The 144,179-nt window shown below is 35.4% G+C and overlaps 1 long non-coding RNA gene across 4 annotated transcripts; it reads right to left on the minus strand.

Annotated features, from left to right (window-relative positions):
- Window positions 1–74,169: 74,169 nt before the first annotated feature.
- On the minus strand, window positions 74,170–119,166 carry LOC121030814 (uncharacterized). 4 transcript variants are annotated; one of them, XR_005790425.1, is made up of 7 exons: window positions 118,899–119,166; window positions 107,623–107,709; window positions 97,110–97,239; window positions 96,253–96,346; window positions 90,111–90,178; window positions 88,717–88,836; window positions 74,170–74,859 (listed from the first exon to the last, which is right to left on the minus strand). It is a non-coding gene; the product is annotated as an uncharacterized LOC121030814 (long non-coding RNA). The 4 variants fall into 4 exon arrangements; XR_005790426.1 differs by lacking the exon at window positions 97,110–97,239; XR_005790428.1 differs by lacking the exons at window positions 96,253–96,346; window positions 97,110–97,239.
- Between the last annotated feature and the right edge of the window lie 25,013 nt (window positions 119,167–144,179).

The following is a 144,179-nucleotide window of genomic DNA, read 5'->3' on the forward strand; positions in this document are numbered from 1 at the left end:
CAACATTTAGGCTGAAAACCTTTTCTTGGTCTCAAAGTGGAGAGAATGAAGAATGAAGGTTACATCCAAGTCTGCATTCGTTCCATTCCTGAATCTGAGAATGTCTTTATAATTCTGTTGAGAGCAAGCACAAATGGATCTTAAAGGTCTCATACTTTAGCAGTCTGATGTTGACATAAAGGCAGCCAATTCTGATAGTTTTACTGATGGCTCTTGGCCAAGATTCCTACTCAAATTCCCTAGACGTTGTTCTAGACCTGGAGAGTCAATAGCAGACTGGGCAGGGGACTGCGGAATGAGAAGACAGGCAGGAAGCTCTAGGCTTCCGGACCCCAGTTCTGCTGTAGAACCTTGGGAGGGGCCAGCATAAGTCCTTCATAACCGTGTATTATATTATATTTAATTTCCATTAGCATTACTTTCAGTATATATAATGCTATGTGTAAGATTTCATCTATATAGTGTGGGCACATAACTTAATCAAAAGTATATAATTCAGGATTAGATAGTTGACATTTTAAAAACTCTAATATGAATCCATACACCAGCAAGAGTTAACAGAAAGGAACTTAAATAGTTATATTTTAATCTGCCTTCAACAGTTGATTATTTTTCTATAAGAGTTGGTAGGAATCCATTTGGATGGGCTAGCAATAACAGACAGGCAGCTCAGCCCTTGTATGAATAGAAACAATAATCTGGTGGGTGATACCCCAGGCTAGGAATTTTGCTTGGTCTTATGCAAAGCCACATACAGATGATTCTGCCCTGACTCTGATTAGATTAGCAAAATCCTGTCCTGAAAAAATGTTTAATATTCCTCAAAGAACTTTTCCTGCAAGGCACTTACTGGAATGTCTAAACCTCAGAACTCTCTGAGTTTATAGAGCAGATTATGACTGCTTTGTGCTTCTTTGCAAATAAATGTAGGCATGGCAGGATTTGGTCAAAGATCGTTTTCATGATATCTTATCATTTGTAATTTATGAGGCCAGAGCAGAGATATAAATGAAGTTCCACATACCATAAGTTTAAATATTTAAAATTATAAATCAAGTTGACAAATTTTTAAGTAAATTATTTTCTATGCTTCTATCTTGACAATGCTGTAACACTCTTGATTGATACAAGTTAAGAAGAATTTAATAAATTAACTAATTTGCACCTAACAAAGGTCTACTGTTTGAATCCATAATACCAGACTTAATTTAGACATAGGAGAGTTTGTATAAATATTTTGATCTTAACCAAAATCTTACAGAAGGTTTTCAGTAGCCAAGTGTAATATGCTTTTAGAAAATGGGATAGTGTAATGCCCATTATATTTTTAATGAAATTACACACATTTAGATAATTTATTTAGAGACCAAATAGGCAATGTAACTAATAAGTAACAATGAATTTTTTAAAAAAAAATTTTTTTAAATTTTTTTTTTTTTTGTTTTTTTGTTTTTGGGGGACAGAGAGAGACAGAGCATGAACGGGGGAGGGGCAGAGAGAGAGGGAGACACAGAATCGGAAACAGGCTCCAGGCTCTGAGCCATCAGCCCAGAGCCTGACGCGGGGCTCGAACTCACGGACCGCGAGATCGCGACCTGTCTGAAGTCGGACGCTTAACCGACTGCGCCACCCAGGCGCCCCAGTAACAATGAATTTTTAATGTAAATAATTAAATGTACATTTGTAGCTTATATTGTACATAGCACAAGAGCTTGGTTTTTTGTTTTTTTTTTTTACTTAAATTGAAGTTTTCAGGCATTTAAAACATTTTTGTATTGGTGTTTATTTCACAATTGTTCAAATTGGCTAATTTATTTCTTAATTTTGTTTAAAATGTGCTTGGGATAATTTGCAAATTGACACAAAAATTCTTTCTAATATTGTTAAAAAACAAAGTTTCAGTTTTAAATCAAGCATATTGGTTTATTGTTGTCTTTTCTGAAATATTTGTGTTACTTGAATTTATTTCCTGTAATGTAAGCTTTCTTCATTCCAGAAGATAACCATGCAAGTGGCAAATGCAAATGCAAAAAGGTAAAATCTTCAGGAATAAACTTAATAATTACTTTCATTAGCCCCCAACACTCATTCTGAATGTTGAACCTCAAAAACTGCAAAAGAATAAAATGTATATTGCTTTAAGTTACTAAATTTGTTATAGTCACAGTAGGGAATTAATATAAGAATTAAGGAAAAAAGGCTGAATTCTTCTAAAACCTGGACATAAAGGAGGGCTTTTTGGCTATGAATCACATGTTAATGTCTACCCTTGATCCCTGAAAATTTTGAATATGTTACCTCATATGGCAAAAGGGAATTTGCAGATGTGATTAGGGTAAGGACTTTCAAGTAGAAGGATTTTCCTGGATTATTTCGGTAGACTCATTATAATCACATAAATTCTTAAAAACAGAGAACCTTTCCCAATTAGATCAGAAAGAGATATGACAATGAAAGAAGGTATGACAGGAATCATACCTGACATTCTGACTTTTCAGATGGAGGAAGGGACCATTGAAAAGGAATATGAGCAGCCTGTAGAAGCTCGGAATGGAATAGAACCTACAGAAAGTAATGGTGTCTTGTTGACACCTTGATTTTAACCTATGTTCAGCCCCTGACTTACAGGACCATAATATAGTAAATTTGTGTTATGGAAATTTTTTACAATAGCAATAGAAAACATATGCAACTCATAATCCAGATGAAATAAAAGATTGACACATTTGCCTACATAAAGATTTTAAAAAACAAGTTCTCCTCATATAACCACCAAATTCAATAAACATTAAAAATTGGAAGAAAATCTGTTTTGTCTCTTAAAGTCCTCATATGAGTGAAGTCATATGATGAACATAAGGGAAGGAAAACAAAAATAATATAAAAACAGGGAGGGGGACAAAACAGAAGAAGCTCATAAATATGGAGAACAAACTGAGGGCTACGGGAGGGGTTGTGGGAAGGGGGATGGACTAAATGGGTAAGGGGCACTAAGGAATCTACTCCTGAAATCATTTTGCACTATATGCTAACTAATTTGAATTTAAATTTAAAAAAATTAAAAAATAAATTAAAAAATTAAAAAAAATTGGAAGAAAATATTTTAATATAGATCAGACACAAAGGGTCAAGATCCTTTATATGTAAGAATTCTTACAAGCTAAGGAAAACACTACAAAAGCCCAGTTATAAAAGTGGAGAAGAGACATGAACCTAGAAGTGTTATAATAAGACAAAATTCTAGTTATCAAAGTGAGAAAATTCACAAAAAAGATATAATAAAGACCCTTAAACATAATAAGAGAAAGGCAAATTAAAACTACATTGAGAGAAAAGTTTCTGCTTCCAGGAAGTTAGAATAGACATACTTTACCAAATTTGTCTCACTAAGTACAACTAAACACTCTGGATAGTATATATATAACAAACATATAACTCAGAAAGCCTGAAAGAAGAAGGTTGTCCAGACCCAAGGAAGAACACAGTCGTGAATTCTTTTGGTTTTCTTTTTGACTAATGTATCCCAGACTTGGAGCTGAAGAAGCTGGCAAATAGGAAAAACAAATGCACATAGACAAAAAAAAACAAAACAAAACAAAAAAAAAACCCCAACAAAAAAAAAGCCCCAATAAAAACCTGCTCTCTATATCCACAGTACCAGGAAAGGTGTAGCCTGGTGAAATGGCTGCTCTACTCCAAAGAAACATCACAGGAAAACCTGAGGCATGGCTTTTTTAAAAAACAATAAATGTTGAAAGGGGAGCCTAAACTTTCACCCTCACCAGCTGAGCCTAAACCTTCCATCTTCCACCTGATGAAATGAAGCACCCCAACCCCACTGTTGGGATGCTATCAGAGGCCTAGTAGGGAGACAGGATGTCCATCATCACTGGATTTAAAGAGTCCCCAGATCTCACCATGGTGTTGGTGGAAACCAAATAATTTGGGAACCTGGACTTTGACTTTCACCTTGCAGTAATGAGGACCCCCCCCACCCCTCCCCACTAAGGTAATATCAGAAGAAGCCTCGTGGAGAGCCAGGACTTTCACCACTGCCCACTGGTAATGAGGCCACACTCCTCTCTGGTTTCAGAAGAGGCTATATGAAGAGCAATGATGAGGCACCGCTCTGTCTTATAGCCATTGGAATTATCAGTGGAGGCCTTGTTGGGACCTGGAGCCACCACCCTTGCTCAGGAGTAATGAGGAGCATCCAACTCAGATATCAACAGAGATGGAGTGGAGAAGCTGGAGTACTATCTTTTCGTCTGCTAAAACCATGTCAGAGGGAGCTGGCTAGAACAGAAGGTCTAGAGTCTCATAACATAATACCCAAACTTTCCATCATTCAACCAAAACTCACTTGCCATACTAAGAATCAGGAAGATCTTAACCTGAGTAAAAGACAAACTGAGAGATAGAAAATTATCGGACAGACATTCTAAAAAAGCCATCATAAGAATGCTTCAGTGAACAATTATAAACACACTTGAAACAACCAAAAAATAGAAAGTCTCAGCACACTAGCACACAAATACAGCCTTTACAGAACACTCCCTCCAGCAACAGCAGAAAACACATTGTTTTCCAGTGCCACAGAAGATATTCCAAGATAGACCACATCTAAGGCCATAAAATAATCCTTAACAAATTCAAAAGAATTCCTATCACACAAGTTGTTCACCAGCTACAGTGGAATCAAAACAGAAAACAACAATAGATAAATAAGAGGAAAAGATCCCAACACTTGGAAACTGAACAACACACTTCTAAATAATCCTTTTGCTAAAGACAAAATGTAACAACACTGGAAAAAAACAACATACACTGGCTGAATGGAAATGAAAATACCATACGTCAAAATTTGTGAGACATGGCAAAGCACTAACTATACACGTTAGAAAAGAAGAAAAGTCTTAAATGAATAATCTAAATCCCCACCTCAAGAACCCAGAAAATAGCAAAATGAACCCAAATGCAGGCAGAAAGAAGAAAGTGATAAAGATAGAAGGAATATAATAAAAAACATACATGTAAGAAAACAATAAATAAAGCTGACCATATTTGCATATGTCATGATAGTCTAAGTAAAAAATATGAAGGAATGTATAAAAATATATCTACAACTTGTTAAGTTTGCTGTATTCACAAGACACAAGGTAAACATGCAAAACTTAATGGGATTTCTATGTGCTATCAATTGACAAGTGGACATCAAGATTAAAATTCCAATACCATTTGCAATTGCAAAAAAAAAAATGAAATACTGAGGTATACATCTAACAAAACATACGTAGGACATGTGTACTGAAAACTGGAAGTCTCTGATGAAAGAAAACAAAGAAAATCTAAATGAACGGAGAGACATATTTTGTTTATGGATTGGAAGATTCAACATAGTAAGGATATCAATTCTCCCCAAAATGGTAAGTAGGCTTAATTTAAACAAAATTCCAAAAAGAGTTTTTTGTAGATATAGATAAGAGTATTCTAAAATATGTTTGGAAACACAAAGGAATTTGAATTGCTAAAACAACTTTGAGAAGGAAGAATAAAGTAGGGGGGATGCTACTTTTAAGATTTAGAATATAATCTCAGGGCGCCTGGGTGGCTCAGTCGGTTAGGCGTCCGACTTCAGCTCAGGTCATGTTCTCACAGTTCGTGGTTCAAGCCCCCGGATCAGGCTTTGTGCTGACAGCTCAGAACCTGGAGCCTGCTTCTGATTCTGTGTCTCCCTGTCTCTGGCCCTCTCCCGCTCACGCTCTGTCTCACTCTCTCTCTCAAAAATAAACATTTAAAAAAAATTAAAAAAAAAAGATTTAGAATATAGTCTTGACTATAGTTGAAAACCATGTGGTGTTGGCAGAAGGAGAAATCAATGCGATAGAATACAGAGCCAAGAAAGAGACCCACACTAATATGCACATCTGATTTTGGACACACATGAGAAAGCGATTCAATGGAGAAAAGGGCCTTTTCACCAAATGGCACTGGAGAATTTACACATCCATAGGCAAAAATAGAAAAAAGAAAAGAAATTCGATCATTATCTTCTAAGGTCAAAAACTAACACCTTCCATTCTTCATTTCTTCCCTTGCTCCCTCCTTTCCTTCTTTCCTTCCTTGTTTCATTCTTTTCTCCATCCTTTTCTTGCTCCATTCCTTATCCCCTCCCTTTTCTCTTCCCTTCCTCCCATATCCCCTCTCCCTCTTTTTTTTTATTGTTTATTTCTTCTTTCCTCTCTTATTTTCCTGATTACCTGCCAAACTATTTGGAGAAACTTATAAGATTAAATATAATGCAAAATAAGAGTCTTAGGAATAGAAAACCGTACAATTAACTTATATTTTCATTTCTTTAAGTGTTGATACCTACAATAGAATTTAAAAATATCTCAAATTTCTATGTATAAGAAGAAAAGCTATATCAAAGCATATCTTTTTTATTATCAAAAAATTAAAACATATCTTAATGTGTGCAAAGACTTTTCCCCTGAAATTAAGCTTAGCAGAGTATTTTTGCATTAGTTTGGGTTTGAGAAATGTACAATTAAATAGATAGACTATTTATTTTGAAGAATTTTTGGACGGAGCTATTTTCTAGACAATGATGTGCTTTGTCACTAGTATTAATGCCCAACATTTATCATTAGGATATTTTAGAATCATCCCTAGATTCTTCATTTCTTTAGCCTCAACTGTGTGGAATGCACTGTACTGAGAATACAGTCAATAGACTGCAGCTGCCTTGGCAATAACTTTGCAATTCCCAGTTATCAGTGAACTTTCCAAGTATTTTTTATTCACAGTGCTGTGAGAAGCTTATTGAAAATGACCTTCCAAATTCTTCACTTTTAGGGTCCTGCTATAGTCTTACTACTCAAAGGGTGGTCTGAGAACTAGCAGCAACCATCATACAAACTTGATAAAATTGCAGAGTCCCAGGTCCCGACTTAGACTGACTTCTTCACAATCTACATTTTCACAAGATGCCCAGGTGATTCATAGGCGCATTCAGGTTTTTTGCACATGCGTGAGGCTTATTATAATTAGGACCAGACTCACTTGTTACCAGTCTGGTACTAGGAGATTTCTACTCGCCTAGATTATTAGGACAAAACCAAGCATTGTATTATGCAAAACTGTATCCAAGAATAAAGACAAATTTTCCAGTACAGACATCCTATATACCTTCGTAATGAATTAAAAGTTATTTTTGGAGAAAACAGACAACTTGGAATTGTAACTATTGTTATAGTTTAGTTATGCAAATCTACCTGTCAATTTTCTGCAATTTGAATGAAATTAGAGTCCAAGGAAATTATATGAAAAGGCCACATGCTACTCTTTAATTTTTTTTTTTTTTTTTTTTTTGGTAGAGCTATACACTAGGCAAGGAGAGTGTTTTATCACTAACATTGGTGCTGCCATTTATCACTGACATATATTTTAAAGTCTTTCCTGGATCATTCATCCCTTTTGCCTTTACTATGTGGATATGCTTTGAAGTTTGACTTTCTTTGGCCTTATCAGAGAGCAAATTTAGCTTAGCATTCTAATCATTTTAGAGTATAGAATAGTAGACAGGTACTACACTTTTAGTGATGCTGGAGGCAGGCTAAAAATAACATTGCACAATGCTATGAAATCTATGGTCTTATCCAATATCTCTTCTCCAGTTTTTATATGATTCTTACATATAAGAATCATATAAGTACAAGTACAAGTAGAAAGAGGTCCTACTTTTAGATCGTACTTTTAGAGTAACAAGGTCCTACTTTTATTCACAATTATTTGCTGTGTAGTCTCAGAAGGTATCTAACCTCGATTTTGACCATTTATTTACTCATTTGAATAATGAGATAATTATGAACAATAAAATTAATGAATTATTTTATAGAAACCATAAGTATTATATCATGTAAGTATTAGTGCTGCCTTCATTTTAATTGGAAATCCAACATTTTGTGATATATTTTTGCTTTTGTGGGATGGTATGTTAGGTGGAAAGGATTCATGATTATAAAAATCCACTAGTTAATTTAAAAGTCATGTATTGAACGTGTATATATTATATACATACATTATATGTGTTTAATATATATATATTTCCTGATATTCAACCTTAGCATTGCAGTATATGCTGTAAGTTTGCAATTTTGCAGCTGTGTTTATTGAGTTAACTTTGGACTCTCTTGGCAAAAATAAATTGCTTCCAGGAAGTCCGTCAGTAAAGATTTTAAGTTTTAATAAAGCTGTTAGTACTGTTTTTGTTCAAATAGTCCGATTAAGTAATAATGAAAAATTTTTCATTACACCACAGTTTATAAAAAAAAAATAACTGACAAACTTGATAAATGTTACAGTGAAAATAGTTCAATCTGGTGTTTGAACAGCAGTATGTCTTTTGGTTCAAATGGCTGAATTGGACAGACCCAGTAAAGGCTGAAGAGAGTTTCAGAGATCAGGTCTAAGAAACGTTGCCAAGTAAGCTGAAGCAGAGCAGATTGTTAGCATTACCTTGCGGATAGGAGCACACTGTAACTGATATCAATATTCATTTCCTCTTTTCTCTTTACTCATCTCTGACTTTGAAAGATTGCTTTCTGAGACAACATAGCTGGTATAGGCACTAATCATAGAGTCTGAGGATGGAGACAGGAGTTTGGCGCCAAAGGGATGCATGGTACTATATTGGTAATAGACCAGGAGCTGCTAGTCACTGAGAAGGAATGGGAACTCTGGAGTTTTTAGAGCTATCAAAATCTTCATTTCTTCATGGAAAGATAACTATGTGGTCTGTTGATACAGAAGCACTGATACTTAACATCTTTCTGCAAAAGATCCAAAAGTCCATATGGCATCGAGAGGGAGAAGTTGTGGGTTCTTAAGAAGGACCTCTGGATTTGGGCTATCAGCATCTCAGTGATGATCAATATGATCCAAGCGGCAGGGTGTCCTCTTCCCAGGATGTCTTGTGGAATCTTGTGACCAGTGTAGGCCCCATCCTTTTCAAATAGTAGACTGATACTGGATATCTCTACATCATAAGGAGTGGAGGAGTAAACCAAGATGTAATGTGATAAAAAATAAATTAGTGTTCTATGGCAGGAAGAAAATACACTAGATTTTGATACTAGTATATTATGCATAATTATATTACACATTTAAAATAATTTACTATGAAAACAAGAAATATGTATTAGAAGGATTAATTATCTCATCAAAAAATCCAATTTTACATTAATAGCTATCCTCTGCTCTACTCATATGAATAAAGTTCTATTAAAATTATTTGTAAAGGGGCACCTGGGTGACTCAGTTGGTTAAGTGTCTGACTTCGGCTTGGGTCATGATCTCAGGGTTCGTGGGTTCTAGCCCTGCATTGGGCTTCTGTGCTGACAGCTCAGAGCCTGAAGCCTGCTTCACATTCTGTGTGTCCTCCTCTCTCTGCCCCTCCACCCTCTCAAAAAATAAATAAACATTAACATTTTTGTAAATAAAAAATTATTTGTAAAGACTATTACAAATTGAGGCAAATGAAAATAGTTTGAAAATCCATACATACATCAAGAAGCAAGCAACGTGTGCACTGTAATTAAGTTTTGGAAAGAGTGGCTGATAGGAAATTTGAGGAATTTATAATTCTATGAAATTGTTTTTATGCTTTTAAAGTTTATTTATTTACTTTGAGAGAGAGAGAGAGAGAGAGAGACAGAGGGAGCCATGTGGGGGAGGGGCAGACAGAGATGGAGAGAGAAAGAATTCCAAGCAGGCTCCACACTGTCAGTGCAGAGCCCGGTGTGGGGCTCAAACTCACAAACTGTGAGATCATGACCTGAGCTGAAGTTGGATGCTTAACTGACTGAGTCACCCAGGTGCTTCTGTAAGATTGTTTTTAAAATAAGGATTTATAAAAATGCTATCGGTATGTGACTTGTTTAAGCAAAGCAATGGAAAGAATTTGTTGCCAGCAAATTGTTGCCAGCAAATTTATGTGGTAAATAGACTTAACAAACAAATTAGAAAAATAAATTTGTTTGAAGGAGAAATACTGGGGCAGAGAAATAATCCATTTTGCATTAGAAATCCATTTGCAAGAGAAAACTTTCAATGTATAAGAAAACAAAAAAACAACCAAGAATGTTATAAAGTGGCTTTCTGGAAATACATAACAGGAGTAGTCAGTGCATCAACAAATCTGAATTTATCCGGAAATAAACATATTTTAATGGGAAATGATTACCTCAAATTTAGTATAATTAATTATAAAATAAAAATTTAAAATAAACATGTTAGATTAAAATAGGTTTATGTCAGCAGAGAATCACAACGATCATTGTCACCATATTTAAGAGGGTGTTCTGATCAACTATAACAAACAACATTGTAAAATAAGCATAGAATTGACCTTACAGAAGATAATTAGAAAGTATTTAAATAATTAATTAATCAATTTTTGATTAATATTTAATGATTAAATAATTATATAAAATTTAAATGACTCAGTGTTAGCATAGGCACTAAAAACATGTACATAATCTGTGAGACTTAACGTTGTGAGTAATGAATTGAATAAATCCCAGGCTATTAATTTCCCATTTGTTAATTAAGAAGTAAATCTCCTTAAGTAATATCTCTTCTTGTCAGGTACACCAGCAGACATATTGTTTTCTTAGGCAAAGGTTCTAAAAATGACAACTTGTGCACTGAAGTAGCGAAGAAATGAATAAAATAACTCTGTTAGCATCATGAAAACTCAAGCCAGTGAATATTGCTCAATAATAAATACAATTTTTATTATAAGGGTAGTGTGTTTGAACAGAATATGGGCAAGGGGACCTTCTGAAATTTTATGAATGATGAATCAATCTATGAAAGATGTGACATTTTGAAGATGATGCAAAGAGAATATCTGATAATGTGAAGGTGTCCTAAAAGAGTATTGAGTAAACTTGCTTGGTAGAAGTGGTAATAGTTGACATATTTGATTACTAAGAATTAGTGAATAAGGTAAATTGTGAACATCTGAAAACTAGTTGAAGCCATTTCTTATATTGTTCTAAACTACCAAACTAAGTTAAGTTATTCTAGTCTGTACTGGTCAAGTCTTGGACCTCTCAGGTCAAGTGTATCACCTCACATATAAGCCATCTCATCTACCTTCTGATTGCATACCATAATCCATCAGCAATAGTCACAAACAGTCTAATTTTATTTAAACTTTGGTTCACCCTAGTTTGTTTTGCCATTCTTTTCCCTGGAACATTCAATGACTCTCACTCTCTACTAAATTAAGGTCAAATTCCTTAGTCTGATGCTCCCAGTCCTCTACATCTGATTACAAATAACTACTCTGCAGCTTTATCTTCTGTTGCAGTGGAACACAGAAGCTCTATCTGAGTCATCCTAAACTTCTTGTACTTTTCCTAAACATGCATTAGACTTTTCCTCATTTAATGACTATTGCCTGTGTTTGAAACATTTCTCCAAAATCTCTATCTAACAAATGTACTCATTTCAAGGCCCATTTCACATGTCAGTGATTTCTCAAGTAGACATAAATTCAGGTTTTCACCAAAGAGTGTATTTTATATCTGTTGTCATGTGGTAATTGTTAATAAGATCCCTTCAATTCTCAAAAATATTCCATTGATAGTCATGTATTTAATCATCTCAGCAATTTCAGCTACTTCAGTAAAAGATGATCTTCTGAGGCATTAAGCCTTACTAATTATAGGAAGTCAAAAAATGTTTAAATGTGAGTGCAGGAGGAAAGGATAGAAGGCAAGGTATAATGCAGGAAGGAATGACTAACTAATATGAAGGTTAATCTAGGTGGAGAAAGATCATGTTCTGAAATAATTCTGGTATAACAGAAAAGAAAAAAAATAGGTAGGTTAACAAAAAATAATGTATGCCAACATATTTATTACAAGTATTAAAGCTTGTAGTGATGCCATGTTTTCCTGCTCATATGATGTGGTTGTAAATGACTTAAATTAAAAAATACCATTTTTAAAAAATGTGAAACAAATACAAAAAGAAAACTACAGCAGGAATAGACAGTTGAGGGTAATGATTCAGAAGAGAGACTCTGAAGGCAGATGGCCAGAGTTGGAATCTTTCCTCTTCTCCTCATTAGCTGTATCATCTTGACAAGTTTCCTAATCTCTTAATACCTTGTTTTTCCCATTGTTTAAAGGGATTATATATCAATAGCTTGGATATATCTCTCAATCTGAAAATTTCCCTATCTACCCACAGTATATTATTTAAAAATAATTTTAAAATGAATACCGTGTGTGTGTTTCAAATAGTTTAATCTTTTCCAGCTTTGCTATGTGGGTGATCCTGTGCCTAAGCATTTTTTAAGTGTAATATAGTTTGTGAATCTCCTAAGACCTCCTTAGGAGGGGAAGCTATCATATTTAGTACAACACAGTCTTTAGCTTCTGGCTTCCTCATGATGTTAATATTAGATTTTTGGCTCTTTTCCGAATAGAATATGCTGTGCTAGCATTTTCTTATAGAGCCTAAAGAAAATGGGAAAGAACTCTTTGTTTTCCCCTGAAATGACTGAAGAAGCCTCCCTCAACCACTAAAGACATGGAAAAAGGCTAAAAGACAGGAACTGTAGTGTTAGGAGTATTTGCTAAGGTTCCTTTTAAGGCCTGGTAACATCTCCTGTCTTAAATCAATTTAATCTGTTGAAATCCAGGATGCTTGCAGTTCAGATCCTCTAAGATCTAAGCTATAATACTAAGCTATAAAAAGATAGGTGAATGCTCTGGTGGTGTGAGTTTCATGTTGGCATCCTTTGATACACAAGGCATCTCCTCTGGTATATTTTTATTCCTTATTGGCCTTCACAGGAATACTTATCAATTCCCTGGTTACATATTTAGTCTGCATCTCTTTATCCAGACTCTAAAACCTCACTTTCCAGAGACCTCCACTTCCTTCTGCAGGGAAAGGGGAGAGCAGGGGAGATTTTAAGAGTCTTTCTGCACTACTTTTACTGTGAGGAGAGGAGGTTGGTCTGGTCCTTTTATGCCTGGAAATAGTGTGCTGCCATCTCTCTCTATAGCAATCATACTGTGTTGTTGCAGGATATTATTGAATGAGGCTTGACGTCTTCCTACACCTTGTCTGAAAATGATCTACACAGGGCATCTTTCATCTTTGACCTATAAACTTAAGAGGATTCTCTTATTTACTATCTCTTTTCCATGGAATCAGCCCAGGGCAAGGCAATAAAAAGGCAGTAAACTTCCATTTATAGCCAACCCTTATTTTTTTTCCAGCATGTAATCTCCAACATATTTTATTCTTTTGTCCAGTTTAGAGGTTCCTAATCTTCCAAGGACAGTAGATCATTTGGCTACTGCCAAAATCATACATGTAACAAACCAACTATAACTCAGCAGCATACAAGAATGTTGATTTCTTAAATATTTTATTTCGGTAATCTCTACACCCAACATGGGGCTTGAATTTATAATCCTGAGATCAAGAGTCACAAGCTCTATCAACTGAGCCAGCCAGGCACCCCACAATGACATGTTTACATGACTCTGGATTGGTGGAGCCTTAGTCTATCAATGATGAGGTCAGTCAGGCTTGACTCCAAATTGCAGATTGGCTCTACATCTCTTCCACTTTGGACCAGTGGCTACCCAAGGCATGTTCTCATAATAAAAAAAGCAGAAATGAAAGACAAGCAACGCATCCTAAGTCTCTGTTCACATCATGTCAATATAACATCTCATAAGCTAAAGTAAGTCACAGGCCAAGCCCAAATTCCACAGACTGGGAAATACATTCTATCCACCATGAGACCATTGCAAGAAGATGGATGTATACTACTACTACTACTACAGGGAAGTGAAGGGTTAAGACTAATAATTCAAACTACCAAAGACCAGAAAAAATAACACTTCACTCAGCTACCCTAGTTTAATTAAAGTATCATATTGTCTTTCTGTTTGCATTTTTTTTTCCGGTGCAATTGAGACTAAAGTCTAGTCTGAACAGTGAGAAGAGTGATGGAATAAATGAAGATATTTTAGGGATAATGCAATTCAGCAAAACATACAAACATAATTATAGACTTCACCATATATTTGACTATTATTTGACTCCTCTAGAACTCTCTTTTTATTTTTCTCCTCTTGAGTCAGTAATATTTGGAAATGGGTATTATTTAAACTTCTCTCTCTCCCTCCAAAACAAATGGAGGTCCTGATGTTCTAACTCCTGGCCTGAAGACCTAGGAGGAGAGCAAGTTTTAAGATGGAGCTGTGTAAGGCTCAGTCCATGAGAAGAGTCTGGGAAGCAAGCCCAAGGCATTAAGTCCAAGAGACAGATGGAGAACAAGAACTAAATAAGAGATAAAAAACCAATAATGAAATATTGAACCCAAACTATACCCTAGACCAAATGGACCTAACAGACACATATAGAACATCCCATCCAGCAGCGACAGAGTACATATTCTTCTCAAGTACATATGGATTGTTCTCTAGGAAAGATCATATGGCAGGTCACAAAACAAGTCTTAGCAAATTTTAGAAGGTTAAAACCATACCAAGGATCCTTTATGGCCTCAATGGTATGAAACTAGACATGAATAATAGAAAGGGAGTTGGAAAATTCACAAGTGAAATTATTCAGTCCTGAAGGACCAATAGGTCAAAGCTGTTTTGTTTTTTTTTTAAGATAAATGTAATTGACAAATCTTTAGTTAGACTAAGGGAAAAAAAGGGGGGAAGCTCAGATAAATAAAACCAGAAATGGAAGAGTAGACATTATAACTGTTAGCACAGAAGTACAAAGGATTATAAGTGACTACTACGAATAATAAGCCAACAAATTGGATAATCTAAAAGAAATGGATAAATTCCTAGAAACATGCAACCTACCAAGACAGGCTCATGAAGACATAAAAAATCTGAACAGACCAATAACAAGTAAGACATTTAAATCAGTCATCAAAATCTCCTAACAAAGAAAAGCCCAGGACCAGATGGTTTCCCTGGTGAATTCTATTAAACATTGAAGAATTAAGGCCAATTCTTCTCAAACTCTTCAAAAATTTTAAAGAGGAGAGAATAGTCCCAAACTCTTTTTATAAGGCCAGTACTATTCTGATTCTGAAGCCAGATAAGGACTTTGAAGAAAAGGACTTTATAAGAAAAAATATATATATTGGGGTGCCTGGGTGGCTCAGTCAGTTGAGCATCTGACTTCAGCTCAGGGCATGATCTCTCAGTTTGTGAGTTTGAGTCCTGAGTCGGGCTCTGTGCTGATAGCTCAGAGCCTGGAGTCTGCTTCAGACTCTGTGTCTCTGGCTCTCTCTTCCCCTTCCCCACTCATGCTCTGTCTGTCTGTCTCTCAAAAATAAATAAACATTAATATATATATATATATATATATATATAGGCCAAATCCCTAATGAATATAGATGCGAAAATTCTCAACAAAATATTAGCAAATGAATCCAACAGCATATGGTTCAACACATGCAGATCAATAAATGTGATACACCACATTAGTAGAATAAAAAATAAATACCATATGAATGTAGAGAAAAACATTTGATGAAGTATGACATCCTTTCATGATAAAAAATTTCAACTTGTTGGATACAGAAGGAACATACTTCAACATAATAAAGGTCATATATGACAAGCCTGTAATTAACATTATCATCAATGGTGAAAGTTTAAAATTTTTCCTCAAAAATTAGGTATAAGACAGGGATGCCCATTCTCACCACTCCTATTCAACATAGTACTGCAAGTCCTAGCCAGAGCCATTAGGCAAGAAAAAAAAAAATAAAAAACCATCCAAGTTGGAATGGAAGAAATAAAATTGTCTTTGTTTGCAGATGATATTATTTTCTATATTGAAAATCCTAAAGACTCCACCAAAAACCTGTTAGAACTCAGCAACAAAATCAGTAAAGCTGCAGGACACAAAATCAGCATACACAAATTAGTTGTGTTTCTACAAACTAACAACAAAATATCTGAAAAAGGAATAAAGAAAATAATCCCATTCACAATAGCATAAAGAATAAGAAATACTTTGGAATACATCTAAGGAGGTGGAAGATCTATACATAGAAAATGATAAGACTTTGATGAAAGGTATTAAAGATGTCATAACTAGAAAGATATCCTGGGGTAATGGACTAGAAGAGTTAATATGCTAAAAATGTCCATACGACCCAAAGCCATCTATAGATTCAATGGAATCTCTATCATAATTCCATTGATTTTTCACACAAATAGAAAAAAAAAAACAAACCTAACATTTGTATTAAACCACAAGAGACATCAAAAGTCAATGCAATCTTGAGAAAGAAGAACAAAGCTGGAGGAGGCATTGTGCTTCCTGATTTCAAACTATATTACAAAGCAATAGTAGGCAAAACAGTATGGTATTGGCATAAAAACAAACACATAAATCAATAGAAAAATATAGAGAACCCCAAAATAAACCCACACATGTATGGTCAGTTAATTTACGATGAAGGAGCCAAGAATATACAATGGAGAAAGGACAGTCTCTTTAACTGATAGTGTTGGGAAAACTGGAGAGACACATGAAAAGAATGTAACTGGGCCACTATCTCACACCAGCCACAAAAATTAACTCAAAAATGGATTAAAGACTTGAATATAAGACCTGAAATCATAAAATTCCTAAAAGAAAATATAGGCGGCAATCTCCCTGACATATGTCTTGAGGATGATGTTTTGGATTTGACATGCTGAAAGAAGACACACAAATGGCCAACAAGTACGTGAAAATGTGCTCAAAATCACTAACCGGCAGGTAAATGCAAATCAAAACCACAATGAGATATCACCTCACATATGTGAGAATGGTTTTCAACAAAACAAAACAAAGCAAAACAAAAACAAAAGCAAAAACAAAAAAATCCCCAAGAGATAACAAGTGTTTGCGAGGATGTGGAGAAAAGGCAACCTTTGTATATGGCTGGGTGGGAATGTAAGTTAGTACAACCACTATGAAAAACAGTATGTGGTTTCCTCAAGAAGTGAAAAATAGAACCAGCATATACTCTAGCAGTCTGACTTCTAGGTACATATCCTAAGGAAACAAAATCAGAGTCTTGAAGAGGTATCTATACTCCCATGTTCACCACAGCATTATTTACAGTAATTGAAATATGAAAAAACCTGAAAGGTCCATCTATGGATGAATGGATAAAGAAGTGATTCCATTGTATATATGCAATGGAATATTATTTAGCCATGAGAAAGAAGGAAATCCTGTCATTTGCTACTACATAGGTGGAACTTGAGGGCATTATGCTAAGTGAAATAAGGCAGACAGAAAAGGACAAATGCTGTAGGATATCATCTTTATGTGATACCAGCTCTAAAAAAGCTGACCTCTCAGAAACAGATAATAAAATGGCCATTTCCAGGGACTGAGGGGTAGGAGAAGTGGGAAAATGTTGGTCAAAATGTACAAACTTCCAGCTATAAGATAAATAAGGTTTGGGGATCTAATGTGCAGCATGATCATTATAGATAGCAATATTGTATTGTATACTTGAAAGATGTGAAGGGAGTAAGTAGATCTTAAATGTTTTTACCACAAATAAGAAATGGTAAGTGAAATGGTAGAGGTGCTAACTAAAGCTACCGTGGTAATTGTTTCACAGTATATGTGTATTAAATCAACACATTGTATACCTTAGTCTTACACAATATTATATGCCAGTTATATCTCAGTAAGGTGGGAAATAGTAAATAAATAAGACGAAAAAGGCAAATGCTAGGAGAGTTATTCAATGCTACTTTAAATTTGGCTATCATAAATTTATATATATATATATATATATATATATAAATATATATATTTATATATATATAAATTGCCATTTTGAAGAAAAGATAAACAGGGTTATGAATGCATTTGAATGACAAAGCTACTTTGTGTTGAACTAGGAGATGAACTTAGGTCTATGTGATTCTAGTCCTGATGCTTAACTAAGCTACTAAGGATACTGCTACACAGTATCCTCAGATAGTAATCAGTTTTCCCATATGTTGAAGAAAATTGTGCCTTTTTTGTTTTTTTTTATAACTGACTGGACTCATTTTGTGGCTTTGATAAGACTAATTTGTTTTATTGTCAGGAACAAATAACGATTGAATAGTTTCATGCCAGACTTAAATGCATATTGATCTTAGAAAATAGTTTATTTGGAGCACATGGGTGGCTCAGTCAGTTAAGCATCTGACTTCAGCTCAGGTCATGATCTCACCGTTCATGGGTTTGAGCCCCGCGTCGGGCTCTCTGCTGACATCTGGGAGCCTAGAGCCTCTCTCTCTGCCCCTCCCCTGCTCATGTTCTGTCTCTCTCTCTCTCTCTCAAAGATAAAATAAAATAACATTAAAAAATTTAAAAACCTGCATTAGTTATTTGATGTGAATGGGGAATAAATTATCAATATGAAATTTAACTGTTTACCAAACTAAGTGGATAGATGCTTGTTTTTCAAACTTGGACAGTTATCTATATTGAACTATAGATACATGCTTTCTTTCTCAATTAAGGCATTTCTGTCTTATACACTTGTGACTTGCCAAACTTTTCCAAATATTTCAATAGAAATTTAACATTCCCAAAACAAATTTAATTTGTGTGAACAAATATGATGTGTTTTAATCAGACTGACTTTATTCTAAACAGATTTTCTTCTAAAAGTATGAGTGAGGGCCTAAAACTTGAATAATTAAGGAGTCAAAGCTGAAAAGATTTCAGACTCAATAAAAGTTTTTAAAAAGTTCAATAGGTAAGTGAAAATAATACAGAGTAGGTAAATATACATATAGGCTCCAGACTCCAAGCTGTCAGCACAGAGCCCCTTGCGGGGCTTCAACTCATGAACTCTGAGATCCTGACCTGAGCCGAAGTCAGACACTCACCGGACTGAGCCACCCAGGTGCCCCACAAATACATATTTTTGAATATTATAGATTTTTTTAATACCTGGTAAAACATAATTATACCACTTCATAAGATTTCTGTGTACATACTTGAAGATCATGGATTCTGCGAGAAAACAGCTATCAACTTTGTTTTATTAAGGAGAATGACTCCAGAAAAATTCAACTTTTCTTTATGCTTAGAGAATAAGGAGAGATAGAGTCACTTGATCTAAAGTATTTTTCTTTTTCTTTATGCAATTTAGTTTTGTTGTGCTTTATTCATTCAGGAGTTTTCTTCCAAAGTTGTTTATAGATTTTTGTTTATCATTTTACAGATTGCTTAAAATGAGTGCACACAGAATGTTCCCAGTTTTAAGTAATGGAAATGGGCTTTGTTTAGTCAGCTAAGTCTGAGTTTATGCTAAGAATACAAGGGGGGGCGAAGGAGAGCAGGAAACAATTTCCCAATCACTAATATAGATAAACTTTTTGACCAAGAATAAAAGAGAAAACACAAATTATCTAATAAGATATGAAAGAGAAGATACCCTTATTGGTCCCACAGACATTGAAAAGGATAATGATACTACCAACAACTCTATGTACATAAATTTGATAGCTTAGAAGAAATATACCAAGTCTTTGAAGACACAAACCGTTAGATGATCTGAACAATCATGTTTTTAATAAACTGAATTTCTACTAAGAAAACCTTCCAAAAGAAAGAAAACTTTAGGCCCAGGTGGTTTCATGGACTAATTCTAACCAAGACTTAAGGAGAAATAGTACTGATTCTACACAATCTATCCCAGAAAATGGAGGAGGATAGACTACTTCCCAAACATTTTAGGGAGCTTGCAATACCCTGAAACCAAAATCAAACAGAAAAGAAAACAATAGACAAATACTTCTTAAGAGGAGTTTTAAATTTTTTGTCTTTTTTTCCCCTCAAAGTGAGAATAAAGTTAAAAAGAAAAAAACATGTAAGTCCAAAAACGATAGTCCAAATGTTTATATTTTCTCTAAATGTAAATATCTTTACATATATTTTGTTTAAACAAAAGACAGCAATTAATAATCTAAAACACGAAATTATCAAGAGCTTTTAGGAGGCGATTTTTCATTTTGCTTATTTTTCCACGTGACACTAGAGTTTCCCACTCGCAGAGTACTAACCAATTAAAGCTGGAGACATTACTATAAGAGATTAGCTTTGACATTGTGATCCCAAATATTAACTCCTGTGTTTAAATCCTCAAAAAGTTTTCATCCTTGAATGGAATGCAAATTATGGGGATAAGATTAGAAAGCAGAGATCAGTTCCTAGCTGGATGAGGAAGGTGATATTAGCATGGCAGAGAATAGGAAATCCTGGTATCCTAGGTCCGTGTGCACTTCACTACAGTGTCCACTGCTCAGATTGTCCCATAGGATACACCCAGTGTTTCTGAAGTAGATGACTGAGTTAAAAGGAGTTTCGATCCACGTGAAAGTCTAACCCTGTCCCATTGTTCCCATATCGATATCACCACACCCTTGGGCTGCATCTTCAGGAGACTCTTCTTGAATTTGTCAAATTTCTTCAGATAGTGTTTCCCATTCTGTGTCCCCATCTCCCCACGCCCCCTGTACCCAAATATCAGTCTATTGTGGCAAACTGGAACTTAACATTTTCTTAAATGTAAAAAATGGTAGTATGCCATGTATAAACTCTAAAAGTGCAGAGCTATTCTTGTGATTACATTTTACTAGATATATGCATGCTGAAGATAGTACAAGGTCTGCTCTTTGAAGAATTCAAACACATGCATATTTTAAATAGCAAAACTGTTTACATTCCAGAATCCTTGTGCTTCTTTTCCTGAAACCCCTTGCTTGGTGTTACAAGTGTTTTAATGTTCCCAGGAAAAGGAACCTTCATTTAAAGTTGGCATAGATTCTTTGCTATTGTTTCCAAACCAGATTCTGGGTTTATTTCCAGAACTTAGACACTAGGTGACAGCACAATATTTAACTAAAACATGGAAGAACTTTGACGTATAAATAAAATTTGCTGTACAGCTCTCAGAACCAATACTTAGAATATATCCAAAGGAAAAGAAAACATAAACTCCAAAGGCCATCCACACCTCCATGTCCACAGCAGCATTATTTACAACAGTTAAGACAGGGAGACAACCTAAGTGTTCACTGATGGATGAATGGATAAAGAAGATGTGGTTTATATACACAATGGAATATCATTCAGTTGTAAAAAATGAGAAATTCCTGCCATTTCTGACAACATGGATGGACCTTGCGAGTATTTCCTTGAGTAAAAGAAGTCAGATAGTGAAAGACAATTGCTGTGTTATGTCTCTTATATGTGTAATCTAAAGCAAGCAAGCAAGCAAGCAAACAAACAAAATACCCAAAACAAAGTCATAGAAAAGTAGATAAGATTTTTAGTTACCAGAGGTGAGGGGTAGGGAAGGGGAAATTGGAGGAAGGTGGTCAAAAGGCACACACCTCCAGTTATATGATAAATAAGTACTGGGGATAGTAATCATTTCACAATAGATGTAAATCAAACCTTTATGCTGAGTACCTGAGACTCAAACAGTGATGTATGTGTAATTATATCTCAATAAAACTGGAAGAAGTAAAATAAAACCGCAATGATCTCAATATGACAACTCCCCAAAATGTGTGAGATGAATCTCAATTTCCAAACTTAGATATTAAGTATTTTTTCTTCTTTTCAGCCTGATAATGAAATGGCCAGATATAATTTTTAAAAAGACATTCTTGTCCTTATCTTTTATATTTTGGCAATGAGTTCTAATATTTGGAAAATTTAATGAAGAGTTTGCATTATTTTCCTGAGAGATGTAAAATTTATCTTGCTTAAGTGGGTATGCACGTACTCTTTTACCTATCGGAGAAAAGGGCCAACACAAATACGTTAGTGCATATAATTGGATTATAAACAGTCGGGTTCTGTCTACCTTGAAAAAGAGAAATTAAAGAGTTGGTACACCTTCCTTCTTTAACTAGATAGCTTAAACTGCACATCCTGACATCAGTAGGTCCTAAGGAGCTTATCTTGAAAGGTCTGTATTGATGCATGTGGAGAGTCTCTTGGTCTTTACTGTCAGTGTATTTCCTGTCCATGGAATCTTTTTAGTAAACGAAGTCTGTGGAATGAACAGCTGTACTGATAGTTTTAACAGTTGCAGAAAGAAGATACCTTCTATAATGCAAGGTCAAATTTTGCTCTGCCTGATAAATGAGGAAACAAGCATCAAATCGCCTTTTGAGAAATTTTTTATTTGACAACACATCTGGAGCCCATAAAGATAATTTTGCATTTATACCCTGGGAAAAAGATACCATTAAACGATGCTCTGAAATCTAGCCATTCAACATGAGATACTTATAATCACTCTCCTTTCTAGACTTTTTGTTTGTTTGCTTGATTACCACATGTGGAATTATAGGAAACCTAATAGAAACAAATTTTGACTTGTCCTCGATTTTATAAATAAATATTTCAAAAAAGAACATGAAAAAGGATAAAGGGATTAGTAATACAGTCCACAAAAGATAAGCAATTCAGAGTAAATAGCAAATGACAAATGAGACTTGTTAAAATGGAAAAAACAAAAATCGGAGTGCATAAAAATGATAATAGATACCAATATAGGTTGTTGATATCGCACAGATTAAAATATACTTTGAATATATAATATACTTATGTGTATATTTTGATGCTTATTGAGTTTTACTTTATGGAAAAATACAGCTGAGAGACGAGATGCCCCTTTGCCATCTATCAACTTATCAATGACCTAGTGTGAGGCAAAAACGTCAGGTATCTTTTTTGTCCCCCAGAGTTAGTGACAGTATTTACATTAAGTCACTTTCAAAATAAAGGATAATAAAAAACCTAAACTCTTTGGGACACGAGGATCTCAAGAAGACACACTAGAGATTTCACAATGTATTATAGAAAAATATTTAACAAGTTGCGCTGCTGTTTAGTTGTTACCGTCAGGAGCTTACAGGAGGAAGGAGTCTGAGAAACTCATTACACATATGTTCACATATGTTCACCTTCAATCAACGCTTCCTGCGCATTCCTCATTTTACGCCTATAGAATGTATGGTGGTCATTTTACTTTTGTTGTTTTTTTTTTTTTTTTCCAAAATGCACAGAGCTTGAACATTTCTTTTTATGATTTCAGTATTTAATTAGGTGTTGACTTGAGATGTGTGCATGTCTAGAGCACAGTAACTAAACGCAGCTGCTTCTTTGGGAACTATGACATATTCTTGTTGTTAGTCGCCAAGGGGAGTGTCTGCAAAATAACTGGGTGGCTTCAGGGAGCAAACGTAGAAGTCAGAGCCTTTCTTCTGAAGACAGAATAAAGAAATGTCCAAATTCTTGGTCAGGTTTCACTCTTCTCTGAGCCAATTTGCCACATCACAGGTCCCCGCTTCACAGAATGGAAGATTATGATAAAGGAAATCGTGTCTCTTAGAAGTGGAATGAGTCTCCATATTTTCCCATATTGTTTATACAAGTTGGTAACACTGAAACACTTTCAAGTACAGTACAAACTACAAAGAATCAAGATATTCTTTCGCTGCAACTTATTATTACTGGAATGGAGTCTGTCCTTGGTTTTGTAGTGTCTTTGGAGAAGTGTTATGCTAAATGAAAGGATTTTCCAAGTAACCAAAATGTACTCTTTCAAGCACAAAAGCTTTTCATCACTTTTAAATATCTTGGATCCTGGAAATCTTTCTAAAGTCATTGTTCCTTGTTGTATAAAACAGCCAACACAAAAGATAATAGAGTAGGTTTTTTCAAATTGTGTTTTCAACCATACTTAACAATACTGTAATAATAATTAAAAGCGATCACTGAATGAGGACTTTTTTGTGCCAGGGGTTCTGCTAAGCCCTTTACATGCATTACATCTCTTAAATCGTAGACTATGTCTAAAGGGTGCAGGAGATCCCGCGTAAGGTTATATTATCAGAAGAGGACCCAGATGTGAATCCGGGACAGCTTGGGTGTGCCTATCCCAAGGCCTGCGTTGCTGACTGCTAAAGATTAATGGCTTTTTTTTTTTTTTTCCTGGTGTAGTTTTTCTTTCTCACTTTTCCCTGACATTGCCTCTCACTTACCAGGTCTGCAGCTCTGTCATCCTCTCATTCCTGCAGTTGTGTGCCCCTAATCTGCAGAGAAGACAAACACCCTGAAGAGTTATTATGGGTATCATCTGAGTCTGAAATTTATTAATGATTTTTAGGTGGCTAGTCCTTGTCAGAACTTTGTCATTACATACTGTCTTCATTTGCCTTTTTTAATGTTTGTTTCACAAGACTGTTCAAAAGCCTAAAACTGAATAAGTTAAATATTATCATATTGGAGATATTTCTTCATTTCTAAGTTACACAACAGAGTAATTTTACGAGAAAGTTTTCTTTCTCTTTCACGAAAATCGGAATTCAACAATGCATGACGTTTTTTCATCATATATATTCCATTTCTGTTATGAGCTTGCTGTTGAGTAAAAAAAGAAAGACATACCTCTGCTCTCATGGATCTTACTGGCTAGTCGGAAGAAAGACAAGAATGATGCTGCACTTACTTCCAGACCAGGAGCTCTAGTTAATCTGAGCAATTATTGTCACGCTTGCCTCACAGATGAGCGGTGGATGCATTTCTCCCTTGCCAGTAATTGCATTTGGTAGTAGACTTCTCCACTTCTGCTTCCTTTCTTGTTTCCTGACTGACTTTTTTGCCTGCCTTTCTTCCTTCATCTTTTGCTTTTTCTGGAATGAAAGATTAAAATGTACATGCAAGAAACTGGTAACGACATCATCATCATGATACTAGTAAACATGGCTACTGTTTATTAAGCTCTCGGTTTATTCCAGGCACTGTGGTAAGCATTTTATATATTTTTTCTTATTTCATTCTCACAACTCTACAAGGTTTCCACTGCTATTATTGGTACCATTTTACTATGAGGAGGCCAACACCGAAAAATATTAGGTAAACCACCCAAGGTTTGCCAGCTAGTAAAGAACAGCCATCACTTAGTTCAATCTACATCTTTCAGATGCCAACATATTGCTCTTAAGGTATATTTTCTTTGCTTGGTAACTCTTACGGTACTTAAAACCAATTTCTTTATGTTTGTCTTTGTGTTATTATTTAGTAACAGATTTTTGTAACAAATATTTAATATATAATTGCATTTCTACATATTTATTACAATTCATAGACTCTAAGACTACATTGATTGCACTATGCAACATCATTTTAGGTAACAGAAAGAAAAAAAAAAGCTACCAGGTAAATAATGACCCATCATTGATATAAGACACATCCTAATGTATTAGGATGGGATAGGGGACACTTGGGTAAACATAGGGGACACTTGGGTGGCTCAGTCAGCTCAGCAACTGACTTAGGCTGAGATCATGATCTCACTCTTTGTGAGTTCAAGCCCTGAATCCAGCTCTCTGTGGCCAGTGAAGAGCCTGCTTCAAATCCTTTGCCGGCCCCCCTATCTCTGCCCCTCTCCCACTTGCACTCTCTCTCTCTCTCTCAAAAATAAACAGAAACATTAAAGAATAAAATAAAAATTAAATATAAACATAGGCATCTTAGAATTCATGAAAAATAAATGAATATGTAAAAACAAAGAGGACACTGTTGTGCACAATCAACAGTTTACAGGTGAAGGGGGAAGGCAGGATTAGCTGGAACCGCTAAAGAGGTGATTTCAAAAACAAAAAACATCTTTAACTCAAATTTGTTTAACTAAAACAGTAAAGAAAATTCCAATACATATTGCAAGTTTGAGATAATTTATTCACAACTAGTAAATTACACATAGCAAAAATAAATAAACTTGCTGGTGTTCTTTTCTAGCAAGTGGTTAGTAAACCTTCTGGAAAATGACCTTGACTCTGTTGCAAGCCTGCTTTTAGACTTTGTTGAGTTGATTTATTCCAGGTTTGCCCTTACCTGTCCTGTTGGGCATAGCCGTAACTTCTAGGGCATGGTTTTGAGAGTAAGGACGTGTCTTTTTTCCCTCAATTGAATGCCGAGAGTCTTTATCTAAGTCTCTTCGTTCTGGCCATGTCCGATTTCCAAGGTCTTCACTGCATCATGCAACCTCTGAAATTTCCGTTCAGTTCTCTGTTTCCCAGTAGCTATTCCAGGATGGTCTTCCAGAGTTGCACCCATGATTGATTTTGCAGCTCAGGAGTTAGTCAAACACCAGAAGGGAATTTTTATGCAAATTTTATGGTTCCTTCTCTGTGCATCCCTCCTCTCTGCTGCTACCCCTAAATCCCAGCTGTGCTGGTAGCCTCAAGTATTTTTCTCAGTTTACTCCTCCTGGTAAGGGCTATCCTTCACTTGTGCTCCCTTTCTTTGGCCTATGGTTTAGAAAACTACCGCAAGGATATTGCATACAGGTATACAGGATGAGATTGGCATGAGATTTAATAATTTTGGCTGTTTATTACAGAAAATTTAACAGACTGGATTGGTCTATTATAAGCCTAGCCCGTTTTGTCTATGATAAACTGAAGTAAGACATGTGGGTACAGGGAGCTGGGTGGCTCAATTGGTTAAGCATCTGACTTCGGCTCAGGTCATGATCTCACCATTTGTGAGTTCAAGCCCCACGTCAGGCCCTGTGCTGACAACTCAGAGCCTGGAGCCTGCTTCGGATTCTGTGTCACCCTCTCTCTCAGCCCTTACCCTGCTCACACTCTGTCTCTCTCTCTCTCTCTCTCTCAAAAATAAATAAATATTTTTTAAAAAAGACGTGGGTATTAACATTTTTTAAAATACAAAGAAGCGGGAAAGGATATAAAATTGAAATGCTTGAATTCATGAATACTTCATCGGTTCTTAGGCTGAGAATATCTTCCTGAATATTTTTTCACGATGTTTGACACACAGTCAGTTAAAGTGATTTGATTCCAGTCTGTTTCTTTCTAGTATGCACCTGTGACTAATGGTCTGCGCTCTAGTCTTGGTTTGGAGAATTAAACCTTAAAGTGTTTGACACCTGAAGTGTTTGGAGGATTTGAAAAAATATTAGAATGACACAGATGCTATGCACTACTCCATATGCAGAATAACTTAGGAAATAATGTTAACCTAGTACATCCGATGACGTCTGTTAATAGTACTCTTTTTTATTTTTTTTAAATTAATTAATTAATTTATTTTTGAGAGACAGAGAGAGACTGAGCACAAGTAGGGGAGGGGCAGAGAGAGAAGGAGACACAGAATCCGAAGCAGGCTCCAGGCTTTGAGCTGTCAGCACAGAGCCCGATGCGGGGCTTGAACTCACAGACTGTGAGATCGTGACCTGAGCCAAAGTTGGAGGCTCAACCGACTGAGCCACCCGGGCGCCCCCGTTAATAGTACTCTGAATGAATACAAACAAAAGTGCTAGTTGATGTTTACAATTTATTTTCTATATTTATGTAGTTTGCATGGCAGAGATAAGTTTGCCCTTAGCATTTTAACATCATTGGAAACATGGTTATAGTTATAACTTACTATAAGTTGATAAGTTATAATTTATAAGTTGATTTTTAGTCTCAAAAAACTCTTAAGCTTTTATTTTGCTAAAGATAGATGCCATGAGATAGTAAGCATTAAAAGTACTCAAGAATATTTGTTTCTTTAGGTTTAGTATTAAATTTAACAGTTTTCATGGAAACAATTATAGTCACTTTGAACAAACTCTTATGATCATGGACAAGGCACTTTGTCTTTCTCTTCCTTATTTTCTTCATTTCAGAAACAGCATGGATTTTAATTTTTTTAATTTTTTAAGTTTATTTATTTATTTAGAGAGAGTGAGAGTGTGTAAGCAGGGGAGGGGCAGAGAGAGAGGGGGAGAGAGAATCCCAAGCGTGCTCTGTGCTGTCGGTATAAAGCCCGATGCAGGGCTCAAACCCAGTATTCCTGACATCATGATCTGAGCCTAAACTGAGAGTCAGATGCTTAACTGACTGAGACACCCAGGAACCCCCAGAAACAGCACAAATTTTAAAGTTTAGGAAATGTGTTGCAAATTTCAGTTCTGGTTACAAATGTAGTAGAGAATCTGTATAATTGGGAAATGAGAAACAGAGATCATTTTCAACATATTTTATCACATACATTTTAATAAAATAGTTATTAATTATTAGGTAGTTGACAAAAATGGAGACATTTGGTTCTCTCCATTTTTAATTTAAGAGTATATAGGTAAAATGCATTTGGGGCCTTTATTATGCACACATCTGTGTTATTATTTACAAGGTAATGAAATTTTAAGTAGGTTTAAGTAACCCAAAAGCAAATAGTTGTAAGATGCAAAACGTTGAAGCTAAGACTCAAAATGGAAACTATTAGAGCATAGTGAGCAGAACTAAGTTTCAAAGTTCTGGAGGTCTGCCAAGTTTCTTTTGAAAATGCTCAAGTCCCACATACCTCCAGCTCCCACTTGCAACAGACTCACAGGAAAAAAAGAAAAAGAGGCTCAGTGAGCACCTGGAGAAATGAGCTGTCTCACAAAGAACAAAACTGAAGAAAAGAGTGGGTCACAGCATTATTCTTCATTTTGGACGCAAGCAGTAAAGAGAAGACCAATGGTTTCTATTTTCTAAAAAAAAATCTAAAATGTCATGAGCATTCTAGTTCATCTTGGTTAGAGCCACATTAAGTAAACCTTTTGAAGTTTATATAGATTATTGTTGATTTTTGTCACTGGAGAAAGTTAATCTTTGACTATACTCTGGCCTATTCCAATATTCTGTTATTTGGACATAACAAATGTAAACCTTTGAGGGCAGGAGGCATGATTCTCTTGATAACTAGCGCAACTCAGAATTCAAGCTTGGTCTCTATGTATAGTGGGGGAGTCAGTAAATATTGTAAATATCTTTCCATCATGTAAGAATGATAAGTCATCTGTTTAATGCAGTGAGAATTAGCACACAGTATATTCTTTCAATTAATTTGTGCTGTGTGGAAAACTATCTCACAACATAGTGACTTAAAACAACATTTATTTAGCTCAGATTCTGTAGGTCACCAATTATAGTGGGGCTGACCATTTGTGTTGACTTGGGCCAGCCCTGCTGATCTTAGCTAAGATTTCTCGTATGTCTATAGTGAGTTGCCAGGTTAGCTAGTGGCTGGCTGGTCAAAAATGATTAGATACTACAAAGGATGGCTTGGAAGAACAATGATTCATGTTTTTCCTTGCTACCAACCAAAATATATTTTTGAAATTCATAAATCTAACTAATGATTTCCAATATTTTTTCACCAGACCTCCCTTCTAATACCAAGTTGATTGACATCTACAGCACACAGGTCAAATCTAACCCATCACCTGCTTTTATGAATAACGTTTTATTGAAACATAAACTTTATTGAAAGCATTACTTTCATGCTATAATAGCAGAGTTGGTTAAGTGTGATAGAAAACAAGTTTTACAAAACTTAAACATTTACTATCTGGTTCCTATTCTATCTGAGTTCTCTCCCGAATAATGATAAATGCTGGCTCATATTTTTAGGGCTTTCAATATTTTATTATTTTAAATAATAATAGCAATAAAAAAGATAATTGTTTTTTTAACAATATCATTCATTTTATTTTTTTTCAATATATGAAATTTATTGAAAAATTGGTTTCCATACAACACCCAGTGCTCATCCCAAAAGGTGCCCTCCTCAATACCCATCACCCACCCTCCCCTCCCTCCCAACCCCCATCAACCCTCAGTTTGTTCTCAGTTTTTAACAGTCTCTTATGCTTTGGCTCTCTCCCACTCTAACCTTTTTTTTTTCCTTCCCTTCCCCCATGGGTTTCTGTTAAGTTTCTCAAGATCCACATAAGAGTGAAAGCATATGGTATCTGTCTTTCTCTGTATGGCTTATTTCACTTAGCATCACACTCTCCAGTTCCATCCACGTTGCTACAAAAGGCCATATTTCATTCTTTCTCATTGCCACGTAGTATTCCATTGTGTATATAAACCACAATTTCTTTATCCATTCATCAGTTGATGGACATTTAGGCTCTTTCCACAATTTGGCTTTTGTTGAGAGTGCTGCTATGAACATTGGGGTACAAGTGCCCCTATGCAGCAGTACTCCTGTATCCCTTGGGTAAATTCCTAGCTGTGCTAATGCTGGGTCATAGGGTAGGTCTATTTTTAATTTTCTGAGGAACCTCCACACTGCTTTCCAGAACGGCTGCACCAATTTGCATTCCCACCAACAGTGCAAGAGGGTTCCCGTTTCTCCACATCCTTTCCAGGCAACCAACGGAATGGGAAAAGATATTTGCAAATGACATATCAGACAAAGTTCTAGTATCCAAAATCTATAAAGAGCTCACCAAACTCCACACCCGAAAAACAAATAACCCAGTGAAGAAATGGGCAGAAAACATGAATAGACACTTCTCTAAAGAAGACATCCAGATGGCCAACAGGCACATGAAAAGATGTTCAGCGTCGCTTCTTATCAGGGAAATACAAATCAAAACCACACTCAGATATCACCTCACGCCAGTCAAAAAAGATAATTGTTAATAATTTTAGAGCAATTCCTTTGCGTGCTATTTTAAGTTTACATATTCTAACTAATTTAACCCTTATGAAAACTTTATGACACTTTACAAATAAATAAACTGAGGTGCAGAAAAGTTATATTCACTCACTGAATTTAGAATGTAATTAAATCTAGTTTCCATGGCCTAGAAAGCATATGTTTTCCATATTATTGTTTCTACTCCATGTAATGCCAGTAATTTTTCTCAACAGTCTTAGCTATACTAAATTTCTTTGAATTCATAAAATATGCTGCACTTATAACTTCTTTATGATCTTTACGTATGGAATTTGCTCTATTTCAAATATTCTTCATGTTGTTATATCTGGTCTCTCATTATCTACCAAAGCTCAAACATTAATTTTCCAAAGTAGTCTTCCCTAATAACTCATGTAAAGAAAAAGTTTTCACTCATCTTGTTATTCATATTATATTCAATAATATTCAAACATTATATTGCATCATAGCACTTATCAAAACTTGGAGTTTTACCTTATTTATTTGTATACCTCCTTATTATCTGTATTTTCAGTATAATCCCATAAGGGCAAAAACATGTCTACTTTATTCACCACTTCTAGCAAAGCCTGGCACATAGTAGGTGTTCAATTAATGTTCACTTAATAATGAAGAAATAAATTGCAACATGGGATTTCAAAAACTATTGCTTACGTATTAATAAATTATGGGATTTTCTACTATTTAGGCATCTCACATTTACCAAGAGCTACCTTTAAGCACGTGTGTATATGTATAACACATAATATACATGAGGGGCGCCTGGGTGGCTCAGTCAGTTAAGCGTCCGACCTTGGCTCAGGTCATGTTATCACGGTCCATGAGTTCGAGCCCCGCGTCGAGCTCTGTGCTGACAGCTCAGAGCCTGGAGCCTGCTTCAGATTCTGTGTCTCCCTCTCTCTCTGACCCTTCCCCATTCATGCTCTGTCTCTCTCTGTCTCAAAAATAAATAAACATTAAAAAAATTAATATATGTGAAATATTTATTTATTATATATATAGTATTTTATTGCTCCTTAAATATTCTTTTTTTTTAATGTTTATTTTTGAAAGAGAGAGACAGAGCATAAGTGGAAGAGGAACAGAGAGAGGGAGACACAGAATCCAAAGCAGGCTCCAGGCTCTAAGCTGTCAGCACAGAGCCCCACGTGGGGCTTGAACTCACAAGCTGTGAGATCATGACCTGAGCCGAAGTCAGAGGCTTAACTGACTGAGCCACCCAGGCACCCCTTCTCTTTTTCTTTCTGAGCATGAAATTACCTTTCTGAACATCAACCGTCTATCTATCCATCCAAGCTCATCTATTAGTCCTTTCACTATTGTAATTATCAAACCAACTATTTTCTAATTGAAAATCCAACCACTACAGGAAAATCTCCCAAATCTCTGATAATTTTAAAAGCTAGAATGGTTTCCCTGCATTCAAAATTAAGTCCAATATCTTTTAGCATGTCAGTTTAGTTGAACCTAACTTCAGGCTCCATTGGATACCAAATTCTGTATGCATCTTGTTTCTAACCACATTATATTCATAAAACTTCTCAGCATGATTCCCACCATTAAATTAATATAATTTTACTATTAATAGTAATGCAATTAATATATCTTGTCACAAATGTCCATTGTAAACAATTCTACCCATATGTGTCCTAATGGGAATTATTTGTTAATTAATAGCATTTGCTGCCAAACCTATGTTAAGAAGTCATTTATATGTATAATTAGTTAAGAAAAGGTACATTTCCTTAATATATCATAAAAATGACTTTTTTATTATGCATGACACATCTTATTACAGAACAGACTTGCCAGTCTTAAGTAGTTCTATGTGTTTTAATTTCTAATGTCAGTTTAGAAATAAATTGAAAACGTGCATAGATGTGTTTTTAGAAAAAAAAATGTCTTCAGAGTATTTCAAGTATTTGATTTGTTTAGTGTCTCAATGCTAGTAATGCCCTTTTTGGAATAAGTGGGTGAAAATCTTGGAGAAGTTTCAATGGGTACCACACCATTCGTTCACATTCTTTTCATGTCATAAATCCAAGGGATTAACTTGATCCCTTGTGACTATTTTTAAACCTGTACATTTATGGTTAAAATTCTTGAAGTGTATGAATTAAAATCTCATAGTAATAGCAAAAATTCCTGAAATAAAATAACAATCACAATACGGGTAAAATAGAGGCAAATGTTTTAGCATAAAAAAATATGTGAGAAAGTATGTAAGTGATTCATCACTTACATACAACACCCAGTGGTCATCAAAACAAGTGCCCTCCTTAGTACCCATCACCCATCTACCACTCACCTCCTTCCATCACCCTTCAGTTTGTTCTCTATCATTAAGAATCTCTTGTGGTTTGTTTCCTTCTCTTCTCCCCCTCTGCCCCAGTTTCTCATATGTTCATACATTTTGTTTCCTAAATTCTACATTTAAGTCAAATTCTTTGGTATTTGTCTTTCTCTGATTGACTTATTTTGCTTAGCATAATACATTCTAGCTCCAACCACATTGTTGCAAATGGCAAGATTTCATTCTTTTTGATGGGTGAGTAATATTCCCTTGCATATACATATACCACATCTCCTTTAGCCATTCATCAGTCAATGGACATTTGGGATGTCTCCATAGTTTGGCTATTGTTGATAATGCTGCTGTAAACATTGCAGTGCATGTAACCCCTTTGAATCTGTATTTTTGGATCCTTTGGGTAAACACCTGGTAGTACAATTGCTGGATCATAGGGTAATTCTGTTTTTAGTCTTTTAAGGAACTGTCATACTGTTCTCCCCAGTGACTGCACCAGTTTGCATTCCCACCAACAGTGTAAAAGGGTTCCCTTTTCTCCGCATCCTTGCCAACATCTGTTGTTTCTTGTGTTGTTAATTTTAGCCATTTGACAGGTGTGAGGTGGTATTTCATGATGATTTTGATTTGTATTTCCCTGATAATCAGTAATGTTGAGCATCTTTTCATGTGTCTGTTAGCCATCTGGGTGTCTTCTTTGGAAAAGTGTCTGTTCATGTCTTCTGCCCATTTCTTAACTGGGTTGTTTGTTTTTTGGGTGTTGAGTTTGCTATGTTCCTTATAGATTTTGGATACTAACCCTTTATCAGATATGTCATTTGCGGTTATCTTCTTCCATTCTGTAGGCTGCCTTTTAGTTTTGTTGATTGTTTCCTTTGAGGTGTAGAAGCTTTTTATCTTGATGAAGTCCCAATAGTTCATCTTCGCTTTTATTTCCCTTGCCTTTGGCAACATGTCAAGTAAGAGGTTGCTCCGGGTGAGGTCAAAATGGTTGCTGCCTATGTTCTCCTCTAGGATTTTGATGGTTTTCTGTCTTATATTTAGGTCTTTCATCCATTTTGAATTTATTTTTTGCGTATGGTGTAAGAAAGTGGTCCAGGTTCATTTCTCTGAATGTCACTGTCTAATTTTCCAAACACTATTTGTTGAAACAACTGTATTTTCAAAGTAATATAGTAATCTTGGGAATTCATGCCATTGAGCAACTAAAAACTTAATTGGAGGAGGAATGCAAAGGAAAGCACTGTTATCAATTGTTGATAATATTAAAAATATTTTTAATTACCTATGTTTATGTGTAGTTTATGAGTACCAATAAGGGTAAATTGAATAAAAATAATTTATAGCAAAATAATGTAATAATCAAGATTCCATGTACATAATGCCCTGGAAAGCATAGAGAGTATAAAGAACTTCTTAGAAAAACAATATTATTTATTAAAATATTTTTGGCATCAAACCAATAGTGGAGTCTTTGGATATTGCTGCCAAATTTTTTAACACAAAAAATACTAGGAAAAAGAAAGAAAACTAACTTCTACTATGGATCTCAACATCAGCCCATCCATGATCTTGGTCTTAGAAAGCCATATAATGGCCACTTCAGTATTCTGGATAGTATAGAAATGAACTATGGCAACTGCTTAAAATTTTGCAACTGAAGTTGATTATGAGCAGAAAAAGAAAAATTATTATGTTATTTTTTACAGTCTACGTTGAGTCATGGGACATTGTTATAAGACATATATAGTAGTAATTGACATCATACATTTGCATGCACTTTTGTGGTTCTTTAACTTTTGTGGTATATTTAACTTTGCTATCACCAAAAGTAGAATTTACTAAAAGCTATATAAATTCTAAAATATCACAGAAAAAAGTCTCAAATTGAGTGAAATAAAGCCCTGAAACAATCCTAAAGAATTGTATTTTCATTAAAGAAAAACATTTAACTCTTTTATAACAGATATTTCATTCTAGAGATTTTGAGTTGCAAAGTGTTATGATTAAATACTATAATTTTCTATCGTTTTTATATTTTGATTTGTGTTATTTGTATAGATATACGCCAGGATTGTTATTATGAGAATTAACTAATATGTATCCTTAGGTAACCCTGCTGAGTAATGCCATTTTTTAAAAACTGCTTCATTGTGTCATTCGATAAAAATATATTGTAATTTATGTAACAATTCCATTCTGATTGTCACCATCTTTTCTTGTTATAAATATTAGTGCCCTTAATTTTCATATCATGTATTTACACTTAAAAAATTTCTGAAGAATATATATTGAGAAATAACATCACAGTATACACAATTTAAAATGATAGAAATTGCCAAAGTATTCTTTTAAAGGGTGCAAATTTTTACTCCCCTCAAAACTGAATGTGAAAATGCCTTTTCCTACAGTTCAAGAAAAACTAGGTGTTATAAAATTATTTTTTATGGGATTTCAACATATTTATCTTGCTACTAAATGCTTGTGTTGCATACCTTTTAATACATTTTTTGACAAGTGATCATTTTTTCTTTTGTGAATTGCCTGCTCTTTACCGAGCCTCCTTTTCTATTTAATTATTTTTTGGGGGGTATCAATTTGTAGCAGCAATTTATATAAAAATAAACGTTAATTTTTTGTCTTTTTTTACATGGTGAAAATGTTTCTCTCAGTCTGTCTTAGAGTTTTTAACTTAGTTTATAAACTTAATTACCAAAAGGAAATATACCTGTGGTAAAAGATGGCACTCATTTCTTTTATGACTTCTGCTAAGAAGGAGCTTACATATATGAATTGTGAGTATCCATATATAGATAGACACACATGTACATTAATATATGTGTGTGTATGTATATACATATACACACAAATATATGATATTCTTCTCTTACATTTTAGAGTTATTTACTTATTAACATCTCAACTAAACAAGACCCCAAAGATTTTTTACTTTCTGTCCCCCCCTTAAATTTTACTTGCCATGAAGTCAATTCACTTCTGAGTTGTCTCTGTCTTGTAGAAGCTTGTTATATGCAGCCAGCGGCATCACAGCAGGCGACCAATACTGTTTCCCTGTGGGCTAGAAGCACAAGCTCAGGTCAGTATATGATCGTCTTTAAAAATGTATTACCACCATTATCAAACATCACAGTTCCTCTAATCTCAATATTTTTCTGTCTATTGACTCCTCATGAGGCCTGTGACATACATTTAAGGTTTTCTGCTCTGGTAATAATTCCTGTATCAATCAGGAAACACACAGTTATGCCTGCAGCAATAAAAGCCCACCAAATCCCTCACAACACAGTGCTGTGAAAATATTTATTTTCTCACATTGCATATGGCAGAAATGATGAGAAATCTGATGCTGGATTCTGGAATATCAGTCAGTGGTACAATATTTTGTGAAGTAGTAAGTCCCTCTGGTTTTCATACCAAGACCTAGGCTAAGAAACAGCCCTTGTCTCCCTTATCTAGACCATTGCAGGTCTCATGCCAGATGTATGATAATACTAATACTAATACTAATACTAATAATAATAAAATAATTTAAAGCTTCTGTTCAAGTGGTATTCATTACTTCTACAAGCAGATAATTTTGTGTGTGTGTGTGTGTGTGTGTGTGTGTGTGTGTTTTATTTATTTATTTTTCAAGATATGAAATTTATTGTCAGATTGGTTTCCATACAACACCCAGTCCTCATCCCAAAAGGTGCCCTCCTCAATACCCATCACCCACCCTCCTACAAGCAGATAATTCACTATAGTAAGTCACCTGCAAATCCTGTGTTTAAAAAGGCGTAAATGTAGAGCGCTATGACAGGCAGAGAAGAAATACTCATGACATTATACAAGTGATCCTCTATAATTTCCTTAAAATTCACCCTTCTCCATTCTTTGTAGTGTCTCTCTGGAATTCTTCATTGGTCTTAAGTGATTTTGTCATATGCTCTAGGATATTTCTTTGAATTTATCTTTCATATGACTCATTTAGTCTGCAACAGTGTTTATTCTTCTATTCTTCTATCTAGTTTTAAGCAATGTAATTAATTTCAGAGTACAGTGCTCACTTTTGTAATTCTTCATTGTTCCAGTGTACAGCCGTCAAGTCTTATTTTATCGATGTTACAGTCCTTTGATTCTATGATGGATATGGATTTATATTAAAATTTTTAAAAACTTCTTAAATTATCTTTATTTTTTAATCAACTTCTTTTTCTTGCTTGATCTTGTCCTAAATATTTGGTGATATTTAAGTATTCACTTACATTTATCGATTAAGGACTATGTTGACCATATAGGTAAGCGGCATAGGCTTTCTCTGCGGTCTGTCTCTTGATAAGACCTCTAACCAGAATTTGAGAAATCTGTGCCAATGTGGGAGGCATACTGATGGACAAGATCCATCAGTATGGATCTTTAAGTACAAAAAGAAGCATACAGGTTACTCTTTCTCAATTGTTACAATAAGGACACATTTATTCAGGAGAGGGAACATTCTCATGTTTGTTTGCTTGTTTTTATATTCATGGCATCTTCAGATAAGACATTTTCCAAAATGTTGTGGATTCCCCAATCTCTAATTAACAAAGGAATAGAAAAATTAAAACTTTTAAGGAATAAATAAGTCTAGATATGAATGAAGGTCCTGTATTTTAGCTTGGAAAGGTCAACCCAACAGTATTTGGATGATAATATTAAAACTCCCTGGCTCCTTCACTTATACTATACAATTAAATGGCTAGCAAAGATTGTTAGTCATTCTCCCAGAAAAACATGCTAATTTATGGGGCTACATGAAAAATCTGAGTCACTCTGTCATTGTTGGGGTAGATAATTCTACCAGGGCCTGAGCCTAGTAATTTAGATGTAGAGTGGTAAATAAATGATGGCTTCTTAACTCTTGTTGACCAAGAATCATTTATGTATTTATCTCTATCTTTATGTTTGGTATTTAAATATCAAATTCCTGTACTTACATCAATGGCCTTGCTGGTAAACAGTTATCAGTGAAGGGTTGTTTGAAAGGGTAGAAAGGAGAAGTAAGATTGCAATTTCTTACAGCATTTGGGATAGTGAAAAACTAATGTTCAGACATATAAATATATCTTTTGATGTGTGGCTATGGTTTTGTCTTAGATGGATTATTTCTGTAGCTCTGACTCAGACTCATGTGCTTCTCAAAATCCCTTTCAAAGGAAATTATTCCAGCCAGATTACTTTTTCTACCAATGGTTTGTTTCTGCAGTCACTGGCTCCATTCCACAGCTGGATTATGTTTCAATGTTTCTTCAAAACATTCTACTCTTCCATGATGTTATGACAGTGTTCTGTTTTCTTCAGTGCTGCATATTCCTATGCCTGGAACACAGTAAGCATTTAATACATTTTACTGAATGAATAAAAAGTGCACAAATCAGGCAGCTGGTTGCATATCTGGTGATAAGTATTTTCCTAAATGTGCATTGTGCAGAAGAGTTGAATCATAATTAATACCACCTCAGGATCAGTGGCCAAACTCTTTGATGATGAAGCCATTCTGTCATGCCATTAATTATAATTATTCTGATCAAACTGTCCTAGAAATATGATGCCAAGATTTTGATAGATTCACATCTTGCTGAGAATTTGGGCGTTGGATTTCATCTTTCTGGTTTTTTTTTACATCAAATTTGTTATCTTTTATTATCATATTTTTATATTTGAGGTGTTTGCATCCAATGTTTGTACCTATCAAGTAAGCAGGTCTTAATTGGCATTGTGATTTTAAGATGGTTAGTGCCTTGAATGTTCATTAAAATGAACATTTTTGTGTCTGTGAAAATTGTCATTTATAAGGCATTTGACAGTTCAAATTAATCCTAGGCCCTTACTTTCTATCTAACTTGCAAGGATATTATTTGCTAAATCAATAATAAAATTAAAGCAGCTAAGATAAAGGCATAAATTAATTCTCATGTACTTTTCCAATTTCTGTTTAAATGACCCATGGCTTTCTTGGTTATGAAAAACATAAAAATTGAAAATTCCCTTGGTTATTTGCTTTATTAGACCACCAATAGAGAAAAATATGCAACCAGGGGTGTATTGCTGCAGCTCATAATATGCCATAATTTCCCAATAGAAAACCATATTTTGCCTGAATCATGATCCAGTGTGATTCAAACTCAAGACTCTGTTAAAGTCATAAGTCAAGATATAATCAAATATTTCTTTTATTTACCTTCTTCCTCTGTTCAAATGCCCCGTGTGTGCAGTACATGTATTCAGGAATGTATCGGATCACAGTTAAAAACTCTGATGGGCAGAACCCAGGGAAAGAAGGGGAAAAGATGATCAAATTGAATTTTAAGGGCTAGGGATACAAAGTTGCATAATACACAATGGCAAAGATCATTGCTTCCTGAAGCCAGACCACCTGGATTTAAATCCTGACTCAATTACTCCTAAGTATGAAATTGGGCGAGCCACTTAACTTCTCTATGCCCTATTTAACTCATCTGTGTTGGAGACGATAATAACACCTAAGTAATAGGTGATTGTGGAGATTAAATGGGTTAATATGTGTTGCCCAGAAGAGTGATTAGCATAGGAAGCAGTGTTAGAAATTACTTGCATTACTACTGTCTGAGTGAATGTATTACGGGATTTATGAAGATACAGTGATAGGCAGCGTTCTGTTTAATGTCTCAGAAGTTGAATAGTAGGAATTACCTACTCCTTTCCATGACAAGAGGACTGTCTTCATTGGTTAGACTCCATGAGATGTCTAATTCAAAATTCTTTGAAATTTTAGGGAAAATCATAGATAAAAGAATAATAGACACACTGTAGTCAGCTCTGTTGATTACCTATTTATTTGCCCTTTCTAATGAAGACATGACTTCCTTTCAGGTAATGAACCCTCAACTAGGTGGGCATCCATTGTGCTTGGAAGGAATCTGGCCTCAGTTTCTTAATTGGTTGGTTGGGTTTGGACAAAAGATGATTCCAATCTCCATCCTTATGTGCAAGCATTTGGCCACTGAGGTTTAAGTTAATCACCATGTGGCACTTCCCTTAATTTTTCCTTTGGGCCTATGAAAACACCTAAGGAAGTTAAAATTGGCTTCTTTGAGGGATATTTGCTTGGTATTAAGACAGAGTCAATGAAAGATTAGTCATGTTCTTCCATTCATTATTGTGTGTGAATAAGACGTCTGAAATTTCCACACCCCCCTAGTTGCTATAAGTGACAATGAAGGTGACACATGGAGGAGGAAAAAGCCAAGAGAACAGAGCACTTACAGAGTGACAACAGATTACTGACTTAGCTGTAGACTTGTTCAGTTATGTAAGTTAACACATTAAAAAAAATTAATATTCATTATTTATTTTGAGAGGAGAGAGACACAGAGAGAGAGAGAGAGAGGAGGAGGCAGAGAGAGAAGGAAACACAGAATCCAAAGTAGCTCTAGGCTCTGAGCTGTCAGCACAGAGCCTGACAGGGGGCTCAAACTCACCAACTGTGAGATCATGACCTGAGCTGAAGTCGGACGCTTAACTGACTTAGCCACCCAGGTGCCCTGATAACACCTTTTTTTTTGTTGTTCAAAACTGTTTTCTATTTTCTGTTTGTTGCCAATACAAGCATCATAACAAGTATACACACACACTCACACATTCTGTACATTTATATTTCAGGAGAAAATCTTCAGTAGTTTTCTTGCGTTGGCAAATAATAGAGAACTGATGCTAAAAGAAGCTGATTATAATACAAAAATCAACCCGATCCTATATTTGGAAGGTGAGAGGTATGGTGTGCTTGGGGGCTGGCTTAATTCAATGGACTCAATTTCTCTCTGATTCTCTGGGGTCTGCTTCTTGGTGTGTGTTGTTCTTATCTTCAGGCTGGTAGTAACACGGCTGGCAGACTTCCACAGCTTACATTCATTTACCATGATATCCAGGGTAGTAATAATACCTTTCTTTCAAATGAAGGAAAGCTTTTTTACTTAATGGAACTTAGTGAATTTCCATTTGTGTTTTATTAGTCTGAATGGGATCATAGTTTCACCTCTTAGAGGATGGTAATTGACTTAAGCTCTCACCAGTTTTTGACAAGGAGAATGGATGGCCATGATTGGCTTACATTATAAACCAAAGTAAAACCCCAAGGCAAATACTAAAACAGTCACAGGATTTTCTTAACTACTTTCAATTTAAAAGTTAATAATAGCTAATATTTGTTGAGTATGTTGCATTTTCAGACAGCATTGTAAGGATTTTACATTTATGATGTAATTTATTCCTCACAGCAAAGCTACAATGTAAGTGCGTGTATGTCTCCATTTTACAAAAGAGAAAAACAAGTCCAAGTAGGGTCAAATAATTTGACCAGGTTACCCAGTTTGCAAGTGTCATGACACATATCCACATTCCTATCCAACTTCAAAGATCGTGCTTTTAATTACTGTATTTTTTTCTATTTCTCATAATAGAAGGAAGATACGATGCAGAACATAATGAATGAGAGTTAATACTTGGATCTTATCACTTACTGTGAATCCATTTGTTTGAAGTCAGCAAATGTTAGCACAGTACAAGCACAACTTGAAGAATTCACGGAAAGCAGAGGATATATGTGTTGTTTGTAGAATAGAGCTGTGAGGACCCGACTGTTGCCTATGGTGGAAACTATTCACTACAGAGAACACTCCAGAGCTTCTCTTTGATGGAGTTGTCTTCATTTAGAGAATTTTGCTTCCACTTTTATGAAGTATTAAGAGGATGGCTTATTTTTCTTTAAGTTTATTTATTTATTTTTTGAGCGGGGGGGAGGGGAAGGCAGAGGAGAGAGAGAATCCCAAACAGGCTCAGCACTGTCAGCACGGAACCCGACACGGAGCTCGATTTCACAAACTGTGAGATCATGACCTCAGCCAAAAATCAAATGTCTGCTGTTTGACTGAGTCACCCCGGCACCCGAGGATAGTTTATTTTTTAAAATAAATATGAAATGAATATTAGAGATCTTCATAGTATATAAAAATACAGAATAGCCATGTAGTGATATTGACAAAATATGTGAGAAAGCTTTTGTTTGATCAACAACTCATTTAATTATTATGTAATGATAAAAAACATGTAAAATAATCATTTTGAGAAGGAAATAGAATACTAAAAGATAAAATTATTTCTTTGACTACTAATAGTGCAATCCATCCATACATCAAAATTTGGGTGAAATCTCACTTTCTCCAAATAAACATACAAAAACACACAGTCGAAGCTGTGCTCTCTTTTCTATAGATATTGTGTGTGTGCCTGCATGTGTGGACGTGTCTCTGTCTATTATTAACTAGGATATAGGGTGTCCCTTTTAAGAATACTGTATTGGCCCTAAACATAATTTTATCTATTCATTTCCCATGTTTTTATTTTAAACCACTATTACTTTATTTAAAAAAAAATTAAGTTTATTTATTTTGAGAGAGAGAGAGAGAGTAAAGGAAGGGCAGAGAGAGTGGGAGAGAGAGAATCCCAAGCAGGCTCTGCACTGTTGGCGCGGAGCCTGATGCAGGGCTTGAACTCACAAATTGTGAGATCATGACCTGAGCTGAAAGGAAGAGTCTAGTGTTTAACCAAATGAGTCACTCAGCCGCTGCATAAACCACTATTACTTTATTTTTTTAAAAAAATTTTAATGATTTTTATTTATTTTTTGAGAGAGAGAATAAGCTGGGAAGGGTCAGAGAGAGGGGGGGACAGAGGTTCCGAAGTGGGCTCTGCACTGACAGGCTAAAAATGAGCCCAATGTGGGACTCGAACTCACGAATCAGAGATCATGACCTGAGCTGAAGTTGGACGCTTAACCTTAGCCACCCAGGTGCCCCAGACCACTATTACTTTAAATAAAAAATTGGCTGACATGCACTCTATAAAACTGCAGCTTTCTCAGTTCTAAGGCTATTTGTTGGTTTCATGTATGGAAACTAAAGCTATGTAAACTGGGGTATAAACTTAAATAAGGTGAGTTGATATTTTAATGTAATAACAGGATTTCCTGTATATCAACATGGTCTCTAGTGTTAATGATTACTGAGCCCCTTTATTTCATAATTTTTCTTTAAAAAAAATGTTTATTTATTTATTTTTGAGAGAGAGCGCAAGCAGGGGAGGTGCAGAGAGAAAGAGGGAGACACAGAATCTGGAGCAGGCTCCAGGCTCTGAGCTGTCATTGCAGAGCCTGATGCGCGACTCGAATTCATGAACTGTGAGGTCCCAACTGAGCCACCCAGGCACCGTTATTTCACTGTTGTTCTATCTATTGCCAGAGAAAGGATGATTACTTGTATAGGGTCTCTTTGCCTTTCATTTTCTCTTGACTTTTCAATGGTGTCTGTGGTAGATATTCACAAATATGTATCACCCAGATCTCCCTTCCAGATAGAAATTGTCATGAGGAGTAGAGTTAGTTCAGGGTCTCCAGCTGTGAAGTCAATACTCTCATGATCTTGAGATTTCAAGCTCAAGTCATGTTTTTCCCAGAAAGTGCACAGACAATGCAAGTCAGAGTATGGTGGGAGTACTGGGGTCTGGCCATTTCTGCACAGTCTTTGCCCTGGAGTTCCCCATTTGGATGGATGCTCTCACAGAGCTTCCCTGAAGTCTGAGCCTCTTCCTCCCCAATCTTCCTTCCTTACTCCTCTCCTTTCACAGGTTTTAGACCCATATAATGGCCTGAAGGTCCTCCCACCTGCTCCTGATCCTTTCCCAAGCATGGCCCCTAATAAAGCTCTTGCACTTTTGCACCTGTCTCGGCATCAGCTTCCTAAAGAATCCAACCGACATGTAGCAGATGTGAGATTCTTACCTTACTTTCTAGCCTCTTTTTGCAAGTGTTCTCACAAAAAAACCAGGCAAATCCATAACAGTGAGTAGATTCACTACCAAACCAAAGTTATTTTTTGAGAGAAGATATTATTAATTAATTCACATATTTTTGAGATCTTACTATGCTCCACACTGTTCTATGCACTTGGACTATATCAGTGAACATAAGTGATGTGATTAATCATAAATTAATAGAGAAAAGGTATATTGTTCAGGTAAATTTTGGCTACATAACAAAAAATGTACTTTTAGATTATCAGCTTGCATTATATTCCAAAATAAGTACTAAATTTCTTAACCAATAATGTAAAATAAGAATAAAAATAACCCAGAAAACATAAAACTGAAAATATAAAAGGGCTAGAAGAAAATAGGTGCAAATATGAATCTGTTCTCTATCTGGGAAAGGTCTTTTCTAAACCTAAAAACAATTCATCACAAAAATATACCATCATTAAGCTATAAAAATTTCTCTACTTTGGAAACATGACCATGATTTCTAACTCAAACGGTATCATGTTAACATCTTTAGATATGGAACCACCATTTTCTTCCCAATTGCATTAGTGACATGGGGAAGACTGGAATCCACAAGAACAAAGGGGTTTTACAGAAAAATTAATAACTGAATCTATAGGAATTAAGAAAAACCATAGTCTACCCAATTTTATATTTTGCGCAGATAGGAAGTTATAAAAAGTACTAAGCTGAGATGAATCTCAGCCTCCCTGGATACTCAGTTCATAACCATTGCTCTCTGCTACTTGGATCTCTATTTACCTTCTCTTTCTCTGTCAGGAAATCTTTACCTAACTTACCTTAGATTACCAAGGGACCTTCTAAGGAAGACAATAGACGATGTCTCAGAATAATGGATTTTAAATTCATAGAATAATATATAATATAAAATTTTTAGTAGAAAGTTTATTGCCTACTATAGTTTCTAAATAGTGTTCAGAATACATTTTATTTTGAAATATGTTCAACTGAAATATCATAAGAATATATCTCTAATTTCTATTGGTGGTAAGGTCATAGTTACACTATTACTGCTCTGTGTCTAAAGCCATGTTTATAACCAACGCAAGTGCCACATTTTAGTTGGAGGCTAGTGGAAATAAATATGTAGTTTATTTGCATAGAAACCATAGGTCTTGAGAATTCTTTCTGGAAATAGAGCCCCAACCTCAAAAATGATCTGAAAAGAAGTAGGATTGCTCTGGCAACAGTGCGATGTTTTTGGGGATGCATAGTTTGCATGAAGAAAGCACTATGGACAAGATGGAATCAAGGCAAAATCTGATGGCAAACTGTGCTCGTAAATTACATATTTCCTGTACTCTCACAGCCTTAGTATCAGAAGTATCAGAAAACTGAGCAATGGGAGTAGTGGGAAAATGCCACTATAATATAAGAGAAATCACCTCAGCAAAAAATATGATGGCAAAGGAAACTAGTTTAGGAATAACACATATCAATATTTTTGAAATGCAAGGGCAAAAAGAATGTTCTTTCATTATCAAAACAAAACAATACACACACACACACACACACACACACACACCACACAGCTGGCTGATTACTTGCAGAGACTAGGTAGACTTAGACTGTGTCACACAAATTAGGAAAACAGAATAGAGTACCATTTAACGGTGTGTAGGCAAAGTTGTCACTGAAGGCATGAATATCTTGACAGAGTTTCTCTCATAAGTGAAAGCAACAGAAAGACAAAAAATCATTTGAATATATAATTAAAAAAATAAGAATAATGATAAAATTAATAAATAGTACAACAAAGGGAAAATATTAAAATTAAAAATTGAAGGATCGGGGCGCCTGGGTGGCGCAGTCGGTTAAGCGTCCGACTTCAGCCAGGTCACGATCTCGCGGTCCGTGAGTTTGAGCCCCGCGTCAGGCTCTGGGCTGATGGCTCAGAGCCTGGAGCCTGTTTCCGATTCTGTGTCTCCCTCTCTCTCTGCCCCTCCCCCGTTCATGCTCTGTCTCTCTCTGTCCCGAAAATAAATAAACGTTGAAAAAAAAATTAAAAAAAAAAAATTGAAGGATAGCACTAAATTGAGTTAAACAAGAGAAAAAATTATTTATAATCACTATAATTTATATTTATATAATTATTAATAACATTATAATAATTATAGATATTTTAAATATGAACACATTAAAAAACTTTAATACTTAAATATTATTTTTTAAAATACCAATGTTAATCTAGGGTTGCCTGGGTGGCTTAGTCAGTTAAGCATCAGACTTTGGCTCAGATCATGATCCCAGGGTTGGAACCCCCTGTTGAGCTTGGTGCTGACAGCTGAGAGCCTGGAGCCTGCTTGGAATTCTGTGTCTCCCTCTCTCTCTGCCCCTCCCCCACTCTCGTTCTTTCTCTCAAAAAGTGAATAAATGTTAAAAAAATTTTTTTTAATAAATAAGTAAAATACCAATGATAATCTAGATCCAAAATGCCTAATTAAATTAACTAAACTAATATAACTTAAAGTATTTATACTGAGAATTGGGAAGGGAAAGAAGAGAGAAAGTAAGCATCTGCTCTACTCTCAATATTAAAGAGGAGGTATCTAAAATGCCGCTTGACAGAAATCTGTAATTGATAAAATCAGAAACAAAGTAGAACAAAAAAGCGTTAAGAAAGACATGAGTGACTTGTAAAAATAGGAGATTCAATAATAAAATGTCAGTAGATAAGCCAGTCAGAGAAAGACAAATCACATGTAATGTCACTTATATGTGGAACTTAAGAACCAAAACAGATGAACATAGCAGAAGGGGAAAAAAAAAGAGAGGGAAGCAAACCATAAGAGACTCAACTTTAGAGAACAAACTGAGAGTTGATGGAGGGGAGGTGGATGGGGGACGGGCTAATTGGGTGATGGGTATTAAGGAGGGCATTTGTGAGGAGCACTGGGGGTTGTATGCAAGTGATGAATCACTAAATTCTACTTCTAAAACAAATATTACCTTATTTGTTAACTAACTAGAATTTAAATACAGCCGTGAAATAATAAAAAAAAAAGTAGAGAAATCAAAGCAAACCTCATTCAATAGGACACCACTAACACAATATTGATTAAAGGTCTGAGCATGATGAAAAAAAAAATTGCTTAAATGTAGGTTACAATAGAACAAAGCATGTTAAAACTGAGAGGAAAAAGAAAACCTTACTTGCTTCTCCTACTTTAAAGCTCATCGAAAACAACAAAACGTAATAATAAAAGAAAAGAGTGGGGGAATACCTCATTAGTGATCTAAACAGACGGCCATAACCTCAAACCACAAAACACGGGGCATATTTGCCAAAGCTGTAAATCCTGGACTAAGACAAGGAACATGCTGCGAGTTGACATTCGTTGTCTTTAGACTTTAGCAAAGTGCATACTCTCCAAAAGTATCGCCTTCGTGAAAGGCATAAACCACCAGAGTTTAGATCCAGTTCAGTGTTGATCACAGGTTTTATGTGAAATGTCCAGAAAGAAGCCCAGTTCAAATGACTAGGCAGGGAGGCTAAGAATAATCAAGCTGATAAGTAATTTATTTTATTTAGGATTTGGTTTCCTAGCTCAAGAAAACCATAAGGAGTGAAATAGAGTAAAAGAAGGTGAAGAGCCAGACCACAAGACCCAGGACCTGAGCCTGAATAGCAATTGCTGTGAGGCCCATGAGTCTCTTGGACAAAACTTGAGGGTAGTTATGCCTCTAGAATAAAGAATGTGGTCAGATACAAAGAAAATAGAAGAGTGTGTGTGTTCCAGGAAATAAGTGCTCTCTGTTCCATATCCAACTGCATCTCTTTCTACTGTAGTTTGCTGAAAGCCAATGCCCAACCAAAGGTGAGTTTTAATTGAAAATAAACCAATAAAGTTCCTATACATAAAAATTATCAATACAAAGGAATAGGCACATAATAAAAAGATAAATATTGTGCTCTTCAAAAATAATCTTTCCATCAAAATATAGAAAGGTATTATAAATTTCTTTTAAATTCTCAAAATAATGAAAGATAATATTATCTTTCTAAAGAAGCAAAGGAATGAGAGATAGAAGTTTTAAGACCTCAGAAGAAGACTATAGATCAGTACAAATGAACATTTTGAGAAAAGACCATGGGGAAGAAGTGGAAGGAAATTAAAAATACTAAAGGTAATATCGAAGAAAAAAGAGTGAATAAAAATGACTGAAAAGAATCTCAGAAATGTGTGGATAAATTTGAGCCAAAGCTCATAACAAAAGAAAAATGGCAGCTAATTAAAAAAGTTTATAAAAAATTAAAAGTATGGTAACAAAGGACATCTGGGCCACACATGACTAGTGGTTTTCAGAAGAGAATGTATCAAACACAAAATCTATTTGAATATATAGGAGGAGAGCATTTTGAATTAAAAAAGACTGGAATCTGTAGGCTTATAAAGCATACTATTTAGCAGGGAAGATTTACAGAGAACAATAAACATTAGACATTATCTTGAGGGTTTAATGTCACTAATAATTGGCATCAGACAGAAAAGGAACAGCTTCGTATACCAGAAGCAGTGCATTCCAACCATTATATAATGTCCAAAAATTTTGAGAGAAAAATAATATAACCCTAGATTTTTTCTTAAATTTCATTAAGTATAAGAGCAACAGATAGATGACTACAAGAGTCAAAGAACTTCAGCAAATTTGATGCCAGACAAACAAAATTATTCCATGACAACCAATATCAAGATGTGAAGACTATAGAAAGACTATAGAAGACTATAGAAAGTCCACTTCCACTTTGAAGGAGTGGAAAGAGGAGTTGTAGGGATTATTAATTCTAATAATCTATGTGAAGGGCATAGGGGGTCTTCATTTTACTGTTCCTGGATCCTATATGTGAGTTTCACATTTTTCAAAAGAACAAGTTGTAAAAAAGCATGAAAAATCATTTGTTGTTTAAATAAAACTCCAGGGATGCCTGGGTGGCTCCGTTGGTTAACTGTCCAACTCTTGATCTTAGCTCACGTCTTGAACTCAGGGGCATGAGTTCAAGCCCTGCATTGGGCTTCCTACTGGGTGTGAAGCCTACTTAAAAAAATAAACAAATAAAAATGAAAGAAAGAAAGAAAGAAAGAAAGAAAGAAAGAAAGAAAGAAAGAAAGGAAGAAATCTCCAATAACTTCATGTTTTCATTATCTTTTTTAATCTTCAAAGGGATATAATAAGAAATAATATCACTTTTTGTAAAGAAACTATTGCCTGAATTTTAGACATTCTACCAGTTTTATGGCAATTTTGTGCTTATATTCAAAAAGCAAAATTATTAACACTTGAATTTTATTAACCCTAGAGCACATCTCTCTCTAAACTAAATCTATTTTTCTTGCTAGAGAGTTATCTGAATAACGTTGATCAAACATGAATGTTTCTAATCATTAGAATTTAGGTGATTAAAAAAAACCTTACCCTTCTCACATTCTTGGAAATCAAGACTTTTTAAAATTAAATAATTAGCAAGTAAAAGACTATATATAAATATTTTTCAGAAACATGCTAGTAGTGAGAGGATACATCTTTTAGACTTTGAAAAGTATACATATGATTCGGAAAGTAGCTTTATGGGCACATCTTCAAACACTATAGAATATGCCTTATTTTCAATTAGCCGAAAAGTTACTTGCAAAAATATCTTTTGCCAAAAAGTAAAACTGAAATTATAAACATCAGATTTAATGTGACCAAAAAAATTCAGGAAAAATTATCACAAACATGACAAGAAATGGGCTTTCTTAGCATATCATAAAGAAAGTATATATTTGCTAATTAAGAACCTAGGACATGAATAGAAAGTGTTTGAATAATAAGTGAATAATCATTAAATAAGAGAATAATCTTTAAACATTTTATAAACTTTATAGAACCTGGAAATTGAAGATAAAAATAATGACGCAACACCTTCGACTTTCAAGCTTGGGCTATTTTAAAGTGAGAATTCTTGTTTTAAGAGTGGGGTTAGAAAAACAATCCTTATTGCTTTCTTATAAGTTGGAACACTGGAACTATGTTATGGAAAAAATTTTTCCAGTATAATCAATTCTTTTAAAAAATGATCTTTCTTAAAATGTGTTCCAAAAATTTGACTTCTAAGAATTTATCCTCAGGAAAAAGATATTCTGGCAATAATACCAAAACTGTAGGCAGCATGCACGGTATGACACAGTGGTGAAGAGACAGACTCCAGAGAAAGACTGCCTGAGTGCGAATCTTATTACTGCCACTTACTGGGTATATGACCTTAACCTCTCTGTGCTCCAGTTGCTCATCTGCAAACTAAGGATAATTATAGCCACAGGGTTGTTACAAGGATTAAATGAGCCCATATAAAAATGTGACCAGGGGACACCTGGGTGGCTCAGTTGGTTAAGTACCCAATGACTTTGACTCAGGTCATGATCTCACGGTTTATGAATTTGAGCCCCCATCAGGTTCCCTGCTGTCAGCACAGAGCCCGCTTATGATCCTCTGTCTCCCTCTCTCTTTCTGTCCCTCCCTTGCTCACGCTCTCAAAAAGAAATAGACATTTAAAAAAGTATGATGTAAAGTATTTTAAAAAGCATAAATACATTTAAAACATAAAACATTTAAAACATAAAAACACTTAACACATAAAAACATTTTAAAAAGTATGACTGTAAACTGTTACATGCAAATATCCCGTAATAGTGGTATTCATAACAGCAAACACTATGGCAATACAACCCCAAATGTCTAAAAATAATAGAATGATGAAATAAACCATAATCTACACATAGAATTATGAAACCACTCTAAGATTTTTCTTGACATGAGTAAATGTCCATCTATAGATACTACTAAGGGATTAAGGCAGATTATAAAAGTTACCAAAAGCAAGGCTTCAATTAGTCCTCAGATTAGGTAAATATTACAAAATGTTTATAGGAATCTAATGGATTATGCCTAATTTGTTCTCCATGTTAATTGCATTTTGGGAATTTACACCTGTACCAAATTTTTATGTTGAGAATACATTGATTTAATAATTGAAAATTAACAATGTAAAAACCAAATCACTCTTGAAATACACAGTAGCTGCTTCCTAATCTAAAATGTATTTTTCTGGAATTTAATGACTCATGAGTAATTAATTCTTGGCTACATTTTAATTTTAGAACTTAATCAGATAACAAATACCTTTTGGAATATTTATGCTAATGGATTTATTTTTCTTTTCGGTGTTGTGCAAATTTATTAGCAGAATGAATCTGGAAGGTTGATAGGATTATCAGGCAAAACTCTCTCTGGTTTCTTACAGGGTTGCTACCTTCTTTACCACATGCTCTGAATATACTTATAAACATCAAAAATAAAAACTCTACTGAAAGAGACTTTCTAATTCTATACCTGAGAAGAAAGAATCAGCATGAGAGGGGATAGAAACAATATGCAATCTGTGGCTGGAACACAAAAGTTAAGGCGAAATTTCAACTATTTCCCGTCTGTTTGTTATCTCAGGTGCAAAACAACAGGAGCCATCAATTTTAATTGAGAAATGAAAACTACTTACTTTCATGTTGAGAACATATCTAATATAATACATCAAAACAACATTAAGAGAGGGAAAAAGGAAAAAAGAGAAATAGGGAATATTTTCCTTCATGTACGATAATATAAATCTTAGATGAGAAAAATGTTAGCTAAATCAATATCAGAAAGTGCTATCTCTTTTTATTTTAAAATTTGTATTATATCTGTAAAAACCTAGCTAGAAGGATACTCCAGCTTGCTTTGAACAGACTTAGGGTAAAGAGTCTACATTTCTTTCTACTCACAGTCTAGGCCATAAACTTTACTTATAACGATTTCTTATTGTTTTAGAACTCTGATAAGCTGTTACAAATACAAATCTATCCACGTATTGTGATAGAAGTCATAGAGCAATACTTCTCTTTCAAATGGCATCTAGTGACCACCCCCTGAAAAAGCTGCACTTGAACTTTGCACTGAAGTATCATAACGAGGTCACGTCTTCAAACTAATGACTTCCAGGCAAGCTAATTGCAGATTATGAGAGGAGATACCATTTAAAATATAAGGGGAGTTGTTTGGAATGGTTTTTAATGTCTGACTGGGCTTTACTTCATGGCAAATTAAAACCTTAAAAAGACATAAAAGGAGAGACAAAACATAGGTACAATTTTCTCCTCATTGACTTGAAACAAAGCTTTGTGGCCGTGAAAAAACTTGGTTGCTACTTCTCTACCATAAGTGAATTCCTCCTATGTATGGTGACAGTTCATAATCTCTCTTCACCTGAAGCAGTAAATAGGCAGAATGGTGATAGTACTATCTAATAAACATTTGGTAGTCTATGGAAAGAGAAGATAATTTTCTATAAATAATCTTCTTATCTTTTAGATAAAAGTCTGTAAAATATAAATGTTATCTTTGTACTTTTGTTTATTTACTTAAGTTTATTTATTTATTTTGAGAGAGAGAGAGAGAGTGCGAGAGAATGAGCAGGATGAGTGGGGGAGGGGCAGAGATAGTGGAAGAGAGAGAATCCCAAGCAGGCTTCAGTATGGAGCCTGATGTGGGGCTCGATCTCATGACCATGAGTTCACGACCTGTGCTGAAATCAAGAATCATAGTTTCACTGACTGAACTATCCAAGTACCCCTTATCTTTGTATTTTTAGATAAAAGTGATACATCTATAAAACAAGAACAAAATGCTCTCCAGCATTGTAATATGAAGAACAAAAAAGAAGTTCATGGATGTTACTAATAGAAAAATAACTCTGTAAGAAGGTTAGAAGATTAAACTGAGAACATCTCCTAGAAAGTAGAGGAAAATTATAAAATGATAAAAAATAAGAGGAAAAAACTAAGAACATGTTCACAGGTACAGGTTCACAGGTACCACATCTGAAAAACAGGAGTTTAGGTAAAAGAGAACAGAAGGAAGAACACCATTAACACATTCAACACCTCCATTCCTAGAGACATAAATTTGAAGAGGCCAGCATCATTCCATACACAATGAATGAAGAATAACCACAAAGCTACATTATTGTACAACTTCAGGAGACCAATGAAAAAGAGAAGATCTTGCAAAGTTGCTGCTCTGATCTGAATGTTTGTGTCCTTCCAAAATCCATATGCTGAAAACCTAATGCCCTATGGTATTAGAAGCGGGGGGGGGGGGTGGCTTTGGGAGGCAATTAGGTCATGAGGGTGGAACTCTCATGACTGGGATCCATGCCATATGAAAAAGGTCCCATCATGCTCCCTCATGCCTTCTGCATGTGAGGATACAACACAGAAGTTTGCAACCCAGAAGAGGGTCTTCATTTGACCCTGCTATCACACTGATAGCAGACAGTCAGCCTCCAGAACTGTAAGAACTAAATTTCTGTTGTTTATAAGTTACCCAGTCTTGGTATTTTGTTATCGAAGCCCAAAGAGAACGGAGATACTTCTGGAAGGAGAGAAAGTTTTTATGGTAATAGAAGGTTTTTGTCATCTAAATCTTGGGGAACAGAAAGTTTTTCAACCTAGAACCTAAAATTAGGTGACTGACCAGTCATGTTAGAAAGTAAAGTATACATAACTGCTGACATAAGGTAGTCTAAACATTACAGACTTGAATAAGCAGAACAAGAAAGAGGCTGACGTAAGATATAGGGTTGAGACACCCCCCCCAACAGATGTGATAACATTGCTAATCTTATTTCACTCTAGCAAAATATTCATAATCGTTTCTATAATATACTCAGGGTGGAAATTGAGAAACAGCTGAAAATGGGTCTAGTTCTTTAGCAACGATTTTCAAACATAATTTCTTCTAATCACAAGCCTACTGTTTGATTTACCCAATACTTGATTATATGACTCCACATAGAAATCTTTGGAACAGTATGCAGCATTTTTACATTTTAAGTTCTCTTGATGTTCAAATTAGATTTGCTTTTCAGGAGTCTGGCCCCGTTTGAAAAAAAAATTTTCTAAGCCATCTTGCACATTCTATAAACTGCTAAATTACTCACGAAAATTCTCATTTATAAAGTTTTGAGTCCAGCTGTTTTCCATTGTCATGTTTCATGTACAAACTTGCTTACAAGGCACTAAAATAGAACGATGTGACTCATAAGGAAATGGTTGGGTTTTTTGTTTGTTTGTTTTGTTTTGTTTTCTTTGTTTTGTATTCTGAAGATTGTTCGAACATAATCATTGAACAGTACCACCCTATTTTCTTAGAGAAGGAAGACAAATTTATAAAGTTACACAGTTTGTGTGAATTTCTGATTGGGCACAGTTTTACTGACAAGACTCTAAAACATGTAAAACTTCCATACCCTTCAGCATCAACTTCTTTCCTGCAATCTACAATAGCAAATGTTTCTTGAGACGATCTGTGTTAACCTGAATATTGATTGCTTGTCTGTTGCTCCATCGTTTCCAAGAACTGTTGAACTGTTACATAGCTCCATCCTTTACTTGTGAATAGAAGTTATTGTCACAGCACCCTCAAGAAAGACCTTGCCATCCAGTTGCAAGGAGGGCAGTTAGCTGACATTTGTACAGCTGTTAGCATCTTGAGGATTTGTCTCAACTTTTGAGCCAAAGCCAAGAGCGGCCCCAGCCAATGTCCAAGCACAATGAAGCTAGCAGGGCCTGGCAATTTCTGCAGTGAGATTTATCTGACACGCAATTTTTGCTCCAGAGCTCCCCCTTTGGGTTGGCTAAGTATTTGTCATAAATGCATGATGGTCTGAAACTCCCTGCCTAATCCTTCTCCCTCTGATCTCAGATGTTACCTTTCAAGAAATCTGTTATACTTCTCACTCCATTTCAGCATCTGACCAGAGATTATTATAGACTCCATATATCCAATACCAAAAATGTACTTCTGAAACTTATTTGCACAGTTGATGATGTGAGAAGAAAGAACTCTGGACTTGGAGCCAGAGGATATGGGTTTAAGTCTTGTTTTCTACGTTTTCCAAGTGTGTAACTAGTGAAATTACTTAACGTCTCTAATGATTAGCATCTTCATCAGTAAAACAAGCATCTCGATCCCTTCAATGTCAGATGATTGCTTGAGCCTAAAATGAAAACATGCCTGTGATGGGGTGTGAGAAATTCTGTAATTCAGGGACTTACTAAATTAAGTAAATGATCATCAAGCTATAACTTTGTGTTTAAAAATCTCACTATCATCCCATCCTCTGTCAATATTACTGTCCTTAAGGTGTCAGAGAAATGGTCAAATTCACATGAATGTACCTGAAAGAAACTCTGGTCTTTCAAAACATAATGGATATATTCTCATATCACCATTTGTGCAAAACTGTTTAAGCAGAGTAGGTAAGTGCTGAGAAATCATATATGAATAACAAACGACTTCTGCCCTCACATTTTTCAAAGTCTAGTGAAGAAGTCTGCAATGTAAACAAATAGTCACAGCAAAAATGCAAGAAGTAAATATATATAAGCTACCATGATAGCACAGGGAAGGGTTGCTAATTAACTGTCTTTCAGGTTTCAGGGGTGATTATTTAGTGGAGGTGATAGTTAATCTTAATGTGAAAGCTAAATAGACATTCACCAGCCCAATATAACTGGAGGAAAACTGGAAAGCGCATTCCAGGTAGATGAACTGGCATTTGTGAGGCCTGGGGGTACAAAAGAGCAAAGTTCTTTTAGTAATGCAATTGGTTATATTTGTGATGTTGATATATATATGCTGTTTGTGTAGGACAGAGGAACAGGAGAACCTGGGAGAGATGGGAGTGAAACAAAGCAGTGAGGTCATGAGGGGTCTTGTATTTGACACTTAGAGCTTTGACTTTAGTGAAGTGGGAAGTAGAGAGCAGTATTTTTAGAAGTAAGAGATAAAATCAGCTTCTTTATACTGAAGAAATTTCATTCTGACAGTAGTCTATAGATTGGGTATAAGTGGAGGATAAAGAGGGGTCGAGATTATAATAGTGGTTTAGGTGTAAAATTAAATACTGGCAGTGGTGATTGCTCCATGCACAAAAGATAAATGTCGGCGACAGCAATGGCATGTATTGGTTACTAATTGGATGTAGGGTAGAGAGTGGTATACTGCAGAAAAGGATCCTGATTTCCAGCTTAGGGGAGTAGGTTGTGAAAATGCAGAACAGAGGAGATAGCTTTTACTTTTATTTTTAGAAGTATGGTTTAGAGTTCAGTTCTGGATATAATGAGTCTGAGTTGTCCCTAAGATATTCTGAGTTGTGCAGTGAGATTAATTTCTTTTTTTTTTAAGTTTATTTATTTATTTTGAGAGAAAGAGAGAGAGAGGGTGGGATGGGCAGAGAGAGAGGGAGAGAGAGAATCCCAAGCAGGCTCTGCACTCTTAGTGAGGGGCTCAGATTCATGGTCTGAAAGATCACGACCCAGTGGAAACCAAGAGTCAGAAGCTTAACTGACTGAGCCACCCAGGTGCCCCAGTAAGATTTCTTTCTACAGTTCAGGAGGTTTTCTGGGCACCAGCCTAGGTGGGAGCCTGGGAAAGATGCAGGAGGCAACAGTATGTACGGAAGAGCTAGTTAAAACCATAGGAGCTAGCGGTTTGTCTGGGGGAGGGGGAGGCAGATTGGGGGATAAACAGGAATTTGGATGTCTCCATGAAAGGAGAATTAAAAGAAAAAGACCCATTTGTAACACAAATTGAAAGAAGTTCCATTTTTTTCCACATAGCAAAACTAATTTGAGAGTTTATTTCTGCCCTTTTACTCAATGTGAAAATTCAATTATATGAGTAGGAAAAAAATCCTCGTATTTAATGATACATTTCATTGAGCTCACTGTTTTCTTCCACCATAAATTTTGACATAAAAAGAAATGTAAGTAATCTTATGTTCCCCAGTTTAAGGTTTAAAGGTAAACTTCTGGCGAGGATAGATAGCCTCTAGCTAAGCCCTAGAGCAAACTCCTAACAGATGATTGGCAGTGGCCTTCAGAATTCACTTCCAGCTTTGTCACTAACACTTGCTCCAGAGGAGCCATTCTCGAACCCAATGGAAGCAGAAGTGCTTTTGTCACCATGCTTTCCTCTTTGTTTTGCAATGAAAACAAAAAGAGAAAATACAGTATTACTCTTCTCTATTGAGAATAAGTGTCTATCTGGGAGAAAGTAAATCCACTTTGAAATAAAACAATTAAGACATAATTATCTATACCTATATGACTTCCTTTGGGTCTGTCAGGTTCATACCACATGAGCACATGGTAGCTTAACTGCCTTTACTTTGAACTTTGCTATGGTGAACATCAGACACTTAACCGTATTATGCCTTAAAACTCATTGAGTACATCACTAACGTACTCTCTTAATTTTTAGTTACTAGCATTTATAGTTACTTTGCATTTAAAGTCATCATTTAAATTGATTCAAAGTGAAGGTGTTATTACAATAATCTCTTTCAATATATGCTAGATGTCCATCTCCACTTAACTAATAGTAGGAAGCACTGAGTTACTCTGAACACAATCTATTTACTAGGTGCTTCTAAAACATAAAACTATACATTTTATATCTTTTGTTTCTGCCAAATTGCCAGCATTATTTTAAAATCTATTTGCTGTGTTATCTACTCTTTTTTGTGCTTAATTTATGGACAAATTCAGTAATGTTCTGGGCCAATGGCAAGGTCTTTTGTCCCCAGTCTTGAGGTGTTCCACTGCTGGAGAGAAATTAAGATGAAATAAGATAAAAGTATTCTACTCAGATACAGAGAAATGTAATTTGTATTTAATTATCTTTTGCATTGACTTCTCAGGAACAGTGAAAGATGAGCAGGCCTTAACATACCAGTCTAAAAAGATGCTGATTTAAAATGAAGTATCCTATTAGTGTTGATATGTGACATTTCTGCCAATGTTTCTATGTGTTTTGAAGTTCTTTTTTAATAAACATTCTGGAATAATGGGAAGAAAAATAAAGATACTTTGGGGAGTGGGAGGGATGCTTTGAACATCATCCCATCCCATATTCTTAATATCTCTTCAAGTATGACCTACATCATTTATGAATGAGATAATATAAAGAAGAAAAAAATCTCTTTGATCATTTAAGTCTGTCTTTCAAGTATCTGTAGGAAGCATGGTGGCCTTGCCCTACACATCTTATTCACAGTGAATAAACAAACAGGGACGCATACCAGATAGTTTATCTTTTACAATTTCTTTCTTAGTTTCAACCTAATCAAAACACACAGCACCATAAAAATGTCACAATAACCGTTTAGAAAGTTTGATTAATTTATTTTTCAGCAAGATTCCCAGATGTATGACTCATGAGGAAAAAAAACCTATTGCATGAGAACATTCAGGGAGTAGACATAATTGCTAGAGTTTTGTTTAAGTATCAAGTTGGTTGTAAAACACTTTGTAATCTAAAGGTCAGGTATTTAGGGTAAGTTTATCAGGTGAAATATTAGTTTTAAGGGGACTTTGATGTAAATGTCCTGTAAGTATACATTTTTTAAAAGACCATCTGAACATTTAGTAGCCTGTTAATTATCAAGATATACTTTAAACTATACTTTAAAAGTCAGATCATGTTTGGTCACTGAAAAATGACTTACAATATAAATACATGTAAAAATAAAGCAAAATAACTAAAGCACTTAAATTATCCTTTTTTAAATGTAATTTTTATGTTTCTGAACATTTAGGTAAACCAAACTCTTTACCTCCCCCCTCCTTCAAAGAGTTGATGTCATATTAACTGGTGAGAAGAACTAAAACATCAAATATCAATGCAAGAGTATATATTTCTGTGCTAGAAGAAACAGAATCAACAAGAATGATGGCCAGACTGTATGGAATCAATTATACCTGGCAATAAAACTAAAAGGAGAGTGTTTCTTTTGTGAAATATTTTCCACATTGGTTCCAGCCATTTCTGCATCATTAGTAACATCTGTGACAAAAAAAAAATTGGTTAAAGCAAGGAAGGAGAGAAAAAGGAGAGAGAGAGAGAGAGAGAAGCTGTGACTAATACATTTTCTGACTTCATCTCCACTTTGCCCTGTGGTATTTTCCAGTAACATAAAATCATAAAGGAAGCTGGGGGAGTCTACATATATATAATTTTTTCTGCAGTATATATTCAATTTATCTGCAATAAATTATGCAATGAATCTACTAAATACAATTACATTTTCACTCGCTTTACAGGGTGGGGAGGGTTAACAGTCCTTTGGGTGATTTGTTTCCTTACAGGAGGCTAAGTGGACATGACCACTTAACTCCTCACTCCTGTTTGGTGCACTTTGTGTAGCAACTACTCCTGCTGAGAACCTGCATCATGGTCAGCAGATATAAATTATATTTTACCGAAACATTTCTATCAAGATAATATTTTCAATGCTCATCTTACTTACATAGGCAATTAGTTCTTCATGGGAGTAAACGTTATGACTTGTCCTGCAAGTAAAAGATATTTTCTTTTCTTTTGAGGCAAGGTGAATCTTAGTTGGTCGTCCACCCCGTGAGCCTGGATTTTGGTGTAGTCATGTGGACAGAGAATTCCAGTGAGAGTCCCATCTGACTGACAAAGAGTATTTTGGCCCATGCTAAATGGCTGGATGTTTTCTTTAAAAACATTATTTCAACTGTAACCTTTCAAGGTACCTGCACTAATGCTTCAAGAAAGTGTGGCTTTCTCCAAGGATTTCACAAAAGAGCAGCACAAAGCATGTTCACATTTATGTATCATGATTTTAGTTCCTACTATGTGCCAGGTAGACAGTTTAATGCAGAGGTTAAAAAAATAAAGAAACCATAAAATGTTAACGAAGAACTCAAAATACAAAATAAGCTTCCATCTGGAACAAAATAAGAAATACCTGTGGGGTGCCTGGGGTCTGTTAAACATGTGACTCTTGATTTCAGCTCCAGTCATGATCTCACGGTTTTGTGAGTTCAAGCCCCACATAGGGTTCTGTGCTGGCAGCAAGGAGCCTGCTTGGAATCCTCTGTCTCCCTCTCTCTCTCTCTGCCCCTCTGACACTTGCACTGCCTCTGTCTCTCTCAAAATAAATAAACTTTAAAAAATTGTTTTAAAAAGAGAAATACCTGAGAGTGTGCTTGGCTTTATATTTAGCGGCCTATACAATGTCATGTAAAACCTATTGCTAAAATTAATACCTTAATTTTGAGGTGAACAGTTCTTTGTTCTGGAACATTTCAAGCATTCAGAGTGAGCTAAGTGTTTTTTTTTTAATTTCTTAAATTTTATTTATTTATTTTGAGAAAGAGAGAGAGAGAGAGAGGCAGAGAGAAAGGGAGAGAGAATATCAAGCAGGCTCCATGCTGTCATCAAGGGGCCCGATGCTGAGCTCCACCTCACTAAACATGAGATCATGACCTTCACCAATATCAAGAGTCTGAGTTTAACCAACTGAGCCACCCAGGCACCCCTAAAGTGGTTTATTAGATTAAAGATTTCATATCTCAAGCAGTCAATCTTTTCAAAGATTAACTTGGATTCTACATCATGTATCTGGGCTCCTTCCAGGCAATGGAAACTAGAAAGACTCTTCTTATTTGAAGACTTATTAATATGGGGGAGCAACTGTGGCAAAGAGATGGAACTGACAAATTAGGGCTGGTGCTGCACTGGCCCCCAGCACATCGTGAGAAGATCCTCATCCTGTGTTCTCATGGGGGAAACATGGCAGTATTCATGAGAAACACATGTATAGACATAATATTTACTCAGTGACTTATCCTCATGGACTCTCAGGCTATATGTAGGGTATCTGACAAATTGTAGGAAAGTTACATTAAAAAAACTTTTACTTGTTGTGAGATGTAAATCTGTACTATTTAACAAATTCTGTCATTTACCTCTAAGTAAGAATGATTGTAGATGGGTATGAGGCTAAGATGAAAAAGCAGTCATTTAAGAATTCCATTTTTGCAGGAATTCCTTGCTAACCACCTACTAGAACCTTCTTGAATTATTCGATAAAAACTGAAAACCTAATAAATATCTTAATTTCTTAAATGTCAGACTATGAATGTTAACAGAATGTGCAGGTAATAAGTCTAAAGGACTTATTGATCAGGACTGCTATGGCTGAACTTGAATAATTTGGAATAAAGCATGTATGTACTGGCCTGAAGCATTACAATTTAAGAAATCTGCTAACATTGGGTTAGTTGAAAGATATCTTGAGGCTTTCCACTTATAGAAGTAATCTCATATCCCACTATGTAAACAATATTTTTCTTTGATCTGCACTCTGTAGTTAAATGCATTCCTCTGGTATTTCAAATATGCAAGCATGTTAATCTGCTGAATAGTATTAAAAAACCACAGATAAATTAATCTGTTCTAACCAATACACATTACAATTCATTCTCATTTTCTAACGCATAGGACACTGACTGTTTGTCTCTTCTGTTAAAATTAAACATTTTAAAACATTGACTATTTTTCTCTTCTATTAAATTCAAGGAACAGTTTCTCCATCTCCCTCCTTTTAACAGGCTAATAATGGTTGATCCATTCTTAAGAAATGAAAAGGAAATCCTAACTTCTCAGAGCCTAACCTCTGCAGTAAACATTATAATAAATCTTCTTTATTCATTAGAATTTTTTCATTTTTTAATATCTATGTATTGGTATTTAAAAAAAAATATCCCTCTGTTTTACCCAATCACAGTGATGCTTTGAAATATAGATATTGGGGCACCCGGGTGGCACAGTCAGTTAAGCATCTGACTCTTGATCTCAGCTCAGGTCATGATCTCTTGGCTTGTGAGTTCAAGCCCTGCATCAGGCTGTGCGCTGATGGCATGGACCCTGCTTAGATTCTGTCTCTCCTTCTCTCTGCTCCTCCTGCACTTGTGCTCACTCTCTCTCAAAATAAATAAATAAACTTAAAAATTTTAAAAACCCCAGAAATATAGATATTGAATATATATATATTTTTAATATCCTAGGGTGATTTTAGAGTAAAAATTTCCAAGGCTTACTATACTTAAAACTTGAACTTGACTTTTAAAATCTTACTATAATATGTAACTTTTATCCTGAGTTTTTAATGGCAAAACACCAAAAACCTTCTGCATGTTAGTTCTAGATTTTGGAATACTGATACAACAGATCATAACACAATCATAACACACACAAAAGGCAGACTTTCTATTTTTTTGTCCTAGGAATATGAGCTTTTCCTATGCACAGGCATGATAGGAATTTATGCCCTTCATTTTCCTAAAGAAATATGTCAGGGGACAGATAATAGAGGGAAAATGCCCGGGTCTTTCTTTCTTCTTTCTTTCTTTTTCCTTCTTTCCTTCCTTCTTTCTTTTACTAAGCAAAAGAAATGAAGACTTAGTTGCTAGAGGCTATTTCTTGGTCCTGGTATTTCGTTGTCCTGGGACAACAGGACAGATACACTAGAGTCATCACTGGCTTGTCTAATGGCTGCATTAGTACCAGAACTCAGCCTAACTCACTCAATCTCTCATTCTGTGCCTTTTTATCCGTCCAACCACTATTTATTGCACAAATAGTATGTATACCATGTTGCTGGAAATATCAAGATGAAAAAGCACATGTGCTTAATTTAATTGGCTTACATTCAGGGGGATAGTTTACAAACAAACCAGTACAGTTGTAATGCCCACATGGGAAGCTGGTATTTTACCCACCACTACTTAGAGGCTGGGCTCAATACATTATCATGTGTCAACCTTTTCATCATCATCACCAAAGCAATTGCAACTTTGGAAGTACTTTGGTAGGTAATACATTTTCTTTTTCTATATCTGGAATCATTTCTTTAAAATCTGAGGGTTCTTTTTTATTTTCTGGGCTCATTATCTCTCTATTTTTGTCTACTCACTCCATTCTCTATCTTCCTCCTCTCTAATATCTTTTATGGCCTCAGGCAATTTTGTATTAGACCTCCACCTGCATACTCCACTCAGTGAAAGTTAAAAAGTAGCTTGATAAGTTCTTTATAGATTTTGGATACTAACTCCTTATCTGATATCAAACTCAACACCCCAAAAAAACCAATAATCCAGTGAAGAATTGGGCAGAGGACATGAGTAGATACACTCCTCCAAAGAAGACATCCAGATGGCTAAGAGACACATTAAAGATGCTCAACACCACTCATTATCAGAGAAAAACAAATCAAACCTACAATGAGATACCACCTCACACCTATCAAAATGGCTAAAATTAACAACTCAGGAAACAGCAGATGTTGGTGAGGATGCAGAGAAAAGGGAACATTTTTGCACTGCTGATGGGAATGCAAACTGGTGCAGCCACTCTGGGAAACAGTATGGAGGTTCCTCAAAAAATTAAAATTAGAACTACCGTACGACCTAGCAATTGCACGATAAGGTATTTATCCAAAGGATACAAAAATGCTGATTTGAAGGGCCACATACACCCTAATGTTTATAGCTGCACTATCAACAATAGCCAAAGTATGGAAAGGGCCCAAACATCCATCAACTGATGAATGGATAAAGAAGCTGTGATGCACAATAGAGTATAAGTGATCAAAAAGAAAGAAATCTTGCCATTTGCAGTGATGTGGATGGAACTGGAGGGTATTATGCTAAGCGAAATAATCAGAGAAAAGACAAATATCACATGATTTCACTCATGTGTGGAATTTAAGAAACAAAACAGATGAACATAGGGGAATGGAAGGAAAAATAAGATAAAAATAGAGAGGGAGGCAAACCATAAGAGACTCTTAAATACAGAAAACAAACAGGGTTACTGGAGGGGAGGTGGGTGGGGAGATGGGTTGAATGGGGGATGGGCATTAAGGATGGCACTTGGGAGGAGTACTGGGTGTTATATGGAAGTGATGAATCACTGGGTTCTATGCCTGAAACCATTGTATGTTAACTAACTTGAATTTAAATAAATAAATTTTTTGGAAAGTAGCCTGACTGCTGTCTTCCTTGAGAAATATTTCCTCAACTTAGGAGCATCCAGGCTAGAGCTCCAGAAGCTTAAAAGAAAGCACTCTCTCTTTTAGGGGCAGGGCTGAATTCTCTTGCTAGGAAAATCATATTGTTAAAAAGAATTTTTTTTTAATGTTTATTTATTTTTGAGAGAGAGAGAGAGTTGGGGTGAGTAGGGGAGGGGCAGAGAGAGAAGGAGACACAGAATCCGAAGCAGGTTCCAGGCTCTGAGCTGTCAGCACAGAGGCCCGATGGGGGGCTCTAACTCACGAACCGAGCTGAAGTCAGATGCTTAACTGACTGAGCCACCCACGAGCCCCCCAAATCATATTTTTTAGTGCTAATAACACAAAACAACAAGATATTAGCTTTTTAGAAATTATTGTAAAATTAAATAGAGTAAATAGTGCTTAGTCACTTCTGAGACAATCGGGAGGACTTTGCAAAGGGTGGAGCAATTGTATTGAGATTTAAAGGACAAGTAAAAGGTTCACTGAGCAGAAAGGCAGAGGGAGCATTCTATAGACAGAGAGCTTCCAGTCCTCCATTTTCCTTCCTCTCATGGATGCCAGAAGACTAGTCCATTGTCCCTGTCCTTTGGTCCTTCTTCTGTGCCACTTTCTTTTTTTTTTTTTTCTCCAACGTTTATTTATTTTTGGGACAGAGAGAGACAGAGCATGAACAGGGGAGGGGCAGAGAGAGAGGGAGACACAGAATCGGAAACAGGCTCCAGGCTCCAAGCCATCAGCCCAGAGCCCGACGCGGGGCTCGAACTCACGGACCGCGAGATCGTGACCTGGCTGAAGTCGGACGCTTAACCGACTGCGCCACCCAGGCGCCCCTGTGCCACTTTCTATCACTATACTGTCATACTTCTGTCATCCCTCAGCTAGGAGATCATGCTGTCCCTTCCCAACCAGGTAACTTGTAGCCCAGACTTTTTTTCAAGGCTCAAAATAGAAAACAGAAAATAAAACTCAATATTTTCTCATGTGAGCATGGTCATACAGTGTCTGTGGCAGGTGTGGAGTGGTGTATATACATTTTGAAGAGCAGCAGGGCAGTAGTTGAAAATGACAAAAAGGAAAGACATTAAGGGACCTGGGACATTTTGAAGGGCCAGAGAGAGGAAAAGGCACAGAACGTGTGCAGTTAAATGAAAACTTTGTTTTTCTTAGGTGTCAGTGACTTATTTATAAAGATTTAGCAGGGATGCCTGGGTGGCTCAGTTGTTTGAGCATCCGACTCTTGGTTTCTACTCAGGTCATGGGTTTTGTGGGTTTGAACCCTCACAGCCCCACTTCACAGCCTGCTTGGGATTCTCTCTCTCCTTCTCTCTTCCCCTTCCCCTCTGTCATGGTCTCTATCTCTCTCAAATAAAAAAATAAAATATAAAACTTAAAATATTAAAAAGTTTTTAAAAAAGGAGATTTAGCAACAAACTAGGGAAAGTTGTCAACAAATCTAAATAACAAAAAAGGCGTGCCTGGGTAGGTTGGTCAGTTAAGCTTCCAACTCTTGATTTCAGCTCAGGTCAGGATCTCCCTTTTCATGAGTTCAAGCCCCGCATCGGGCTTTGTGCTGACAGTGCAGAGCCTGCTTGGGATTCTCTCTCTCTCCCTCCCTCTCTCTTTCTCTCTCCCTCTCTCTCTGTTCCTCCCCACTTGTGCTCTCTCTTTCTCAAAATAAATAAATAAAATTTTAAAAATGCATTTAAATAAATAAATAATGAAAAAGATACATTAAAAATAATAATAATTCATCCTTTATGTAAACTTTTAATTTTTCATAGTTACTATGATGCTGCAATGCATACACAAAGTATGAAATGTCATAATAACTTTTACAAGTTTTCTTTAATTTTCAAAAGTGTGTTTTTAAGTTTCTCATCAAAACCTTCAGTAATACCACTCAATGTCAAATTGATTAATGTATAGGTATGTGTGCCCATCTTAATTTCATTCTCTAGTATTTGGGAATCTGGATTTCTAGAAAACAATATCAGAAAACAATTATTCACCTCATCATGGGATCACGAAAGAATTCCATTCAATCAGAAGCTCCTCTAGGGATTTACAAAAGGATTTACTAGATACTTTTTTTTTTTTAATTTTTTTTCAACGTTTTTATTTATTTTTGGGACAGAGAGAGACAGAGCATGAACGGGGGAGGGGCAGAGAGAGAGGGAGACACAGAATCAGAAACAGGCTCCAGGCTCTGAGCCATCAGCCCAGAGCCTGACGCGGGGCTGGAACTCACGGACCGTGAGATCGTGACCTGGCTGAAGCCGGACGCTTAACCGACTGCGCCACCCAGGCGCCCCACTAGATACTTTTTAAATATCTAGTTACTTGGATCATTTTAAGGGACACATTTGTAAAAAAAAAAAAAAGAAAGAAATCATACGATTTTACAGACAATAAATATTTAAGTATCAGTCTTACATAATGTGCATTAGATGGTGACTCCTTGATGGAATTTTTTCAGTCCACCAGATTTGGCTTTAGGCTTTCTTCTTCCCTCTCTCCACCGGACTTTGCTTTCCCTCTTACAATGTCTACCACTTTTGCCCTCGTAGCCTTGCTGTTGGTCGTATACGTGTCTGCTTCTTCAGCCAGTTGTTTGAGGATAAACCTTGTGATGTTTATTTTTTCTTTCTCCAAAATCTGTAGCAATGTATAAAGCACATACTAAATATATAATAAATAGTTGTTGACACAAACATGGGAGTGATAAAAGTACATATTGGTATTTAGTCATACAAATTGAAGGAGACTAGTTAGGAAAAGAAGAATACATTATAACTGAGACTACTTTAACAGTTATTTCAGGAATGGTTTAAACTAGATCTTTGTCTTTTGGAGTTGATTTCTAAGCCAATCAGCATATATATTTCAAATGTTTCAATTTTGCTTTAGGAAGAAGAAAATCACAAGGATAACTATCAATATGCTATATCATCCAGAACGACATTTTCATTGCCATCTAAATGGAATAAGGAAATATGTTTTTTGAGTAATAATTCAGTCCAGAAGTGTGGGTAAATAATTGAATAAATGAGTTAATAATTCAATACACTCTGTGTGTGTAAAAACAATACTAGCTGCAGATAATGGTCAAGAAATTTAAGAGCTAGACTCTCAAATCAAGCAATTTACATTGTAGGTAATTCATGTTTTCAACATATATTTTTAAAGCATTTTTTTATTTAAAAATATTTTTTAATGCTTATTTATTTTTGAGAGAGATGGAGACAGAGCATGAGCAGGGAAGGAGCAGAGACAGAGAATCCAAACACAGAAAAAGCAGGCTCCAGGCTCCGAGCCGTCAGCACAGAGCCAGACGCGGGCTCAAACTCACGTAGTATGAGATCATGACCTGAGCCTAAGTCGGAGGCTTGACCTACTGTGCCACCCAGGCATCCCTTCAACATGTATTTTTTTAATCAAGTTTTTGTATTAAAAACCAGTCAATTTCTGTTCCTTCTAACGTTATTGGAAAGAAGCCATTTCTTGGACATCTGTACTAACAGTTGACATTATCAGTCTTTTTCTTTAAATTTTGTCAACATGAATGAAAAATTGTAATTTTTTTATTTTTTTATTTTTTATCTTCTAAATTGTTTCAACAAACATTTTCCTGATTATTAGGGAGATGGAGCATCTTCTAAACGATAATGAGTCATACTTTAATCACTACTTTATATTTTGTGATTTGTCTATTCATAATGTGGCTCCATTACATTGAGTTTTTTTTTATCTTTAAAAGTAAAATTTTAGATCTTTGAAAATGCATTCTACATTCTAGCCCTTTATTATATGTATTACAAATATTTACACAGCCTTTTCACTGATCTTTTAAATTGTTTTATAATATATATTTTCATGTATTTTTTAAAATTCAAGCTAATATATCTATTTTTTTCTTTTCTCCTTTTTTTTTTTTTGAGAGAGAGAGAGAGCACAAGTGGGGAGAGAAGCAGACGGGGAGAGAGAGAATCTTAACAGCTTCCAAGCATAGTGTGGAGTACCATGTGTGGCCCAATCCCACGACCCTGTGATCGTGATCTGAGCCAAAATCAAGTACGATGCTCAGTGGACTGAGCTATGCAGGCACCCCACCTTATTTCTTAGAATTTGCATTTTGAATGTTATCTGATATTAATTCCAATCATATATCTCAAAATTATGATTATATCCCTCAGTTCTGCAGTTAATATTTTATGTATATACATATTTGTGTGTGTGTGTATGTGTGTATGTGTGTGTGTGTGTGTGTGTGTATACACGTATATATAGTTTAGATCTTTAATTTTAACTTAATTGCAATTGATTTTTATTTTAGGGTAGGGATTTAACTCTACATTTTTTTAAATGAAAATCAGCCATATATCTCAATACAGTTTAATGACTTCTCCATTTTTTCTTTTAAAAATAATTCCATAACAGTTAAAGAGGACACATGGAACAGACCTACCTGAGAATAGGGAAATAATAATTATTGGATGAAGGAGACAAAACAGAATATTTTGGGGATAAGTGCATAGGAGATTAGGAGACGATGCTGGGTGTAGTCACCGACTGTTAGGTGAGGCTTGATTGGTTCAATAAGAACAACTCCTAAATGAGTCAGGATACTTTAGTCTCACAGTATTCAGGAAAAACCTAAAAGAAAATAATTCCTTTCTTCTTGCTCTCAGGAGTGGGTGCCTGAGATGACGGACAACTCTGATATTGCTTTCACAAGAGAACAAGTCAGAGTATTCTGGATCCTTGCACACAGCCATAGGCATTTGCTGGCAGCATGTAACGGGCCACAAGCCTCTTGCTACCAAGCCCCGTGGTGGAGCGTGATGTTGACAAGCCACATATGGGCCTCAAGCATTTTTTGAGCTGAGTGGCCACGCTGTTTCCCGGCATGAGCCAGAAGGAGGACACTCAGCTGGACGTATTAAACAAGTTTATTCCATAAAATTTACAAGCATATATTTAGCAAAGATCTCTGAAAGGATGATAAGAGTAGATTGGCATCAAGGAGTAAGCAAATAGGGGCGCCTGGGTGGCTCAGTCGGTTAAGTGTCCGACTTCAGCTCAGGTCATGATCTCACGGTCCGTGAGTTTGAGCCCCACGTAGGGCTGTGCTGACAGCTCAGAGCCTGGAGCCTGCTTCAGATTCTGTGTCTCCCTCTCTCTCTGACCCTCCCCCGTTCATGCTCTGTCTCTCTCTGCCTCAAAAATAAATAAACATTAAAAAAAAAATAAAAAAAAAGAGAGTAAGCAAATAAAGTGTATTCCATACCATAATAGCTTCTATTCATCTATGTGAATACTGCTTACACTCCCAACATTTGGAAAGTCTTATTTAGAGAATAAATTGTTTATAAATCAAAATAGAAAATATTTGTTGTTGTTGTTTCCAAATTACAGACCATAAAAAAATCTCTGATTCGTTTATGTAACTTGGTTTTGGTGAATTGCTAAAACTTAGTGTCATATTTTAACTTTCAGTATTGTTTAGTATTATGTGTAAAATATTACCTAGGAAATTTTTAAACTTTATCTACTGCATGATTTTAAAAAACCTATAGTTTAATATATTTAGAAATTTTCATTTCATAAAATTATAGCTCCCAAAAGATTTTTCCTACAAATAGGTCTTTTCACCACCCTGAAGCGTAGCACCTGGGTCGACTCAAATCCAAAATCCCAATTCTAAGTTAATATGTTTATATTTTTGTCTTCTTTGGTACAGTCTTCAATGATCCAGTTGTGTTCATTTCAGGTATCAAGAGTTAGGAGTCCAATTAGTACAATGAGGGATGTTACACTTCATCCTTGTTGATGTAAATATTGCTGTGCCCAGAGAGGAGAGGAGAAACTTGGTGGCAGAGTCAGATACAAGGCAAAACAACCCATAATGCAGTTGGATGTTTGCAAGCATTAAGAGGAAGATGATTTTATGTGCATCTTGTCCAGCCTTCTTGATACACAAAGTGACAAACTGAGGTAGACAAAATTGAAATGAGTTACCTGCAGAACATAGCTGATTTGTTCAGAGCTGAGGCAAGGGTCAGTCCCCTGGATTCCAATACTCCCGGATTCTTTTCGGATATTTACCGAACTGCTTAGAATATATTCTAATCTTTGAATTTAAATAATGTTTTATTAATACTCTTGATTATAGACAATATTTTATATTTTAGGGTTAAGAGTACGATGCTAGAGATGGATAGTATAGGCCAATTCCTAACTATTGTTTCTTAATTGTGTGACTCTGGTGTGTCATTAATGTCTCTAAATTTCTCTTTCGCACACTGGCAAACATGGAGACTGTAATTTACTTATCATAGAATCCCCTGTGGTGCTCAAATAAGGCAGTCTCCAAAGGACATATATTAGTACCCAACATATGTTGATCAGTGAGTAAACATCAGTGATTATTATTGCGCAACACCCTCATGCTCTGCTAGTCAGTATGACTGTTCTTAAGCACTTTTGTTTTTAACTGTATTCAGTTTATTCCATATACTGTTCTGTGATAGATAATCTGACCTATTCCAGAAACTGACATATAGTCTAACTGAGAGTCCACAGGAAGGGTACAGGTATCTCTCTTTGAAAATTACAATTTTACACAGGTTGTTTTATACATATTAAGAACAGATACATCGAACCACTTTAGTCATTCAGTGAATACTTATTAACTTGTCTTTCAGTAGAAGAGGATATCACTTGCATATATTCAGACTTGAAGTAAAATGATGGGCTGTATGTGTGCTGTACCCAGGTTCTGAAGCACGGTATATATATATATATATATATATATAATAAATTGTATTATCTTTGGAATCCCTTGATTTAATGTATACGTGATTTCACATTTTATGTAATGCAGTGAATTTTTCCCAAAGTTTAAAGTTAATTGTGACTTTCTTATGGTGTTAAGCCACTTTTACAACTGTGGAAACATCTAGTATATTTTTAAAATTTATACTCCGATAGTTTGGTTCAGAAAAATGTTTTTCTTTGCCAGGTGCTGTGGTAGATGCGAAGATAAAAGAAAGGGAAAATAGCTTCTCAAAATGCTTATAGGTATGATATTTTGTATATACTGTGTTATCGACAAATGCTTAAAAGTACGCAGCAGGGGTGCCTGGGTGACTGGGTGGGTTAAGTGTTTGACCTCCTCTCAGGTCACGATCTCGTGGTTAATGGATTTGCACTCCACATGTGGCTCTCTGCTGTCAGAGGGAGACTGCTTCAGATCCTCTCTCCCTCTCTGTCTGCCCCTCCCCCTCTCACTCTCTCTGCCTCTCTCAAAAATAAGTAAACATTAAAAAGAAATTTAAGGTACACAACATAAAAACATAAAAAATAAGTACACACCATAGGAAAAGGTGATCAAAACTAATAATGTGCATGATTCTGATTCTGTGTTTCCTAATTGGTAAAGGTGACTTGACTCAGCTCTAAATTCTTATTTTTCAGCATAGGAAACTCAAGAGAGTTAGCAATGACAGGTGACATGATTAACAGTTCGGGTTCCCCAGACAGATCTGGGTGCAGTGAATCCTTATTCACCATTGGGTAAGCTGTGCAAATTACCTAACTTCTTCAATACTCAGTGCCCACAGAGAGTACACCTTGTGTTGCTATGTGGCCTACATTGAAAGTGGTAAGGCATACAGAGGTCTTAGCACAGTATCCGGCACCTGGTAGGCACTCATTAAACATTAATTATAATTTTATGAATATGGAATGTTGACATATATATTTATCATTAATGAAAAATACAGTGTTTATTTTTATATCTTAATTTTTGTCCTTTTCCATACTTCTCTAATTCCTAGTAAATGAAACAGTCTTACAGAAATAAAAAAATCTTTTAAGTAGCTTCACAGAAAACATAATACATTCTTGACACATTCTTTATTTTCATGATTAACATAAATCCATGGAAATTATAAGCAGCTGGATAGCACAGGATTAAAAAAATGGTTACCCTTTTGAACTTAAATTCTTAATATTCTTAATTATAAAATATTCTTTTGTTTCTAAGAATATAATCAATGAAGTTATTGTTTTTTATGTGGTTGTTAATTTTATAACATATTTTCCGAATTCTCTTACAGTAAATAATAAAAAGGCTCTCTGTCTATTTGTGTAAGTTTGAAGTCAGATAGGGCTTCTTGCCAATGAAACAAAATAGAATGTCATTATGTTAACAACATGCAGCCCATTATTCAAAGAAGAATATAAATGGATCTGAAACGTTACTGGATGAAAAATGCTAAATATCATCTTGTATAATAATGATTGTTCAAAATCTTATTTTAAAACTTGTATAATATAAGCTTGACAATGGTGAATTTGCTCAAGAATTAACTAAAAAAGGTGTCATCTGAGGCAAGTGATCTTCTCTCTGTCCAAATCACTTATTTTATAACTTGAGCAGAGCAATATAAACCTGCTGCCATGAGAGAAAAACAATTTTAATTATTATTTTTAAAATATTACTTGCTATTTTGATCTCAGTTGAATTGTCTAAACTGAAAACTCATTTTTTTTTTTTACTCTTGTCCTTTGCAATATTTCAGGACATATGGAAGCTTCTAAACTTCTGAATTACATTATGAGAAAATACTTTCCTTCTTAGCCAACACTATGTTCTTTGATTCAGAAACAGTGGATTCATAGGACTGCTGTAGGTGAAGTGGGTTGAGGCAGGGAAGGAGATGGAATGTAAACATACTGAACAACAAAAGAGGTAACATAACTTTTAAGAATAATTTTAATTCTTGATCTGGATTTATTTTCACTATATTTCAAAGGAATACTTAGCAGTATTATCAGGATATCCAAAGCATTCTTTTATACCAAAGTTAGGACTTTATGATCATATCCTGCAGACCTAGACCTTAGGAATAATTATACATAAAGGTACAAATATTAATTTGGACATGGTTTTTGATTTTTAAAATATAACCCAAATAGGAATAACATTAATTCTATAATTTATTGTGATAGTAATGTTTATTCTACAATGCATCAAGGAAAGTTGAATTATATATTACATAAAATTCTTCAAATTTTAAATTAAAACATACAAGGTATATCTTCAAAAAGATATTTTCCAGTTTATTAGGAAATGCTGTTATAATAGTGAACATATTCAACAATATGAAAATATCAGTGCTAAAATTATGAATAGAGAAAAGACGTCTAATATTAAGTATCAAATTCTTCACATCAAAAAGCTAGAAACAGAACAGAACGTCAAATTTAAAGTACAAGAAAAGAAATTATAAAAAAATAAGAAATGAAATTATAAAGATAAGAAATAGAAAAATAGCAAATAATAAGAAAAAATAATAAAAAAGTTAAATTATTGAAAACTTCAATAAAATTTATAAACTCATACCTAGACTGAAAAGAAAAATGGAAATATTCAATGTAAAAAATGAAAAATTAGAATACTTCCCAATTAGTTTTATGAACCTTATCCTGATGAAAAGCCTTATAAAAATATTATGAAAAAAATGAAATTGCAGAATAATATTTTCCATGAACAAAGATTTTAACTATTTTTATGTATGTACTTTAAAATAAAATTAAATAAGGGCGCCTGGGTGGCGCAGTCAGTTAAGCGTCCGACTTCAGCCAGGTAACGATCTCGCGGTCTGTGAGTTCCAGCCCCGCGTCAGGCTCTGGGCTGATGGCTCAGAGCCTGGAGCCTGTTTCCGATTCTGTGTCTCCCTCTCTCTCTGCCCCTCCCCCGTTCATGCTCTGTCTCTCTCTGTCCCAAAAATAAATAAATGTTGAAAAAAAAATAATAAAAATAAAAAAAATTAAATTAAATAAAATCCCTCCAAATTGTAATCACAGCAATCTTTATCTGTTGTATATATGGAATGCTAAGATTTAATTTTTTTTAAAGTTCTTGCTTTAAAAATATTGGAACTTTGTTGGGATGATTAATCTCTTAAGTATCTCAAAGTCTGCAATTTATGTTGGAGATAGTAATCACTAAGTAGTTATACATGGACCCTCTGGGAAGAAACAAATCTGGCAAGAATATATATGCCAATTTGATCGTGTATTATTTAAAAATATTTAGGGGCGCCTGGGTGGCGCAGTCGGTTAAGCGTCCGACTTCAGCCAGGTCACGATCTCGCGGTCCGTGAGTTCGAGCCCCGCGTCAGGCTCTGGGCTGATAGCTCGGAGCCTGGAGCCTGTTTCCGATTCTGTGTCTCCCTCTCTCTCTGCCCCTCCCCCGTTCATGCTCTGTCTCTCTCTGTCCCAAAAATAAATAAATGTTGAAAAAAAAATTAAAAAAAATAAATAAAATAAAAATATTTAATTATTTTTAACTTGTGTAACACAAAGGAATCTCTCTTATTTCAAAATACAATATTTCTGAAATTTGTGTACATATTACCTGTCTCAAGTGGGATAATTTTTTTGTTTGTCTTTTGTTGTTGTTGTTATTGTTGTTTTACCAAATATAATGATGAATAAAATATGTATTCCCTTGGTAGTCACCACATTTATTTACTTTGATAAACATTCTTCATTTACTCTAGTGGGAGGTACTGTTGTCACATGGCAAAATGTGCTTCTGTATAATTCCACAACAGGGAGCAGTTATGAGCAGAGAACAATAATCCAATCTATCATAAGATCCAGCTCCCAAAATGTACTTTCCTAAATAAAGTAAGGGATGCTACCTAAAAGCAACTTTTTCATATCAATCACTAACATAATAATTTTGACACTTTTTTAAAGTTTGCTTATTTATTTTGAGAGAGCACACAAGCAAGGGAGGGGCAGAGAGAGAGAACTGTTCAGGATCTGCACAGTTGGCACAGAATGCAATGAAGGGCTGGAAGTCACAAACCTCAAGATCATGATCCCAGCTGAAACCAAGAGTCCGACGCTTAACCGACTGAGCCACCCAGGTGCCCCAGTTTTGGCACTTTTTAACATAATGTAACATTTGAACTGCAAATACAAGACCTGGTTCTGATTGGTGAGACCTGGGGATCTGCATGGAAATAACGACAAAGAATGAGTGACATAAACCTTCCTGTTACATATTATTATATGAATCAAAATTCCAAAATATGTGAAGAAAACTAATGCTAAAATGGATAGCAAACGAAATCAACATTTTTAAAAGGTCACTCCAAATCAATTAATAATAAAACAATCTAAAACAGTTTTATAAGAAATATATTTATGATTCTTAAAAAGATGAATAACAGCAATGTACAGAGAATGAAAATTATAAAAATAGGTAGAATTGACACAAGAAGCAATTGGATGCCCTGAAAATGAAATATAGAACCACTGAAAGTCACCACACTACTGAATGACTGCAGAGTAGTCCTGAGGAACTCCCAGGGATGCAGGATTAAGAGATAAAGACGTTAAATATGTGACAACAGTCCAAGAAATGGAGGGTAGGTTTAGATGTGTCAATATAGCTCTGAGAGCAGTTCCAGAGGAAAATAGTAGGGGAAAAGGCAGAAAAGAAACGTTTGAAAAGAAAATGAATGGTTGAGACATTTTTGCAGAGTTGAAGACATGTAACTTCAGGCTGAAAGTGATCACTGAAAGCACAAAGCAACGTATAGATGATAAAGAAATAAATATCAATGGGTAAATTCTTTGTGAAGCAAAACATGGGTGGTAAAGAGAGAAGAAAAACACACAACAAAAAACAATTATCAGCAAAAGAACCATCAACCCGGAATCTGACACTCAATTAACCTATCACCTAAAAAAGTAAGTAAAATGAAGACATTTTCCCCCTTAAGGTTTGCTGTGGAGTTTATCGATCCTCATATATGAGAAACCTATATTAAGCTCTATCCAAATACATAGTTTCACCACTGTACCTTTAAGAGCTTTAAGAGTGTATCAGAACATAAGGTGAAATAGCAAAAAAAAAACTCCTAAAAGACATTTTCAGACACACAAAGATGAGGAGTGCTTTACAATCCACAGCCCGTACTGCAAGGGCTATTGTAGAAACATGCTGTATAACCACAATTTCATATCATTTAAGAACTTACAAGTGACTCAGCATTCGCTATTTTATTCAAATTCTCAACAATCAGAACCAGTATTATTTATGTCATCTTCAGCAAATAATAAAATTTAAGATACAGGAATGAAAACTAACAGGCTCAAATTCATACAATAGTACTAGCACTCTAACACAACATTTGTGAATTCAATTCTCATGTGATTTACAATGTATTTTTTAAAAATGCCCGTCACACAGATGTGACACCCCAGATAAAAGGAAGGATTCTGGAATTGTTATCCATTGCTAAGAACAAGTCCTGCAAATATAAGTTACTGTATATCATCTACTGTCAGAGAGGAATGAGTTGCTAGGATTTTCCTAACCTATTTGTCTAGAGAACCCGAGTAGAAATTTACAATTCCATAAGGACTATTTTCTAAGGATTTCACATGGCCATGTGTGTGTAACTATTTATTGTATTTCCTTATTATTTATTTTGTTGACTTCATTTTGTTCATTATTAATTGGACAACTGCAATGATCTTTGGAGAGTTTTATTTGCCTTGCTGATAGAGTCACCATTCAGCTCACATCTTGTTCTAGGTAACTGATAAAGGATTTACGTATCATTTAAAAAATGTAAAAATAGGGCGCCTGGGTGGCTCAGTTGGTTAAGCATCCGACTCTTGGTTTCACCCCAGGTCATGATCTCATGGTTCATGAGACTGAGCCCCACATCAGGCTCTGCACTGAGAGTGTGGAACCTGCTTGGGATTCTCTGTCTCCCTCTTTCTCTCTGCCCCTCTCCTACATGCTCTCTCTCTTTTTCTCTCTCTCAAAAATACATAAAAAAATATAAAAAAAATAAATATACAAAAATAGGATCCAGAGAATTCTTTATGGAGACCATAAGACTATAGGCTTTTACATGTTTAAAGAAGATAACACAGAGATTAATTTTCACAGTTCTGCATAAACTCACACATTTCTTTTCTAGGTATTTATTTCTGGACAATAGGAAATTTACATAATTGGCTGCATGCTTTAAAATAATCAATTACTCAAAACATAAACATAGAATAAAATAAATTAAAATAATAATTCAGACCTCATGCTATGGATATGGAAAGTGACTAGTTGATGCCCATTATTGTTATTATAAAATATAAATCTATTTCCCCAAAGCACAAGAGAATTTACCACTGGTTGTTTTAGGGTGTGGCATGAACTAGTTAGTAATATTTTTGGCTTTGATACACCTCTGAGAGAAGTGTACTAAAAATTTGAACTGTTCCCATTGGTGGTACGTGTTACTCAGAGTGCATGTAGTAAATGAGGATTGTGTCATCATGGAGAGGAAAACTAATTATTTCCAGTGCCCTCACCCAAATTTAAGTGTGCTAAAATATACCTGCTGGATTTTAATAGGGCTGGTATTTACAAAGCTCTCTGTGGTTATGCGGTCATGTCTATAAAAGAATATAAAATTTATTGAAGTTAGTTAAGTTACTAACCTGCAAAATGAAAGAGAGCCAATGACCTCAACATTGGCAGTTTCCAACTAATGAAAATGGAATATGTGATTTCTAAATGTCAATACACATTTAAGAGGCAGGATAAATATAATTGGTAATAGCCTACAGGTTCCTGCAGGTCAAGACTGTGGAATCAGATATGCCTATAGTTAGGGGACAAAAACCAACAGAATTCAGGAGTGTAGAGAGTTAAGCCAGAGAAGTCTCTAAATTTCTAGCACGAAGCTAAGCAATCAGATAGTCAGAGAGAGACTGACAAGTAAAGAAGACTGAAATGGACTCTGGACAATATTGGGAGAACACAATCTTGATCCTGGCAGAACTCTTATTTGTCCTTCATGGTATGACCCATGGGAAGACCTCAAGATGTAATAATAATCAAAAAAATAAAAGCAATAGTTAACAATTAATGACCTTTAGCAGGTACGAGACACATATATCATGTAATTCTCCTAACGTAATGAATAGGAGGCTATGGTTAAACACTTTTTTATACTTTACTTCACCCTCTTTACTTCACCAGGCATTCACCCTATCTCTGTGTCTGATATCAGATCCTACTATATGTCCGTTCTCCTCTGTTTTTATAAAGATTGACTTTTCTTTTGATTAGTGTCAGCATAGTAAATTTTCCTCCATCCATTTGCTTTTAATCTATATGTGTCTTTACAATTAAAGTGGATTTCTTATAGACCACAGATAGCTGGGTCATGTTTTTTGATCCATTCTGCCAATCTCTGTCTTTTGACTGATGCATTTAGACCATCCATCTTCTAAGTGATTATTGACATGGTTGCAGTAATAGCTACCATATTTGTTACTGTTGTCTATTTGTTACTCTTTCTTCTTGTTTTTGTCTTCCAATCTTTTTCTACCTTTTGTGGTTTTAATTGAGCATTTTATATGATTCTATATTCTCTCCTTTCTTGGCATATTGATTTTATTCCTTTTTTTTTTTTTTTTTTACCTTTTTCCAGTGGTTGCTAGAGTTTGCCATATTCACTTACAGCTGATCCAAGTCCACTTTCAAATGACACTATATCATTTCATGGGTAATATGAATACTTTATAATAGCAAAAATAATCTTAAATCCTCCTTTCCATCACTTGGTTCATTAATTAATTTCATTTATATGTAATTGTATATATGTATATATAAAAGTATATATAGTACTTACATATATAGTATATATAGTATATATATGTGTATATATATATATATACATAAGCATAGCAATCAAATAAATTGTTGGTTATTATTATTTTGAACAAACTGTTATGTGTTAGATGAGAGTAAGAACAATTTTTTAATTTTTCCTTCACTTATTCCTTCTTTGATGCTCTTCATTGGTTTACACAAATCTGAGTTTCTGGTGTATATTTTTGTTTCCTCTAAATAGCTTTTAACATTTTCTAGAAGACATATCTACTGGCAATAAATTCCTCCAATTTTTGTTTGTCTGAGAAATTCTTTATTTCCCTTTCACTTTACAGGATAGTTTTCTAGGTTACAGAATTCTAGGGTGGTGGTTTTTTTTTTCCTCAAAACTTTAATTATTTGACCTCATTCCCATCTTCTTGTATGGTTTCTGAGAAATTGAATGTAATTTTTATCTTTGTTCCTCTATAGGTGTGGTGTTTTTCCTCTGGTTTGTTTCAGGATTTTTTCCTTATCTTTGATTTTCTATAATTTGAAAATAATATGCCTGGGTGTAGGTTTTTTGGGTGGAGGCATTTATTTTGCTTGGTGTCCTCAAAGCTTTCTGTATCAGTAGTTTGGTTTCTGACATTATTTTGGGGAAATTCCCAGTCATTATTTTTTTCAAATATTTCTCTTCTCTCTTTATTCTCCTTTGGTATTCTCATTATGTATATGTTACACCTTTTGCAATTGTCCCACAGTCCTTAGATATTTTGGTTTTCTTTCCCCAGTCTTTGTTCTCTTTGCTTTTTAGTTTTCAGGGTTTCTACTGATATCTTCTCTAGCTTAAAGATTTTTTGTTTCCCTTCTCTTATGTTCATCTGTTTTGTCTCTTAAAGTCCTCATATGAGTGAATTCATGTGATTTTTGTCTTTCTCTGACTAATTTCACTTAGCATAATACCCTCCAGCTCCATACACGTAGTTGCAAATGGCAAGATTTCATTCTTTTTGACTGCCAAGTAATACTCCATTATATATACACACACACACACACACACACACACACACACACACACACCACATTTTCTTTATCCATTCATCCATCAATGGACATTTGGGCTCTTTCCATACTTTGGCTATTGCTGATAGTGCTGCTATAAACATGGGGGTGCATGTGTCCCTTCGAAACATCACACCTGTATCCTGTGGATAAATGCCTAGTAGTGCAATTGCTGGGTCATAGGGTAGTTCTATTTTTAGTTTTTTGAGGAACCTCCATACTGTTGCAGAGTAGCTGCACCAGCTTGCATTCCCACCAACAATGCAAAAGAGATCCTCTTTCTTCACATCCTTGCCAAGATCTGTTGTTGCCTGAGTTGTTATGTTAGCCATTCTGACAGGTGTGAGGTGGTATCTCATTGTGGTTTTGATTTGTATTTCCCTGATGATGAGCATGTTTTCATGTGTCATTTGGCCATCTGGAGGTCTTCTTTGGAGACGTGTCTATTCATGTCTTTTGCCCATTTCTTCACTGGATTATTCGTTTTTTTGGTGTTGAGTTTGATAAGTTCTTTATAGATTTTGGATACTAACCCTTTATCTGATATGTCATTTGCAAATATCTTCTCCCATTCTGTCGCTTGCCTTTTAGTTTTGCTGATTGTTTCCTTCGCTGTGCAGAAGAGTTTATTTTGATGAGGTCCCAGTAGTTCATTTTTGCTTTCGTTTCCCTTGCCTCTGGAGACGTGTTGAGTAAGAAGTTGCTGCAGCTGAGGTCAAAGAGGTTTTTGCCTGCTTTCTCCTCGAGGATTTTGATGGTGTCCTGTCTTACATTTAGGTCTTTCATCCACTTTGAGTTTATTTTTGGGTATGGTGAAAGAAAGTGGTCCAGGTTCATTCTTCTGCATGTCACTGTCCAGTTTTCTCAGCACCACTTGCTGAAGAGACTGTCTTTATTCCATTGGATATTCTTTCCTGCTTTGTCAAAGATTAGTTGCCCCTACGTTTGTGGGTCCATTTCTGGGTTCTCTATTCTGTTCCGTTGATCTGAGTGTCTGTTCTTGTGCCAGTACCATACTGTCTTGATGATTACAGCTTTGTAGTATAGCTTGAAGTCTGGGATTGTGATGCCTCCTGCTTCGGTTTTCTTTTTCAAGATCGCTTTGGCTATTTGGGGTCTTTTCTGGTTCCATACAAATTTTAGGATTATTTGTTCTAGCTCTGTGAGGAATGCTGGTGTTATTTTGATAAGGATTGTATTGAATATGCAGATTGCTTTGGGTGGTATCGACATTTTAACAATATTTGCTCTTCCTATCCAGGAGCATGGAATCTTTTTCCATTTTTTTGTGTCTTCTTCAATTTCTCTCATAAGCTTTCTATAGTTTTCAGTGTATAGATTTTTTACATCTTCGGTTAGATATATTCCTAGGTATTTTATGTTTTTTTGTGCAACTGTAAATGGTATCGGTTCCTTGATTTCTCTGTCGCTTCATTGTTGGTGTATAGGAATGCAACCGATTTCTGTGCATTGATTTTATATCCTGCATCTTTGCTGAATTCATGAATCAATTCTAGCAGTTTTTTGGTGGAATCTTTAGGGTTTTCCATATAGAGTATCATGTCACCTGCAAAGACTGAAAGTTTGACCTCCTCCTGGCCAATTTGGATGCCTTTTATTTCTTTGTGTTGTCTGATTGCAGAGGCTAAGACTTCCAATACTATGTTGAATAACAGTGGTGAGAATGGACATCCCTGTCTTGTTTCTGACCTTAGGGGGGAAAGCTCTCAGTTTTTCCCCATTGAGGATGATATTAGCATTGGGTCATTCGTATATGGGTTATATGATCGCAAGGTATGCTCCTTCTATCCCTACTTTCTTGAGGGTTTTTATCAAGAAAGGCTGCTGTATTTTGTCAAATGCTTTCTCTGCATCTATTGAGAGGATCATATGGTTCTTGTCCTTTCTTTTATTGATGTGATGAATCATGTTAATTGTTTTGTGGATATTGAACCAGCCCTGCATCCCAGGTATAAATCCCGCTTAGTGGTAGTGAATAATTTTTTTTAATGTATTGTTGGATCCGGTTGGCTAATATTTTGTTGACAATTTTTGCATCCATGTTCATCAGGGAAATTGGTCTATAGTTCTCCTTTTTAGTGTGGTCTCTGTCTGGTTTTGGAATCAAGGTAATGCTGGCTTCAAAGAAAGAGTTTGGATGTTTTCCTTCCATTTCTATTTTTTTGGAACAGTTTCAAAAGAATACATGTTAACTCTTCCTTAAATGTTTGGTAGAATTCCCCTGAAAAGCCATCTGGCCCTGGACTCTTGTTTTTTGGGAGATTTTTGATTACTAATTCGATTTCCTTACTGGTTATGGGGTGTTCAAATTTTCTATTTCTTCCTGTTTCAGTTTTGGTAGTGTATATGTTTCTAGGAATTTGTCCATTTCTTCCAGATTACCCATTTTAATGACATATAATTGCTCATAATATTCTCTTAGTATTGTTTTTGTTTCTGTTGTGTTGGTTGTGATCTCTTCTCTTTCATTCTTGATTTTATTTATTTGGGTCCTTTCCTTTTTCTTTTTGATCAAACTTGCTAGTGGTTTGTCAATTTTGTTAATTCTTTCAAAGAACCAGCTTCTGGTTTCCATGATCTGTTTTACTGTTTTTTTGGTTTCGATAGCATTAATTTCTGCTCTAATCTTTATTATTTCCTGTCTTCTGCAGTTTTATTTGCTGTTATTTTTCCAGCTCCTTAAGGCATAAAGTTAGGTTGTGTATCTGAGTCTTTCTTCCTTCTTTAGGAAGGCCTGGATTGCTATATACTTTCCTCTTATGACCGCCTTTGCTATGTCCCAGAGGTTTTGGGTTGTGGTGTTATAATTTTCATTGACTTCCACATACTTTTTAATTTCCTCTTTAACTGCTTGGTTAGCCCATTCATTCTTTAGTAGGATGTTCTTCAGTGTCCAAGTATTTGTAACCTTTCCAAATTTTTTCTTGTGGTTGATTTCAGCGTTGTGGTCTGAAAATATGCACGGTATGATCTCAATCTTTTTGTACTTACTTAGGGCTGATTTGTGTCCCAGTATATGGTCTATACTGGAGAACGTTCCATGTGCACTGGAGAAGAATGTATATTCTGCTTTAGGATGAAATGTTTTGAATATATCTGTTAAGTCCGTCTGGTCCAGTGTGTCATTCAAAGCCATTGTTTCCTTGTTGATTTTTTTGATTAGATGATCTGTCCATTGCTGTGAGTGGGGTGTTGAAGTCTCCTACTATTATGGTATTATTATCGATGAGTTTCTTTATGTTTGTGATTAATTGATTTATGTATTTGGGTGTTTTCACATTTGGTGCATAAATGTTTACAATTGTTAGGTCTTCTTGGTGGATAGACCCCTTGATTATGATATAATGCCCTTCTGCATCTCTTGATACAGTCTTTATTTTAAAGTCTAGATTGTCTGATACAAGTATGGCTACTCTGGCTTTCTTTTGTTGACCATTAGCATGATAGATGGTTCTCTATCCCCTTATTTTCAATCTGAAGGTGTCTTTAGGTCTAAAGTGGGTCTCTTTAAACAGCAAATAGATGCATCTTGTTTTCTTTTCCATTCTCTTACTCTATGTCTTTTGATTGGAGCATTGAGTCCATTGACGTTTAGAGTGAGTACTGAAAGAGATGAATTTATTGTCCTTATGATGCTTGTAGTGTTGGAGTTTCTGGTGGTATTCTCTGGTCCTTTCTAATCTTTGTTGCTTTTTAAAATATATTGAAATATATATATGTATATATATATATATTTTTTTTTCATCTTTTCTCCCCTCAGAGAGTCACCCTTAAAATTTCTTGCAGGGCTGGTTTAGTGGTTACAAACTCCTTTAATTTTTGTTTGTCTGGGAAACTTTTTATCTCTCCTTCTATTTTGAATGACAGACTTGCTGGATGAAGAATTCTTGGCTGCATATTTTTCTGATTCAGCACACTGAAGATATACTGCCACTCCTTTCTGGCCTGTCAAGTTTCTGTGGATAGGTCTGGGGCAAACCTGATCTCTCTTCCTTTGTAGGTTAGGGACTTTTTTCCCCTTGATGCTTTCATGATTCTCTCCTTGCCTGAGTATTTTGTGAATTTGACTATGATATGCCTTGTTGATGGTCGGTTTTTGTAGAATCTAATGGGGGTCCTCTGTGCTTTCTGGATTTTGATATTTGTGTCTTTCCCCAAGGTAGGAAAAGTTTTCTGCTATGATTTTCTCATATAACCTTTCTACGCCTATTTCTCTCTCTTCTTCTTGTGGGACCCCTGTGATTCTGATGTTGTTCCTTTTTAATGAGTCACTGATTTCTCTCATCCTTGAATCGTGCTCTTTTGCCTTAATCTCCCTCTTTTTTTCTGCTTCATTATTCTCTATAAGTTTTTCCTGTATATCGCTGATTCTTTGTTCTGCCTCATCCATCCTTGCCGCCACAGCATACATCCATGATTGCAGCTCAGTCATAGCATTTTTAATTTCATTCTATTTTTTACTTCTTTTATATGTGAAGAAAGGGATTCTAATCTATTTTCGACTCCAGCTAGTATTCTTATTATCGTGATTGTAAATTCTGGTTCAGACATCTTGCTTGTATCTGTGTTGGTTAAATCCTGTGTTGGCTGTCCTTTCTTCATGCTCTTTCTTTTGGGGTGAATTCCTTCATTTTGTCATATTGAAGGGAGAAAAGGAATTAATGAGGTACAAAAATTGAAATAAAAAATTAAATTAAAAAAATGTTAAAATTAAAAATTAAACACACACATACAAATCGAATAAATGATGCTAGATCCTAGGTGTGTTTGGTCTGGGTGTTGAAAGTGGTTTGACAGATTAGAGAAAAAAGGGGGGGAAAGAAAAAAAGGAAATCGTCTGAGAATTTGAAAAAATGAATACACTGAAGTAGACTAAAATGAGATGATGGGGGTAAAAAAGAATTTGAAAAATATACACAAAAGTAAAGAATATAGTAGAAAAATGAAAGAAAAATATTTTTAATAAAAATTAGAAATAAATATGATTTTTTCTTTTTCTGTATTCAAGAAAAAAGAAAAGAAACAAAAAGAGAAAAAAGATAAAAAAGGAAAGAAAAAAAGGAAATCATTTGAAAATTTGAAAAAGTGAATACACTGTACTAGACTAAAATAAAATGAAGTAAAATATAACTTGAAAAAATTTACATAAAAGCAAAAAATATAGTAAAAAAATTAAGTAAAATATTTTTAATAGAAATTGAAAGTAAAAATGAAGTTTTTCTCTTTCTTCATTCAAGAAAAAGAAAAAAAGCAAAAGAAAAAAGAAAAAGAAAGAAAAATAAATAAAAAGGAAATTGTTTGAAAATTTGAAAAGGTGAATACACTGAAGTAGACTAAAATAAAATGATGGAAGTAAAATATATTTTGAAAAAATTTACACAAATTAAAAAATATAGTAATAAAAATTAAAGGAAAATATTTTTAATAAAAATTGAAAATAGGGGCGCCTGGGTGGCGCAGTCGGTTAAGCGTCCGACTTCACCCAGGTCACGATCTCGCGGTCCGTGAGTTCGAGCCCCGCGTCGGGCTCTGGGCTGATGGCTCGGAGCCTGGAGCCTGTTTCCGATTCTGTGTCTCCCTCTCTCTCTGCCCCTCCCCCGTTCATGCTCTGTCTCTCTCTGTCCCAAAAAATAAATAAACGTTGAAAAAAAAATTAAAAAAAAAAATTGAAAATAAAAATGAATTTATTCTCTTTCTGTATTCAAGAAAAAGAAATGTAAAAGAGAAAAAGAAAAAAGAAAGAAAGAAAGAAAAAGAAAATTGAATAGATGAACCTGGTAACAGATTGAAGTAGGACTGAAATTACTTCGTTTTCCGCTAGAAGTCAGTCTATGTAGCACTTTATAGTCCATAAACTAAGCCGGCGGTGAGACTTGTGTTCTTGAAGAGCGAAGTTGGCCCGGTTGGGCGGGGCTCGGTGTAATAGCACTGCTTTCCACTAGATGGCGCTGCTAGCCTCCTGGGGTGGATTGTTGCAGCGCTCGTAGGTGCGCATGCATAAGCGCGGGAGCGGTGAAAAATGGCGCCACCTGGCCACCCAGTCTGTTCTCCCAGATCAGCAATCGCGCACCCTTCCTTTGTCTTAAGCTTTCGTCCATTCCCTGCTTTTTCACTCTCTGTGACCAGGCCCCAGGCAGTACCTCTGTCCCAAGTTTGCCTCAGATGGGACTGTTTTCCCCAGCCCCTTACTTCTGAAGGGCTGCAGCTTTGACCCGTTCCGCCCCTCTGCGGGAGGGTCTCACCTAGCAATGGACGAATGAGCAATGGCCAAATGTCGGCTGCACCCAGGAACGCTTGCTGGACCCTGCTGCTGCCGGTGCCCCGAGACTGCAGCCAGGTGCCAGCCCGCCCCAGAAAAAGTTCGCGAGTTAGTGTAGCAGCAGCGTTTCAGGGATTATGGAAAATCACAACACACATCTGGCACCAGGCTTCACCCTCAACGACCTTGCTCCAGCACCAGCGAATGTGGCCGTTTTCTGCGGTCTGCTGGGACCAGGTGGCTTCAACAGTCTCTACCGAATGTCCTTCCAGCAGTGGAACCGCTTTTTCCCATGCGGCCTGAGAACCTCCCGGACCCCACTCTGTTCCTGGGGATTCGCCCTTCCCACCAGAGGATCGCCAGGTATCAAGCTGCAGAGTTGCAGCCTCTGCGCTCCCCTTGTTTATAGTCTTAATGGAATTTAAACCCTCTCCTTTCTCCTTTCTCCCTTTTTAGTTTAGGCCCTGCGGCTGTTTCCAATTTTCCACCTTCTCTCCAGCTGCTCTTGGGGAGGGGTGCTATGTGTATTCTCCCCCCCCCCCCCAGTCTCCGTCCTCTCTCTGCCTGCAAAAGCGGTTCCCTATCCTCAGCGGCTTCTTGCTCCCCAAATTCACTTCTCCGCACCATGTACCTGCTGAATTCTGTGGTTCAGGTTGTGCTGATTGTTGTGTTAATCCTCCAATCAGTTTTCTAGGTGTGTAGGATGGTTTAGTGTTGGTCTGGCTGTATTTCATGGACGCGAGACGCAAAAAACTGTGCTGTTCTGCCATCTTGGCTCCTCCCCAAACATCTCTTATTAATACAAATTTGTGACATGTTCTGAAAACTGCCTTCCTAACATACACTTCTGCAGGTTTTATTTGATGTGGAAAGGTATCCAGGCAAAGATACCAAATTCCCCACCTCTCTTGCTGCTAAAGATGGCCTTAATTCTTTCCCTAAAGGCAAAACAATGAGAGTTTCTGAGTAAGGTTTTGCTCTCCTGTTACAGGTGCTATATATTATTTGCTTCTTTTTCATACTGGAATGTGGTCATGTGATAGAGGTGAAGGAGTCATATCTAGATCATAGTGATCAAAACCACATGGAAGGGGTGGATGATTAGAAGATTTTGATCCTAATGACAACCTGGAATAGCAAGTGATACCAGTCTTGATGGGCCCAGTGTCAGATTCCTCTTTTCTTTATTTGTTTTTAATTAAAAAAATAGCTTTATTGAGATATAATTTACATGCCATACAATTCACTCATTTACAATATACAATTCAAGAGTTTGTTTTTTTTTTTTAGTATATTCACTGATATGTGTAATCATTACCACCACTATCAGTCAATTTCAGAACATTTTCCTGACTTCAAAAGAAACCTTGTACCCGTTACCTGTTACTCCCTCATCTCCCAGCCCTAGGCAACCAGTATAGATTTCACTATTCTGGACTTTCATATGAATGGAATCCTATGATATTTGGTCTTTTGTGATTGACCTCTTTCAGTTAGCAACATGTGTTCAAGGTTGATCCATGTTTTATCATGTATCACTATTGTGTTCCTTTTTGTGAACAAATACTCCCATTGTACGGATATACTGCATTTTGTTTTTTTCATTTTTAGTTGATAGTGGTTGTGTTGTTTCTACCTTTTAGCTTTTATAAATGATGCTGCTATGAGCACTGGTGAACAGGCTTTTTGTGTGTGTGTGGACATGTGTTTTCATCTTTCTTGGGTATATAACTAGGAGTAGAATTACTGGTCATATCCTATATTTAATGATTAAAGAATTGCCAGATTATGTCCTAAAATTAGCTAAATTCCTAAAAAGAAAGTTTCATAAATTTCAAAAAACATTTGGAAATACTTACTTTATTTTCCCTATGTTTAGGAAATTCTACCAACTCTTCGTTCACTGTAACTTACATAATAAGATGTTGCAGATTTACAACATTAGCCAACATGAAAGAGAGGAATAATTCACATCATGATACTTTGTCATACCCCATTCAGAAAGAATCCATTATGTAACAACTTAAAATTTTAGAAAGAAAAAAAAAAACCCTAGGCATTATAATTTAAAAGATTTACCCCTGGCTTTCCTTAAAGAGCAAACTTTTTTTCAAACTTTAGAAAATAAACTTGAAACCTTGTTATTAAACACTTTTTTTCAGAAAAATGTTAGTTGAATGAGAAAAAGATAGGGATGTGCCCTTTTATTTATATCTTCCTGGTTAGTAAAGCATGATACTGAAAAAGAGGGTGAGAAGAAAATGAAAGCACAGCTTTCTGTGGGTAATCCTTGCTCAGGTGAATCACAGTTGGCTCAGACCCACTGAAGGGACTGTTTTAGAAATGTACTCTGTCTGTAATTTTATGGCTAGTCCTTAAGGTATAGAATATATTCCATATTACTTATTATCATAGTGTGCCAAACTAATGAATTAAAAATAGTTAATGTTGGAACTTAAAAAAAAAAACAAAACATCTTTGCCAAGTGGAAGAAGTGGATTCAGACAGACATGCCCGAGCGGTAAGGAATAGAAACATCTATCACTGGTTCTGTCACTATATTCTGTGCAGGATATATAGCAGATTGGATGTAGGTCATAAGTTATAACAGATGCTAATGTATAAGTTACGTATTCAATATTTATAAAAATTTTACCTATAAAAAATATTTTGCTGATTACAATATGTTAACAATAGGAATATTTTAAAAAGTAATTCATGAACAAAAGAAATTCTAATAGATGTAAATAGATATATGCCCAGGGATCTGCACTGAGGACCCCTGCTCTCATTCACAGCCCAGACTGAGATCCAGTAATGTACCTGAGATCTACCAACTACTAACATACCTGAAGAGGAGTGCCTGGTCCTGCTGTTCCCCTCTGGACCAATGGATAATGCCATTCACTGTCAGATAGGCACACAGACTTCTCATTTATATTTGATCATTGTAAACATGATGCGTTTCTCTAAGTGCAAATAAAGATAAACAAGTAAAGTCATGTATGTCAATGAAACTTTAGAAATGGGTAATGGATAAAAGTAAAATAAATATTTGCAAATGTGACAGAATTTGATAGACTTTGATCACGAGGCCAGACAGATACTAAGCCAAAAACATATAGCATCTTAGATATATTTTTTTCTAACTACTCATATCCAAATGGCACCCATTGGTTTTGTTTCTTAATTGCATCTGAGTTTACTACCAACACTAGGGCACTCCTACCTGTGTTACTGACACATCTTTTGTTATAATTTTATGTATAACATGTATTTGATAAGGGAGACAGATTACATGAGGTAAAATAAAGTTTTTCTCAATATTTCCTCAAATCCCCAGATTCCTTGTGGAGATAACAATTAATTTAGTTTTGTTTTGGATCCTTCAAAAGTGTTTCATGCAAATACAAACATAAGTTATCTTAAACACATAAAAGCACACTGACATATATTTTTATTGTTACAAAGCTTGCAGTATATTCTCTATAATGTTCTACAATTTACATATCCCACTTAACAATATCTTAGAGATAATTCCATGATAGTTCCCATAAAAACAATATTTGCTTTCCTGGCAGCATAGTATTCTCCTATATGAATGTACAATGACATATTTGATACATTAAGCAATGTATTCTTATTTTATTTTGCATATACATAATGCAATGAATGTTCCTTACTAATGGATATTTGATACATTTCCACATATCTTGGTTATTATCAGTAAACATGCTCCAGTATATATTCATATTCATATAACCCTGGACACTTGAAGAGTAAAATGAATTGTTGGAAGTAGTTATATATATTTTATTCTTTGATTGATATTGACAAAATGATATACAAACACTTGTATCAGTTTACTCTCCCAGAAAAAAATATATTGAGGGGCTTGTTTTTTCTTCCTCCTTGTAACAATTTTTTAAAATTTTACCACTGTGACAGGTGAAAAACAACAACTTATAGCTTAATTTTCAATTTCTCTTACTGCAAGTGAGGTTACATATGTTTTTGCAAGTTTAACAAATGATTTTTTTTCCTTTTAGGTATAATATTTTTAGGTATAATATTTATGTCACTTTGCACATTTTTAATTACGTTGTTCAGCTTTTATTGCTGATTTTTAGGGGCTTTTAAATATGAATAAAGTAGACTTTGTTTTCTTTCATATGTGTCTGTTTAGCTTTTGGCTTTGTTTCTGGTGTTTGGCCAACCATCTTTGTTATGAATTCATACTTACACTTCTTGATCTCTTAGGACTGTGTCAGTGTCCTTGACATTTGTCTCTGCCTGTGCCCAGCACGCTGTCTGGACATAGAAGACATATATGAATATCTGTTGAAAAAACTGTCAAAGTGTAAAGATGTTTATACTTCTTAATCCAAAATCTGTTTCTACTCAGTTTCTATCACCTTGTAAACTTTTTAAAGAGAGAATCATTTCTTCCCAGTCTTATTTCCTGTTTTTCCAATATACTTTAGATTGAAATTACAATGAAACTGTGAAACAGTTGTGCAAAGCTTACATGTTTAAATGCTGAAAATCACATTATATTTTAAATAATAATGTCTGGGTGGCTCACCCAGTTGAGTGCCCCACTCTTGATTTCAGCTCAAGTCATGATTCCAGTGTCATGGGATTGAGGTTGGCATTGGGTCCTGCACTGCGTATGGAATCTGCTTAGGATTCTCTCTCTCTCCCTCTGCCCTTCTCTCCAACTCACATGAGGGTGCTCTCTCTAAAATAAAATAAATGAATAATGTCTATATTTTGTAATCACAAGTTATTTGAATCATTTGTGGCTCAGCCAGAAAATAGTTGAAATTACTTTAGTATCTGACTAAAGAACTAACTTGTAATTTATTATAACAACTTATGAATTTAAAACATCCTATGTGATTCAAAATGGATTAAAATTGATTTAAAGCAAGTTTGTTGCTATTGGATAATTATTTCAAATCATTAGCATGCATTAAACACACCACTTTTTATTATAATCTCAAAAAAAAAATAGGACCTTGAAAAGGCATTTATGTGTTTCTTCAACCTCAAATTTTGCCATTAAAAAAAAAATCAAGCAATGATTTCATCATTCATATACTGAGTTAATGAGACAAAAAGTGAATGCCACATGTGAAATGGTCCAATTATTTGCTCAGTAATCCAATATTTTCTGCATCATTAATTTTTCCACTTTTTATTTAGCGACTCTAAGGATGTTCAAGATAAGGAAAATTTATGTTGATTAATAATGCGTCAAAGCAATTTTATAATTTAAGTTTATGGGTTACTATTAATAAATTGTCAGTGTAGCTCATATACTTTATTTAATCCTAGAAGTCATATATTCAAAATCAATCGAGAAGGGCTTTGGTTTTGTATTGGGATGTAGAAAGCTTAAAAGAGCATAGCTCCCATGCCAACAGTGACAAGTTGGATAATTTACCAATTCATAAATTTTCTTGAATCCATCAAAATAGTGACGTACAGGAAAATCAAGAAGTCTCAAGTCTAGGGAAATACAGGTGTCTCCAAAGAGACACAAGATGTAAGTACTGGTTAGAACACTGTTAAATATTTTAACAAACTTGTACATGCTGCTGTTGGATAGTATAACAATAGTATAGAATCCTTGGAGTTATAGACATAAGGGAAGATTGTACTTAATCTCAAACTTTTGTCCACTCCCATCTCTGGCTGCTTGGGAGAAAGACTTGGGTCAGGTGGGAAAATTAGAGATTGCCTCCTGTTTGATCAGGTGTTGGTGAAGAAAGTGGCAACAGTTATGCAAAAGACACAAAGCCCCACTTAGACTTTTATGGCCTTTCTCCACTTGGACAGAAGTCTTATCCCACTGAGGGAGGGGCAGAAAACCCGGTAACTTTCAGGAACATGTGGAAATCTACTGCAGCTTAGAGAAAGAAAGACGGAAAAAAAGGCCTTTGAAACCAAGACAAAGTCAGAATTTTAGAGGTTCTCTGCAACTGGTGGAGTGGTAGGGTCACTAAGAAAACCCCAACATCCCACAGCAGAGTGGTTGCCTAAGACTGACACTAAAGCAGGACAAGAAAGAACCCTTTCACCACCACCAACCCCATCACCAGGTTGTCAAAAGATGTGTGATAGCCAGAATCAGTGTACTGTTGAGTGAAGGGCAAGAACATGGAGAGACCTCTGATGAGTCAATATATAGAAAGTCTAAACCTAAAGGTGGAACAGTGGTGAAATCGTAACAACAAAACCCCAAATCACCTCATCCTTTAACTAAATTAACTCACACTGCCACAGTAAGAACCTAGCATAAAAAGAGACATGTCTATTTTCAGACATCAACAATACGTATCTCATTTTGTACTGTCTTACAAAGGCCAGCATTCAACAAAAATTGCAGAGCAATAAGGAAGAAAAACAATATACTGTTAAGATACACTGGAAGCAACTAATGGACCTATGTTCATATAGGACCCAGATGTTGGAACTATCAAACAGAAAATTTAAATTAACTATGATTAATATACTTAAAAACTCTTGTTAAAAAAGTGGAAAACATGCATGTATTGTATCATAAAGAAAAAAATTATGAGAACAGCTTTTAAATTTTATTAGGATGAACTCTATAAAAAAATCAAAGGGAGATGCTTGATATAAGAAACACAGTAACTGAGATAAGAAAAATGGTTTTGATAGGCTTATTAATAGACTTAAGAGAGCCAAAAACAGAAGAATGAGTAAACATGAAAATAGTTCAATAGAAATTAACCATGCTAAATTATAATGAATTTTAAAAAAGAATAAAAAACCTTGAAAGAACTTGGGACAATATCAGTTTAATATTGCTATAATAGGAATCACAAAACAGAAAAAGCGTGGAAAGGAAGTATTGTAAGTTAACGAGTGAGAATTTTCCAAAAATACTGAAAGACATGAAACCACAGATCAAAAAATTCACAGAACACCAAGTGGAATAAAACAAATAAAACACCTGGACAAACATATTCAAAGTTCTGAAAACCAGGGGCACCTGGGTGGCTCAGTCCATTAAGCATCCAATTGGTGATCTCAGCTCAGGTCTTGATCTCTAGGTTGTGGGTTCAAGCCCTGCATTGGGCTCCATATTGGGTGTGGAGCCTACTTAAAAAAGAAAAGAAAAAAGAAAAGAATAAAAGAAAAGAAAAGAAAAGAACTGAAAACCAAAGATAAAAAGAAAATCTTCAAGAGAGTCAGAAGAAAAGAACATATCATATATATAAATATATGCGTATAAATTACAGCAGACTTTTCAAGAATTTACATCAGGAGTTATTGAAGCCAGAAGATCATCAAGTGATTTCTTTTAAAATGTCTAAAGGGGGAAAAAAACGTCAACCTAGAAATACTCTAGCATAAATAACTTTTTTTTTTTAATTTTTTTTTCAACGTTTATTTATTTTTGGGACAGAGAGAGACAGAGCATGAACGGGCGAGGGGCAGAGAGAGAGGGAGACACAGAATCGGAAACAGGCTCCAGGCTCTGAGCCATCAGCCCAGAGCCCGACGCGGGGCTCGAACTCACGGACTGCAAGATCGTGACCTGGCTGAAGTCGGACGCTTAACCGACTGCGCCACCCAGGCGCCCCAATAACTTTTAAATATAAAAAAGAAATAGATTTTTTCAGGTTAAAAAAAACACAAGAGTTTATAATAAACCTCCACAACAAAAATGTTAAAAGAAGTCCTTCGGGCAAAATGTATATGATAAAAACTTGAACCTACTATACAATGGAATGAGGAACACTGGAAATAGTATAAATAAAAGTAATATAAAATTAATTTTCTTTCATATTTTTAACTGCTTTATTGACTGACTAATCCGCTCATGGTTTAATTATGTCTCAAACCTGAAACCCAGATACTTTGTTTGCTGTGTTGTTATCCAAAGCTACATGCTGAAAATCAAGCATTTATTATTTCACACAAACTAATGTTGGAATGAACTCAGTCGACAAGTGAATTGAATGATAATTCTCATCTCATCATCAGTACTGTTAAAGTCAATTTACAATTATTAAGATAAAGTTATCGCTTTTCTACTGCTTATGAAAAGAATTATAAGGAAAATGGTGGGGGAATGGAGATATAAGAAAATCCCTGTCTCCTTGAAGCATAAATTTTACCCCTCTCCAAACACATAGATTTGCTCATTAAATTTTTTTTTAATTTATTTTGATTATAGTTGACACTGTTACATTAGTTTCAGGTGTACAACACAGTGATTCAACTTCTCTATATGTTATGCTGTTCTCACAAGTGTAGCTACCATCTGCCACTATACAACGCTAATACGGTATCATTGACTATATCCCTTACACTGTGCTTTTTATTCCTGCGGCTTATTTATTCCATAACTGGAAGACTATATGGCCCACACCCCTCTTCACCCATTTTACCCATCTCTCCACCCTCCTCCCCTCTGGCAACCATCAATTTATTCTCTGTATTTATAGGTCTGATTCTGCTTTTATTTACTTTTTTAAAGGCTTATTTATTTTTGAGAGACAGAGAGAGAATGGAAGTAGGGGAGGGGCAGGCGGGACAGAGGATCCAAAGCAGAGTCTGTGCTGACAGCAGAGAGCCGGATGCAAGGATTGAACTTACAAACTGTGAGATCATGATCTGAGCTGAAGTCAAACGCTTAACCAACGGAGCCACCCAGGCACACTAATCTGCTTTTAAACACAGATAGATTTAATTAAATCACAGTGATGATCTCCCCTACCCCACCCCCCCGCCGCCAAAGCCTAATACAAAGTAAGCTATGCTTTTGATAACATAGAAGTTAACATTTAATAGCTAAAATCCTTAATACTCATAGTTCACAATGCAGAAATAAACACTGCTTTCCAATAGTATCTGTCATTAAAATTCAGGTACAGGTTTGTTACTAAAATAAGGTTTCGTAAGCAAGGTGAAACTTCTATTTGGTACTCTCCCTATATTTTTGCTAATAAAGTGCTGGGGGAAAGAGAGTTGAAAGCCAATAAATCTATGTTACCAAAATTTTCATGGAGTTTAATGACAAATATAATTCTGTCCCTTCCAGTTTTACTAAAGAGCTCCACAATTCTGCATCATTTAGAAGTCTGTGAATAATTCTGACATCCAAGTTTATTGTAACCTTCAGAAAGAATTTTCTCAAGTGATAAAAATTTCTAACTTGTCAAACATTTAGTTTTATTTCTCAGGCAAGTTATACTGGCAAGTACATCTATGGGACACAATATTTATCTGTTCTCCTTGATCATGTGGACAGGGAGTTTTCAACTAGGCAACAAAATATAAAACATATCACAAAATAGTATACTTTGCAAAAACATGGAACTTTCAAACATATCCTATCCAAGTACTCATGTTAAATCCTTTAAAAAATAATATCAGTAAAGCATGGAGGAAAATGGAACGTATGCTTCTTTACACACAATAAAGGAAAATAATGAGTCCTTAAGTATCATTAGGATGAGAAGATTCTCAGTCCCAAAGAGAAGCAACAGACGTGTTGGGGGGAGGAATTGGCATAGAATAAAATAGCAAATATCACACTGAGTAGGAAAAAAATTAGCTAATTACATGCTTTCATCTCTGCTTACCAGAGGAGTAAAACCTAATTTTAAAGAAATGGAAAAGCTTAATGAATGCCAAGAGTATTTTTTTTTTTCATGCACTATGGCTCTTTGGCATAGAATCTATATGCATTTATCCAGATGTTATGGGTGGAAATTGTGGGATTTAATGGTAACTGGAAGTGCGTTTGAAGTACAGAACAGTAATAAAATGAGAACGGATGAGTATGCTTGAAAAAAAAATTCTATTTTATTCTTAAAGGAATTTAGGATCATACTGTGTTGTAAGTGCCAAAACATATTGGAGATAAAGACGCAAACACAAAATTGCCTTTTTCTTAAAATTCCACGCTTGAAATAAAGTTGATATAAAGTTACAGTAGAGTGAAATTGCCTAAAAACAGTTTTGATGTGAACTATTTAATGGGTCTCTAAAAGATACATTTTAATAACATATGGAATATAAAGCTCTTTTTTTCTGACTGTGCTCCAGTGAGTATCCCTTCTATGTGACATGAGAGTGAAATGAGTACCACATGGTGGTTAAGAGCATGAACTGTGGAACCTGCAGGCAGGGGATAAAACTCAGTTCTATCACATGTGAACTGTGTCACACTGGACATGTGACTAACCTTTCAGACCTCAGTTTCCTCCTCTGCAAAAGGTAAGAGCACCCCCGTTAAAGAATTGCTGTGAGGATTAAAGTCGATTAATGCAAATGATTGGGATTATTATTACCAACAGGTTCTGTGCAGAGTTTACTGGGTTGAGTATGATTATACTGACCATCCATATGGACCACTTCTGATGCCACGCGGGTATATTCTTCTTGTCTCATGAATGATATAAGCTCAGATGATGCCTCGAGGCTGTGTTAACACTGTTGAGTGACCACGAAGAGATCACTGTGGTTGCTGAGGAATGGAGAGGACACTGCACTAAAATTTATTTACCTTGTGTGGGGCAATAATAATTACCTGTGTATATTTGGATTAAAAACTAAAAGAGGGGCGCCTGGGTGGCGCAGTCGGTTAGGCGTCCGACTTCAGCCAGGTCACGATCTCGCGGTCCGTGAGTTCGAGCCCCGCGTCAGGCTCTGGGCTGATGGCTCAGAGCCTGGAGCCTGTTTCCGATTCTGTGTCTCCCTCTCTCTCTGCCCCTCCCCCGTTCATGCTCTGTCTCTCTCTGTCCCAAAAATAAATAAACGTTAAAAAAAAAAAAATTAAAAAAAAAAAAAAAACTAAAAGAAAAGGGGAAAATTTTGATTCCCTCAAAAATCCCATAGGAATTAAAATTTGAAATATTTTATGAAGAAACTTAAAGTACAAATTACCTAATTCATTTTTTGAGATTTAAACTTTATTCAGAAAATATATCTGAGGAGTTATTCAATTGAATGAACTAATACAAATGTAATGTTATTCAACTAACTTCCAATTAGTTCATGCTTTATAGAACCAAGATTTTATTTGTCACTTATTTTTCTCCTTGTTTTATTCAACAGCTGAATGAGAAAAAAAGTCATTTAAAATTATATGAGGATCACATTAAACCTTGATATTTTTTTAACAGTTATATCATTCTGAAACCTTGTGTTCAGACTAAATGCACCATTTATCAGGGAGTAATAAAAATAAAGTTACCATTTTGATCTCCATAGGAAGCTAAATAATTTATCTAAAGCAAAACTCATGGTATCATGCTCACCATTAACTCATGTAACCATACTTTCAAAGTGATTGACAGTTGGGTTCCAAAACTTCATTATAACTCCTAGAAATAAAGAATGGATGGGGCATTTACAGATGATCTGCTCCTTTCTTCACTGAAGCAGACACAGAAAAGGAAGAGTGGCTCTCAGTTAAATAAAAAGAACCAGATTGAATGCGAAGTGACTTAGCATCTAGGCCCAGTTCTGTCATCATCTAATTTCCAAGAAAGAAGTGTGAAAAAAATTTTGTTGACAAAATTTTAAAAAATAGTAATATGACTAATAACAGGAAAAATAAATGTTTATTCCCTTGACATTATTAAAGAATAAATTTTAAAAGTGGCGGGGCGCCTGGGTGGCGCAGTCGGTTAAGCGTCCGACTTCAGCCAGGTCACGATCTCGCGGTCCGTGAGTTCGAGCCCCGCGTCAGGCTCTGGGCCGATGGCTCAGAGCCTGGAGCCTGTTTCCGATTCTGTGTCTCCTTCTCTCTCTGCCCCTCCCCTGTTCATGCTCTGTCTCTCTCTGTCCCAAAAATAAATAAATAAACGTTGAAAAAAAAATAAAATAAAAGTGGCATATAACTTCTGTTAGAAGGAAGTTCAATGGTACTGTTAACATTTCCAAAGAAACTTATTTTCTAGTTCTCATGAATATCCCCAGTGGGGCCCATCATGGTTTTACTTATTTCACATAATAGGACTCCCAAGTGTAATGGGAGGGAATATGCCAGGAAGAAAGTATCTGGTGGCCAAGGAAGGAGTTCCTTAGTACTCAGCAACAATGAACGAAATGAAGAGGAAATAGAGCGCCTACTCTGCCCAATGCAAAAGATTGAAAGAAAATCTCTATCTATTCGGCTAGTGGTGTTATATGATGGTTACATCATATAACAGTGGGAGAACAGCACAAGCAGAAATGAGAAGGAGAAAGCAGTGGGAAAAATAAAGACTACAAGAGAAAACGTCAGTGCCACCATCCAGCAAAATCAAGTTACTTAGTCCAATGCTCCACACTACACACAACGAAATCTCAAGCTATATGCACATAGCACAGCATAATGATTTAAGAAAATAGTAAAACACAGTATTTATTTGGGGATAGTTCCACTGAGAAAGGTTTAAATAAAAAAATAATATTGACTTGTCTAACATCACTTATTTTTCAGAGTTTCTCTGTAGCTGAGGCTTTAACTTTCCCTTCCAGTGATATAATGTAAATTGTTGCATTTATTATCAATTTTTATTCAATTTTCAATTTTTATTCATTTATGAAAGCTTTGGTTTCTTAGAAACCATTTTTAAAAACTAGATTGTTTCTTTACAGGTATATTATTTATCCTCAAAAAGCAGTATGAAGTAAGTCGTCAATAACAACTTGTTGATTTTATCTTCACTGATTCATGATGATGAAATTATTTACTCCTACTTACTCTAGACCTTTAACTCCTTCCCTCACATTCTAATTTAATTAAGTATTGATTTTTAATGGCAACTAAAAAATACATTATTAAATGTAAAGTTCTTTTGCTAAACTACCATCTATTGAACTGTTAAAAATGATTATATCTGGGGTGCCTGAGTGGCCAGTCGGTTAAGCGTCTGACTTCGGCTCAGGTCATGATCTCGTGGTTTGTGAGTTCGAGCCCTGCATTGGGTTCTGTGCCGACAGCTCAGAGCCTGGAGCCTGCTTCAGATTCTGTGTCTCCCTCTCTCTCTGCCCCTCCCCTGCTCATGCTCTGTCTCTGTCTCAAAAGTAAATAAAACATTAAAAAAAAATTTTTAAAAAGATTACATCTAAGCCATTTGTGTAACATTACGCGTGAATATATTTTACTTCCAAATATTATCACTAAATTAAAGTAGTGAAATTTACTGGTATATCCCCAATTTAAGCAAACTAGTACTAAAACGCATCGCCAGCGTAAAATTTTAGGAATATATTGTAGTACACTCAAAGAGTTCCTTCTTTCCTTCTTTCTTTTCCATTTCTGCTGCCAGTCCCATACTTCAGTTTCTGATTATTTCAAGATTATGCAGTTTAAGATTATGAAGTGACCTTCATGCCTACATTTTTACCCAGTTTAACTGTCCCTGTGTGTTTCTGAGAAATTAATGGTTCTAAAGCATTTACTTCATGTGTCACCCTCCTATTAAGAAACTCCATTGGCTTTCCTACGGAATAAAACCCACACTTCTATGCTCACCGAGTGTCCCACAATCTGACCATGATCTAGCTTTAGCACCGGCTGGGTTGTAGCCATACTGCCCCATGAGCTATTGTGAAACTGCTCATGATCTGTGAATATTTGACCCCATTCTCTCCATCTAGAATGCCTCTCCTTCCATTTGTATTCCCATATGTTTGAAATATTCAGCCTCAGCTATGAGCTAAATACCGTCCCTACTGAGAACTGGTATTTCTGTCACACACACTGCTTTAATCACTTCATCATAGTTTTGTGACTATGTTTTATGACTGCTTTTTGGTAAACTATTTAGCAAGGGCTACTTTGTTTTCTTTACAACCCCCTCTCTGCTCAGCATTGTGCCTTTCTCACAACACATTCATTAAATATTAAACTAAAATCGCTGAACTGATATGTCAGTGTGCCATATTTTCCTCTTTCCTGATTTTCAGGAAAGAATATTCACCTCAGAACTGAATATTCAGTGCTCTGAAATTGAGATGATCTTTAAAATATCTGAATTGTTTTTATTGAGATATAACTGACACATAATATGAATTGCATGTGTGCAACATACATTGCAAAATGGCCACCATAGTAAGTCTAGTGTCCTAGTATCACCATATAAACTTACATGATATGCAGTGCAGTATTGTTGGCTCTATCACCGTGCTGTACTGTTACATCCCTGTGACTTACTTATTTTATGATTGGAAGTTTGTATCTATTGATACCCATATCCCATTTAGCCCACTCCCAATGCCTTTCCTGCTGGCAACCACCAAATCTGTTCTCTGCATCGATGGGATTTTTTTTTTTTGTATGTTTACTGTGTTTTTTTAGATTCAACATACAAGTGAAATTATAAGGTATTTGTCTTTCTCTGTCTGACTTCTTGCACCTAGCATGATACCTTCAGGTTTCATCCATGTTGTCACAGACAGCAAGAGTTCATTATTTTTTCCATCTGGGTAGTGTTCCATTGTGTATATACACACCACATCTTCTTTAGCCATTCATTCATCAGTGGACACTTTGGTTGTTTCTATATTTGGCTATTGTGAATAATGCTGCAATGAACATAGGGACACATACATCTTTTCAAATGAGTGGTTCTGTTTCCTTCAGATAAATACCCAGAGTGGAATTGGTGAATCATACGGCAGCTCTATTTTTAGTTTCATGAGGAAATTCCATACTGTTTTCCATAGCAGGTATACGAGTCTACATTCCCAGCAACAGTGCACAGGGTTTCTCTTTTCTCCACAGCCTTGACAATACTTGTTATTTCCTATCTTTTTGATAATAACCATTGTGACTGGTGTGAGGTGGTATCTCATTGTGGTTCTGATTTGCATCTCCTAATGATTAGTGATGTTGAACATGATCTTTTCCTGTGCCTTTGGCCTCACCATGAGGGCAGGATCCCGGCAACAGGAGAGTGCAAGGGTGGAGCCGGTGGTGCTAAAAAGGTACAGGGAAAGTGCAAAAATATTCCCTGCCAATGCCTTCAGCCCTGGAGAGAATTCCGACAGACCCTTGTCTCCCTGGCAGGTGCTGTAAGTGTAATCAATGAAACTCCTTCACGTATGGTGTAGACGCTTTTCAATCCACTGCTTTTGGGCTGGATCTCAGGGTGAATAACCCTGAACAGTCTAGCCAGAATGAAATATAAAACCAGATATAATGCAATTTTCAGCGTCTTTGCGTCAGAAGTTCATGAGGTGGTGAAAGGTGATGTTTGAAAAAATTATGGTTTGATTTGCATAATTCGTTAAATCTCCATATATGACCTTTTTATATAGCCTATTAGCTGCTCAAACATTTGACATTTCTTATTTGCTAAGTTTAAATAATTCAAGCGATGAATTTTCCATCCAATGACAATTGTTTTTGTCTAACTATCATTTTATTAGAACCAGAATTTACTCTGCTGTTGCTGTTTTACCCAGTGAACATTTGCATAATGCTAAACATTTGTTGTCCATGTCTTTTGTTCACACCCTTCAAATTCTTTTAGCCCTCTTCCCTCTTACTCATCGGTTGGCCTCACTGAAAAGATTTAGTTCTTTTCATCTGTTTGAATAAATCAATACCATATTTTTAACAGAACCTTTCTAATCTTCATGTATTATTCTTTGTATTTCCACCAACTTTTAGAAGACTTTCTGATATAAATGTACCCAGAATAATACTCAGTGTGGTTTTACAAGAGAAATATAGAAACAATAATTATCATAACATTAATTATTCGAGGGCAAAAATTGGCTTCAAACAAGGGTTCCTTTATCAAACCGCATAATTAAGACAAACCTGTTCTCTATTACTTGATAGAGTTTGGCAGAGGAAGACTTTGAACTGTGAACTGAAGAAGAGAAGGGAAAGAATCACGAACAGATAGTTTACAGATGTGCTTCCTAGATTTTTGCTAGTGTATGCTGAAGTCACAAAAATAACTTATAATTGCTTCTTGAATTTCATATGCTCTTTTCTGTCAGCATGCAAAAGTTTCCCTTGACATAATTAATTTAACATTAAATCCTGCCTTCTCCCTCTTGTTTGTGAATGGAACAACCACACATATTGATCAATATGTATCTTTGACCATCTAACATCCTTTTACACAACTGAGAGTAAGCACTAGGTACACAGAATTTCATGGCGGCCTGTAGAACCTATGCATGAGTGGAGACTCAGACTTGGTGTGGTGGTTGCCTCTCAATTTCTCCTCCCAAATAAGTTTTACATGTTTGCAAAAACGAAAACGTCACGTGCCAAGGTTGTGCATGCTCACTAGTGTAAAACTTGTGAAGCTTAAAATATAAGAGAATTTTAGAAAATATTCACCATACATTATGTGAAAAATACCCTCAACATAAGCATATTAAGTCTTGTTTAACAATATTGTAAAATGATTTAAAACAACAAAATATGGATTTTATTATGTATAAAGCCTTTTCTAGGTGAAAAGACCTAATGAGACACAAATAAGCAGCTGACCCTCACTTTATTTATTTTAAAATGTTTATTTATTTTGAGACAGAGAGAGAGAGAGAGAGAGAGAGAGAGAGAGAGAGAGAGAGAGAAAACAAGCAGGGGAAGGGCAGAAACAGAGGGAGAGAATCCCAAGCAGGCATCACGCTGTCAGCATAGAGCCTGACCTGGGGCTCAATCCCATGAACCGTGACTTAAAGACTGAGCTAAAACCAAGAGTTAGACACTTAACCTACTGAGCCTCCCAGGCACCCCAGCGGACCCTCAATTTAAAATGAATCAAAATCCACCCACTTGAGCATCTATGTCTACACAACTCTGCAAGACTGCTGGCTTTGTCTCTTGCTTTTAAGAACATTTTTGCCATTAGAATTAGTTCTCATAATTATACAACAAAGACAGATCTTTTTCTCCAGTGGTATAAATTTTGTAACTATTACTTTGGGGCAGAGGCCAAAGAGAGGCCTATTTTATTCTTTGTTAAACTTCAGCATGCCAGTGAACTAAGAGCTTTCCATCTTCACAGCCCAGAGAACATATTGCTAAAAATGAGACACAACTGCTATAAATTGCTTTACTCAACAATCATTTATTATAAATCTTCTTGGTACTTGGCACTAAATTAAATGCTGAGAACACAGGGGAACATAAACACATAAATACATGCACACATACACCCTCCCCACTCAGTTTCTGTCCTGTGAGACTCTCAGTTTAGTCAGGAATATAGGCGCACAACCATATTATTTCAATACATGCAGAGCCTGGTACACAACAGTAAGATTTTGGACGGTGTTTTTAAGAAATGCAGAGTTACAGAATGATTTTAACTTGGGAAGTTAAATGATCATGTTAAAAGTGGGGAAGATGGCTTGTAACGCTAAAGATGCATTGGAGTAAGAGAGAGAAGAGGCATTACTTTAATCGTACTGTCTTTATTTTTTATCTCAGAAGAGAAAAAAGAAAAGAAAAAGGAATGCAACAGAGAAAAGGGGGTGAAGCATCAAGGAGAGCTTTAAGGGTGGAAAGTAAGGTGGAATAATGTCATAGGAGAAAAAGCAGGAAAGAGGTAACAGGTAAAGGGGGAGGGGGAAGAGATGGGCATCATGTTCTTGCTGCTTTCTATGTGTCCATAGCCAGATTAAGGGCACAGAGAGCAGGGCACTCAGGCCACCCCTCTACTAGGGACTACCAAAACATGACACGAACAGGGCCAAATTGTAGTGGCTGCTAGTTAGCTAAAGTGTTTCCTTATAACTGCTAAAATATACATTGAAATGATATCTCCCAAAGAAGGCAGAATCTTGACAAGAAATTAAAACTAACTAAATAAAACCCTCTTTACATTCATCAATCCTGCATTCATCATTATGTCTTTAATAATAACAGGTTGGTGGGACAAAAAACTATTAGCTTGCTTGCTCTACCAAATGATCAACTTTGCTGGGGATGCTCCATGTCTCTGTCAATCCCTGAATATGCATTTAGATATTTTCTCCTTTCTATAGGAACAAAGAAGGGAAAGCAGAGGCTAAAGAGGAGGAAGCTGTTTGGTGAAAGAGAAACATTGGCTTTAGTCTAACCGCACATTAGTACAAGAGCATCTAATATAATTTTTAAAAAACTGACAATCTTTATATATTTTGGATACTAACCCTCTACCAGATATGTCATTTGCAAATATCTTCTCCCATCCAGTAGGTCGTCTTTTAGTTTTGTTGACTGTTTCCTTTGCTGTGCAGAAGCTTTTTATTTTGATGTAGTCTCAATAGTTTATTTTGCTTTTGTTTCCCTAACCTCAGGATATGTATCTAGAAATATGTTGTTACACTTGATGTCAGAGTAATTCTTGTCATGCTCTCTTCTAGGATTTTTATGGTTTCTGGTCTCACTCTTAGACCCTTAATCCATTTTGAGTTTACTTTTGCATATTATGGAAGAAAGTGGTCCAATTTCATTCTTTTGCATGTACCTGTGCTGTTTTTCCAACATCATTTGTTGAAAAGACTTTTTCCCATTGCATATTCTTACCTCCTTTGGTGAAGATTAATTGGCCATATAATTGTGGGTTCATTTCTAGGCTTTCTATTCTGTTCCATTGACCTATATGAAGCTTCCTCAAAAAATTAAAAATAGGACTATCATATGATCCAGTAATCACACTACTGGGTATTTCCCCAAAGAATATGAGAATGCTAATTTAAAGGATACATGCATCCCTAAGTTTATTGCAGCATTATTTATAATAGCCAAATTATGAAAGCAGCCCAAGTGTCCATCAACAGATGAATAAATAAAGAAGATGTGGTGTATATATACAGTGGAATATTGTTCAGCCACAAAAAGAATAAAATTTTGCCATTTGCAACAACATGGATGAATCTAGAGAGTATAATGCTAAGTGAAATAGGTCAGTCAGAGAAAGACAAATATCATATAATTTTACTCATATGTGGTTTTTAAGAAACAAAACAAACAAATAAAGGGGGGAAAATACACAAACCAAAAACCGGACTCTTAAGTATAGAGAACAAACAGATGGTTACCAGAGGAGAGGTGGGTGTGGGGATGGATGAAATAGGTGAAGGGGATTAAGTGTGCACTTTTCATGATGAGCACTGAGTAATATGTGGAACTGTTGAATCACTGTATTGTACACCTGAAACTAACAACATTGTTTGTTAACTAGAATTAAAATTATAAACTTAATGATAAAAAAAGACAGAAGCAGTGTCATAGCACAACTCCCTGGGATTTTGGAGCAAAACACCGCTTTCTCTTGCAAAGAACTATTTGATTGTTAAAAGTAAAATATGAATTAAGTACAATAAACCTTCCCACTTCTCTTGACTTTTCTAAATTATATTCGACAACAGAAACCAAAATTATAACACTGTCTAATGTGGGTCTAAATGTATGTAGAGGAAATGTTTAAGATAATCATATTATAAACAGAGGTGTGTAAAGTAACATAAGGTTTCTATTCTATTCTATTCTATTCTATTCTATTCTATTCTATTCTTTTTTATTCTAACTGCTAAAATGACAATACCAGTAAACTGTGATTTTATGGATACAAAATGTAATAAAGTAACCACTAAAAAGCTATGTGAAAAGACATGCTAAAAAACAATATGAATCAAAATGGAGTTCTAAATAATTTCAAGTAGAACATAGGAAGGCAGGATAAAGAGAAATAAATATCAGAATATGCAGAAAACTAAAGTAATAGACAAACTCTTAAGTATTGTTATATTAAATATAAAGTGTCTTATTGAACCAATTAAATGACAGAGATTGGCAGGGAAGATCAAAAGGAAATATGATCCAAATATATGTTTCCTACAAGATACTCATTTCAAATAAAACAATAAAGTCAGTTTGAAGAAAAACTCTGGAAAAGGGTCTATCAAGCAAACATAAAAGAAAATAAGAGTGACTATCCTAATAGTACATAAAGTAGAATTTAGAGTAAAGAAAACAGAGATAGAGGGACATTACATAATAAAAGGATCTTTTACACCCAAAAGATGTAATGATCCTATACAATAGAACAGCAAAAGAGTAAAGCAAAAATGAAAGAAGTGAAAGGAGAAATAGACAAACCCATAACTATTAGAGTTGGAGGCTTCAACATCCCTCTCACAATTGATAAAGCAATTAGACAGAGAACCAACAAGGATATAGTTTAGTGCAACATCATTAACAAACAGGCTCTAATCAAAATTTATAGAACAGTTCATTCAACAACAGCAGAATACACATTTTTTCAAGTACTCGTGGAACGTATACCAAGATGAATCATATCCTGGGCTATGAAACAAACCTCAACACATTTTCTAAAAACAAAATTACATGGAGTATCCTCAACCACAATTAATCCAGATAGAATTCATTAATAAAAAGAGAATAGGAAAATCCTAGAACACTTGGAAACTAAGCAATACACCATTGAATAATTCTTAGCTCAAAGAGGAAGTCTCCAGGGAAGTCAGGAAATACATCAAAAAGAATGAAAATGAAAGTATGAGACACCAAAAATTTTGGGACACAGTTAAAGCAGTGCTGAGAGAAAAATTTATAACACTTAAAAGATAGTGGAAAAGAGGTAAAGTCACAATCATCCATGCTCAAGAATCCAGAAAAAGAAGAGCAATATAAGCCCAAAGAAAATAGAAAGAAAGAATTAATAAAAAATAAAAGTAGACATTGTGGCACCTGTCTGGGTCAGTTAGAAAAGTATGCAACTCTAGATCTCAGGGTTGTGGGTTCAAGCCCCACGTGGGCATAGAGATTACTTAAAAAGAAAAAGAGTAGATATCAATGCAATTAAAAAAAAAAAAAAGAAGGAAAAATCAGTGAAATTAAAGGCATATTCTTCAAAAATATTAATAAAATTCAGCAAGGCTGACAAGAAATGAGAAAAGACACAAATTAACCATATCAGGAATGAAACAGGAAATATCACTCAGACCCTGTAGAAATCAATAGGATAATAAGGGCATACTATAAAAATTTTGATTATACCTTGAGTGTATTAATGCCAAAATCCTGATCATGACTTGTACTATAGTTTGGTGTTATTAGTATTGAGGCACTCTATACACAGGATCACTCTGTATTACTTATAACAGCTTGTAAATCTAAAATTGTCTCAATAAAAGAATTCTATTTTCTTTTTTTTTTTTAATTTTTTTCAACATTTTTTTTATTTATTTTTGGGACAGAGAGAGACAGAGCATGAACGGGGGAGGGGCAGAGAGAGAGGGAGACACAGAATCGGAAACAGGCTCCAGGCTCTGAGCCATCAGCCCAGAGCCTGACGCGGGGCTCGAACTCACGGACCGTGAGATCGTGACCTGGCTGAAGTCGGACGCTTAACCGACTGCGCCACCCAGGCGCCCCAAGAATTCTATTTTCAAAAACAAGCAAATACCTGCAATGCCTTTAATAACTATAAGAAAATTAAATGTAAGGATTTAATAAAAATATTAAAAATATGTTTATCTTGTGGCACCTGGGTGCCTCAGTCAGTTAAGCGACCAATTCTTGGTTTCAGCTCAGGTTATGATTTCATGGTTTGTGGGACTGAGCCCCAAGTCAGGCTCTGTGCTGACAGTGCAGAGCCTGCTGGGGATTCTCTCTCCCTCTCTCTCTGCCCCTCCACCACTCTCTCTTCCAAAATAAAGAAGTAACTTAGAAAATGTGATAATCTCAATATAAAGAATAAAAAATAAAAAATAAAAAAATAAAAACATGTACTTACATACTACTGTACCCTCATGGAAACTTTACATCTCTGTGGGTTATCAGGTGACTCTGGTACTGTAATTGCTCTTCATTCCTTTTTAAACTAAGGAAAATAAGATATGTATGTATACTTTTAGATGTAATTTTATTATTTATTTATACACAAATATAATTTTTATTGATATACACAAATAATATACAGTTCATCTATTTAAACTGTACAAATCAGTGGCTTTTATATATTTGTATATTCAGAGTTGTGTAATATCACTACAATCAATTTTAGAGTATTTTCATCACTCCAAAAAGAAATTTCTTACCCATTAGCAGTCACTCTTCCAATATCCCCTACCCCCAGTCCTCTACCTCCCACCCAGCTTAGGCAACTGTCTAAATATACTTTCTGTTTCTATAGAATTTTCTATCCTGGATATTTCATAGAAATGGAAACATACACCATATGATTCTTTGTGATTGGCTTCCTTCAATTATTATGATGTTTTCAAAGTACATTCCTTGGGCGACCATTATTCTGCCTCCAAAGATGTCCACATGCAAACCCTGACACCTGTACATATGTCAGGTAACACAGCAAAGAGGAATTAAAGTTGCGGATGAAATTAAGGTTGCCAATGATCCTTTTAAATGCATTTACTGAGGCTGTTTTATGGCTTATCATATGGTATGTCATGGAAAATGCCCAAGGACACTTGAAAAGAATGTGTATCTTCTGTTCTTGGATGGATGCTGTGCTCTTGAAATTCAGGGAAATATCAGAGTGACCATCATTAGGTGAAGAGATGAAAAGTTATGAGATTTACATAAATATCAGAGGACATTTACTTTTGACTCTACTTTTTAGGAGCAAGGTTACTGAGAGCGTAAGTTGTGGGTAGAGCATGGGGAAATCTTGAACGGGGTAAAGACTATGGAAATATTTTTTCTAAGTTTTAAAAAAGCAGTGGGCCATTTTTAAACTGTAGAACAAATGTTCATTTCCTTACCAAGATGAAAAACACTTGACAGCAATGTGGAAGAACGTAATTCCGAGCTATGGTAAAAAGATTCACAATTGAAGTGTTCCTAAAAGAAAACGTATCCCATATATATGGACGGTAAAATTAAATTTAATTTATCAGTGTTGGAAAAATGTCCACTGCTGATTTCCATCTCTGGCTCCTACCTTTTGGCAGCTCATTCTGTGAGAGAATACATCTCACGGAATACATTTGATTTCTTTCACTCAACCTCCTAGAACTCAGTTTGGTTGAACAGAAATATGGAGCATTTAGTTTGATAAATATGTTATAAATAGTAGCATGTGAAGTCTACATATTTGTTACTAATCTATAATATTGAATATTTTTATATTTCTTCTATAAGCTGAAAGTGTAGTTTTACAGCTAAGTTCTGAGATAACATTGGTATTCCAAAAAGTTAATCTTCTCAAGAATTTTTATTTAGATGCTTTCTCCATATGTTATAATTTCCAAATAAATTTTCTAGCACAATATGATCTTAAAAAAAGCAGAAACATCAAAGTGGAAGAATAATTTAAATGTACATTAACAAAGTTTGGGATTCATTTGAGATTTAGAAGATCTATTTAATGATCTTTTAAAGGTGAAATACTATTTCTGATATTTCTTTTTGGATGTTATAACTCAGTAGCTGGAAGTTGAGGATTGAGTTATTAAAATAGCAGTAGATGCACTGTGTTCCAACTATAGCTGCACTCTGAATGCATATGAACTACAATCTGTGGAACAACTTTGCAACCCTGCCCTTAAATGTTGTTATGACTTGGGTTCTGTTCTTTTCATCTCTCAGATATTGCTTTGAATCCTCAGGAAATCATATTGATCTAGGAACACAATTACATATGTAACCATCATTTTAACATCTATTTATGAATTTTCTAGTCTGACAAGAGCTTTGCCTGTAAGATGCCACTATATGCAAGAAAAATATTTTTTTATACTAAATTCTGATTTTAATTCAATAATCCACACTACTGGAACACAGAACCAAATGCAAGAAGTGGAGGTTTATATGGTGTGTACCTCCATGGGATCAATAATATCAATCTTGAGAATTTGACTTTATTACCACAGAGGTCTGTAGATAGATAGTAAATGCTGCTGTTTCCAAGGAGAAGTTAATCTGCCCATTTTAGTCAATCCACCTACAAAAATGAATAAAGGGCTAAGTCAAAGACAAAAAGCACCTCTATTAAGTCATAATTAGGTCAGTCAGGATTAAACAAAGGAAAAAGACAAGTTTTCTTCATAGGTGGTCATAAAATCACAAAACAGAAAGAATATTTAGTTCAGCTTATCAGCATTATTCTTAACAGATTATGAAAATAATTTTGGAATTACCCCTTTGTAATTTTAAATGGCAATTGAATTTAGTTATTTTTGTAATTTAAATAGTATCACAGGGAAAAGAAAGAGAGCCAAAGTGGGTTTTTTTGTTTTTGTTTTTGTTTTTGTTTTTGTTTTGTTTTGTTTTTTTCAGCTCTAAGCACTGAAAAGATTATGGTTTCCTGCTTTGGTTTAAAATCAAAAAGGAAAACCAGCCTAAATTATAAAGTAATTGTAAATTACAAAATGTTCTGATTTTTGCCCTGAAAGCTACTTCACAATTTTTGAAATATCAAAAATCAAATTATTTCAAAAATATTGCCAATGCCCTACATTGCTGCATGCAGTTGGTCTCCTTGTGGGTAAGACTAATGGTCATGCCAGGAGATGTTTTGCCAATTGGTCTGATGGTCTTTAAAGTCCCAATATAATATTTTTTATTTTGTTGGGAGAATGGGCACATGTGGTTATGAGAGTAGTAAGAATGGGGAGCTAGGAGAAAAATAACAACCTTATAACCCTCCCTTTGTTGCTGCTATTATACTTCTAATGAGAACCATTAGATGCTACTCATCCAGATGAAAACTAGCCACACATCAATTTCATCACCCATTAAGTTGACACGTCTCATTTTATAGCTCTCCACATTGTAAATGCTAGAAATTTGTAAAAGATGTCAATTCTTTTTTTTTTTTTCAGAACTTTTTTTTCAAATATTCTTATAAGCATGGGTAATATAATTTAAAAACCTGTAGTCAGGGGCATCTGGGTGGCTCAGTGGTTTAAGGCTCTGATTCTTGATTTTGGCTCAGGTCATGATCTCACAGTCATGAGATGGAGTTCAGTGTCAGAGCTCTGTGCTCAGCTGGACCCGGCTGGGATTCTCTCCCTCCCTCTCTCTCTTGCCCCTCCCCTGCTCCTTTCTCTCTTTCTCTCAAAATAAGTACATAAACATTTTCAAAAAACCTATGGCCATTGGATATTAAAATTCAAATTCATGTGTTCTCTACATGTTTCAGGTCTAGAACATGTTTTATTATGAATAGATAATGTAGTAAGAGCCCTCTTAGACTGAATTTGGTCAGTATTGCATTTCTAATGCTCTTTCCTTACTAGTTTTTGGTCTTAAATTTCTTCTTTTCTGACAAATTTGACCCTATTCAAATTTACTAATGAACCTAATATTTTCCCATTGAATCAGAAAGATAGGTTCATCGCATTTTACAATTAAAAAAAAACTTCCATGGGAAAATGTGTGAGATTTTAAATCTCCATAGTGTATATTCATGTACTTTCAAACCCCAATTCTTTTTTGGCTTGCAATGTGAAAACTGGCTATTTGTGTTACATAATTTATCTGGGCAGGAATGCACACTGAGTAATAGCTATTATGTAGTTGATGACATCTAGGACCTGGGTCAGAGGATCTGAATTCCAGTCTTTTTCTGCCACATTTAGCTACATTAATTTGCATGATAACAGCCTCTTCACTCAATTTCCTTCTCTGTAAAAGATTAATAAATGCTAAAGTAACAGTAGCATGATAGTGATTTAAAAGGGCATATTACGATGATGTCATTCTGGAAATTTTAAGCGCCCTAAACTCTAGCGGGAATTAAAGAAAAGTAGATCTTTATGGTGGAACAATGGGCTAAAATTAAGAGATAATACTGCTGTATGTTGAACTCCGTTGCTATAGTAGAGAATACTGAGTCTTCAATTAGCTGATTATATGAAAAATACGTGGGGTTTTAGTTGACAACTGCATCCCTATAAGTGAAAAGCGTGATTTCATTGCTTAAAAAATCATGAAAGCTCATGTTGCATTGGAGGTCATATTGAAAACAACAGAAATCATTATCTGAAGAACTGAGGTGTTGCCAGAATCACTGCAGTGAACTTTTAAGTGATTAGATGTTTCCCTGCCTTTAATAGCACCCACTTTCCAATTTCTTTCACACCGGCACAAAAGGATATTTTGAAATTTTAACACAACACTTTCCATCTTAAAATCAGTCTGTGGCTCTCTATTGCTTTAGGCAAAAGTGTACAAATTCATCAGCATGACATACATTCCCCTGGGGTAAGACTGCTGTTAATCTCCTGGCCTCATCTGTGCCCACTCTCTCTGTTCCTCTCACCCTGGAGACACAAACTGAAACAAACTATCTTGTCACACCAGGGTGTCTCAGTTCCTCATGTCCTTACCCACTAGTGGATCCTCTGCCTGGATTTCTCCTCACCCTGTTCCGATCTTCACACTTGACTCAGTATCCTTGGAGTAATCCTTATTATCTTTCAAGATGCAATTTTTAAATTTTTTTTTAACATTTATTTATTTTTGAGGCAGAGAGAGACAGAGCATGAACGGGGGAGGGGCAGAGAGAGAGGGAGACACAGAATCGGAAACAGGCTCCAGGCTCTGAGCCATCAGCCCAGAGCACGACGCGGGGCTCGAACTCACGGACTGCGAGATCGTGACCTGGCTGAAGTCGGACGCTTAACCGACTGAGCCACCCAGGCGCCCCTCAAGATGCAATTTAATCATCAATGTGCTTTAAGAACTACTTTGGGTTAAGTGAGCTCTCTTATGTTTATTTTTTTAAGGGGAAATTTTATTTATTTTTATTTTTCTGTGGTAAGAACACTTATCATGAGATTTACCCTCTTAACAAATTTTACAGTGCACAATACCATATTGTTAAGTATAGGCACTCTATTGTACAGTAGATCTCTGGAACTTATTCATTTAGAATGACTAAAACTTCACACCCACTGAACAGCAACTCCTCACTTCCCACACCCCCCAAAGCCCTGGCAACTACTATTGTATCCTCTACTGTGAGTTTGACTATTTTAGATACCTCCTATATGTGGAATCATACAGTATTTGTCTTTCTGTTATACCCTGTCCTAGTGTTTATAATACTTACAGATGTTTTTCTGACTGCTATTTTGCAAGCTGTCATGTCTATCTCATTTCTTATAACCCTAGAATCCAGCTCATTCCCAAGCACACTCACAGTGCTAAATAAATGTGAATGTGTATGCGTTTTAAGATAAATGATGAATATATATCCGTATATGGATATGGATATACATGAATACATATGGAATGATATGGATATATATGGACAGGTATGAATATCCTTTGAGCAATAGTGGGCAGAATCAAAGAGTGTAAGTTGTATGGATAAATGTACTGTAAATTTTCAAAAATAAAAAATAAAAGGATTGGATAGTCATCTAGAAGTTAAGTTGTAGAGGAGATTGCTTAATTGCATGAAAGATTAGATCGAATAATATCCAAATAATAATTATAATAATGAAATAGCAGCGATAATTTTATTCATATGTTGCCTCCCACAGCAACTGATGAGCCCTCGTTATGTGCCAGACTCTATGCTAAGTGTTTTATATAGCTTTTCTCATTTACCAGCCAAAATATAAAAGGAAGCTCAGACATATGAATTAATTTGCCCTTGTAACATGATTAAATGAGTGAAAAGAAATTCAAACTCAGTTTGATCTGAGTTCTAAGCTTTTGCTTTCCTACCTAGTTTGTTCCACATACTTCTTTGCTTCCTGCATTCCTGCAGCAGCTGAGAGGCCAAAACCTGAGGCCACAGTATATTGCCTAATAACTGTGTAATACAAGAAACATGGGCCAAGACCTAGGCTAGCATCAAGGGAACAGGAAAATTGAAAAGGCACCATGAAAATAAGATAGATTCCTAGAACCCAGAAATCTTGGGGAAGAGGAACAGGAGTTGAGGTTCATCTCCTTTCACCCTCTTTAAAACAACAACAACAATAACAACAAACCCTGGAGCTGTTATCTTTATACATTTCAGCAACAAAAAGCTTTCCTTGGATTCTCTCATCCCTTTGGTACCACCCCCAACTCCACTCATTCTACCTATATTCTCCTGTCTAATTTTTTTTAACTAGCAACAAAGCTTTTCAGTTTACACTAGCACATAAAAGTTGGAGAGTTACACCTTAGTCCCAGAATGACCCTTGAATTTATTAAATTGTTAATATCCAAAATATTTTTCATTTTTTCATTTTTTTGTGGAAAGTAAAATGATGGCTGTACTGCACCTCATCATTTCCTGGATTTGTATATAATATATTTGTTTTCCTATCTCTACCTTTAGCCTGTAGCATAAATACAAGAAATTTGAGTTTGGGGCCAAACTTTGGAAATAGTAAGAAGGGAGTCCATTAAAATCTTTGTTCTTAGGTCAGTAGACATAATGAAAATGAATATTCCAGCTGCTGTTATAGCCACTCTAACAGTGGCAAGGAATAATATGCCTTGTGGATTGCAGATAAAGGCTATATAATTCAGCAACATTCAGTCCTAGATCTGATTATACAACCTTCCTCCAGGAATGCTGTTCTTCCCTTCCCCATCAGGCACTCTTTGCCATTCCTAACTCTCCTTCATTTCTTTAAATGTTTATTTCTTTATTTTGAGAGAGAAAGAAATTGTGTGACCACGGTAGGGGCAGAGAGAGGGAGAAAAAGAATCCCAAGCAGGCTCCATGCTGTCAGCACAGAGCCTGATGCCTGGCTTGATCCCACCAACTGTGAAATCATGACCTGACCTGAAATCAAGAGTCAGACACTTAATGGACTGAGCCACCCAGGCACCACCCCCATCTCTCCTTTAAATTACTCCCCAATGCTTACCTCAATAATCAATTTGCTTTACCAGAGCAAATTTTGTTTTGTTCTGTTCTGTTTTAAAGATTTTATTTTTAAGCAATATTCACACCCAATGCAGAGCTAAACACAACACTTCAGATCAAGAACTGCATGCTCTACTGACTGAGTCTGCCAAGCACCCCTATCCGAGCAAAGTTACGTTATAGTGTGTTCTTATTATACTCCTCAATGTTTAACAACTTTCTTCAGTTTTATACTCCAAATTATATTGACTTCAATTCAAACTAAATTCTGTCTCATTCTGAGATGAATGAAAACAAATACGTTTTCTACTACTCAATAATTTGTAAATCTTATCATGGGTAATATTTCATTTTCTGTCAAAAAACTTTTTCATTAACAAAATGTGACTCAGCAAATATCAAAATGATTTTCTTAAAGCATCTATAGCACATTGCTTATAAGATTCTGTTTAATTTTTCCTTATCATGAGACACTGGTGTCAGAAGCATTATTTAGTTATTTTGGTGGTGTATGTGTTTATAAATATGTATGTTATATAAATACATAATATGTAATTAAATTATAGTTATTTAAATATATAATACTATAATCCAGACCTATTTAAAATATTTTTCTCTATCCATTATACTTCATACTTCTCAAAATGATACTTCCCATCCACAGATCAATCTTCTGGTGAACATCATCTTTCTTATTCACTGACATAATATTTGAAAAAATATATATTTTATATACTATATATAAAATATATAATATATATGGTATGATATATAATATATATGATATGATAGAAAAATTTTAAAATATATATGAATTACAGTTATGTTTTAGCAACTACGGATGAAATGCAACGACTGGTATAAAGAATTCCAATTTGGGGCACCTGGGTGGCTCAGTCGGTTGAGCAGCCGACTTCGGCTCAGGTCATGATCTCGTGGTCCGTGAGTTCGAGCCCCGCGTCAGGCTCTGCACTGACAGCTCGGAGCCTGGGGCCTGCTTCGGATTCTGTGTCTCCCTCTCTCTGACCCTCCCCTGTTCATGCTCTGTCTCTCCCTGTCTCAAAAATAAATAAACGTTAAAAAAAAATTAAAAAAAAAAAAGAATTCCAATTTGATCTTACCACTGTCATTTAAAATTTGTTTTAAATGTTTATTTAGTTTTGAGAGAGAGTGAGAGATAGACAGAGAGCAAGCGGGGGAGGGGCAGAGAGAGAGGGAGACACAGAATCTGAAACAGACTCCAGCACAGAGTCCGACAAGTGGCTCGAACTCATGAGCCGTGAGAGCATGACCTGAGTTGAAGTCAGACGCTTAACCGATTGAGCCACCCAGGCACCCCACTATTACTGTGATCTCTGTGTCACATAGTAATGTTCTGAATTCAGTCCAAAAGTCAGCATCTCACATGATTTTTTTAGTTTTTCTGGCCCACAGTTCTAGCTAAGAACATCCAAAGATCATCTATAGATGCAAATAGAGCTAAATGGGGAAACTGGGTTTTTAGGGAAATCTCTAACTGAAAGCAAAAGGTACTCTTTTTCCTAACAATGTAATACCTGTCTCAGTCAAACTTGCAATCTGACCAAGTAAGTACAATGAAAAGGACTGAGAGCCTCATTTTACCCGTGAAGTATCCTGGTGTACAAAGAGTAGCCTTCAGGCATACACTGTTATGGACAATGAAATATATATTTCTGTGATATGATGTGCTCTCCTTCAGGTTCTGACCAAAAAAGCCAACATGAAAACGGGACCTCGTGAACTCAGGCTCTAATTCTGGAGAGCTTCACTTTTGTTGGGATTAAAATCATCAGAGAATAAAAGTCTGATGTAAAAATATTCTTTGACACCTTAGAATAACCCTAGAGGTTACTAAAGATAGTAATGTTGTGTATACTTCAGAAGACTCATAATTCTGTCCCCCAAAGAATTTGGAACTTTTTTTATATGGTAGATTTTAGTGCAGAATAAAGAAGAGAAAAATCTATTTTCTAATCTTTTAAAGATAGTTCTTAGGTGTATATGTTACTGAAACCTGTTATTTAATACATTAAATGTAAATATATACCTAAGAATTTATACTATTTATACTAATCAAATTACAGTAATCCAAAGATATTTTTCTGAATATTTTACAATACTTTAAAGATTCTGAGTATTTAAAGTATTAACATTTCTTCTTGAATTATTTCACTTAATAAACTTGAGGGTCCGTTAGACATAAGGCACTGTAGAATTCCAGGAAAATAAATATATGACCACCTTCAAGGAATGTGTAGCCTTTTCAAATAACTTATATGAAATTGTATTAAAGTAATTACTCATTTAGGGGCACCTGGGTGACTCAGACGGTTAAGCATCTGACTTCAGCTCAGGTCATGATCTTGTGGTTTGTGAGTTTGAGCCCTTGTCAGGCTCTGTGCTGACAGCTCAGAGCGTGGAGCCTGCCTCGGATTCTGTGTCTCCCTCTCCCCTGCTTGCGCTCTGTCTCTCTCTCCCTCTCTCAAAAATAAATAAATATTTTTTAAAAAATACTCGTTTAAACTAGATATAGAGAGATAACATAATATTTTATTCTTTGTTCTTAACAGATAAAACTTTGTAAAGTCTACTTGCTGATTGTTGCTCTTTCCTAAAGGTCAAAGATTCGTATTTCCAATCTTTCCCCTGTCTCCAAGTATGTTTGTCCACTAACTGTGAAAAGATGTGGAAATGAATTTCAAAAATGTTTCATCCTGTAATTATGCTCTTGAGGACAGTACAGACCTTTCACCCTTAGATGACTACACACATGCCCAGAATAGAAGCTGACATAAACCAGACCTTCCACTTCCCTTGAGCAGCAGCAGGATCTGTACCAAGGCTACCCCAAGTGGGCAACAGCCTTTCTTCTCTTTTTCGGTCACCCTCTTTCTTTCATCCTCCAGATCCTCTCTGATTGCAATGAGTTGCTTTTTAAACCACTGGAAGAATGTTATTTATAGACATAATTTATAGATATTTGGAAGTTCTAATTTTAGTTTCTCAACATTCTGAAATAATTTGATAACAGGTTTTTTTTTTTTTTTTTTTTTTTTAGGTAATCCAAAAGTCTCCAAATCCTTTTTCACCTAATGTAACTGTATTGTGTCCAGAGCCATCTGCCATAATTCTGAAGATGATCAGAACACATATCTTTTTTCTTGGTCACTCCTATCTCCCCACTGAACTCCTGGCTTGCTTTAATCACCACTACCTCATTGCTCACTGTTCATGGTGGGCACCATTCTTTCCCTGCACCAGCTAGTCCCAAGTGTGGACATAAATCACTCTGTAAGACTCCATTAACACACGGCTAGTGTGTGCATGAGACTATATGGAAAACTTGAAGATGATGGAGGAGAATCACAACACAGAACATAGATATCATGTTTCTTAAGTTTTTCATCCATTTGCATAAAATAACTCTCTTTTGTGTCTGTCACTCTCCTTAAGAGTTTGTCTGAATTGAAAGAGGCTCACTGCTTACCATTTTTCCTTCCCATCCTACTAACCAACAACATACAGAATAAACCCACATGCAACAAATCAAACAAACAAATAAACAAAACAGACAGTCTTCTCTCTAAGATTAACACCATTTACTTCACTACACGGGGAATTTATGTATTTTCTTAACTTCTCCCTATAGATGCTTCACTTCCTAGAACTGAAATGCCCACTTAAAAGCTTTCTCAGAAACGAGTTTTGTCACTACAGAAGATGTAAGGAATTACACAGGCAATGCTGAGATTTCTTAAACATTTTTTCCTCCTCCTTTCACATGATGCTGCATTTCTCTATTGCAAAATCTCTGTCTCACTTTCTACCCAGGAGAAATATACCCTCCAAATAATATTTCTAAGGAATGGTAATCCTGTTCTCTGGGAAAGGACAGTAGCAAGCAAACCATCTGAAATAAAAGTGAGTCACTTGGAAGAGTCATTTCTCCCGATTGGAAGAAAGTGTTAAAACATGACACCAGGGAAACTCAAGCTTCATATTGGATTGAGAGTTTTGAGCACTTGTATTTTCTAAACTAAGCTAACAAATACACGAATTATCTACAGGCTCATTAATCTTTTGCCTTTGAGCCAACGGTTGAAAATAAGTCCTTGGCAATGATCTATCTGCTCCAATCTCTGTGTGCCAACTTCATCTCCCATCATTTCTAAGCCAAAATGATCTCCAGACCAAAAGGCAATACTTACCATCCAGGTCAAAGAGCTACAATCAATAGAAGCTACTCTGGGCTCCAAAATTCTTTCTCCTATCCCCGTATGTGCACACATTCTTCCAGTCTTCCTTCTTCCCATTTCTCCCATGAAAACTGTCCCTCCTCTGTTTCCTAATGCATACTCTTAAGTTGGGGGAGGAAACCTGTGGGTAAAGGAGAATAGGAGGGAAGGCAGCAATGCTCACTGTCCTTTTCTCCCTAAGATGGAGATTTTTACCATACTTAACAACATTTTCCTGGCTCTAATAGGTTTACTTGACAACTTTGTAAAATTGCATTTCTAAGGCAGCTTATCACTGTTTTCTTATTTCATGTTCTTGAAACTTTCCAGAACCCTTAACCAAGGAGGTTTCGGTAAATGGAGTTAGCATTTGGGCCCTGCAAAGAGTCAGAGACAAAAATAGCAGTAGTTACTCGGTCAACAATATTTATGCAATACTTAACCGTCTGGGCCCACAAGATAAAGGACAGACTTTTAACTATTCATAACAGGATGAGGAGAACGGGGCTTGTAACAAGCTTTTTGGTTCTTGCCACTTGCAGAAATGCAGAGTTCTCAAAGAAGAACTCTATATTGAGTTTAACTTATTGACACACAAAGTATGCATCATGTAAATATTTAATTACATAACTACATACTCCCCATAGTGTACCCATGCCCCCATTCTTCACATGGCCACATTATAAAAGGCAGAATTACAAGCTCTCTTTCCCCCCTTTTTTAAAGGAAGAAGTTAATAAAGTAATAAAAGTGAACTGAATAAGCCTGACTTATAGTTTGCAGATCATTGCAGAGATAACTCAATTTTTTTTAACTTTTAGAATGTGGGATTTAGGCCTTTTTTTTTCCTGAAAGATATGAACTATTTTTTTTTCCTGAGAGCTACGTGGCATATCTTCATCCACGGATTCACTTTTGCCCTTGGACTCTTTCTCACCCTTCCCCTCCTTAGGGAGAGAGAGAGAGGGAGGAAAAAAAAGTACTGTTTTAGCCAACTGGCTTTATTAAAGCTTTCTCATCCATGAGGCATGAGAATATGTTTGTAAATCTGCTTCTTTTCTGATTGGCAGTGAGAAGTACAATTGCTCTTTAATTAGAACCTTGTGAGTCCCAGCGTATGGTTTAACCCAGGTGTAACCCATCTCAATCCAAGTGCCAGTTGATGACATGGGTCAAATGACAGTTTCATTTAATTGTCAGAGACAATGTAGGGTTTAGTAAACACCATTGAGTTATTTTCTTTGTTGATATTAGAGCAGAGGACAGGCAAGTAATGGAAAGGGTATACTGGAAATCAGAGTAGACTTGGTCAGGAAATTAAATGCTAACCTTGATCCTGACAAAATTTGTCTGTATGAGTCTGAGTATATCCCTTAAGGTTACTGGAATTTGATTGTCTTATCTGTAAAAATAAGCAGTAATATTTCTCAAGTATTTCACTGCATAATTTATAACCTTCTCCCCAGGTCTCAAATACTGTGATTCTAATCAATTCATAAAAAGAGATTGAAGGACAGAAAGAGATATACTCTTATGTTACCAGTGGACTGGTTATTGCAAGACTTTATGGATTTGAAAAACCCAAATTTAGTTAACACCTTATCAGTAATGTTTTGATTTCATGACATTTTAATAAAAATGTTTGATACTATTGTCAAGGGATTTCCTAGCTAAAATATAATCAAGAGATCTCTCTGAAGACCATTTCTTTTCTTGTCCCAATTCCATCTCTTTGATCTTCTACAACTAACCAAAACTATCAATGTCGTTGACAAATTGAAAAAAAACAGTTATAGTTAAATCTCATCGAAAATCACACAGTTGCCTTCCATCCCTAATATTTGGCTGTAAACAAAATCCAAAAGCAATAACTTTTATTTTTCTTTGCGTTAGTTCCTGTTCGTGTACAGAGAACATCAGGCAGTGATTCACATTACTGACACACAGCCAGCACAGCTGGATAGGCACAGAATGCGTTTCATAACAAGGACAAAGGAAAAAAAGGGAGAAAAGTTTGTTTATTTAAAAAAACTAAAAAAAAAAAAACAAAAAAAAAAACAAACAAAAAAAAACTATATAGCTTACTACTATAAAAGCAAGATGCAAACTTTTCTAAGAAAACACCTTAAAGGAAAAGCAAATTGTTTTGTGCTAATTAAAAATTACTTGAATAATTCTTAAATGTTTATTTATTTTTAAGAGAGAGAGAGAGACACCGTGTGAACAGGGGAGGGACAGAGAGAGAGAGAGAGAGAGAGAGAGAGACTGAATCTGAAGCAGTCTCCAGGCTCTGAGCTGTCAGCACAGAGACTGATGTGGGGCTCAAACTCAAAAACGGTGAGATCATGACCTGAGCTGAAGTCAGACACTTAACCAACTGAGCCACCCAGGTGCCCTTACTTTAATAACTTTTTAAAAAAAATTTTTATTTCAACGTTTATTTTATTTTTGGGACAGAGAGAGACAGAGCATGAACGGGCGAGGGGCAGAGAGAGAGAGGGAGACACAAAATCGGAAACAGGCTCCAGGCTCTGAGCCATCAGCCCAGAGCCCGACGCGGGGCTCAAACTCACGGACCGTGAGATCGTGACCTGGTTGAAGTCGGATGCTTAACCGACTGCGCCACCCAGGCGCCCCAACTTTAATAACTTTTAATATGTAATATATTCCATCAAGGTAGGTATTACTTCTGGAAAACTCACCCTCTTTCACTAAGAAGAAGCAACAATTTATGAATATCATAAGTAAGGCTCCGGTGACAATTTAGAAATATAAACAATAAAATAAAAATACTCCATGATAATTTCAGAACTCTTTTGAAAGAAAAATAGGAGTAGGGACAGGTTTATATGTGAGAAAAAAATAATATTGTGTCAACTCTTCAGAGATCTCATAAATGAACTCAGAAATATCTGCACTCCAGCTTTGACAGGGTGAGTTAGTTGATACAGGACACTGTCAAAGATGACACATTTTCACAGAATTGTCCATAGATAACATTTCCCAGGGCAAGTAAGTATAAATGACATTGTCACCCATGGTGTCTTCTGTCTATGCTGTATAGGAAGTTGAATTAAATTGTTGGCTGGACAGTTAAATTAAAAGTGATGCCTATTACCACTAGTGATAGAAGTTCTCATAATTGTAAGAGGAAATATCACTTCTTCAGATTGTGCTTCAGATTTCTTGCGATTAAGAAATAAGTGCCTTGGCAAACCCATCATCTTGGCAGAGCTGGGGTGAGCTGGCAATGAGAAACCATGCTAGGGTGCCCAGTCTAGCCATATTCACCTTCATGTTTAGAAATTCAGTAAATAGTGATGCCGGTGTAGTGAGGGATAAGGTATATTATCTCAACAATTTTTGCAGAATTTCTACTAATTAGGATACTGTGTACAAATTCCTTGGAGGTATTTGGAAGTGGAAAGTGAGACCTTGAGGGCAAGAGAAAGTCTACCATGATCAAAGATAAAATGTAAAATGGTTCTGTCTCCCTAACTACATCATTGGGCCAAAGAAGTTCAAACACTTGGTCTGTAATCCATTCTTTTCCTTTGCAGGAAGTGGAGTAATACTTTTGGGGGTAAAATGGAGACAGGTCACCCAGTGTGTTGCCTTGTACACTGGACCTCTGATAAGGTTGCTGCATTTGTTCATAGATTATTACATTATTTTTGAAGCCTAACTTCTGTCACTATCTCCTGTAAATTGGATATCCTCAACACTGATATTCTTTTTGCTTCCTAGCAGAAGGTTTTAGGCCACCTTGGACATGTATGCCACATTCATTCAATGGCACAACTTGATTGTCCTGAGACTTACTCTTATTTGGAACAATAGTTAGATAGGACTTTATCAGAGTGATTATGATTATATATATATATATATATATATATATATATATACACACACACACACACACACACACATACATATGCACACATACACACATATATATATATATACACACACACATACATACATATATATATACATGATTATATATATATCTATATCTATATATATAGATCTATATACATATAGATCTATCTATATATATAGATCATGATTAAAGCATATATATATATATATATACACACACACATACATATATATATACACATATATATATATATATTTCAAAGCTCTTAGATCATGATGAAAGCACAGTGGACTACCAATAGATAGACAGATACATATGTAGATGCATAGATGATAGAGAGATGGGGCTAGTTCAATGACCACCAGAATAATTATCTTGGCTTTATAAAAAGACTAAAAATTAATAATGTGTTCTGTCTTCTTTTACTTATTATTTATGATTTAACATAATTCAAGAATATCATATCTTTATATAATTTTCCTTTCTAGCTTATGTTAAGAAGAAATGAGAGGGGATACTAATAAATAAAAGGAGATATCTAGAAATAAAAAAAATCCATTTGCTTCATCTTCCCCAGAGTTCTCTACAATAATTAAATTAATTTTTAGTGTCTCTGAAGAAGTTATTATACACATGTTTAATGATAATTATCTTGATTATGCCATTTGATAAATGCTTATAGTCATGCATCTTTATTAAAATGCACCTGACATATTTTAAGACCAAAAACTTGCACTTCCTTACCATGTTCTCTTTAGCTTTAACACCCTATTTGTTCTAAGTGAGAGTTCACTGATATTCCCAATTAATTTCTTTCAAAAGAAATGCAGGAACTTAGTGTTAACAGGATGTTAAAAAGTCATCCAGTAGCCTACTCCTTTTTCAATTTCCTCTACATCACTCACAATTTAGAAGTAAACATTGTTTCATTTTGGTATTCTAATCCTTTCCTGCCTTCTATGTAATTCTTGTCTGGCCCATTCACATTGTTTACAATGTGTACAGCGTCCCTGAACATTTTGGAGAAATGTTTTTCACCAGGCAGTTATTGTGGTTTTAAGTTATAATAGCAGTGTATACTCTCCCATTAAGAAATTAACATATTTATATTGGTATTTTAATAAAAATTTATTAAGATTTTTATTTCTGTTGATTAAAAATCACTAAGAATCTACTTCCTTGAGTTTTATAAGAAATAATATTGAAATGTCACCTAAACATAATTTTTTAAAGATTATTTATTTATTTTGAGTGAGAAAGAAAAAGTGTGAATGGGGGAGGGGCGGAGAGAGAGGAAGACAGAGAGAGAATCCCAAGCAGGCTCCAGGCGATCAGCACACAGCCCAACTCTGGGCTCAATCCCACTACTGTGAGGTCATCCCCTGAGCCAAAGTCGGACACTTAACTGAGCCACCCAAGCGCCCCTAAACTTGATAATTTAAAAAGAAACTAACTAGAGTAATGTACTAGGGGCTGATAATAACAGAGTTTTTAATGAATGAGTCCCATTCCTTGATTCATCCATTCAATAAAAGTTTATTCAATGTAAAGTAGGTAATTCATTATGTGGCCGGGGAATGCTGTCAGGTTTCCATTACCAGGGTGGCTGAAGAGTCATTCTAGATATCTTTCACTTAAAATATCATCCCACATCTACTACCCGAAGGGTAACATCACACTTACATCTCATCATAAGCACATACTAGATTGGAATTATTTCCTCACAGATGAAAACTTGTATGTATGTTTATTTTCATCAACTGAATGTAAAATGTGCAGCATTTCTATTAAAGGAAAAGTGAGCTCAAGCATTAGTCTGTTCAGGGGCACTGGGTGGCTCAGTCAGTTAAGCATGACCCTTGATTTTGGCTCAGGTAGTGATCTCATAGTTTGCAGTATCAAGTCCCGGGTCTGGGTGGGGCTGGCAGTGCAGAGCCTGCTTGGGATTCTCTGTCTCCCTCTGCTTTCCCCCTGCTCACCCTCTCTTTCTCTCTCAAAATGGATAAACTCTAAAAAAACCAAAAAAACAAAAAAAACCCAAAACCACCAATAATCTGTCCCTATGATTAATATATATGGATACTTAAAACCAGATATTTTTTTAAAAACATGTGCTTCTGTAGATGAATGAGTACATGTGCTCTTGATAGTAGAGAGTGATGTCAGGATAATAGAAATTCATGTAGGTCCCTATGAAATTTTTCCTAGCATATTAATTTGTATCCCATCACAGTATCACTGTTGAGTGCAAAGTGCAAGTAGAATAGCCAAATGGGGGCGTCTGGGTGACTCAGTCCATTAAGTGTCCAACTTCGGCTCGGGTCAGGATCTCATAGTTTGTAGTTCGAGCCCCACGTCGGGCTCTGTGCTGACAGCTCAGAGCCTGGAGCCTGCTTCAAATTCTGTGTCTCCCTCTCTCTCTGACCCATCACCTGTTCATAATCCGTGTATGTGTGTGTGTCTCTCTCTCAAAAATAAGTAAACATTAAAAAAAAATAAAAAAAAAAAGAATAGCTAAGTGCCAGACCACAGAGCAGTATGGTACCGCCCAGGAAACCCATTCATTCCTCATTCTTTCTCTTGGCTCAGTTTCATCATGTGATCAGGTTGTGAAGTGCTTATTGTGCACCTCTTTCTAATCATTTGTATTTTACCATTATCTTCATATCTCAACCTTTCTTATACCATCTTCTATTCATCCACCATCATCTTTTTTAAAAAAGGTAAAACTTTATATTTGCATTAATTTTTCTTTCCTTGTTACTAATTTAAATATCTTTAAAATTGGGATAGTATTTATTTTTAATTTTTAATGTTTATTTATTTTTTGAGAGAGCTAGAGAGAAAATGAGAGAGTGGGGGAGGGGCAGAGAGAAACAGAGACAGAATCTGAAGCAGGATCAGGCTCTGAGCTGTCAGCACAGAGCCTATTGAGGGGCTCAAACCCATGAACCATGAGATCATGACCTGAGCCAAAATCATAAGCCTAATCGACTGAGCCACTCAGGTGCCCCTGGGCTAGTATTTTAGATAGAAAATCTCAATTTTGTTAATGATATGGATATAAATTTCAACAGGTTTGAAGTGCTTTGCACAACTTTCTTTGTTCTCATAAGCCCGCTTATATATAGTGCTCAATACTGTACAATGCAAGATTTTTCAGAATTTCACATACTGTGTTAGATGGGATGTCAGTAATGACAGAAACATGAGTCAACTGATACTGTCTGTTTGGATGTTGCACAACTTTTGGCTGAACACTATTCCATGAAAGAAATGAAAAATTGGAGGTGTTTGAAAAGAGATTTACATCAAAGTGAGGGAAAAATAATGGGAAACTTGATATATGCTTCTAGGTAAGTGAGAAATGGCTGCTCATATCATACAGTTTGGAATAAAATGATAATAAATGGGAATAAATTGGGAATAAAATGATAATTGTTAAATAAATGATAATAAAATGCTACCTTCACTATGGCTAAACCTGAGTATATTGAGACTTTAGAATGGTCTCAAACAGGATATATGCAAAATTATACGGGTGCCAGGCATATAGTAGGAGCTCAATCAATATTTGTTGAACAAACAAAAAGACCAACACATATCTCTCTAGTTGATTTCTTCTTTTGGAAAAATTTACTAGATTAAGAGCACCAAGAGGACAAACCCAACATCTGTCTTACTCATAACCCTATCTCCCATACCAGCATATAGCAGATAATAAATGTATGCTGAATAAATGATTTGAGACATTCCCTACCAGTTCGATCCTGAGAAAGATGATTTTTAACTCTTTAAATCATTTCTTGTCTCTCTCTATAAGATTCCTACACATCACCTCCATTCCTTGAGTAATAAGACATACACTATACATTACACACTACTTCAGCTATATCCCATTTCTTCCTTGAAGTTTATCCAGCAAACTAATAGAACAGGTTGTGTCCTTATACATCTAAGAAATATCTCTCCAATTTCAATAATCTTTCATAGGTGCCCTTGAAGATAGCTCTAGCATAATGATTAATGATACTGGTTATGGAATCACTTTCTGGATTTGAATCCTGGCTCTATCTTTTACCAATTTGGCAAAACGTTCCAGTCTCTCCAATTCAGTTCTCTTATTTATAAAGCTGAAATAAAGTCACACCTATCCCAGGGGATTTTATGTGATAAATGAGTTCACACACAAGAATTACTTAGCAGTAAGCCTAACACAGAGTAAGTAACCAACAAATATGAGATGTAACAGTTACCTTTCCTAGCAACACATCTATCTTTGTTACTGATGCCATTTCCCATTTCTTGCTATCCAGGGAATCTTCCTAGGTATCTCTCCCACATCAGCTTCTCACTCTCAGACACCTGTACACTTAATTCCTGCAAACTCTTGATGAAAAAGATATTAGCTAACAACTTAATATGTAATTGGTCTCAGAGTATTTTCAATTTAAAAGTTAACACCTGAAGATCTAACCCTCTAGTATTCCCATGTTCATTCACAATTAGGAATATATAAAGAAGATATTGGTATACAGGGGTGCCTGGGTGGCTCTGTCGGTTAAGCGTCTGACTTCAGCTCAGGTGATGATCTCACCTTCTGTGAGGTTGGGCCCCACGCTGGGCTCCGTGCTGACAGCTCAGAGGCTGGAGACTACTTCGGATTCTGTGTCTCCCTCTTTCTCTGCCCCTCTCCCACTCATACCTTGTCTCTTAAAAATGAGTAAGTGTTAAAATTTTTTTTAAATCAAAAAAGAAGATATTGGTATGCAATCTCCAAAACATTGCTAATTTTCTTCAACTTTTAAATCTAGACCACATACCACTTTTAATTATATTCAGAAATATTTCTCTTCTCCCACGTGTTTTGTTTAAATCATGAATCTCTCTCAAATTGTAATTACTCTTCATGCAGGTGCTGATCCATATTCGGTACTGACAACAAATTTCTAATAAACAGTGAGTCAGATTATAAGCAATTTTTTGGTTAGTTGTTTCATCCATGTGTTTGCAGTGTGCTAGGTCATGTCATTTGCAGGATATTTGTATATTCACTGGGGAGCCATGAACTATGGAACTGCTGGAAATAGCTGGCTTTATGTTGTACTATAGAAAATGGAAAATTCTGAGAATAGCTGTGTAATATAAACAGCAGCTGGAGCAACTCTGTCCTAGAAAAATGAGAGCCTTGGGCATCTGTGTTATCAACCAACTAAAATAAATACAATGCCCTTTCCCAAGTTGTATATTTAAAGTATATTTTCATAAGATTCAGAGTAAATTTTACAGCACAGTTGACATACACACACAATATATATTTCTACTTATTTTATTATTTTTCCATACCCATCACACTTAATAATACTAATACAAAATAATACTAAAGGCTAATGTTAAAAGGAACACTTCTAGATAGTGCTTTTGAAATACTATTTTCTACTAAAACAAACCAGGCTTCTTTGGGGAAAAGGTTGACTATAATCCTGGGACAGGAAACATTGACTAATGTTTCAAGCCAAGTTGAGCATGGTATGTCTCTCTATTAAATACAAGAAAATAGTCAAATATTAGTGGAGTCATTAATGGCACCGAATAAAAAAGGTGCCAACTTGAAGGAACTCTTATTGTCCAAATATGGGACAGTTTGATATTAGAAAGAATAGTGATTGAAATAATTACAGAAGGGGCGCCTGGGTGGCTCAGTCGGTTGAGCGTCCGACTTCGGCTCAGGTCATGATCTCGTGGTCTGTGAGTTCAAGCCCCGCATCGGGCTCTGTGCTGACAGCTCAGAACCTGGAGCCTGCTTCGGATTCTGTCTCCCTCTCTCTCTCTGACCCTCCCCCCATTCATGCTCTGTCTCTCTTTGTCTCAAAAGTAAATAAAACATTAAAAAAAATTTTAAAAAAAGAAATAATTACAGCATATCTAATACATAAAAATTATTAGTGTTTAAAAATTTTGAACATTTCTAGCGCTTGCCCCTACTATGGCCCCAACTCATTGTTTTGAATAATGACAAATAAAGGAAAAGACTCAAGTATCTATTCTATCTTTCTTTTTTGGACTATTTCAGGTGAACCAAATAGTTAATTGAGGACATTTTTTTTATACAAGAATCACAACTAGTGAAAGTAGAAACAATTACAGAATTAAAAAGTTATCATTTTAAGACACCAAAGGAAATGATGGATCTATACACCAATAATGAGTGGCTGCTAAAACCATTAGAGGACAAATTGATGGAAAATTCTATAAAGAGCTAGGTTGACTAAATCTGAAACCACTGATAAATCTTAGCATCACTGAAAGTGAATATTTAGACAGTACTTCCCAATGTGAAACAACAGGAAATAAACAGTATTCCATGTGAAGTGTTCTTGTTAAAAATTTGTACCTGAATATAATCAAGCCTCTGATAACACTTTACAAGAACTTCAGGGGAGAGAAGCTTATGTCAAATGGCTCCATAAAGGTTCAGTTATCCAAATTAGGAATCGGAGACATTTTTAGAAATCAACATCCCAGTTTTGACACATAAACGGCACAAAAATTTAAGAGAGGGCTATTAAAAAATTTAAAAGACCTGAAATATCTCTAACTAATGTGTTTGTAATATGACTGTTATTTTAAATGATATATGTATGTATATGTACATACATGCATGCATACATACATACATACATACATACATATACATATACGTATATAACAAAGAAAGTAAGTAGATTATGATAAAGTCTTTAGGAATAAAAATTTTCATAGTAAGAATAAAGAGATGGTAATATAAAATCAAAACAATTAGGTACTATTATGGTCTGAATATTTGTGTCCCCTCCCCAAATTCATTTGTTCAAGTCCTAACGCTCAATATGATGGTATTAGGAGGTGAATCATTTGGGAGGTGATTAGGTCATGAGGGTAGAGCAAGTAGAGAAGGAAATTAATGTCCTTATTAAAGAGATTTGAGAGAGTTCCTTTGTTTTACTACCATATGAAGACATTGTGAGAAGTTGGCAGTTTGTAGCCCAAAAAAGGACTTTCACCAGAACCCAACCACACTGGCACTCTGATCTTGGGCTTCCAGTTTCCAGAACTGTGAGAAATAAATTTCTGTTGCTTATAACCACTCAGACTGTGGCATTTTGTTACAGCACCCACAACAGACTAAAACAGTGACCACCATTAATAAACATATATTTTTCTTTTTCAAAGAAATGTATTTCCTCACTCAGTCCACTAAAAAGGCCTAAAAGCAATGACCAACTCAGAAGCAGTGACTGCTACAAATACTCAGATTGTGGACACATCCTAAAGGAAACCTCAATGAATCATGACCTTGTATAACTCCACCCTGAGTGCATGTAGAACCTGTAGAACAGGTTATATACATAATAAATATAATTCATAATTTTATTTATATATTATATATTTTGATACATTATTTGTATATGTGTAAGCAGATTATATATATATATATGGATATATATATATAAAAATATGTAATGTGTATATATATATATGTATGCATATGTGTGTGTTTTAAGTTTTAATTACTGCTAGTTTGTGGTAATTTGTATACAAAAGTAGAAAACTAATATAGGCCCTAAATACTCTTTCTCAATAAAAAGAACCAAGAATCCTTGAAGGAATGATTGGCTTAAGTGCTGGGTAAAGAAATAAACTAGATCAGGAAAAAGTCCTCAAAGATTATGGTGACTTTCAAGCAGACCAAGATCCCCCCACACACCCCAGTTGGGGGAGGGCTGTATTTTTTTAATGACACCCAATTCCCCACCTATTCCTCCCTTTTCTTATGCTGCCAGCTTCTAACTGCAATAGTGCGTGTTTGTGTGTTTAGTTCTGTGTATAAATGGAATGTTGTGGAGATAACCCCTCCTTGAGCCTCCTGGTTCCCTTTCCTTTCCCCTGGTCACGGCCACTCATGGAAGCAAGACCAGTAAAGGGAACTTCCGTTAAAACATCACACACACAAGAACAACAACAAAACAAAAATAACAACAACAACAATAATAAAGTACACAATAATCAACTTGGAGGAATTCCCACTGGCTAGATATGAGAAAATTTGATATAAAGAAATATAATTGCAGCAATTCATTGACATACATTAAATGTATTATATTCTAGGAGTTCAACATGATAACTAAAAAGGCCTTCTTGGTATATTTACAAGTTATTGTGGCAACATCTCATTTTCCCGAAAACTATTAAAGAGAGAGAAATAAAGCATCTATATTATCTTTACCAAATGAACTCTTTTGCAAGCTAACCAAAGAGTAGATAAGTGAAAGCTCTTTGCAGGAGAATTCTAGCCTGGAAATGCAAAAGAGTGATGAGGTTTAGAATATAAATATTTTGCAGTCCCTAATGAAAGAATGAATCTAGGCCATCATCATCAATAGTTGCTAAAAAAACAGGTGAAAAGCTGATGGCATCTTTCCAAAAACAGGATAAGGCTAACCATCTAAACCTACTTACCAGTCTTAACATCACTTTAAAAGAGAAACAACCAGGGGCGCCTGGGTGGCGCAGTCGGTTAAGCGTCCGACTTCAGCCAGGTCACGATCTCGCTGTCCGTGAGTTCGAGCCCCGCGTCGGGCTCTGGGCTGATGGCTCAGAGCCTGGAGCCTGTTTCCGATTCTGTGTCTCCCTCTCTCTCTGCCCCTCCCCTGTTCATGCTCTGTCTCTCTCTGTCCCAAAAATAAATAAAAACGTTGAAAAAAAAATTAAAAAAAATAATAAAAAATAAAAGAGAAACAACCATACATAATGTCCTTGCCGATGTGATGCAGTAGGAAGTTACCTATAAAGTCTCTTGCCAAATTGTTGAAAATAAATTTAATCAAGCCCCAGCTCTATCATTTTTTTTTTCACCTTTATTTTGTTATAGTGGATAGACATTAGAAAAGTTGCAAGAATAGTACAAAAAATTTCCATAAACTTTTCATCCAGTTACCACAGATATTAACATTTTGCCAGATGTTTTATCTTTTTTTTTTCTTTTTTTTGGTTTGGATTCTATTTTAACACACTAACTTTAAAATACATGTGTGTAGTGGGGGGAGAAATTTGAAACTAAATATTAGATGATATGAAGAGTTAATGTTAATTTTTGGCTGTGCTAATGGCATCATTATACATATTTTTAAATGTAGTTCTTATCCCTAAGAGATGCATTTGAATTATTTATGGTTAAAATGATAACATGTCTGTTAGTTTTAAAAAAAATTCCAGTCAAGAATGAAAATGGTAGGCATAGACAAACAAGAATGTCTGTATGTTGATAATTATTGAATAGCTTGGGATGAGAGATATTTGGGGGTTTGTTATACCATTCTTTTACTTTTTATATATATTTGCAAGTTTCCAAAATGAAAAGTTAGAAACAAAATTCAGAATGTCTTACTATGAGACTATTAAGTGATCAAAACTCCTAGGGGCACCTGGGTGGCTCAGTCGGTTGAGCGTCCGACTCCGGCTCAGGTCATGATCTCACAGTTTGTGGGTTCAAGCCCCGCATCAGGCTCTGTGCTGACCACTTGCTCAGAGCCAGGAGCCTGCTTCAGATTCTGTGTCTCCTTCTCTCTCTGCCCCTCTACCGCTCACGCTTTGTCTCACTCTGTTTCTCAAAAATAAATAAATGTAAAAAAAACTCCTCAAGCTCATGAAGTATATGTTATCTGATTCATCTACCCATAAAGTCTGGTATGCATATTAGTGGAAGAATAACAGATGGAAGTTAGCCAAAGAAGTTCTGGGAGCACATAATTTGGAAGAGCTGATGACTCACATTCCTAATGTGCCTATTCTTATTTCAATTCCATCACTCCCTCAATTTAAATCAATGTTATGAACAGTTTCTCAGAGAATTTCTTAGAACCAACTGACTAAAGAGAAAAACACCTTAGTCTGCTTTCGGGTCCCATGCCATAAGGTTATACCAGCTGGCAGTGCAATTTTGTGGTATAAAACTCTTCCTAGGTAGAGTTGGCCATATCTTTTATTCTTTACCTGAGATGAGCTGAAGTTAAGGTTTGCACTCATTTGCTGACAGTCGTTAATGATATGTGTCAACAGTCAAGAACAAAATTAAAGAATGGATAACAAGATATTTATAAAAATTTATGGATCTTTCAAAATAGGCTTAGAATTTGAAAACACTTCCTTTGTGGTTGAGGTTCTTAATATCTGAACAGAAATGAAGAATTGCTATGTGGATGTTAACCCACCCTTTTCTCCTCACTTCAGCCCTAGAGAAATGGGCAAATGGTGGCAAGGATGGTTTGTTTTAACTATAAGAGCTTAACTAGACATTTGTCATTCTCTTCTCTTCTCTTCTCTTCTCTTCTCTTCTCTTTTCTTTTCTTTCTTTTTTTTTAACTTCTCAATATCCTAAACCCCCTTCAATTTATGTGGGAATTCCCAATATCATGAGTCTGGTTGACAAGTAGAATGTTCTTCTCATTGTAAAACCTGAGAATGCACTGCACTTACTTTCCAAGTACCCTTGGAGGTAAGGTCCCAACACAAGAGGTCCACTAATAAGATATGCCCTCCTCAGACTTTGAATTAAGAGCTAGTGATGCAAAGACTAGAACATACCACAGGAAGCCATGGTGGTAACAGCAAGATTTAGTCCTTTGATCGGTGATGGTAGAGGGTTTGATGGTAATACTCAGAGTCCAATATATTCAATGGGTCCAATGGGCCCGTGTGGAAATTAAATATACTTTTATGTATGATTGTGTTGTACAATGTCCTGATTTATTGTGACCTTAACAAGTCATTCATGCCACTGAGATCTGGAAACTATATTAATAATAATTGTGGTTAATTTTTAGGTCACTCAAATCCTGTTCTGTTTCTCTCATTTCCTCCTATTGCCTCATACTTGATTTCTTTGGTTCTGCCTTTTTCTGATTGGTGATCTGGTTGGAAAGAATGTCTAGACTTGGTTTTTCCCCTGAATCACTTTTAATTCCATTCTTCATCATCTGAGTGCCAGTTTTTTTTTTTTTTGTTTTTAGCCCGCTTTCAAAATATATTACTCCAACACAAATATAAATTCTGGGTTCCCAATTATCTATAAAAGGGGATCTAACATTGAAAGCAAAGTGTTATCAAAACAATACAGTAGATATATATTCTCCATCTTAATTTTCATGTGTTTACATTATCTCTTCCCAGGTTTTAAAATCCAAAAGACGTTTAAAGTTTGGTTCAGATAACATTCTATCTGTTACAGTTCAACTTCAACAATTTAAAAAGGTATATTCTACTTTTGGAAGAATTATTATATTTTGCTACCAGAAGAAAACTATAGCAGATACAAAGATAAATTCTAGAATGTCAAAAGGCAAATTTTATTTATGGTATATTAAAAGACAACAAAATACCAATTGAACCAATGATTAATGTGATTTAATAAAACATAATGTACCCTTTCTTTTTCTTTTTCTTTTTCTCATTCATATTGAAATATAATCTATAATTATTCTAAATAACTGGTCTTAGATCCATTGCTATTAGATTGGGGTTGCAGACCAATCTAAGAAACAACCAGCACTTAGATGGAAAAAGGGACTATTACTGGGAATGAAAATAGTATAGCAAGAAAAGACAAATGATAGTATTGACACTGAAGACTATCCTTATAACTACCCATCTCCCATGCTATTTACCTTTACGTGGTCACAGGCAAAGGGAAGCACATCTAGACCATTGTGTGGCCTTGTACCTTGGCTCTGGCTAGCAGAGTGTCCTTGTTGAGCAGGGCAAAGCAGCTCAAGATGGATTATTGTTTTGTAAACTGGTGATTTAATAAAATGACACACAGCAAAACAAAAACAAGCAAAAGGCTTTGCCTCACCTACTTTAACTGAAATGTTATTGTATTCTTCGCTTTCCAAACTCCTGAAATGCACATATGTTAAAAGGGATACTCAGGGAGTCCTTTGTACTGGGCCTGGTTTCTGCCAGATTCTTAAGGAATCCCTTTGCAGCCCTTACAGTGAAGTTGTAGGTAATTGTTCTCAAGAAAGAAGCAGTGCTAACCCAAAATAAAAGTGAAATTTTTCAGTTTTATCATTTCTTAACACAAACTGCAGTGAAGACCTGCTGAATTAGAGGATATTTAGTTACCAATAACTTTACTGTTGAGAGTCTTTGACTATGGAAAAGGGGGCTTCTGTTCCCTTTATATACATCAAATGCAATTATCCAATGTTTTCCTCCTCACTGAGCACAGAAGGTGATCATGGGGAGCAAGTGGAGGGGAAGTACAATACTATTGATCTCTTTTTGCTCTACAGTAGGAAACTATATCGATAAGACTTTAAGTTGCTGTTTAATAAAGAAATGAGTGGTGTGTATCTTTTTCTTTTCTTTCTCTTCTTTTCTCTTCTCTTTTCTTCCTTTCCTTTCCTTTCCTTTTCTTTTTTCTTTTCTTTTCTTTTCTTTTCTTTTCTTTTCTTTTCTTAAGGCATTCTTCCTAGGAGAGTACTGAATTCTCCCTAGTGCTGGGTTGACTATCTCTAATACTAGATTATATATCACTATGAATGAAGTAAGTTATAAGAATCTTCTCTTGTTGGTTTTCATAAAAAAATTGAAAATCATATGTACAAAGAAGTATAACTGTTAGTGAACAATTTTAAACCACATTGATCTGTCATAGGCAGGAAAATATTTTGATGACTAACTGTGGTTGTCTTGACTAAGCATCTCTTTATTCACTTTCTAACTAGTTTCTTTAAAGATATTAAATTAACTTTGAGATCCTCTTACCATGGCAAGTAAGGGGCTAACATGTGTTTTTCTAAAACTCTGTGGGGAGTTGTAATTTTCTGTGGAGGATTTTCCTAAATGTTGAAATGCCCTCCCTGGTTCCCAATGACTAAGTTCCAATTTGGCTTGGATGTTTATAGCAAGATTTTGAAAAACCATTTTTCCCAGAGAAACATTTTGTATTTAACTAACGTTTCTGCAGAAGTAGGTAAAACAAAAGTTGCTTGAAACTGAATGCTCCCAACATTTAGACGATATGTGTGGTTCAGGCCAAGATGACAGATAACTTATTTCTCACTCTTGGTGGTAAACTTTACATCAATTGAACAAACCAGACACCTTCAGCTTTTCTAAGTCAGGGAATCAGGCTAGGAATGCATCGGTGAGACAAGACTTAGTCCTGAGCAGAGTCTGGAAACAGTCAGTGCAACACTGTGAGCTTCTGGGGCTTGATCCAACATTGACTTAAGACAGGAAATGTGTGCTCCGATGGCGCTTTGTCAGACCTACTTGGGCCTAAGACATGCAGAAATCACAAAACGTACTTGAGGCTTTATAGCTCCAACTGGTAAATTCAGCATTAAGCCTCTCTTTCCTGCTTTCTGACCTAATAGGAATTCTCCCCTTAGTTGTGTTTAAATAGTACCTAGTGTATTTTGACTTTTGGTAATTAGAAAAGCAGAAGTCTACAACCTGTGCCATGTCTGTGAATTTGAGACTGCAATGATATCATAACTGAGGGGAGCACCATTAATCACATGGGGCAGGCTAGAAAAGTCAGAGAACGAAACTTTTTTCTCTAATAAAATCCAGACTAAAATTGAAATGGTGAGGGGAAAATGCTGAAAGAGAAAAAAAAACTAGTATATTTTAAGACTTGAAAATATTTCAACTGAACTATTTTAAATTTACTTATGTACATATATAATATATACAAGAAAAATATATACATCTATATAATGTATATATATGTAATATATAAAGAACAAAATTGCCATATTATTATGCCTTATTACAAGTTACTACTTAGCATATATATTTAAAGAAAAATGCGAATAAATGTTAAGTTTAGAGAAATGTAGTTTTTTTTTTTAATTTTAAGTAGTTACTTATTTTTAACAATCTGTTTACTATCAGGGGTACTATCTTTAAAATAGTCAACCCTATTCACTTTGTTGAGTTGCAGGTTGAACCACAGACCACATCAAAGAAATTATGCAGAGGCAGTAATACTGATAAAAGTTGAAAGTAAAAGTGCTTTGATGGCAAATCTGAGACACTTTTCTCCCACAGAACATCTAATGTAAATCATGATGATTTGTTGTCTCTGTAATCTAAGCGAATTATTTAGTAAGGACGCAATGAAGTAGAAGAGTTTATTCGTGAACAAATAATTAACAGAAAATATTGCGTTTTGTGAATGATATAAAAAGCTTAAAACAACATGGCTTTGTGAAAAGTAAGTCATGGTTTTCATATAGGAATTAAAACCTTTAACTATTAAAAGGGTACAGGAGTGTAAGTCAGAACAGTGAAATGAATTGAAAGCTTAGATCACAGAGATAACCATCTCATTCTTCTAACAAAAAGGGGTAATACATTCAAATATGAAGCATTTGTTTTGTTTTCCATACAACTTTGTCTATAAAAAGATAACATGTCAGGCTTCCTTCAAATTTCAGGTCCCCATACAAATGATACTTTATTACTCCTATGAGCATTTAAAATTTCTTGCAGACATCATTATTATTGTAATTTTACCTGATAAAGTTGATTCAGTATTTTCAATTGTCTCTCCAAATTCAGTAGTTAAGTCCAAAACATAGCCTAATAGAGTCAACCATGCCATATTCCAATTATTTCTATCATAAAAGCCCATTAAAGGAAGAGAGATCCATGGATCCAAATCTCACTTAAATGAGACTTACCTAGTCTTGTTAGAGTGGCCATAAAACACAAACATCCTAATTGAAAAAACATCTGTCCACCTTTCCATTTATTGAGCAAAGCACTCTACTAGAGGTTTATGAGTAGTTTAGCTGAAATAAGCAAGACCTTGTCCCATAAAATCACAGGTGTATCTTAAATGTCTAAAAGAAATCTAAAATTTACCTTGATAAATGACATAAATCATTACTATTTTACCCCATTCATTTCCTATAAGATGTAATATAGGGATGGAAATGGGAAGGATTTGGTAGAAGGGTAAAGGGACGTGAGATGAAGGGAATGAAAAAGGTATAGCTAAAGGAACCCAGAGATGGGAGGCAACAAATGTCTGTATTTAGTCACTTACACCTGCCCAGTATGATGTCTTTATTTAAAAATGTTTAATGTTTGTTTGTTTGTTTGTTTATTTATTTATTTATTTATTTATTTATTTATTTATAAAGGGGGGCAGAGAGAGAGAGAGGGAGTGAGAATCACAAGCAGGCACCACACATTCAGCGTGGAGCTGGATGTGGGGCTTGAACTCATAAACCCTGAGAACATGACCTGAGCAGAGATCAAGAGTCCAGCGCTTAACTGACTGAAACACCCAGGTGCCCCAATAAGTCTTTGCTTTAATATTTCTTTTACTGTCTCAATTTTCATTTTAGATCTGTTGTAAGTCATTCAGGAATGTTTATATCATTTACCATAAAAGTAGTCCTTCTATATAGCTCCCACCCCCATATTGAACACTGGTTCTCAAACAAATACATATATACACATATTTATAGCAGAGCCATAAATAGCCAGAAGGTGAAAACAGTCCAATGTTCATTACTGGATAAATGAATAAACAAATTGTTGCATATACTCTCAAGGATATGGTATACATATACATAAAAGAGAATGAAATACTGATATATGCCTCAACATACATATACTTCAAAAATATACTGAGTGAAAGAAGCCAGATGCCAAAGGTAACATATTATATGATTTCATTTGTATGGAATATCCAAAATAGGTAAATCAATAGGGACAAAATTCAGATTGGGGGTGGCCAGAGATAGAGGTGGGGGAAATAGGGAAACAACTGTTTAATGAGTACAAGCCTTCCTTTTGAAGTGACTAAAATACTTTGGAAACAGAGGTGATGATTGCACACATTGTGAATGTACTAAATACCACTGGATTGTTCACTTTAAAAGTGATTAATTTTATACTATGTGAATTTTACTTCAGTTATAACTTTTTTAACTTTTTTTTTAAAAAGGAGCCCTTCAACTCAGTAAGATACAAAGTAAATTGGCTATTCAAAAGGAAAAGAAACACTGCCACTCATAGAAAATAAGCAATTATAATAAAATTTAGAAAATTTATGGAGCGTTTAATACACGTTCCTATGAGCATACTCATTTTCCATCTCCAGAAGTTATATCATCAAGAAAGTTATTGTCAATAGGACTTGGGAATTTTAAGCCACCACCATATATTTCATCATTCTCAATAAAGTAATTAAATACCATTCTAATGCAATAACTCCATTATGCTGTAGCTTTTTTATATCAACACCTCTAAGATTGTCAGGTATCTAGCCTCTTTAGTACTCAACTCCTCAACTAAAATGGAAGAAATTGACTTGGTAGTTGATATGAACCAGGGGCACACAACAGAAATACTTTTGTGTATGCTCTATACCAAATCTTGTGAATCAGAAGTGAGGAGACAGTGTCTTGGCAGGCATGCTTTGAAAATTCTCCATCTTCTTACATTTTGATTAATAACCATGATTCAAATAATCTCAATTGTCCCTTACTTTTCATATTTTATATAGAGTAACATAATTATGGCCAAATTATCAATCATTAGTGGACTTTTGTTAATTCAAAATATAATCATATCTTCTCAATATTTTAGATTATCTTGTTTACATGGTTAGTTATACAAATTGCTTAAAAATTTTAATTCTGCATGTATAGATAAATTCTCATTTTTAATTGTTGGATTTTATACATATACAATATTTACATACTGTTATACATATACAGCATATACATATATAATATGTACATATATACATTATATACACCTTATATATATACTTTTTTCTGAATATTTGGAAAATGTATTCAGAATCTACTGCTTGCAATTTCAAAATTTCTATTTTCCCAGAGATTATTCACTGAAAAATGTGATTATTCATAAAATTACATGAAGAAGTCATATTTTTGTGGGTAGCCACAAAAACAGGCAATCAGACAACTGTTTATTCCAATGAACAGTTCTTGATGAGCTGCATCCTGAAGACTATAGACAAAGACTCAAAAATTACCCCAAACTTTAATATTGAAACCCTATGATAAATATAATATCTCTTCAACTTCAAAAAAATAGAACTGTCTGCCTAGCTAAGTTATCCCTCTGGATGTAGACATATCAGTTGACTTTGATTTCAGTAGCCATAAAATTCCTACCTTCTTCACTTTTTAGTACTAGTAAATTCTAGATCATAAGGGAAGAAAAGCATTGTCTGAATTCCAGAGGAGTAGCATATAATGGCTCTGATATTGTCAAATTGTGCTGAGAAGTTCACCTCAAAAATCTTGAGACTATACCAAGAAAATAATATGATATACACTCACCTGCTTTCTAGTATTTACAGGACACAGGGGTGTAGCTTGAATTTTAGTATCAAAGTTTTAATTTGTGCAACAAATGGGTGGCAATTCAGTATAGATAGAGGAACTTAATTTTTTTTGTTTTATTTTGTTTTATTCTTTGCTACAGCTAATGTCAGATGGAGTTGGCTGGATTAATATTTTTAAGGTTATTTATTTTGAGGGAGAGAGAGAGCAGGAGAGGGGCAGAGAGAGAAGGAGAGAAAGGATCCCAAGCAGCATCTGCACCATCAGTGCAGAGCCTGAAGCAAGGCTTGAACTCACAAATCATGAGATCGTAACCTGAGCAGAAATCAAGAGTTGGACGCTTAACTGACTGAGCCACCCAGTCACCCTTGAATTAATTCTTAAGACTATATATAAATGCACAATGTGCTAAAAATTGTCAATTAGAGCTTTTAATTCTGGCTTATGGGATGATTCAAGAAGTCTTTGAGGAGAAAATGGTATTAAGCTTAGATCTTAAAAGTATGAATGGGTTGACCAGGTTAAGATGAAGAGAAAACATTCCAACAAAAATTAAAAACTTGAACAAAGAATATAGATATGAAAGTTGGTGTTTTGTTTGAATTACCGTGAGCATTCAGGTGTACATATACAACCTTCCCTTCCTGAGGAATCTCCCAAGGATGAAATTTGTCATAAAAGTGTTATATCTTCATCTTACAGAGGAAAAGCAGCAACTAATGTCTAAAACTTAAAAAAATTATCTTCTAGATTAGAAAGATAATAGATAATATGTAAAACTTAAAGGCCAACAAACAAGCATAGACTTGTGAGCTTAATTTTAAATTATGCCTTGTACCCTCTCAAAAGGAATCATGTAATCATCCAGGAGGGAAAATAACACACACAACTCAAACATGAAGATACCTGGTATTTCTGATTTATGGTGTTTTCTCCTATTCCTAAAAGTTGGCTTGGTGCTGGGAAATAGTGGAATGTAGTAGGAGAGTTTTCTTCTGTTTAATGTTTGTTTTGTGGGGAAGGGAATTTTCCTGCCTTCAGAGAAGCTTCTTCCCCCTTTTACATAATTTCCTTGAAGAATAAATTTGGGGGCAGAGAAGGTGAATGCTTTCTTTCTTATTTGTTTTTTCCAGAGAACTAATTTTTCTTTCTCCATGTAGCCGTATTGCCAACCGGTATCAACACTGCTCCTTAATATCTGAGTCATCCAAAAGTAATACTTCTCCAAAGCTGCAACCCATGGTCCCACTTACTTTTTAACCCCTTTCCCTAAGCTTTCAAGTCCCAAACTGCTCTCGGTACACTGGCACTTAGTAATGAACTTTTTTATTCTGGGAAAAGTTTTGTATGGCCTTCTCCTAGATCCTCTGTACCTTTTGGTTCTTTTTCATTGTTTCTTCAGCCTTACCTTCCCCTATTTCTGCCCTCATAGGCTTGCAGCAGTAGTCAGTGGTAGGTCTTTTAGAATTTGGTTATCTATTATCTTTCTACTCTGGAAGAGCATTTTTAAGTTTTAGACATCATCTATTGCTTTTCTTCTGTAAGAAGACAATATTATTTTTCCAGGTAATTTGAGGGTTGTGGAATTTGGTGCCTCCTAGTAATGCAGAGTTCATGAGCTGTGTGTATTGTTATAGAGGACAAGTGGGGTGATTCAAATCATAAAAAGAAAAAAGAAAAAAAGGATTGGATCCTTGGATCTGTTACTGAGGGTACCATGGTTGAGCAGAGCCCAGATCACTAAGTCAACTCTACAATATTGACCTTAAGCTTCATTTATCTGCCACAAAATAACTTGGCAGTTATTTAGAGATTTCCAACATTGTTAGCTAGCTGTGCTATTACAGAAATATTTGCTCTGAACTTACTTATGAACAAAAAGTTTTTCAACATTACTATTATAGAGAAGAGAGATATATAAAGTGTTGGATGTTCTTTAGTCTTGGTAAATAAGATTGATTAAAAAGCAATTTAATATAATATCAAATATTATATTGAAATGACTTTCAAAACATAAAACTCAAGAAAATGTAGGTACCATATTGTAATTTAATAATTAATTAATTATTAATTAACCAGAACCATGATAATTCTATATCAGAGCTTCTTACTTACTTCTTACTCTGAGGGCACTGCTTTTCTCTTACAACACACTGGCATATCATAGAATATATATGAATATATAGAATATATATATAATATGTCAAAGACCATTATAGTAAGTCATTGATATCAAAACCATTATCACATGTTGCATTTGCTATGTATCCCTATTTTTGAAAGTTGAAAGGGAGGTTAGAGAAAGAATGGAAGAATCCCTCTCCTATTTATTTATAATAATCATGTATGGATCCATCAAGGAAGCTAATACCACATTGCCTTTGAAGCTTAACTCTAGGTACTTACTGTTGGTGTGAGTTGGGCAGGTAACTTAATCCCACTAACCTTCAGTATTCTCATTTGCAAACTGAATGATTTTAAGGGTTAAATGAGATTAATGTAGAGCAATATATATAGAAGGCACTTAGTACTTGTTATTCCTTGATCCTCCCATCTGCCCCACACCAACTTTTATATAACAAAACAGTTAAATATACAATATATTTTATTAAATTAATTTATATTTACATTTTGAGTGTCTATCATTTGTATAGTACTTTACTAAATGTATGAGAAGTTATATGACTTTTGATATTTGATTCTTTCATGAAATAATTATGAAATCTAACGGAGAGACAAGATGCACAAAGCATTTCATCATACAAATGAGTTCAAAATAGTAAAAGAAAACGGTATGAAATAATTTAAATTCAATATTTTATGCTATTATTTTATATTTTAAGTTTATTTATTTATTTATTTTGAGGGAGAGAGAGAGTGAGCAGGGGAGGGGCAGACAGAGAGGGAAAGAGAGAAAATCCCAAGCAGACTACACACTATCAGCACAGAGACTGATGTGGGGCTTGAACTCACAAACTGTGAGCTCACGACCTAGGCGGAAACCAAAAGCCAGACACTTAACTGAATGAGCCACCCAAGAACCCTCAATGTTTTAAAACTTGTGCTTACAAGAATATATATATATCTATATATCTATATCTATATCTATATCTATATCTATATCTATATATACACACACACATATATATATATGGCAGCTTATAAGAACATCCTTTTTTAACAAGAACAAGCAAAGGGTATTTTGACTAAAATTTAAATGAATGATAGAGACAATATTTTATATTTTCTGTCTTCTGCTTGGAAAGCTCTGTAATATAAAGATTTTTTTGTTCACTGATCTATCCCACGCACACTAGTCAGATCCAAGCAATGTAAATGTTATTTTAAAAGCAGTATTGAATGAATTTAGAAGATACTGATTCCCATGGCAAATTCAAAGTGTATGCTGTGAGTGGGCTAAAACCTAAGAATGACCTTGAAAGATGGGTAGATTTGGATAAGTAGTGGAATAAGAGGGTGATCTGAGTTGAGGGACTGGCTTAGGTCCCAGTGAGCACTATTATTCAGATACTGATACATTATACAAACTAGCAGGGAAGACAGGCATTAACCATGACAGATGCTGCTAAGAGGTCAATTCAGGAAGAGGAATGGCCACCTGGATTTCACAATAGAATTCCTTTTTATTTTAAGAGTACTTTCAGTGGAGTGCTGGAGATGGAGGCCAGATTGCAGATCAGTTATGAAAGGGGGATAAAATGGAGGCACTGGGTCTTTCCAAAAGTTTGGTAGGGGAAAAATGATGTATATACAGTAGTTAAACTGTAGGAAATTTCTTTGTAATGTTGCCTTTAAAATAGGAGAAGCTTGAGCATGTTTAAATAGTAAGAAAAAAAAGAGAGAAGGTGAATATGTAAGTAAATCAAAGGTAATTGCTAGTATAAGGAAACTGAAGGAAAGTATCTGACACAGATCATATAAGGAAGGAATAAATGTGGACAGGGGTAAGATACTGTGATAAGCAAT

The sequence above is a fragment of the Herpailurus yagouaroundi genome, unplaced genomic scaffold (assembly GCF_014898765.1).
Source record: "Herpailurus yagouaroundi ecotype Mexico unplaced genomic scaffold, PumYag 140, whole genome shotgun sequence".
Classification (NCBI taxonomy): Eukaryota; Metazoa; Chordata; class Mammalia; order Carnivora; family Felidae; genus Herpailurus; species Herpailurus yagouaroundi.